Below are 144,179 nucleotides of genomic sequence, written 5' to 3'. Positions count from 1 at the left end.
CACATGGTAGTGTATGTATGTCAGACCTAACCTCCCAACTCATCTCACCCACCCCTTCTCCCCGGCTGTGTCCACATGTCTGTACTCTATGCGTTACATCTGCTCATTCTTCCAGCTGCTGGAGAATGAGTGAGAAGGGCGAGGAGTGAGCTAGAGTAACTGTGTGTCTTGACTGACACTGACAATGTTGCCTGAAAACCTTTTCCATTGTCTCCTCCGATATTTCAGGCATTTCTCTCTTTGGGGTAAGCAAGGCAACATGGCAGGAGTCCCCAGATCAAGGTAAAGTCTTACAGCTCTGGACTGGTTATCTATTGTGGCCTTACAAACAAGTCCAATACTTAACAGCAAAGAACAGCAATTTGTTATTATCTCTTTACAATTCTGTGGGTTGAGTGGGCTCAGCTGGGTGGTTCTTTTGTCTCATGCTGTTTCATTCAGTTGAGGTCTAGGGCTGGAGTCATCTGAGGTTTTCTTCACTAACATGTCTGGCAGCTGGGCCAGGATGGATAGAATAGCTAGGAGCTGGTGGGGCATCTCTCTCTCCAAGTGGCCTTTCCATCCAGCTAATTTGGGCATTCTCACATGATGGTGGTGTCAGTGTAGTTGGACTTCTTACGTGGCAACCAGCTACCCCTGTGCAAGTCAGGTTTTAGATGGAGCGACTGGAGAGCTTTAGCATGCATGTGACCTGAACTGAAATGGCAGAAATTGGAGGGATGCAACAGCTGACTGCTGGGACAGAACCACTCTCCCTCTGTCTTAGGGCTGCAAGAGAGGAGTGGAGAGCTCTTGAGTATGTGGGTCATGGTAAACCTGTGCTTCTCTAACTTTAAAGCACACAGAAATCCCTTGGTGGTTTCTGATAAATGCATAGTGTTGTATATCCACAATTAACATTACAGCGTCATACTGAATAGTTTCACTGCTCTAAAAAATTCCCCTGTGCTTCACCTATTCAAACCCCGGGCAACCACTGATCCGTTTACCATTTTTACAGTTTTGCTTTTACCAGAATGTCATGTCATCAGGATCATAGAGTATGCAGCCTTTCAGACTGGCTTCTTTCATTTAGCGATATGTATTTAAGATTCATCCGTATCTTCGTGTGCCTTGATATTACATACCTTTTTCTTGATGAATGGAAAATATTCCATTTTGGGCTGCTTCCAATTCTTAGTGATCATGATTACAACTGCTATAAATATTAGTGTTTGTGTGGACATAAGCTTTCAAATCGGTTGGGTAAACACTTAGGTAGATGATTGCTGGATCATCTGGTAAGACTAGGTTTAGGCTCAAAATAAACCACCAGTCTTCCAAAGTGGTTGTTCCATTTTGCATTCTCACCAGCAGTGAATATGAGTTCCTCTTGCTCTGCATCCTTGCCAACAATTGGCATTCAGTTTTTTTGGATTTCAGCCATTCTAATAAATTTGTAGTGGTATTTTATTGTTTTCATTTCTATTTCCTGAATGCAAATGATGTTGAGTATCTTTTCATGTTTATTTGCATCTCCATATCTTCTTTGATAAAGTTTCTGTTCAGATCTTTTGCCCAGTTTTAAATTGAGTTGTTTGCTTCCCTACTGTTGAATTTTAAGAGTTCTTTGCATATTTTAGAAACAAGTCCTTTATCAAATATGTGTTAATATTTCTCCCATACTATGGTTTGTCTTTTCACTCTCTTAAGAGTATCTTGCACAAAGAAGGCTTTCATTTTAATAAAGTCCAGCTTATCAGTTTTTTCATCCATGGGTTGTGCTTTTAGTGTCGTACCTAAAAACTCATCACCAACTCTCAGTCAAGAAGACTTTCATGTTTTCTTCTAGAAGTTTTATTTTTAATTTTTTGAAATTACTGCTTTCCACACTAACTGCACCGATTTACATTCCCACCAACAGTGCACAAGGGTTCCCTTTTCTCCACACCCTCACCAACACTGGTTACTTTTTGTCTTTTTGATAACAGCCGTTCTAACACGTGTGAGGTGGTCTCTCATTGTGGTTTTGATTTTCATTTCCCTGATGATCAGTGATGCTGAGCATCTTTTCCTGTACCTGTTGGCCACCTGTATGTCTTGAGACTTCTTCAAACCCATGTGTTGTTTAGAAATATGTTGTTCCATTTCTAAGTATTTGGGAATTTTCCAGCTATCTTTATTGTGTTCTGTTACTTTCCAGCTTTCTGTTACAGATTTCTAGTTTCATTACATTTTGTTCTGAGAACATACTTTGTATGATTTATATGCTTTTAAATTTGTAAAGGGGTGTTCTATGGTCCAGAATGTGGTCTATCTTGGTGATCTGCTGTGGTTGGATGGAGTATTCCATAAATGTCAATTAGATGAAGTTGATTGATAATGCTCAGGTCACTTATATCCTTACTGATTTTATGCCTGCCTGAGCTATCAGTTACTGACAGAAGAGTTTAAAATCTCCAAATAGTGGATTTATCTATTTCTTCTAAGTTCTTTAGATGTTGGGGCTGAAACCAGAAGTCCCAAGACTTTGTTTTTATCATTCATGTCATTGATAAAAATGTGCTCATGTACACTGTCTACAGAAGCAAGAAGCAAGAGATTAAAGCACCCCTCTAAGACCCTTCTGTCAACTGGGATTCCTTAGGCTGTCTCCCTGCACATAAATGAAGATGAATGAGTAGGCAACAAAGAAATAGGCCCTTAGGGCTCTAGACCATTTACATACCAAAAGCACATTACTCAAAAGCTCTAGGGTATCAAATGAGTGTCACATTCAATTTGTTGAAACAGACATACATGTAAATAATTGTTGCTATATGTCACCAGACAATTTAGTCATAACATTTTTATCCTAAAGTCACAAAAACTCAAGTTTAACTCTATTCAAACAAAACTATCAATTAAAAAAATATATTTGCCTAAGTCAAGAGATCGTCTCTGCAACTTCTTCCTATAGCCGGTGATTGGAAAGGGTTCCTGCACCCAATTCCAACTTGTTTGTGTGGAGACTTCCCCACTCCAACAATAGGCGATTCTCAGATGCCAGGAGGGTGTCCTACAATTCAACTCAGTTCTGACACAATCAACCCAGAGACAGAATCAGACTCCACAGGTAAAAGGCTCAGTCCTAAAAGACCGCCCTCCACCTCAGACACCAGGAGCAAACTCAGGTTGTTACCTGTGCTTCCGACCAACTGACTATAAGCCAGAGGTTCCCATGACCCCCTCCTTGGGTTCGATTAATTTTCTGAAACAGCTCACAGAACTCAGGAAAACCCATTTACTCACTCGATTACCAATTTATTATAAAAGGATATTAAAGGATATGAATCAACAGCCCGATGAAGCGATACATAGGGCAAGGTTCCAAACAAAGAAGCTCTGTCCTCGTGGAGCCCGGGGCACGGCAAGGTGGCACTCAGAAGCATTCTGTTTCTCTGATGTGAAAAGGGGCTGAAAAGCTGTCCTTCTGGGTCTTTATGGTGGCTTCATTACACAGTAATGATTGACTAAATCATGAGCCAATGATGATTTATTCAACCCCCAGCCCCTCTCGCCTCCCCAGAAATCAGAGGGTAGGACTGAAAATTCCTACCCTCTAATCACAGGGTTGGTTCTCCAGGCAACCAGCCACCTTCCTTGGGTGCTTCTAAACGTCACCTCGTTCACATAATAAAAGAAACTTTTACGTAGGAAATTCCAAGGGTTTTGGGAGCTGTGCATGAAGACCAAATATATATGAGAAATGTATTTTGGCCATCTGAATGACTAAATATATATTTCCTATAAATCACAATATCTCTGTGATTGATAGATTTAATTCTTTAGAAAGATCATAAAGTTTTCCGTGTTTAAAGCAACATTTCTTTTAATAAAGCTTTGTGTCCTGATGATGGGGAGAAGGTAGAAAAGGGGTCAGGCAAGGAGAAAGCTGACATTCCACATCGACCAAGGTCCTATATGGCTAACCAGCCCTCCACCACTGTTATTTCAGCAATAAGAGAGGCAGCACCCCACCTCTGACACCAGACCGGTCCTGGGACATATACACCATCCTTGAAGGTGTTGCAGGGGACAGAACTGTGGAGCCAGACAGGCTTGGCCAGAGCCATTGCTCAGCCACTTGCTGGCTCTGTGAGCATAGCAACCTCACTGAGAATGGGGAAGGTAACGATTCTTCATCTCATCAGGCCATCATAAGAATTCAATGAAGCGATGCATCTGGGCCTCAAACAGGGCCAGCACATCACAGGTTCTCAGCAGTTGTTAATTCCTCCCCTGCCCACCACTTCTCACCCCATATCTTGAAAATATTATTTAAGAGACACCGCCAAATGCATAAGAGACATGTGCGTTAAACCTGAACTTAGGTATGCCTTCTCACCCGTCACATTAGCAAATATGGAAACCCTATGTGACAGAGGTGGCATTATAGGATGGAACATACAATAATAGTATCGGGACGATCCGTATAGAAAAGAAGCCCTAGCTTTTACCTAATGGGTGAAACTCTTCATGGATTATAAAGGTTTAAATGTGAAAGGCAAAACTTTAAAAATGCCTAGGAGCTAGCACAGGATAACATATGACCTTGAGTAGAGAAGAGTTCCTTAAATGAGATACAGAAAGCACCAATTGTAAAAGAAAAATTAATATTAATATATCGTACATTTATATATAATATTTATATTAATTTATAGTTATTTTAGTATACTTATATATTTTAATAATATAGATTATATACTACATATGTTTATATATAAGTATATTTTATGTTTTATTTTTTATTTTATCTTATACATTATATAAATTATATTCTTATATTAATATTAATGTCAACATTAAAATTAAGAGCTTTTGTTCATCTAAAAATATTATGCAGGTTGTATAAGATGTTAACAGCAAGGAAGGTAGATAAAGGATAAACAGGAACTTTCTGTATTATGTTGCAACCCTTCTATTAGTCTCCAATTATCTCAAAATTAAAAGTTTAAAACCAAGGATACAGAAAGTGAATTGACAAGCCATAAAATATTTGCAACACATATGAGCAGCCAAAGGATTAATGTCCTGACTATGTGAAGAATTGTTACAAGTCAATAAGAAAAGAAAATACAAATAACCCAATAGAAAAAAAGTACATACACACACACAAAATACTAAGAACAAAAATAAAACAAAAACATGGAACATATTTCACACAAGAACGACCCATAAACATAATCATGACTCAACCTCATTAGACATCCAGGAAATGCAACTGAAGACCACAGTGAATACGATGTCTGTGACCTGCCTTAAGCTACTTCAGTAAATACACGCAGCTGGGTGATGGGGAAATGAGGCCAGTTACATTACTATTCTCTCTACTTATAAACACTAGAAAATGCCCTTAATAAAAGGTTTTCCCAAACCCCACAGTTAGATACTATATTTAGTTTGCTCAGGCTCCCGTAACAAAGTACCACAAACTGGAGGGCTTAAACAACAGAAATGTATTTTCTTAAAGTTCTGGGAGCTGGAAGGCTGAGATCAAGGTGTCAGCAGGTTGGGTTTCTCCTGAAGTCTCTCTCCTTGGCTTGCAGATGGCTATCTTCTTCCTGCATCTTCACATCATTTTTTTTCTCTGCTCATTATCTGTGTCCTAATTCCTCTTCAATGAGGACCCTGGGCGTACTGAAGTAGGGCCCACTCTAGTGACCTCATTCTAACTAAGGTCTTCAAAGACCTTACCTCCAGATGTGGTCACATTCTGAGGTTCTGCTGGTTAGGACTTCAACATGTGAATTTGGGAGGAACACAGTTCAGACCATAACAGATACAATTCTCCGCCCAACTGACTGGCCAAAAAAGAAGCCTGATGCATGTTGGTTGATGAGCACACAGACCGGCAGGAACTTGCCCCACTGCTGATCAGAGTGTGAACTGCCAAACCACTCTGGAAAAGACCACAGCAATTTTATAAAGTTGAACACACACGTATTCTATGATCCAGTAATTCCCCAACTAAAGGAAATCCTGCACGTGTGCCCCAAGAGACATACGGAAAATTATTCATTAGAAATATGATTTATAAAAAAGAATGGGGATACATGTAAAACCAAATCACTTTTCTGTACAGCAGAAATTAGCACATTGTAAATCAACTGTATTTCAATTTTAAAAGGAAATGTGATTTATCATTTCCAGAAGAAACAAAAAGGCAATAACCCCAAAGACAGGAGATGGGATATATGAATAACAACACAAGGAGGTACAAATGAAGAGGTAATCACAGGAGAGAAGTTCTCAGTTCTAATGTATATGATACTTATATAGCTTTATATGATAGCAAAAATCATATTCTAATAATAAGGGGTTAGTTAAATAAACAATGGTAGAGACATACAACAAAATGTCATGCAACCACTAAGAATCTTGTTCTCAAAGACTATTTTAGGATACTGAAGAATCTATCATTTAAAAATTTCAGAACAACACAGAGAGACTGAAGACAGTGTATCCAGCTTCCTTTAATGGCAAATGCCTAAAAATGGCACGCACGCATATTCACACGTATACGTGTATTTTTTAATCTATGACAGAGTCCTCAAAAAAAGAAGAAATGTCTTCAATAAACCAGCAATTATGAAGAATCCCTGAAATTCAGAAGGCAGATGGGCCTGAATTGGAGAAGAACTCACCCGGCCAAAACATGCACAAGAGTGGACTTCTGTGGACCGTGGGAGCAGTCAGGGTGCTGGGAAAGGAAGGGGCTGCACATTCCAGGAGGTGTCCAAACAGGTGCTGGCCACACTGCAGCAGTAATCCCCAGGCAGGTCCACTCAGTCTTCTCCCCAGGCCGTGCCAAACAGTGGGCAAGAGCAAAGAGAGTGAGTTCCTGGGAATCCACCAAGTAAGAAAGGGCTGTATGAAAAATAGCATGTCATAATCTTGGAAATGAAGGGATGGGCCAAGCAACAGAATGGACAGTGCTGCGGAGCCAGTGAGAGAGCTCCTTGCGGATTTGGATGCACATAAGACCAGGATGGAAAGCCCGAAGGCTTAGAGCCAGAGAGAGATCCAGGAATTTCAACAGCAATTCAGCTGAAGATCCAGGAGGAAAAGGGAGGAGAAGAAAAAAAAATGAAGGAAGAGTAACCGTGCTGAAGACACCTGAGTCCCCAGATTAAAGTGCCCTCTGAGCATCAGTGGAAAGGAGACCTACCCAAGACACAGTGTGTGAAATTCAGAACAGCAGAGAGAGAGAGAAACTCTTAGAAGTTTCCAAATAAATATTTCCTACAATGGACAAGAATCAGTACACTTCTCAAGGACTATTCTAATTATAGGACAACAGAGCAATTTCTTCAAGGTTTTGAGGGACAATTATTCTGCACCTAGAATACCATTCCCAGCCGGAGTATCTTTCAAAATGAAGAGCCAGATGACAAACACAGACTCTGAGGGGCCATGAAATGTCCCAGATTAGTGAAGAAAGATACTAATACATGTAGAGTTAAACCTCGGTTATCAGATGAATGTTACCTATGACCTTAACAGGAGAGGAAGGAGCAAGGGTCTTACAACATGGAAGTCAAAATCTTGATCGAATTTAATAATCTGTTGGATCACTAATTCCCAAGAAAAGCCAGATCATTATTTTCTTGGGAAGCCCCACCCCACCAAGTGAGAGGTTGTTTGCACCATCTGCAAGGGTGACATATAGAAGATGTAAAGGAGTTTGTTGGAAGAGACAGATGTGTTTTTCACATCCTCGAAAACCTGAAGTGTTATGGAGACATGAGCACCTGGAACAAAACGTTCTTAAAGCTAAACCACTTTGCCATACAGCAGAAACTAACACAACACAGCAAATCAACCATACTTCAATAAAAATTAATTTAAAAAAAAACAAAACTAAACCAAAAGTGTGCAAATCCCTGAGCCTAGTCAGGTGAGTTCTGTTGCACTGGGAGTTACTCACATCTACCATTATTTGTCATGCCCTCTGTTTCCAGGCCAAGCCCATGCTTTAAATCTCTAGCTGAGCTTGGAGCAGAATCCAGCCCTGTGCTACCTGAGCCACCTCCAACGCTGCATATAGAAATACCCATGCAACCTGGAAAAGCCTTCCACAAGGCTTTTTCCTAATACTTAGTGACACAGGGTCATTTTCTTCTTATCAAATCATAATTTTAAAACATATTACAGGAATTCCCTGGTGGCGCAGTGGTTAAGAATCTGCCTGCCAATGCAGGGGACACGGGTTTGATCCCTGGTCTGGGAGGTTCCCACATGCTGCAGAGCAACGAAGCCCATGCGCAACAACTAGTGAAGCCCGTGCGCCTAAAGCCCGTGCTCCACAACAAGAGAAGCCACCGCAACGAGAAGCCCATGCACTGCAATGAAGAGTAGCCCCTGCTCGACACAACTAGAGAAAGCCCGCACACAGCAACAAAGACCAAACGCAGCCAAAAATAAATAAATAAATTTAGTTAAATAAATAAATTAAATAAAAACATATTACAAAAATTTTTAAATGACAATAAAAGCTTAGAATTTGCTAAACATAGCATTACTGGATCTTACATATCATAAAATCTTACCACAAACAACCACAAAGTAGAAAAAGATAGTGTGATGGGTAATTTCATGTGTCAACTTTGAATTCCTATCCTATATAATGATTTATAGCTTCATAATCACTAAACAGGTGAAACAACATTTTTAGGATGAAAAACTGACCTGATAAGATTTTAAAATTAAGTTCTTTTCTTTCGGCCAACAGTTCAACATGGTGCAGTAAATAGAAAAGAACTGGATTGTAAGATTTTTTTTCTTGGCATAAAATTCTCTTAAGCTCTCTGTCTTTATATAAGATGAGCATAAATTGGATCTATAGAGTTTTAGCTGAATAATTAACTTAGAATTCAGCTTCCTATTGTAATAAGATTGAAAAAGATAAGTTAAAGCAGGCCTGTGATCATTTTACCCCCAAATACAGTTTCTTCATTATAAGGAACCAAACAGAAAAGAAGTTAAAGAACTTCCTTAATAAAAGCACTGAACTGCCACAAACCTAATAGACTATTAGAGCCTAGATGAAGATGGAAAATTGCCTAATAAAAATTGCAATTTGCACAGATTTTCCCCATAATTACATAACTTATTAAGTTCCGTTTTCCAGATACCATAATGGGGTTCACCTTTCATTTAATGCGATTTGTGATCACAGACTACTGCAAGCAGCAAACGTTGGTAAAATCAAATCCATAATTACATTTTTGGTTCATACATGAAAGACTGAAATATTCATTAGCTGATATATACACTATTTGTTAAAATTAAGTAGAATGAAAAATTCTGAAGAGGGTTTTACTCAATCCTTTAACTATCTTTATCAGGCCGTTTGGTCCATTGACTGTACCAGGTAAGGTTATGAAGGTTACAAAACAAGGAGAGGAAACATTTTGGCTCTAAATTCATTCAGTCTGGTTCAATACAGTAAGTGTTTATTAAAATCCTCCTATTTGCCTGGCCCTGTCTGAATTAAGCGGGTATCATAGGTGCCAAATGCCTGTTTCATGGTGAACGTTGTAAATAGGAATTACTTTACAGTTTTGTGGTAGAAGAGATAAGACTCCAAATTTGTCATGCCTCCCTGAGGCCACACCCTTTTTCCATGTGACTTTGTAGCTCCTCCCTTCAGGAGGTGTGGTCTGGTTCCCCAGCACTTGGATCTAGGCTTGGCAAGTTTGGCTGATTGACCACAGTAGACGTGCAGTTAGGCAAGAAGAAACCTTGCAGCTTCCTCTTCCGTTTCTTGGAATGTTCCAGCTGCCACGTGAGCAAGTCTGCACTAGACTCCCAAGTGATGCAGGGCCAAGTGGAGGGAGAGGTCCCGCTGACAGCCAGCATCAAGGCCCCAAACCTGTGAGGAGACCATCTTGGACTCTCCAGCTGCCAGATAACTGTAGTCATGTGAGAAACGCCAGGTGAGACCAACAGAAGGATCCCCCAGCTGAGCCCAGCCAACACATGGAATCGAGAGAAATAATAATTATTGTGGGGTTTTTTTGCCTTTATTATTTTTTATTTATTTATTCATTCATTTATTTAGTTTTTGGCTTCATTGGGTCTTCACTGCTGCACACGAGTTTTTTCTAGTTGGGGCAAGCGGGGGCTACTCTTTGTTGCAGTGCACGGGCTTATTGTGGTGGCTTCTCTTGCTGCGGAGCACGGGCTCTAGGTATGTGGACTTCAGTAGTTGTGGCACATGGGCTTCAGTAGTTGTGGCTCGTGGGCTCTACACCGCAGGCTCAGTAGTTGTGGCGCACGGGCTTAGTTGCTCCACAGCATTTGGGATCTTCCCGAACGAGGGCTCAAATCCGTGTCCCCTGCATTGGCAGGTGGAGTCTTAACCACTGCGCCACCAGGGAAGCCCTAGCCTTTATTACTAATAAAAATGTTCAGACATAAAAAAGTAGATAATATAGTGTAATGAATCACCATGTGTTCATCACCCAGCCTCAACAATTACCAACTCATAGCCAATCTTGTTTCATCCATACCCTACCCAGCCCCTATCCAACACACACACAGAATTTCATCTGTAAATATTTCAATATATATCTTCAAAAGAAATGGACTTGGGCTTCCCTGGTGGCGCAGTGGTTGAGAGTCCGCCTGCCTATGCAGGGGACACGGGGTCGTGCCCCGGTCCAGGAAGATCCCACATGCCGCGGAGCAGCTAGGCCGGTGAGCCATGGCCGCTGAGCCTGCGCGTCCGGAGCCTGTGCTCTGCAACAGGAGAGGCCACAACAGTGAGAGGCCCGCGTACCGCAAAAAAAAATTTTTTTAAATAAATGAATAAATAAATAAAAAGAAATGGACTCTTTTTAGAAAAATAACAACACCTATAACAATCATTTATTAGCATCATCAAATGTCCTGTCCATGTTCATATTTCCCCAACTGTCTCATAATTTTTTCCCCACAGTACGTTATTTGAATCATGATCCAAACAAGGTCTATGTCAGAAACTGGCACTTGGTTAACACATCTCTTAAGTTTCTTTTTTTTATCTGTAGGTTTCTCCTCTCTTTTTTTCTTACCATTTGTAAAAAGAAATTGAAAGCCTCCACTCTTAAGCACATAATGTAGCACCTTATGGCCATTTTTACAGCTATGCGTTTGGAGGGAATACCCTCCTCCCAAACATATTTCTTTCTTTCTTTTTTAACTTTCCTTTTTTGAATTTTATTTTATTTATTTTTTTATACAGCAGGTTCTTATTAGTTATCCATTTTAGACATATTAGTGTATATATGTGAATCCCAACTGGGAGATTTGCAAGCGAATTCTTAACCACTGTGCCGCCAAGGAAGTCCCTCAACGATGAAGTCTTGCAGGGTGGTCTTAGAGTACTTCGCATCTGTATACAGTCATCCCTCAGTATCCACGGGGGATTGCTTCCAGGGCCCCCGCAGATACCAAACTCCGTGGATGCTCAAGTCCCTTATGTAAAAAGGCATAGTGGGTCCCTCCTTATCCCCAGGTTTCACATCCATGGATTCAACCAATCATGGATCTGATCAATTGTTGAATCCATGGATGCGGAACCCGCGGACACCGACCTGATCGTGGTCACATAGTGGACTCTCAAATACACAAGTTGATTGAGTTTGATTGGTTAATTTATAATGAACTAAAATCCACTGATATTTGTCCGAATGTTGCTCTTTTACAGAGCTCAGTTGAGAAGTGTGGGAAGGGACGCTTGTATGGGAGTATGTGCGCTCTGGGCTGGTCCTCCAACCAGCTGAGGAAATACCTGCCTGCGTCTGACTGTTCTATTTCCTTCCTTCCTACCAGACCTCTAGGCTCTGAGTACCAAAACTCCTCTCAGACTAAGTTAAGGAGGGATTTATTTTTCAGTATCATCAAAGCTATCCACGACTTGAAAATAGACCAGTGAGATTTGCTGGCTGTGCATTCAGTACAGTGCTGGGCTTGCACCTGTGATTGCTTTTCTATGGATTGGGTTATTTTACAGCTCTGTACCGGCAGACCTGAATTTAGATTTTTTCAGTTAGATAGGCAGATAATCTCTGAACGGTGAAAAAAATAACCCCAGATGCTATAGCTATAGTCCTGTAGGAGATGAACTAGTTTTCTATCTAAACCAGCAATCCTACCCTAACACTCCTTTATTAAAGTTGCCTAAAATACCCAGTTCCTCTAATGCACTTTGAACCAGTTTCAACACTTTCCTGGTTCCCACATCAATTGAGTTAAAGAAAATCTTGGACACTTGTTCATATTATTGTTGAGTCTTGTGATTTAATCTTTTATAAATTACACTTTGCATAAGGCAAAAAAAAAAAAGGTATCAGAGAACCCAAGGTCCTGAAGCAGCCACTGCCTTGGGGTGGCTCTGGGCCACAGGGTCGTGGCGTCTCTCTCTCTCTCTCTCTCTCTCTCTCTCTTTCTCTCTCCATTGGTCCCCACTCTCCTCTTCGCAGAGTTGTTACTGACTTAAGTCCTCGGACCTTTTAATTACTAGAAATTCATCAGAGGCCAGAGGAGGAATTCAGGCAAGGCTTCATGGGACTCAGGCTGCAGCACCCCTCGTGTGAAAAGCAAGTAACAGGTGCCCTTGCTCTCTCTCCTCTCCGAGGAGGGCAGGCTGGTCCCCTAAACGGGACGAGGGTAGGGGCAGGACCAGTGTGTCGGGCCGGAAGGGTGGCTTAAGTGGCCTGCCCACCGCTTGGTGGCGCTGTGGGCAGGGATCATGCACAGTACTCAGTCTTTGCTCCCAGCACCTTAGAAGTGGCAGTTTAGTCAGAAAGAGAAAAACAAATACCGTACGCTAACACGTATATATGGAATCTAAAAAAAAAGGTTCTGAAGAACCTAGGGGCAGGACAGGAATAAAGACGCAGACGTAGAGAATGGACTTGAGGACATGGGGAGGGGGAAGGGTAATCTGGGACGAAGTGAGAGAGTGGCATGGACATATATACACGACCAAATGTAAAATAGATAGCTAGTGGGAAGCAGCCGCATAGCACAGGGAGATCAGTTTGGTGCTGTGACCACCTAGAGGGGTGGGATACGGAGGGTGGGAGGGAGACGCAAGAGGGAGGAGATATGGGGATATATGTTATATGTATAGCTGATTCACTTTGTTATACAGCAGAAACTAACACACCATTGTAAAGCAATTATACTCCAATAAAGACGTTAAAAAAAGAAAAAAGGAGTGGCGGTGGGTTTTGGCCTTTTTTATCTATTTGTTCATAATTTGCCCCAACTGGGCATGCATGTGGTTACTTTTACTCCCTTATAGTTTCTTTGTACTCTGTTGCTGGAGGAGATGTTTGTCCAGGTGCAAGCCCTGCAGCAAAGGGTCCCAGGTCACCACCCATCTCAGAATGGCTCTTTCCACACCCTTAGGGAAAATGGCTCTCAAGTTTGCATGTTCTTGATTTAGAGGAATGCCCCATTGACCAGAGTCCAAGGATATTAAATACATTTCCAGGACAGGGACCGACCAGTATGACTCCAGCATCTGCCCCTTGACCACTGAAAGATAAGGACAGGCTGTGATATTTCGGCATTTGCAATACCATATACTACTTCAGGGACTAGTGGTGGCTGCCCTGAGGGCCCTCACTACCTCCTGATGCCTGGGCCTGTGGAGAGAAGCGGATGGGGGTGGGGCGGGAATGTGTTATAATGCCATCCATCTCCCCCTCCCAGCTCTGTGCTTACACACCCTTTACCATTTACTGTTGTTGTTGTTTTTTTTTTTCTTCATTAGCATTGCTAAAATCTAAGTCATTTTTAACTTTTTCCAGAGAACCATTCCTCATATTAAAAATCCTATTTTAGTTCTTTTCTCTAATTTGTTGTTCTCTAATTTTGTCTCCAGTCGTTCCATTTTTATTTTTCTTGGCTTTGTTTTATTGGTTTTCCAGCTTTTTATTGAATCCCTAGTTCATTTATTTTCATCCTCTCTTACCTAATAATGAAAACACTTCTTCTCTTGCTCTGAGCAAAGTTTGCCTGCATCTCTCATGAGCTTTGGTGCCTGGTGCTCTCCACAGTCCTAACTTTTAAGGAGTCCATAATTGTGTCAATGAAAAAATGTTGTCTGCCGTATCAGTAAACAAAGGATGCTGTAGCCGTCAAGCCATCACATTACAGCTGCCCCAACGGTGAGCCCTGAGGAAACTCAGGTTAGAAACAGGATGCCCGCCCTCAAGCAGTCAGCCACTGCAGCCACTCCCTACGATGCACCTGGAGGAGACTCAGGATGAGAAAGCACAGAATGCTGACCCCAGATAGCTGAGGTGCACATCAAAGGAATGATTTCAGTGAGCCTAGACTCTTGCATTTCCCATACATAGAAAAGCACTAAATTCCTTAATTCCTTGAGATGTCTGATTTTCTTGAATTAGCAGTAATCTTTTGATGTTCCACTACCTGGTCTTTGTTGCCAGAAACTCCTATATATCCTGGAGGACACTCACCTCTTCAGAGCAGTCCCTCAGAGCTATGTGAGAGGCTGCATCCTGGGCTTAAGTCCTCAGTTTTGGTGGTCAAATAAAACATAATTCTCAACTTTTACGTTGTGTGCGTTTTTCAGTCAACAATTGCTTTTTGAAAGAAGTTAACCTTGACAGAGGGTTACTGAAAAGACTTATTTGCTTAACTTCCAGGCCTTGAATTTTTAAAATAAACTTTTTGTAATTGGTTTTTAGTTTTATGACATTGTTGTCAGAAAAGGTACTCCTGGGACTTCCCTGGTGACGCAGTGGTTAAGAATCCACCTGCCAATGCAGGGGACACAGGTTCGATCCCTGGTCTGGGAAGATCCCACATGCCACAGAGCAACTAAGCCTGTGCGCCACAACTACTGAGCCTGAGCTCTAGAGCCCGGGAGCCACAACTACTGAGCCCGCGTGCCACAACTACTGAAGCCCGTGCGCCTAGAGCCCGTGCTCTGCAAAAAGAGAAGCCATGACAATGAGAAGCCCGCGCACCTCAACAAAGAGTAGCCCCTGCTCACAGCAACTAGAAAAAGCCTGCGGGCAGCAACGAAGACCGAACGCAGCCAAAAATAAATAAATTTAAATAAATAAATTTTTTAAAAGGAAGAAAGAAAATGTACTCCTGCCGTGTGGGACTGGAGAGTTTCGCATACCCTGAGACAAGGAGGTGATTATGCACAGGACACAAAATTCCATGGATCTGTAAGTCAACATTATACAAAGCCTCTAATCCTTCTGTTTTTCCTGTTTGACCTGTCAAAGGTTGAGAACCGTGTGTTCAAGTGTCTCACTCTGATTTTCCTTAATGACAGTTTATTCTTTCTTTTTTTTGGCTTTGTATATTTCAACTTCAGTAATTTACTACATCTGTGTGGGCGATATGAACATCTTCATTGTGAATCATGCCCTCTGTATCATTAATACATTGACCCAAATCCATATCACATATTCATGATATAACCCCAGTTTTTTTTCTTGCAGCCGCCTGACATTTATTCATTCATTCAAATATTTGCTCATTTGCCATGTGCGGGGGCTCCATCCCTGGTGCTGGGATCAAAGGGGTGAATAGAACCAACAAGAACCCTGCCCTCAGGGAGCTTCTAGTGAAGGAGAGAGACTGAGCAAATTTACCAAGGATGTTAGACTCACATTCGCACATACCCACCCACTCCCACATTCACATGCTGTCGTACACAGACACACTCTCACACACATCCTTGCACACTCTCATCTTGAATCTGTATCAGTATTCCTATAGAACAGATTTTTATGAAGGGAATTTGGCGGTTGAAAGTCATGGGCATTCTAAATGGACAAAAACTGTCACATTTACCCATTTCAAAGAGGGTGTAAATTTGCAAGCAGCTTTTGGAAGGAAAGAGCTCTTTGCAGAAAAAAAAGCTCTCTGCAGGAGGCCCCCTTGTCTTGTCCCTAACCTGGCACAAGGCACCCCCATGCTACTCATCTCCAGCCCTAGCACACCTTTCAAATCTTTTGACCACACAATACCTTGCCTAACCTGTTGGTTCTTTACATAGATCAAAGAAGTAGAAATGAAGAATAAGTGATTAATAGACGACCAGATCTCTTCCTTAGCTTCCCTTTCAGTAATCTCTCGAACAAACTGTGTGAACAAGAGAGCATCTAAAGAAAAACCACAAGAAGTCAGCAAGCCTGCACACAAGCCTGCACGCAGTGCGGGTTGACGATGACGCTGACCCCCCATTTTGATGATTAACTGAGATTACTTCCCTTTTTCCCTTCAAAAACTTTCACGGCCAAGCAGAACCTTCGGAGGTGGTTTTTGGAGGGCGCTGAGTCCATCTCCCCAGATTGCCAGCATTCTGATTAAAAGCAACTTTCCTTTCTACCAGCATCTTTCTCTCTCTCTTGCGTATTGATTTTTGAGCAGTGAGCAGCCGGACCTGGTTCGGTAACAATTTCACACTCCCATCAACAGAGCAGGAATACTTCTCCCCGACACCCCTACAAACACGAAATTTTTTTCTAAATTTTTACATTTAGGTTGGTCCAACAGTGTTGGTGTTTTTTTTTTTTTTTTGCTAGTTTATTTATATCTCTTTCATTCATAAACTTGAGTACTTTTACCATATGTCATCTATTTTTAGAAGCCCTTTACATGTTATGGATATTAATGCTTTGCCATATGTCACAAATATGTTTCCAATTTTGTTATTTATTGTTTAACTTTATTTATGATGTGGCTGTGTATATAAGTTTTAAATTTGAGGGGTCCCCTCTTTTTTTCTTCTATTGCTTCTAGGTTTCTTTTCTTTCCATCTCTCAGATTATGAAAATAGGCTCCTATATTTTTTTCTGCTACTCTAGAAATTCTTTTATTTTTAATCCATCAAGGTTTCTGTGAATAACATGAAAGCAGAGAAGTAACTTCTCCCAAATGGATAACCAGTTGTCCAAGGCTATATTTACTAACTAATCAATGGACCAATCCACCGAGAGAAGTGAAATACTTTATCAGAGAAAGGTGGAGAGGAGAGAGATGCCAGCATCTGTTCCAGTACAAAAAAATTTCTTTCCAAATCTAAGAGCCTGTATTCAAAGAGGAAATAGTAACTACATGATAAGGAGCCATATCCAGCCAACAGCCTTTCTTTATTTAAGGAAGATGAGTCTTTTTTCACAGAAGAGGTCAGGCTTCTGGTCTGAGTCCAAGATGCAAGGAGGTGGCCACCCAGTCATGGGCTGAGCTCCTAAATCTCAGGAAAAACATATACCAGGAGTGAAGGCGGCTAATACAGCATGCATGGCGTGATGAACACTGCCATGGGGACCAATTTAATACAAAGCCAAGTCCTTTGTTTTATTAAAACTCAAATGCTTACCTTGAAGAAGTAGGTTGTCATGGTAACTCTTTCAGAAACAATGTCTTCCCTGTGGACCAGTTGTCTAAACTCTGGAGAATAGCCGTTCCACTCTGTGATGACAATAAAAACCCACTGGGGAGGGGGAACCTGGCAGCCCCAGGGTGTGCCACAGGGAGACCCTCACTGGTATTCAAAACACTTCAAAAATGGTAAAACAAGAACTTAAAGTTATATGACACTTGTAAAAAGAGAAGTTGCTTAGATCAACTATTTTACTACACAGATATGAAGTAGTAATAAATAAAAATGACAAAATGAACAGAGTGATAACTATAATAATATTAGAATGGGTTTGCTTTTTTAAAATATGGGGATTTTTCAATACTAAATTAAAATACACTAACCTAAACTTTCTCCATTTTCATCTTCTACAGCTTCTAAACTATTGTCTTCTTAAGTCTTAAACCTATTTCTGGGTAACAAGCACCCAGAGCTTGACAGAACCAGGTTGAATCTGAGCCCTGGTACTTCCCAGACATGTGACTGCATTGGTCATGGTCTCTGCTGGGTGCTCAGAAGGTTTAAGAAAAGCTGTTTAATGAACATGTAACTGAGCAGGACCCTCTGAGACCTTCCCAGAATAGACCCCCACCCATGTCCTCCACCTGCCTTTTGTCTGTAAAAATCTGTAGTCAAAGAATAAATTTAATTAGAGAAGTGAAAAAATGCAGAAAGAAAGGAAAACAGTCAAGAAAGACAAAATAATACTTTAGCCATTAAACAAAGTCAAGAACCTTTAGTTCTTCCTCAAGGGCTATAAATGATATTCTGAGCCATGTCCTTTGAGCTGTTTTGCAGATACTGAAACCCCTACCATGTGGAACTGCATGCTGCCCACAAGCATGCAGACCCCAGACCTGTTGGAACCAGAAGGTTGGTGATGCTGGCTCCCGATTACCTCACCACCAACCAATCAGAAGTATGTCCACTAGCTGACCACGCCCAGCTCCCTGAACACTATAAGACTCCTCACAACCCCCTCCAGGGTGGGACACACAGTTCTGAGGGCATTAGCCCTCTGTGGCCCCCTTTGCCTGGCAAAGCAATAAAACTATTCTACTTTACCCAAAACTCTGTCTCCACGTTTCTATTTGGCACCGGTGAACAGAAGCCAAGTTTTGGCAACAAACAGACTCTTCAAAGGGGTGGGCTGAGGTATGGGGACCAGCAACCCGGGGAAGCTGTTACTCCCGGGCCTGAAGAGGTCAGAGGAGGAACCCTGTGAAGACTGGGGCTGTGCGGAGGGGGTCCGCGACAGGAGGTGTGGCCTTAGATAGAAGAAGGCTGCCAGGTTCAGAATGCAGGCTCTGGGGTTTAAATCCTGCCTGGACAAGCTACCTCATCTGTACATGTGGCTAATAATACTGCAAATAGGGCTAAGGTTTCAATTTGATACGGATTAAAACACTTGGAACAGTGGTTGGCACTGTTCAAACCGTAAGTGCTCAAATGTGAGCACATAGTAATAATAGCTAAGGAAATTAACCTTGCAAGTTACATTTCTTTAATGGAAAAAGGACTTCAAAGTTTTTAGGGAAAACGATCTTGACCCTAGAACTCCTAACCCAGGCCAAGTATCAATCAAGTGTTTTCAAATATGCAAAGATTTAGAAAATAGACCTGCCAAGCACTCATTCTGAGAAAGTTACATGTGGATGCACTTAACTACAAATGAGGTCTTCCAGTGAACAGTATTTGCAGAGTAGGAGCACCAAGTCCCCATCTTTCACAGTGGGAGCCAGTGTGTAATATCCACGGCACAGAGATCCACATATGGTAATTACAGTCTCGGATGTAAACACTAGAGAAACTAAATAGAAAATGGAGGAGTGCCTCAGAGGCGAAGGTGATGAGATGGGGAACTTTTTTCATTGTAAGCAATTCTCTATGTATGTTTTCCACCATGTGAAAATTGATAAAAACAATTTTAATTTTTCACTGATGATCATTTCGTGACATCAAAACACATCTTTGATAATATTCAACAGGTGGTTTTACCATTTTAAAAAAGCCTTGATCAACACAAAGGAAAGGGGGTGATACAGGTTGAGACTTAACAGGCATCTCAGCCAATCACAAACCTTCTCTGAAAACCCATTAGAACAAACGAAAAAAGCAGTTGAATCATTTGAGCATTTGCTGATTAGGTATTCGATTTTAAGGAATTGCAGAAGGGTTATTGCGGATTTTTTTATGTTTTCTTTTTTTAGAAATACATGTTGAAATATTTACAGATGAAATTAATATGGCATCTGGGATTGCTTCAAAATCATCCAGGGGGAAGAGGGTACTGATGAAAGCAAACTGACTATAAGTTGATAATTACTGAAATGTGGGGGTTATATGATTTTCCCAGCTTGTATGTATGTTTGAAATTGTCCATATTAAAGCCAGACACAGAATAGGGATGTATACACTAAGTGGTAACAGCACACATTTTGACATCTTATATTTTTTATTTAAAATGTAATGTTCAGGGCTTCCCTGGTGGCTCAGTGGTTGAGAGTCCGCCTGCCAATGCAGGGGACACGGGTTCGTGCCCCGGTCTGGGAGGATCCCACGTGCCGCAGAGCAGCTGGGCCCATGAGCCATGGCCGCTGAGCCTGCGCGTCCAGAGCCTGCGCTCCGCAATGGGAGAGGCCACAACAGTGAGAGGCCCACGTACCGAAAAAAAAAAAAAAAAAGTAATGTTCAGTTTTAAGATAAAGCCTTAATTGGGGCAGATTCTCCTCCTTCTAAGGGATTTGAACATAAATTTCTGAAGAGTTGAAGCGTGGACTCCACTGGCAATCTCCGGCTCTTGGGGGGTGTAGAACAGAGACAAGCAATGCACAAAAGGGAACAATTCTCGTGCTCCCCAAAGCTCCAAGGACCCTTCTGAAATAGCCCCGAGTCCCCCGCACCCCTCACCATGTCCAATCCCTGATTCACTTGTTGGGCTGGTTTGCTGTGCCCGGCCAGGATGCCACTTTCGTTGGCAGTAGGAGGGCTGGATGGGGGGGAGAATGAAGCAGGAGGAGAGAGTGTGTGGCAAGATTTGAGAGCGAGAACCAGACTGTCAACTGGAACAGTGCATACAGTAAGCACTTAATAAATGTTTGACTGGATGGATGAGAACCAAAGCACAGATACTGAAGAAAGGCAGTAACTTTTTCCCAGAGGTAAGAGGTCTGTTGATAAAGACTATAATAAAAATGTACATAATTTCCAACAAAAAGCCAAGAGCTCCCTGGCAGGAATAAGTGCCAATATTCCAAATATTCCAGTGTTCCGCTGAGGGTCATTCTCACTAAGGGAGTTTCTGCGATTCTTGTCTAAACTCTTTTCTAACCCCCATTTATTTACCTTTTTAGATTTCCATATTATTTTTCTACTGCATTTATTGGTTGATTTGCATATAGTGTGGCCACAGCAACCTATCCAATGTCATAAATATGCAAAGGCAGCCACAGTCGTATCAAAGGAATTTAAGAAACAAAATAAAAAGTCAAAAATATGACTTCTTAGACATAAGTGAAAAAAACACCCCAGACATGGCAAGATTGCATGTAAATTGCTTCAGCTGAATTTAGACACTCAATTAGGTACTTAATTATCCTGAATTTTTATTGATGCCCTATTAGAAGTGGGCTCCATCCCTTAGAATCAAATAAAAGACACAGGTCAGCTCCCTGGAGCGGCCTGAAGGCAGATCTGATGGGTTGAGGCAGGTAGCTTTCAATCAACTGTTCGCAAGACCCCCTCCACTCCTGTTGTCCTAGTCACAGCTCTCATTGAACAAGCATTTTCCCCCTGAGAGCATCTCAAACCTGAATATTAAATGTGGCTTTCTTCCAGGGCTCCAAGCAATCTCTCTGCATGGTCTGGCTGTAAGGCCGCCAACATTCAGCCGCAGCTGACCCCTCTTGGACCTTCTCCTGAGCTGCTCCGAGTGGGACCCTGATGGAACTGTTAGTGGTCTACAGCCCACCCCGTCATTAGTAACTTAGGTCCACAGGCAGCAGGCTCCAGGTCCCTGCCCCGGTATCACATTATATGATAATTATACTCCGATTAGTTTTTCATGCCCTTTGGACAGAGACATGCTAATTTGGATTCTTAGACATTAAAATCTTATAAAGTTCTCAAATGATTTTAAGTCCAGTTTCTTAACTGGGGTGCCCTAATGGAGAGAAAAAGATGTGGCTATCGGCTTCCTATCAAGAGCTGATTCCTCAAGTGACTTTAATAAGAAACTTCTTGGGGGTGGGGATGTCATGTCTCATATCCAATTCAGCACCTATTTTTACTTTTATTTTTTTATAAATTTATTATTTATTTATTATTATTTTTTTTTGGCTGCATTGGGTCTTTGTTGCTGCACGGGGCTTTCTCTAGTTGTGGCGAGTGGGGGCTACTCTTTGTTGCGGTGCACGGGCTTCTCATTGCGGTGGCTTCTCTTGCTGCAAAGCACAGGCTCTAGGCGCGTGGGCTCCAGTAGTTGTGATGTGCGGGCTTCAGTAGTTGTGGCACACGGGCTTAGTTGCTCCGTGGCATGTGGGATCTTCCTGGACCAGGGCTTGAACCCGTGTCCCCTGTGTTGGCAGGCGGACTCTTAACCACTGGGCCATAAGGGAAGTCCCCGGCACCTTATTTTTGAATGCCCGTAACCTATTTACTGACTGTTTTCACACCTGCTCAACAGTTCTCACCTTCACAGCCCCAAATTGCACAAAGGCAGCAACAAGAACTGGAGATCAGTTGGCCACCTACATTCATCATTTATTCTTTCAAACTCATCACCATCAGAAATAGAACTGTCCAAGGTACCTCCAAATAACCTACCCAAGTGGTGAAACATTAGTCACGGCTCTCTTTGTCCAGAGCAGCTGTTAACAGTTCAGGCTCCAGGGCTGCAACACCAGCTCCTCTGATTACCAGCTGCTTAACCTCTCTGGACTCCACTTTCTCATCTGTAAAGTGGGACTGCTGTAGGACTAAAAGAAATAATGCCCTGAAGCACACAACACAGTGTCTGGCCCACAGAGCCTTCAATAAACGTTATTTGTTTTTTATGAATATAGAAAAAGAAAAAATACATATTGAATCATTCTCAAGTGGTAAAATATATATTACGTAATAATAGTATATATATTATGATAGTATATATAAATATATAATAATGTATAATATGATATATAGTATATGTCTTTTTCTGTTTCCTTTGCTTTTTCTTTTACCACTTTAGAATGATTCCACAGGTAGGGACACTTCAATTATGTTCTCTGCCTAGTGAGCATTCTTGTCAATTCTGGTTGTTTTTCCCTCACTTGATGGAATCTATCTGTGTCTATCTGTGCCTATCTGGGTCTCTGTCTCTCCCTCTCCCTTTCTCTCCAGGAACTCCCATAAACTGAGATTCCTCCCCCCCCACTCCCTGAGAATATCAGCCTCTATCCACCCCCATCCTTCCCTAGATCCTCCCAAACTTCCTGGCCCCGCTCCCTTTCCTATCTGACCCTCACACTGAATCCCAGGGTTAGTCGGTCTCCCTCTGGCATTCCCAATGCCCTGCCTCAGTCTCACAGCCCACCTGCCCCAGTCCTACACCGGCCAGCCTGCCAAATCCTGCTCTAGAAGCCACACAGCCCTACAGGCTGGCAGCCCCTGCCACAGCTGGGCCTTCAGGACACACACCTCTCCCTCTGCCTTTCAAAATGCCAGTGGCAGAAGACTGTGGTTCTTGGTATCTGTGATTAGTTAAAACTATTTCTGGGGACTTCCCTGGTGGTCCAGTGGTTAGGGCTCTGCGCTTCCACTGCCGGGGGCCTGGGTTCCATCCCTGGTTGGGGGAACTAAGATCCTGCAAGCCATGCAGTGCGGCCAAAAAACAAACTATTTCTGAATAAAATTTTCTCCTACAAATTCCTAAACGTTAACCTTGAAAGTCAAGTGATGGGATTAGTAAAGCAGTTTATGCAATGGCAAGGCATTTCAGCCTCATCAATGAGAGAGCGTACTTCAGATGCCCAAGGCAGATTCAAGCTAGAAGCCTGCACGTGATTTGTAATGGATGTGGTCAACTAAATACTCTTGAAAATACATGAAGTTCCAGAAAGCACCAGTCACAAGGTTAAGGAATCTTGGTATCCCAGTTTCCCATGGTCAGAATAAAGAGCTAGGAAGGACACAGCATTCTGTCCTCATGCTCATCGTTTTTCCAGCAAAAATCCATTCTTAGGGAAGTGTCTCTTATAACACAAAAATTTTCTCAATAGATTTTTAAAAAACACTCTAGGAAAACAAAGAAGATCAGAAATGGTGGATGCAAGGGAGCAATGCAGGAAGTAAGTGGAGTCAGCATTGAGGATGTTGTCATGTAAGTCCCAATAGAGATGACCAAGACTAAGAAAGAGGCTGGAAGGAACTGATTTGAGATGGGAGAATCTTTAGGACTTAGTGACGATTGATGAGGGGGAAAAGGGTGACAGAGAGAATGGAACCTATGGTAAGTCCCACCCCCATCATGTCTGGGAGAAGGTAGATGTGATATTGTGATTTACAATCAGAAATGTATATTTGGTCTTCAGCCAGTTCCTGGCAGAGAGTTCTTAAAACCATTGGAATTTCCTAAGTGATCAGAGTGATAGAAAGTGTCTTTTGTTGATGTTAATGAGATGACTTAGAGGAAGCACCTAAAGATGGGGGCTGGTTGCCAAGGGAACCAACCAAGTGATTAAAGGGTTGGAAGTTTCAGTCCCACCCTCCTGACCTCTGGGGAGGAGAGAGGGGCTGGAGGTTGAATCAATCACCAATGGCTTGAATCAGTCAAGCCTATGTAATGAAGCCTCCATAAAGACTCTAAAAAGACGGGGTTTGGAGAGCTTCTGGACTGGTGAACATGTGGAGATAAGGGGAGAATGGTACCCTAAGGGAGCATGGAAACTCCAAGCCCTTTCCTTTCCCAGACCTTGCTCTCCACACCTCTTCCATCTGGCTGTTCCTGAGTTATATCCTTTTATAATAAACTAGTAATCTAGAAAGTAAAATATTTTTCTGCATTCTGTGAACCACTCTAGCAAGTTAGTCAAACCCAAGGAAGGGGGTCATTGGAACCTCTCATCTACAGCCAGTCAGTCAGAATCACCAGTGACAAACTTTCAGTTGGCATCTGAAGGATGTGTGTGGGGGGGTAGTCTTGTAGGACTGAGTCCTTAACTCGTGGGATCTGTTGCTGTCTCCAAGTAGATCGCGTCAGAATTCAGTTGAATTGTAGGACACCCATCTTGTGTTGGGGAATTGCTTGAAATTGTGTGAAAAACACATAGGAATTGGTGTCAGAATTGGAGTAGATAAGGAGTCTGGTTTCAGACTTGAAGGATTTGAGACACCTACGGAAGACCCATGTAGAGAGAAATCCTATAGGCAACTGGATCTTCTCCTGGGAGTTTAGGAGCAAGATGGGGATAGAGACACAGTTTTTGGAGCTATCAGCATCACAGGTGGTACATGAAACCCTGGGGAGAAATGAGAATATCCAAAGATGCTCAGGGAGAGAAGATGGCTAAGGACAGAGCTGGGCGTGGGGGTCTCAACCTGGGCTTCCAGCAGGTGGAGAAGAACCCAGCAAGAGACAGAGAAGAAACAGTGAGGGCAGCAAAGGAGGAAGCCCTAGTGCTGCAGAACAGAAAGTGAAGAGAGTGGTCAGCAGGTCCTCAGAGCTCAGGTGTTAGGTAAAGTGAGAAAAATCCCATTGCATTTGGCAATCAAGAGTTATTGGCTCTGTCTGAGCCATTTGTCAGATCAAACCTAGAAATTTTCCTTCATTCCTCTTTATCCTTTACACTCCACATTGAATCCATCAATGGTTTTACTCGCAAAATGTAACTCAGATTCATCTACTTCTCCTATTACCACCATCATGACCCTGATCCTGGACAGCTATCATTTCCGGCCTGGACTTAGCTCTCTATAAGAACGTCTATCACCAATATTAAATGGGACATTGGTTCGAATTCTGTGAATAGATTTCCATGTTGTTTGTTTCCATATCCGTGAAAATAAGGAGACACTGAAATAAGGAAATTTCCATCTATTTCTTTTGTGTGTGTGTGCGGTACGCGGGCCTCTCACTGTTGTGGCCTTTCCCGTTGCGGAGCACAGGCTCCGGACGCGCAGGCTCAGCGGCCATGGCTCACGGGCCCAGCCGCTCCGCGGCACGTGGGCCATGGCAATTATTTCTCAATAAAACTGGAAGAAAAAAATACATTAGGGGGATAGAGCGAGTGAGTGAAGTCATCTTAGACCATTCAGCCCCATTAGACCACAGGTAACTACAACCACTTGAGTGAGCCCAGATGAGACCGGCAGAAGAACCACCCAGCTGAGGCCAGCCCAAATGACTGATCCACAGAATCATGAACAAACAAAAGGGTGGTTGCTATAAGCCACTATGTTTTGGTGTGGTTTGTTATACAGCAATAGGTAACTATGTTTGTGTCTAACCAAAATTCATATGCTGAAGCCTAATCCCCAATGTAATGGTACTTGGAGGTGGGTCCTTTGGGGGAGTAATTAGGTCATGAGGGTGGAGCCCTCATGAATGGGATTATAAGAAAAGACAGGACAGAGCTTGTGTCCTCACTCACTGTCTCTCTCTCTCTCTCTTTCTCTCTCCCCGCCCCCCTCTCTCTCTATATATAATATAAGGACACAGCAAGAAGGCAGTCATCTGCAAACCAGGAAGAGGGTCCTCACCAGACACTGAATCTGCCAGCACCTTGATCTTGGACTTCCAGCCTCCACAATTGTGAGAAATAAATGTCTGTTGTTTAAGCCACCCTGTCTGTGGTATTCTGTTATAGCAGCCCGAACCGACTACAACAGTAGTTAACTCTGTATCTCAGTTTTTAAGTTACAGGGTATCAAAGATGGATTGTGACTCAGGTAGAAGAGGAATAAACATCACCTAAAGATGGATAAAGTGACAAACAGGATTGTGAACCCGTTTTTGAGGACCAGGGAGTACGTGCTTTGATTCTTTGAGGGATAGTTGCAACCTGTTAGGTGAAATTATGATTCTGCTACTGTTTTTGTTTTGTTTTTTTTGCGGTACGCGGGCCTCCCACTGTTGTGGCCTCTCCTGTTGCGGAGCACAGGCTCCGGACGCGCAGGCTCAGCGGCCATGGCTCACGGGCCCAGCCGCTCCGTGGCACGTGGGATCTTCCCGGACCAGGGCATGAACCCGTGTCCCCTGCATTGGCAGGCGGACTCTCAACCACTGCGCCACCAGGGAAGCCCTCTGTTACTGTTTTTATCTGGAACTTAAGAATGGGTAAACGAAATGAGTATGGATGCCAAGATGACAAAGGTGGAGTGTGTTACATTTTTTTCAACTTGGCGGCCTCTATTTCTCCATCAGCAATAGCCACCAAAATTACAAAAGTATATCCCTTATGACACGGTGATCCCACTTTGGTATTTTTTCCTACAGGTATTCACACCAGTGTACATATGTGAAAATGTATCTCTTGAAGGGTGTTCATTGTAGCATTGTTTGCAGTAGCAATGGACAAGAAACAATCTAAAGTTTGTCAAAAGTTAAATAAGATATGGTAAGTTCATATAGTAGAGTACTATGCAGCTGTAATAAAGAATGAAAATGACAAAACTCTGTGTGTATTTATATGGAAAGATATCTAAGACATTGATAGGTAAAAAGGGCAAGATACAGAACCATAGGTAGAATATGGTCTCTTGTATAGCAAGGAAGAAAAATAAAATATATATTTTATATTTTTATGTATGCATAAATATTCTCTAGAAGGGTATAGAAAAAACCAATGGTAGAGGGGAATTGAGGCAGAAACAGAGCAGGTGGGAGTAAGGATGGAAAGAAATTTTATATACTTTTTAAAAAAATGTGAACATGCTTCTATTTAAAAATTAAACATGCACAAAAATAAATTATGCATTGTTTTAAGAAAAGCAAGTATTATTACAATGATAATGACATTAGTTTAAAAATGTAGTTGCATCTAAATTTATTCTTCTTACTTAAAATTCATTTAACTTATGGAGGAAAAGAGCCACACTGATTTGGCCAGCTCTCATCCCTCAAACTTTAATTTTAGCCATTTTCAAAACTGCAGAAAATTTGAAATAATAGCATGTTAAACAGCCATATGGCCTTCTTCTAGATTCACTACTTGTTAATATTTTGCCATATTTGCTTTATCAGTTTCTCTATACAGATGTACACAAGCAATTCACACTTTTTTTTTTGGCTAAATTACCTGAGAATTTGTTGTAGACATCATGACACTTTAATCCTTATGTATTTCAACATGTAGCTCCTAGAACAAAGACACAAAAACACAAATTATGGCCATCAAGAAATTTACTATTTAATAAATAGCCCATGTTTAAATTTCCCAGATTGTCCCAATTGTGCCGTTTATACTCATTTTTTCTTATCTGAGATCCAGCCAACGATCACACATTGCATTTAGTTGTTTTGTCTCTTTACTCTCTTTTAATCCAGAACAGTTCCCCAAATCTCTCTTGGCCTTTCTTGACACTGACATTTTTGAAGAATCCAGGCCTGTTGTTTTGCAGGAAGTCTTTAAATTTGGATTTGGATTCCTCATGACTAGACTCAAACATCTTTGGCAACGATTATCACAAGTGATGTTATGCCCTTCATCAGAAGACTTATGGTATCAGCTGGTCCCATCATTGGTGATAAAGTTTGATCACTTAGTTAAGGTGGCATCTACCAGATTTCTCTGTTGTAATGACCTTTTTTCCCCTTTGTAATTAATAAGCCTTCAGGGGTGATACTTTGAGACTGTGTGACTATCCTGTTGCAACAACATATTACTCAATGGTTTAGCATCCATTGATAAGTTTTATCTGAATCAATTATAAAGTTTGTTGCAAAAAGTGATTTTCTAGTTTTACCATTTCTTCTACATTTATTAAGTGCCACTCTTTTCTATAGGGTAGGGTATGAGGGTCAGTATTATTTGCCTTAAACTATTTTTTATTAAATGTGTTATAATCCATTACTGTCATCATTTGTTATGCTCAAATTGTCTCAGGTTTGCCCAGTGCTGATACCTCCAAGTTAGCTCCTGTGTCCTTTTGCCACGTTCCCATCAATTTTGGAGCATGTCCTTGCACTTGGGAACAAGATATTCCAGCCTCAGTTTGCACATTTTCTGCTCCAGACCTGAAATTCACTATTTTCCAAGAAGCTTTGTTTCCTTTTAGTAGGGAATGGTATTTAGAGACCACAGTCCAGGTGCCAGGGGTTTTCACTGCTTCTGGTCTCTTTTGACCTACTCACTCTGGTAAAGAGCTGGTCTTCGCTGTTTAATCAGCTCTCATTCATTTCTCTACCCCACCCTCATTTTCTTTTCCCCCTTCTTTGGCATCAAATCCTTGGCAAAATGTTGGAAGCTCTGAAGATTAGAAAATGTGGACCTAGACGGTACAGCATTTGAAGGGAGACGACATCTTCATTCCTTTCCCAGCATGTCCCCTCAAGCTGAAACAGGTTATAACTGAACTATGTTAAGGATTATCTATGAAGAAAGGAGCAGGCAGCAGTTCTCCATTCACATCTTTTTCTGCTTGAGGGTAAAGAACTGGAAGAATTTCATCTAATACAAATATGATTTGAATTTTAAAAGTCTGTGTCTAATTACTACTTATGACTATGGTAAAAATTGATTTTATATACTGTAATTGTGTGATTTGAATATGTAATCAAAAATGCAAAGCTTGATGCCTTTGATTTTCATTTCCATAACCAATGCTTCTCAGTTCACATATTTCAGTGGTTTCTGGGTTGAAACACCTTTTTCTAATTAGCAATCAAGATGTGCACAGTAGTTCAAGACCTCCTCAGGGTTTGAACCACCCTGCATAATGCATTTTATTCCATATCATGATTATGCTTGGCTCTTTGCTGAACTGGTCATTACCTTGGCCACAGAAAGACATCCCACAGGGAGTCTGTTCTTGAATTCTTAAGTGGCCTAAAATTTGCATCACCCTGGCAGGTAAAAGGGTCAAATTTAACCATCAACTAGCAAACATTTTCAGAAGACAAAAAAGTAAGTTACAGTTTGCAATGACTGGAGCTGTACCCTAATGTTTTAATAAAAATATTTTTATACATGAAGAACATGTGTTCTCTGAGGACACCACAGAAATCACCACATGATTCTACAAGACCAAGGACAAGCCATGAGGTCCCTGGCCTGTGAAAACCAACTGGCCACCCCAACACCTCTCTTCAAGGTCAAACTTTGTTGTGCTGTATATCAACATTCATAAGATATATGGGCAGCCACCAAAAACTCAAAGCAATACTCCACCAAAAATGGGAAACCGCTGGTTCACTGGGAAGCCTAATGGTGACTATGACTTAAACTGCTTATGTGCCTTAAGCATTTCAGGAGCAACCCTTCCCTCGGGTCAAAGGAAACTGTGCCCAGGCTTCAAGTCAGCTCTGTAAGCCCAGACCCCCACCCCAGTCCAGAGGCTCCCCCTACCCCAACCCGTCCCCACAGCTCTCTTCATGTCTGGCACTCTCTTTGGTTCACAACTGTTTGCCACTTCCTGTGTTTTGCCTTATATTTTTGCTATATTACTTTTGTCTCCCCAAGTCAATTATGTAGTCCGTCACCAACGAAGAAGCACATAATACTCTCTTCAATATCTCTACGGCATTCTCTGAAAATAAGCACTCTTGTTTCTGTGGCTGTGATCATTGTTAAGGGTGTGAAATACAGAAAGCTCGTGTTTGGGTTTTGCATGGACCTAGGGAAAAAAAAACTCTAGGGTTTTTCCCCCCTGAAGTCAACTATGGTTACAATGAAAACTATCCTTTCTTTATTTCAGTTCCTCCTCACCCACCCAACAGAATGCCCCCCAACTCTGCCTGCTATAAGAATCCTGTAGGAAAGTGCCATGATACACTAGACAAATAGAGACAACAATAGAGTGGATATAGGACATTTGAAAAATATAAACCAATAAATCTATCAATTTCTGTATTTTTTAAACAGAAAAAACACTATCATTTCAAATGTCCATGGTACATATAAAATAGTAATTATATACCAAGCTACAAATAAAACCTAAATCAATCCCCCCAAATAACAGGGCACATGCTCTTACCACCACCAAAAAAAAAAAAAGATGGCTTAAACCAAAAAATGAATAAATAAAATCTAATGACTTGTAAACTGAAATTCATTCTCCTGGTCAAATTGAAAATAAACAAAAGTCACCATCTTATAAATAAAGGACAGTAAGAGCAACATATGTCAAAATTTGTCAGGTGGGGACATAGTTATACTCAGAAAAAAATGCTGTCTATCCTGAAGAACAAAGCCACGATATTTTATACCTCCTTCCATTATGAGGTGGAGTTTGTTTACACAGCCCTTGGACCTGGGTCATCCTCTGACTTACTTTGGGTAGTAGAATGTGTGAGAGTGATTTTGTGTGAATTCCTAAGCACGGCAATTTCAATTTTTTCTCTCTTGGAATGCTGCCTCCATACTGCCACTTAAGGAAACTTCTAGCCCACTGAGGATGAGAGCCCATGTGCAGGAGAACCCAGGGGCCAGCACTAACTGCTGGACACCTAAGTGGCGCCTCCTGGACCTTCCAGCCCAGCTGACCCGCCCCCATAACTGATCCCAAGTGAGATGAGCAGAGTAACCCCAGACAACCTAAAAAAATCATAAGATACAATAAAGTGTTGACATTTTGAGCCATAAATTTTAGGGTGATTTGTTATGCAGCCATAGATAGCAAATGATAACTTACTGTTTATCATAAACCATGGAATTTTGAACTCATCATAAAGAAATGAAGCAATTCTAGTGGACGGTGCTGTTTTGGCCAGTAATCCAAGATGGTCCAATCAGTGAATCCCAGCACTTTTCTGGACACTTCCCTGGCACTTGGCTCCAGCTGGGGGCAAGTAGGCTGCAGCAGGTCCAGCCTTCCAAAGTTCATCACAGAGAACCAGCCTCTCCTTCGGCATACGTCTCACCTTTCCTCCTTGGCTCCAGGGGGGTCCCTGTGGCCAGGAGATTAAGACCTGCTGATTTGCTCAACCCTGAACCCTCGGTGCCCCTGGGGTTGAGAGTGGAGTTCTTAGCACATGAAATGTGCTCAGTACTCATCAAGTATTATTATTTATATTGTTATTATTACCTGGAAAATACATTGCTGGTTTTCTAGGAAACAAAGAGGCACTCTTCAACTTGTCCCTGACTTTCACCCCCTCTGGGGACTGGGACACAGGACTTATGCCAAAAGGTGTGGAGTGGGGGGTTGGGGGGGGGTCATCATTCCTGCTAAAATAATGATTTTATTTATTTTAGCAGATTTTTTTTTTTTGGTTTAACCCATCTTCCCCCACCCCCCTGTGGTGGTAAGAGTATGTGCCCTGAGTTTAGAGCAAGCAGCAAAGAAACATTTTTCTTTTGAAAGTATGTTTATGTCGCTGTCAAGCAGCCCAATAATACTGTCTCCCTCCAGGCTTTCTCCCTGGCGGGATCTCCCTACAGACAAGCCTGCACCCCAGATGCCTGTGGGCCCTTCAAGGACTCTGCAGCCTCCTAGAGCAGGAAGATGCCAGATGCTCCCTGCTTGGGGCAGGGCGACCAGGGTTCGAGGGGGCCGGCTCTGTTCCGACTCTCCCGCCCAGTCTCTGCTTGCCCGACCACCGCACGAGAAGCCTCGAGAAGACCGGAGGGAGGCCTGCCTCTGAGGGCAACCCAGAAACAAGGGTTTGGCCAGAGGAAAGTTAACTCCAACGTTACAGAGAGACCCTTCGACGTTTCTGTGCGTAGAGGTCCCCAGCCTCTCCTCCCCATCACCGCGGAGAACCGTGGTTGACGCACCCAGGACCGAATCGGGGTGGCGCCCTCAGAGCCCGACCCCCGAGCTTGGTGAGCTGGGGCTCTCGCTGCGGGAAGGGACATTGGTAGAACCCCCTGACTCCCCACGCGGCGTCGGGGAGGACCCATGGTGACAGCACGTCACCAGTAGTGTTTTGATTCCAGCCACAGAGCGGGCGTTAGCTGTGGCTCTTTTCCGCGGCCTCGGTCAGCCACTGAACACTTCTGGTTTAACCACTCCGGGGAGTGGAAGGTGTTGCCGAACACCCAGTGTGGTTTCTACTGCGCCAGCGTCTCTGTTGCAAAATTAATCCCATAAGTGGCTGGTAAAGGGCACGTTTCTCAGGTAAGTGGCGCCGGCGCGTGCGGTGACCGCGCAAGGAGAGGGCGCCCTCTCACTCCCAGTCCCCGCGCTGCAGCCCATCCCCACTGCCTCGGACACCTGGTCAGCGGTCTCAGCCCCTCCCCTCTTCCAGAGCTTGCCAGGGTCCTAGACTGTGGCAAGGAGACTGCCCAAATGCGCTGGGCAGGGTCCAGGCAAGACCAGGCACTGGCTTGCCTGACCAGCGCAGCTGCCATGTGACTGCCGCGGCCGGGGATCCTCGCCACGGACGGAAACGGTGACCCCCAGTGGGTTCTGTAGCCTGGCACGTTCTGGGCTCTTCTGTCCAGTGCCCGATAGGCAGGAGCGCTAAGGATCCGAGACCTCTCCTCTCATCCTGCCCTTGCTTCCCTGCCCGAAGGGGCTGGCAAGAAAAGGGAAGACCAGAGAGGGGTCTCCAGGCAGAGGCAGGCAGTGGGAAAGACGGCGGGTGCAGGGGGCTGTAACCCTCGCACCCACCCCCTCCCAAGCCTTGGCTGCCTAGCCCACCTCCTCCCTGCCTTGGGGCCCTGGAGAGAAGGGCAGGGGGAAGGGGAACCGCACCAGAGGTCACCACTGCAGGGTGACACCCTTCCAAACTGATAGTCCTTGATTTTCAAAAAATATATAGAAATAAGTTTATACACATTTCCAAAGTACACAACTTCTTTGGAGGCTTATTATACCCATGAAAATATAGGTTATAAACACAGTAACTCGGTAATTCCCTGGTGGTCTAGTGACGAGGATTTGGCGCTTTCACTACCATGGCTCAAGTTCAATCCCTGGTCTGGGGACTGACATCCCATAAGCCATTTGGCACAGCCAAAAAAGAAAAAAGAAAAGAAAAAATAGAGTACCATTTGTTTCCAGTGAAGCAGGCCCAGAATCCCAGCTGAGTGTAAGCTGGCCTCGCCTACAGCTGTGCACCTGTAGGTGTCGTGCTGCTTGTACTGAATGTCAAAGACACCCCTTAGATCAGTCGGCAAGAAGAGGGCTTTCCATTTCCACCCCCGGCTACCGTTCACCTCGGCAGGAGCAACACTCTTGGGTAACTCGCCCTGATGGAATGGTAGCCTTGCAGGTCACTTCCAGGCAGCCTATCCCAGAGGTGACGACCAAATTAAGATGCTGGAATCACACCGTGTGTGTTGAAACAACAGAAAAGAAAGCTTGGAGCAAAGGGAATGAGATGGGGCAGCTCAGCACACTTGGAATAGGGTGCAGAGGTGGTTGGAAGGACCTTGCTGCCTGAGTCCTGGATTAGGCAACGCTGACATGACCCGCTTCACACAGTGGCATCAGCCTTCCCCACTGATGAGAACCAGAGTCGAGGATGAGCAAGCCGGTAGACGGTAGGTGCCTGGGGCATGCACACACTCGCTCTATCAAGAGCTACAGGGGCAAGGACGCCTGGCCTAGAACATACATAGCTGGCCGACAAGCCTCTGAGCACCGTGACTTTTACCTGCACATCTTGGGCAGGGGGCTCGCGACGCCGGAATGAATGTCACCAATAAAGAAGGATGATGCTTCCAACACAAAGCACAGAAGATAATTGAACACGTGTTGCCTGACACCAAAGAGGGACTTTGCCCTTGAAAAGACAATTCGTGTGCATGGAAAAGAAACGCAATGCCTGGAACCACATTGTCTGGATCCAGGTCTCACTCTGGGACTGAATGAACCCTGTGTTTTGTGGGTGGATTGTTTAAAACTTTTTTTAAAAATTCATTTATTTTTGGCTGCATTGGGTCTTCATTGCTGTGCACAGGCTTTTCTCTAGTAGCATCAAGCAGGGTCTTCGTTGCAGTGCGTGGGCTTCTCATTGCAGTGGCTTCCCTTTGTTGCAGAGCATGGGCTCTAGGCACATGGGCTTCAGTAGTTGTGGCACATGGGCTCAGTAGTTGTGGCTCAAGGGCTCTAGAGTACACGTTCAGTAGTTGTGGCACATGGGCTTAGTTGCTCCGCGGCATGTGGGATCTTCCCGGAACAGGGATCAAACCTGTGTCCCCTGCACTGGCAGGAGGATTCTTAACCATTGCACCACCAGGGAAGTCCAGGTGGATTATTTAAAGATGCCAGGTTTCTGCTGTGGGCTGTACCTGAACTAGAAGATGCATTTGAGTCAAAGAATTGAATAAGTGGAAGGAGTGGATTGTAAGGGATGTTGCTGTATTGAGAATACTCAGGTTTTTTTTTTCTATTAACTAATTTTATATTATTTTTTTAATCTTTTTTTTTTTTTTTTTTGCCACACTGCACGAATTGTGGGACCTTAGTTCCCCAGCCAGGGATTGAACCCACACCCTCGGCAGTGACAGCGTGGAGTCCTAACCACTGGACTTCCAGGGAATTCCCAAGAATACTCAGTTCTGGTGTATAGAATGAAAGACACAAATGAGTAGAGCAGCAGGAAAACTCCTAAAATGTGTCTGTAGATTAGGAACGTGTGAGATATGGGAGAGAAGAACAGAACCTATGTCTGGTGAGCATAGAAGGAAAGGATGGAACAAATCAATGTTATCAGTTGGTGAACATTTGGGTGGTTTTCAGAACTCACTTTTTAAAAACGTGCAGAGACTTGAACAGACACTTCATTGAAGAAAATATACAAATGGTCCATAAGCACAAGAAAAGGTACTCAATATCGTTAGTCATTAGGGAAATTCAAATTAAAGTCACAATGTGATACCTCTAAGCATCTACTCAAACGGTTAAAAGTTTAAAACACCAAGTGTTAGTGAGGCTATCAACCAAATGAAGCTGTCAACATGCCACTGGGGATCATTAGAGAAATGCAAATCAAAACTACAATGAGGTACCCCCTCACACCAGTCAGAATAGCCATTATTAAAAAGTCTACGAATAATAAATGCTGGAGAGGGTGTGGCGAAAAGGGAACCCTCCTACACTGTTGGTGGGAATGTAAGTTGGTACAGCCACTATGGAAAACAGGATGGAGGTTCCTTAACAAACTAAAAAATAGAGCTACCATATGACCCAACAATCCCACTCCTGGGCATATACCTGGAGAAAACCATAATTCAAAAAGATACATGCACACAAGTGTTCGTTGCAGTATTATTTCTAATAGCCATGGAAGCAACCTAAATGTCCATCAACAGATGAATGGATAAAGATGTGGTATATATACACAATGGAATATTACTCAGCCATAAAAAAGAATGAAATAATGCCTTTTGCAGCAACATGGATGAACCTAAAGATTATCATACTAAGTGAAGTAAGTCAGACAGAGAATGACAAATACCATATGATATCCCTTATATGTGGAATCTAAAAAAAAGATACAAATGAAATTACTTTTTAATATCTTTATTGAAGTATAATTGCTTTACAATGTTGTGTTAGTTTCTGCTGTACAACAAAGTGAAACAGCTATATGTATACACATGTCCCCATATCCCCTCCCTCTTGAGCCTCCTTCCCAACCTCCCTATCCCACCCTGCTTAGGTTGCCACAAAGCACCGAGCTGATCTCCCTGTGCTATGCAGCTGCTTCCCACTAGCTATCCATTTTACATTTGGTAGTGTATATATGTCAGTGCTACACTCTCACTTCGTCCCAGCTTCCCCTCCCCTCCCCCACAAGTGTCCTCAAGTCCGTTCTCTACATCTGCGTCTTTATTCCTGCCCTGCCACTAGGTTCTTCAGTACCATCTTTTTAGATTCCATATATGTGCGTTAGCATACAGTATTTGTTTTTCTCTTTCTGACTTACTTCACTCTGTACGACAGACTCTAGGCTCGTCCATCTCATTACAAATAACTCAATTTTCCCCCTTTTTATGGCTGAGTAATATTCCATTGCATATATGTGCCACATCTTCTTTATCCATTCATCTGCTGATGGACATTTAGGTTGCTTCCATGTACTGCCTATTGTCAAATGAACGTATTTACAAAAGAGAAACAGACTCACAGACATAGAAAACAAATTTATCGTTACCAAAGGGGAAAGTGGGGGAGGGATTAATTAGGAATTTGGGATTAACAGATACACACTACTATATATATTGAATAAAATAGATAAATAACAAGGAACTACTGTATAGCCCAGGGAACTATATTCAATAGCTTGTAATAACTTATAACGGAAAGGAATCTGAAAAAGAATGTATATAAGTAAACCACTTTGCTGTACATCTGAAACACTGCACATCAATTATACTTTAATGAAAAGAAGTGAGTAGTGTGCATAGCTGTCACACTACAACTAGCACAAAAAATGAAGACAATATTCTTCTGGCATTCAAAACTATAATCTAACTCAGCAAAGAAGTTGTTTATGTCTTTAACAAACAAGTGATGTTCCAAAATATGTCTTGTTTCACTTTTGTCTTACTCCTTAAAGTAAATGAAACTAGCAACCGACAGGTCAGAACTACACTAGTTAATTGCAAACTTTGGTTGGCTACAGATACAAGACTCTGGAAAAATCAGTGAAAACATTTTGTGATAATCAGTTGACTGTATGGGATTTACGATTAAAAAAAATACATTTTATTATTACTTATAAATTAGTAATAAACATCCTTTATATCAGCAAAATTCATAATACTTTTAAAATACTTTTAATATGTTAAGTTATTAATATGCTAAATAAATAGATGTTAAATATATAATATTTTTTCCAGAGAGCCTGCTGTTAAATATTTACCAGTATACTACTGGGCGCAAGGGAATACTTTGGATGATGGAAATTATCTATATATTGATTGGAGATATGGTTTCATGGTGTACACATTTGTCAAAACTCATTAAACCATATACTTAAAATGTGTACATTTTATGGTATGCAAATTGTACCTCAATAAATTTGATTTTTAGAAAAACAATATAAAATTGAAGACTTTGACTGATAAGCTAATGAAGACCTCAGTGAATTCCATAGTGGCTGGGCATTGAAGAAACATTTGGGGGTCATAGCACAGTTTGTTCAGTTTTTTTTAACTTTAAGCCCAGAGAACACAAAAGTCAAGAACGTCCTCTGACCACCCCCGCCAGTCCCACGGCCTGCACACAGCTGCAACCCCGGGTCCTCCATCCTGAGCCAGTACACCTTTCTCTGTCATCCTCTGAAAATATCCAAGAACTCACTCGTCTATTAAAATAACGTCTGAGATGAACTGCTTTGCAGTAATTATCAGCCAAGAGTAAAGGAAATGTGTTCTGCGCTTTTCAAAGCCTCTTTTATCTGAGTCTTTGATGAATTCCCCAGGAGCAGCCCTTCAGTCCCAGCCCTTTGCACAGGAGGTGAGCAGGAATGACCCCATTCACATGGAGGCACATGTCGGCCACTGCACAGAGAGGAAAGCCAAGTCCAGAAGTTAGGAGGGAAAAATCATAGATCAGGATGCTCTGTCTTCATGAAGCTAAATGTTCACAGTGTTTGGAAACAGCCCGTCAGCCCACTGAAACTTTCATTTTTCGTCCAGATAGATACTGCAGTCCCATAACCCTCTGTCATACACGTATGTATGTATATGATCATATACATATATACATAAACATATATATGCTATATATCATATATGCAAGCTTTTATACCAAGATAAATTCTTGTTGTAAAAAAAAGACAAATTGATTTCTGCCTATTTGTGAATTAAAATCCTAGCATCAGTCTTCTCTTCAGCAGCCCTCGCCGAATAACTTGCTGTTTAATATCAGTTAATCCGTCAGCAGGTAGTGACTACATGTTTATGACGGCTTCCTGGAAAGATGGGCGTTTATTGCTTTGTGTCTCTTTAATTGACCTGGGTAATCCCAGCTCACTGTTTCCATCATATTCCTCTTCTAGACCCAGCAGAGGAAGTATGTGCCTTGAAATCATCACTTTATTGCTATTAATACATACTAGCCAGGACTATTTTGTTTGATATATTTTAATAACCAGTTGATCTTTGGATTTTCACTCTGAAATGATTCTATCACAAAGAGAATCTTTTTTTTTAAATTAATTTATTTATTTTTGTCTGCGTTGGGTCTTCGTTGCTGCGCGCGTGCTTTCTCTAGTTGCGGCAAGCGGGGGCTACTCTTGGTTGTGGTGCACGGGCTTCTCATTGCGGTGGCTTCTCTTGTTGCGGAGCACAGGCTCTAGGCACGTGGGCTCAGTAGTTGTGGCGCACAGGCTTAGTTGCTCCGTGGCATGTGGGATCTTCCCGGACCGGGGCTCGAACCCGTGTCCCCTGCATTGGCAGACGGATTCTTAACCACTGCACCACCAGGGAAGTCCACAAAGAGAATCTTTACATGTTTAATTAATAATAACTTAATAAATAAAGCTTATATTAATTGTAAACTTTGGTGGTTTTACAATAGTAGTTAATGCACAATTATTTAAGGAATAAGGGATCGATTTCTCATGAATGAAATCATGTTGACACAACCCTAGGAAGAAACAGATGTGAGTGAGACGCAGAGAAGACAGTTCAGCCCCAGAAGTTACCCTGCTCTGTAGCATCCCACAGAAGAGATGTAGGGCCCCTGGCACAGAGTTTTGCTACTCCTTACTATTCAAAACCAGTCCTTGGACTTCCCTGGCAGTCCAGTGGTTAAGACTCCACGCTTCCATTGCAGGCGGCACGGGTTTGATCCCTGGTGGGGGAACGAAGATCCCGCATGCTATGCAGCACAGCCAAAAATATCAGTCCTGGTCACAGTGCCCCACAGCGTCCCTGGACCAGGAAAGTCACTTAGGCCCCAGAGAAAGCCTGGGCATGTCAGGGTAGCCCAGGAGAGAGGTCATGGCTATCTGGATGGAGGTGTGCACCTGGAGAGACCACCTAGAGCCACCCAGGAAAACACACAATCAAGGCATGGAGGCAGGGCTTAGGACTGTCTAGGAACAAGTCTGTGCCACAGGACTTGTAATTGTTTCATGGCCCTGGCACTGTCTGCTTACTCATTCCCACCGGAGGCTTCCAGATGGTTGGGTGTTTATTCACAATCCACACGGTCTCGCAGACGAGGGTCAATGGCTCACTATGCCCGCCCCATTTGCCACATCCATATACCACCTATTCCACCCAGAGGACTGTCACCCTAGCTGTGTGCTGGAGCCGGCTCCTACTGGCTTGCAAGAGTCAATTGTTAAATTTTCAGAAAATCTGCAAGCTAAACATAGTCATTATAAAAAATTAAATTATATGAGCTTACAATTAAATAAACTGTATTCAAATATGAAAGTAATATATACCCCAAACGTCATTCCTAGTTACTTTATTTTGTTGTGGTTTACTGCCTTCTTTGCTCTTGAGGTTATTTACATCTATTGTATCTCGATGGTGGGAATACAATATAATGGTGTGCTAGTGGACACCTCTTCTCAATTCAGCTCTCTGTTCAGGGACCTCACATTGGTAGCCTGAAACTGGCCACGATGGGAACATTGACACCACAGAAAGTGGCAAATGTGACATATCAGGGTTCCTTTAGTTTGGTTTGTTTGAAGAGCCCTTGTTACAACAGTTACGCTGGATACCGGCATATCCACCATGGGACTGGAGTGGGTCGGGCAGTAGATAGGCTGGTGAGTGGGAGAGCTGCTCTTAGCACAGTGGACAGTCTGAACAGACACTGGGAAGTAGCAAGAGGTAGCAAAGAGCATGAGCTGAAAAGCACTCCCAGAGCTCTAGAGACCCAGAGTACTGCCAGGGGTCAAGAAAAATGAGGTGGACTTCTCTGGCGGTCCAGTGACGAAGACTCCAAGCTCCCAATGCAGGGGGCCCGGGTTCGATCCATGGTCGGGGAACTAGAACCTGCATGCGTGCCTCAACTAAGAGTTTGCATGCCTCAACTAAGAGTACGCATGCCACAACTAAAGATCCCGCATGCTGCAACTAAGAGCCGGCATGGCCAAATAAATAAATAAATATTTTTTAAAAAAAGAAGATGAAGGAAAGCAAAATGAGGACTGAATGTCCCCCCAGAGCCTGGGTAGACACAGCAGAGTGAAAGCCCCTCCCCCAAAGAACAACACACAGGAAATTCTAGAGAGAAAAATCACTGTGACTGAGGAAAGGGAGCCCCTAGCCCTGCTCCCCCACATCCTCAGCAAACTCCCCAAACCCCGCTGATGTGTCTGCACCTGACGGAAGCAGACTGAGGAGAAATGAGGCTGAGGGGCTTTGGGGTAAGTGCACAGTAAGGCTGCCCTTTGGCAGAAGCTCCCACCAGGTCAGGGAGGGGCTGGCTGAGTGTCTTTTCTTTCTTCTCTTGAGAAAGGTTCAAGTGAGTCTTCTGGGCCTCCTATGGAACCGGTGCATTAGTTTGCTAGGGCTGCTGCAACAAGAGTACAGAAATTTATTCTCTCACAGTTCTGAAAGCTAGAAGTCTGAATTCAAGGTGTCAACAGGGTTGGTTTCTTCTGCGGCCTCTCTCCTTGGCTTGTAGGTGGTCATCGTCTCCGAGCGTCTCCACGTGGTCTCCCTCTGTGTGTATCTGTGTCCTAATCTCTTCTTACAAGGACATCATTCATATTGGATTGGGGCCCATCCTAATGACCTCACTCAACCTTAATCACCTCTTTAAAGGCCCCATCTCCAAATATAGTCACATTCTGAGGCACTGGGAGTTAGGATTTCAATCTAGGAATTTCTAGAGGACAGAACTCAGCTCATAACAGCCAGGAATATATCTGTGGAAGCTATGGAGGCAAGGGTGGGTCCTGGAAGGCTGACCAAGAGCAGCCCCAGGACAGAGGGACTGAGGAACTCTGTGCTCCTGAGGGCAGGCACTGCATCTTACCTGCCTTTATTTCCCAAATGCCGAGCGCTAGGCTTGGCACTTAGTAGGGTTTCCAAAAAAATGCTTTTTGAATGAGGGGATGGATGAATGAATGAATGAATGAGTGAGCATGTTACTAGAAAAGGTATTCCCGTTCTCTGCACCTTTTTTACAAACAGGTGAGAATCTTTCTGGCTTTATTTAAGGACAGGTAAGGGTCCTCTTAATTTCCTCTGAGGTTGGTTCTCTTTGGACCAGGCAGGTGAGGGCTAGGACCAAACTTCATCTTGGCCCCCAACCATTCAGCATCCATCCTCTGCACCAAGTCCTCTCCACTCCCTGCCCCCCTCCCTCCCCTCAAGGAGCAGGGCTCAGGACTCAGAGAGCTCCAAAGACCCAAAGGTACGTACACAGCCTAGGAGGAAAAAATGTATCAGCACAAAGCTATAGAGAAAACACTGCAATGTCAGGATTAATACACTTGAGGAGACATAATACATCAACTAGTTTCCATGCCCATATTGTCATTTATTATTTATTTATACATTATCATGATGTGGGATAGGGGTACATTTCCATTTTTTGGACATTTTTTGTAGTAGGGGATCCAAAAGAAGCCTCTGGGGCCTGGGAAGCTCTTAGACTGGCCCTGTGCCTGTTAGCTTTCCAGCTAGAAGGAGGTCCTAGTCAGGGTAACACGGTGGTACCCTCACCCTGTGGCATGGAGATCATCCTCAGAAAGAAGCTGCCAACCCAGCAAGTGGCCACAGAAGCTTGAGTGGAACTGCTTCTGAAGTCAAAGACTCCATGACGGGTTTTAGGCGAAAAACTGTTTTCTAAATGTTTCCTGTTGCCCCCCCTTTCCCACCAGGCACAGATGACAGCTGTCATCATAAAGGATACAGGACCTGAGGGGTTTTTTTCCTCCTAAGAGTGGTTTCAGAACTTGGTCAGTTGCTTTGGGAGGGAAATGAGGCAAAAGGCGAACATGTTTCTTTTTCCCAGAAAGAGCACGGTGTGAGGAACAATGATGGTGTGGCTTAGCTCCAAGAGTAACCCTTGTGGGTCGTGACATCTGACATCGTGCCTTTAACAGTGAGCTGGAAAGGATTTCAAAAAAATGCCATTCTGTGCACTGTGGGCAACTGCATGTACGGCAGGTCTGCTCTGAGCAGAGAAGCATCAATATCTATTACTTAGAAACAGATGAGAAGGCGAATCGGCAGCTGCTAGACCATCCGATGAACTGCACTCTTGTGTTTCAAGCCTACCTTTCCTTCTGCCTCTTACGTCCCGTAATTGTCGGTGAGCTCCGTGGTACCCTTCCATGACATAACTGATCAACTGCAGGATCATGGCTAATAAACTGATATAAAAGAGCTTATTGAGACATACCTTTAAGTGTGAGATAATATGTGATTCAACACGCGGCACAAACAGCTCAGAAGCCCAAGCTCGCCGCCAAGCTTACTGTGGCTTTCTCCCAGGGAATCACGGCATAGGGTACCATAATAGAGCAGGAATTTACAGCAATGGAGATGTATGAGGGAGATTAAAACTTCATCTGTAAGGACATACTGCGTGGCAAAAAACACCGTTATTGTATTTCCTGCTTTGTATTCTAATGAGAAACTTAATCCCTTTCGGTAGAGTGTGGGCTCCCTCTGCTGCTGGCAGGACATATCAGGACTCTATGCACGAAGGGATTCCTGGGCACCTGAGCAGAGCAGGTGGCCTGTCCTGGGAGAAGGATGGGGCTGAACATTCAGAGGGATAGACTTGCTCTGTAGGCTCTGCCTCTGTGTGACACTGGGACTATCTGTGCCCCTACTGCAAGTGATGGAAAACACAACAATGACCTGTCCACATCACCTGTGTCCCTCCTGAAACAGGTCACAGGAGTGATGCTGAGAGGCAGCCCTCCCCGCTGAGTGGCGACCCTCCCCTCCCTCCCTCTCCTTTCCCTTCTCCTTCTTCTTTTCTCTCTCTCTCTCTCTCTTTACCTTCCACACAGCCACTGCCAGAAGCTCCTCCAGTTCTGTTTCAGACCCCTCCCAACAGTTTTCCTACTGCTCTGCCTCGTCCTAGCACAGCGAGCACCTGACTCATGTGGTACCGAGGAGACTGCATCACCCCAGAAGGTTTAACACCTTCCGCCCATCAGTAAGCAACTCGTCTCAAGACACCTGGTCACACCCCACTCTCAGCCTCCCACCACCGGTCCAACTTCAAGAGTTGCTTCTTCTCGGCAACAGGATGTTTTAATGTAGTAACCGCCCCAAGAGCAGAAACATTTTAGTGCCATAACTTTGACGTGTCCCTTTTGCCCAAATCTAAATAAATAAATAGACCATTAAACTCCAGCTGTTTCTGCTACCAAGATAGGTATGGGAAGAGGATACGGCTTGGGGGTGGGGGTGGGGGTGGGTCATACACCATACTCTTTGAAACTAGGACCACACTTGCTCCTCTCAGAACCATCAACCATCCTAAGCAAAGCAGCTCATTCTCTGATAATCTGGTTATTCGCGTGGTCAGTATCTCAGATTCTCTGATTTCTCTCTTAAAGTTCTAACGGCCATACTACTGTACTTTCAGTTAGTCAACAGAGATGCACGTCTGTGTGTCTGCAGACTTCCTGGTGATACTAGCGGTCTTTTACCAGGTACACATTAGCTACTGGGTGAGAGGGGTGCGGGCATACTGCTAGATCTCTGGGTTACATATGCTGATATATGATCACCTATTCTCACCTGCAGCCTGCAGAGAAAAACGTTCAATTACATTTCAGATGGCGTCCTGGGGCATACACATTTATATTTCATATCGCTAATTTCAACACTCATAGCATTTATTCATTTGTTCATTTAACTCAGAAGCCTCCGCAGTCATCCAGATGAGAGGAGCTTGCCTGGCCAAGGCAGGTGGTAGGAGAGGAGGCAGGGAGGAGCCGGGCCCTGGAGAGGTTTTGAAGACAGAGAACAGGATACTCGGGTGAGTTGGATGTGGGGTGAGACAGAAAGAGGGGGGTCAAGGTGACTCCAAGATCTCTGGTGCGCAGTTACGAGGGTGCCTGTTTTTCAATCTGGTTGCAAGGTGGTGCTATTTACTGAGATGGCAAACAATGGAGGGAGACAGGTTCTGAAGGAGAAGTCAGGATTTGTTCGGGGCATGATGCATTTCAGATGCCTGGTCGACATCCTTGTGATGATGTGGGGTGGGCGGGTGGATGTTCTGCGTTGGGTTCCAAGGGAGGGTGGGCTGGAGATAGAACCTGAAATTCACCAGTGTATGGATGGCACTGGATGAGATTGCCAGGGGGTGAGTATAAAAAGCCTGGGGCAGAGTCCTGGGGTAACTTGCAGATTTAGTCAGGAGGAGGGGCGAGCCCCATCCTACAAAGGAAAAGCGAGAGGAAAACCAGGAGATCACGGGGCAAGTACCTCAAGGAGGAGCGAGAGAGCAACATTGCTGCTGATGGATTGAAATTATCTCAGTAACCCTGAACAAGGCAGCTTCAGAAAATCCTAATTGGAACGATTCAAGAGAAAGTAAGCCATGAAGAAGTGGAGATAGCAAACAGAAACTACTTTTTTCAGTTTTGCTATAAAGGAGAGGAGAAAAATAGGGCTATGGTAGAAGGTAAATTTTATATTATGTATATTTTATCACAATTTAAAACATGTTTATTTTTAACTGTGATAAAATATACATAATATAAAATTTACCATCTTAACCATTTTTAAACGTCCAGTTCAGCCGTGTTAAGCACATTCACATTGTCACGCAACCAATCTCCAGAATTTATCTTGCCAAACTTGAACCCTGTACCCATTACATAACTCTCCATTCCCTTCTCCTCCCAGACCCTGGAAACCACCATCCTACTTTCTGTCTCTATGAATTTGACTACTCTGGTATATAATCTGCTAAGGTTGCCATAACAAATTACCACAGGCTGGGTGGCTTAAAATACAGAAATTTATTTTTTCACAGTCCTGAAGCCTACAAGTCCAAGATCAAGTACTGACAGGTTTGGTTTCTCCTGAGATCTCTCTCCTTGGCTTGGAGATGGCCATCTTCTCACTGTGTCCTCACATGGCCTTTTCTCTGTGTGCATGCATCCCTGGTCTCTTCTTATAAAGACACTAGCAGTATTGGGCCCCATCCATAATTCCCTCTTTAAAGAACCTGTCTCCAAATGTAGCCACATTGGGAGTTAGGGCGTCAACATATGAATTTAGGGTGGACACAATTCAGTCCACAGCATCTAAGTGCTTCATATAAGTAAAATCATACAGTACATGACTTTTTGTAACTGGCGTATTTCACTTAGCATAACAACTTCAAGGTTCACCCATGTTGTAGTACCTGTTCCAATTTCCTTCCTTTTCAAGGCTGAATATATTCCATTGTATGTCTATACCACATTTTGTTTATCCATTCATTCATCAATGGGTGAATGGGTTGCTTCCACCTTATGGCTATTGTGAATAATGATGCTATGAACATGGGTGTGCAAATATCTCTTCAAGACCCTGATTTCAATTCCTTTGAGTATATACCCAAAAATGTATTACTAGATCATATGGTAATTCTATGTTTAATTTTTTGAGGAACCAACATACTACTTTCCATAGCAACTACACCATTTTACATTCCCAACAACGGTGAACAAAGGTTCCAATTTTTCCACAATCTCCTCAACACTTGCTATTTTCTGTGTTTTTGATAGTAGTCATCCTAATGGTTGTGAGGTGGTATCTCACTGTGGTTTTGTTTTTTTTAATTGAAGTATAGTTGATTTACAATGTTGCATTAGTTTCAGGTGTACATCAAAGTGATATATATATATATATATATAATATATATATATGATATATACACATACTTTTTCAGATTCTTTTCCATTATAGGTTATTATAAGATATTGAATATAGTTCCCTGTCACTGTGGTTTTGATTTGCATTTCCTAGTAATCAGTGATGTTGAGCACCTTTTCGTGTGCTTGTTGGCCATTTGTATATCTTCTTTGCAGAAATGTCTATTCAAGTCCTTTGCCCATTTTGAATTGGGTTGTTTGTTTCATTGTTGAATTGTAGGAGTTCTCTATATTCTAGACATCAACCCCTTATCAGATATATCATTTGCAAATATTTTCTCTCATTCTGTAGGTTGCCTTTTCATCGTGTTGATAGTGTCCTGAAAGTTTTAATTTTAATGAAGTCCAATATATCTATTTTTACTTTTGTTGCCTATGCTTTTGGTGTCATATCCAGGAAATCATCACCAAATTCAATATCACTTTTAAAAAATTAAAAATTAAAAAAAATTGTAAAATTATAAAAAGCACTTTGAGATCCTAAGAGAGTACAGAAGACATGTGGCAATGGAACAAGAATTTAAAAGTCCCATTAGGGGACTTCCCTGGTGGCGCAGTGGTTAAGAATCTGCCTGCCAATGCAGGGGACATGGGTTCGAGCCCTGGTCCAGGAAGATCCCACATGCTGTGGAGCCACTAAGCCTGTGCACCACAACTACTGAGCCCAAGTGCCACAACTACTGAAGCCCACGTGCCGAGCTGGTGCTCTGCAACAAGAGAAGCCACTGCTATGAGAAGCTCACGCACTACAACAAAGAGTAGCCCCCACTCACCACAACTAGAAAAAGCCGTGAGCAGCAATGAAGACCCAACACAGCCAAAAATAAATACATTAATTAATTAATTTTAAAATAAATAAATAAATAAAATAAAAGTCCTATTAATTGAGACAAAGCTTATTTAAACAAAATAGAAAATGCATATCTACTATGAACTCTTACAAGGTAAATATGAGTGCAAAACTGTTATAAAAACAAGGAGAAATCTATAGAAGCGCAATAGTATGGTAAGAACTTTAAATAATTCTTTAGTCTTTGATAGATCTGGTATATAAAAAAATTAACAGGTATATAGAAGATATAAATAGCTTCATGTTGTGTATGTGTCAAACTTGTCTACAACCAACAAAGGGTACACCTTTCCCAATCCCATAAAGCATTTTAAAAAATCAGTCACAAATAACGCAATGAAAAAATCTCAGGAATTTTATACAACCCTACATTCTCTGATTCCAGTGCAATTTTTTTTTAATTCAAGTTGTAAAAGGTTTTAGAATTCAAACACTTGAAATTTTACAATCTTCTGGTGGTTTATTGTACTGTTCAACAGACATTTCCAGCTTTCCATTTTCTAGGCACAGGGTAGGACTGTACTTCTTCACCCCCTTTGATGTTAAGAATAGTCAAATGATTTTCTTTGGCCAATGAAATATGAAGAGAAATGATGGCTATCATTTCTGGGTGGAAACTTAAAGGGACAGTGCATGATTCACTAGGTTATCTCTGCCATGGCAACTGGTAACAGCAAGATGGCAGCTTCTCTGTTAGCCTGGGTCTCAGAGTGGGGAGACCTGGAGCAGAGCCCCCAGCCAACCTCGGTGAGCAAGAAATAAACTTTTGCCTTTTTAAGCCATTAATATTTTGAGAGTTTTGTTATACAGCATAGCCTAGCCCATCCTGACTGATACAAGCTTCCTAAATAACTTCTCAGCTAAAAAGATCAAAACTGCAAGTTGGAGACAAGAAAATAAGTGCTATTTTCAAAATGATGGGCTGGCCACTCAGTTTTTCTCTTCTTCCCCCTAAGACCCTACAAAAATGATAGTAAAGGACTAAAATGGGAATAAATCCACAATGACAAAGAGAACAGGAAGTTGTCCATCAGTGGAAGAAAGTTTAAAAAAAAATTGTGAGACTGTGTCAAGCTGATACAGAAGTAATGACAGATGACACACCACAGAGGAGGTTGCCGATCTTCCCTACAGAATTCCAGAGATGCATAAGACAGAGTATGCAAGTGAGACCGGGCCAAAAACACTGGGATTACTCCAAAGGCTCTGTCTTAAACAGTCCAGTCCTTAGCTCCTCCCCTCGTTCAGAATGCAGGGCCTCCAGAAAGATCAACTCTCCAAGTGAAACACCTGAGAGTTCTTCCATTAAATAACAAAGAAGAAAAGGGAGGGGGAGGAAGAGGAAGAGAAAGAAGGAAGAAGGAAGGAGAGAAGGAAGGGAGGGAGAGAGGGAGGAAGAAGGAGGGAAGGGAGGGAAAGAAAGAGAGACAGAAATTTGTATTCATTTGCTAAGGGCTGCCTTAAAAAAGTACCACAAACAGGAAAAAAACAACCTCAAAGGAAAGAGAACTAATTCAGGAAATAGAAGAGAATTAAAAATTTCTTCTAATTATAATCATAACTATATTCAGGAAGTTATTGCATTCAAAATCAAAAACAAGATGCTAAGTAAACAGCACAATCAGAGAACAAGAAAGGGCTCTTACAGAATGAAAATATGATGCTGAAATGAATTGAAGGCCCAGAAGATAAAACAGAAGAAATCTTCCAGAAAGCAGAGCAAAAAGACCATGAGATGGGAGACATGAAAGAAATGAGACTCAGAAGACCCTTCCAGGAGGTCCAGTTTTACAGGCATTCCAGATAAAGAAAGATAGAAATCAGAGGGGAAACATTATCAAATGAGCAATACAACAAAATCTCCAAAAGGTTAAAGTTACAAGTTTTCAGATTGAAAGTACCTACGGAGCAAACAGCACAAGGTCTTTTAAAAGACCCACATGTCTGCAAAATTTTAGAACACTGGGAAAAAAAGAAAATACTCTAAAAGCTTCCACAAGGAAAAAAATACCACTTATGAAGGAACAAAATTCAGATTTTTTATCACTAACACCAAATGTTAGAAAACAGATGGGATATACCTGCAAAGAGATTGACTACTAAACACAACTGAATCATGGATTGACAAGAAAACAAACAGTTGTGGAGAAGTTTATTTGAACAATTAGATAGAGACAAAAGAGGATTGTATATCAGTTAGATGATATTATTTTATCTACATTAATTTATTGAGTGCAATAACTGTAGTGTAGTTATGCATAAGAATGTCTTTGTTCTTAGGATATATATACTTAGGGGTGAAGTGACATGATATCTGAAAGTTACATTCAAATGGTTCAGAAAAACTGTGTATGTGCATTTGTGTGTGTGTGTGTGCGTGTGTATGCATGCACACCACATGTGTGTAGACAGAAAGATATACCAAATGTGGCAAAATCTTAATGATTAGTGGGTCTATGTGAAGGACATGTAGGTGTTCTTTTCACTATTCCTTCCATTTTTTTATAGATTTGATATTTTTCAAAATGAAAAGTAAGGAATTTAAGAAATACAACTGATACATAACAAAGCTGTAAGGGAAAATAGCAAATAATTTTTAAATTTTTAATTTAAAATAATTCAGAGGGAAAATTCTTTTTTCTAGAAGTTTATAATTAACCAAAGAATTAAAGTATAAGATTAAATATTCAGACATGCAAGAACATAGAAATTTTACCTACTAGCTCTTTTTCTTAGAAAACTACTTGAAGATGTGCTTCAAAAAGATGAGGGGTTAAAAAAAAAAAAAAAAAAGATGAGGGGTTAAACCAGGAAAGAAAACAGGGATACAACCTAAAATAGCAACAAAGGGAAATCCAGAACGACAGGAATGCAACAGGCCTAGAGAGGAACCTGTCCAGATTAAAGAGAGAGGAGGAAGACAGGTATCTGATAAGAAAAGTAGAGTCTGTCAGAATACATGATATGATGGAGAGTTTAGAAAAGTTCAGTTTTCTTTGATAAAGAAAAACAAGGCACCCCAATTTCATTGCAGCATTATACACAAGAGCCAGGTCATGGAAACAACCTGAGTGTCCATCAATGGATGAATGGATAAAGAAAATTAGGCATATGTATACAACAGAATATCATGCAGCCATAAAAAAGAAGGAAATCCTGCCATTTGCGACAACATGGATGGACCTAGAGGGTATTATGCTCCGCGAAATAAGTCAGACAGGGAAAGACAAATACCATATGATTTCACTTATATGTGGAATCCAAAACAAAACAAGTGAACTGAAAAGCAGTTATAGATAAAACCGAAACAGAGTCACAGATACAGAGAACAAACAAGTGGTTGCCAGAGGAGAGCTGGGGTGGAGAGAGGAGTGAAATGGGTTGAGGGAGATCAAGAGGTACAAACTTCCAGTTACAAAATAAATGAGTCACAGGACAAAATGTACTGCATAGGGCATATCGCCCATAAAAATGTAATATCTTTGTATGGTGGCAGACGGTAACTAGACTTATCGTGGTGATCATTTTGTAATGTATAGAAATGTTGAATCACTATGTTGTGAACCAGGCACTAACATAGTGCTGTGGGTCAATTATACTTCAAACAAACAAACTCGTAGAAAAAGAGATCAGATTTGTGGTTACCAGAGGCAGGGGGAAGGGGGTTTGAGGGGAGCAGGAATTGGATGAAGGTGGTCAGAAGTTAGACTGCCAGTTATAAGGTAAAGAAGTCCTAGGGATGTAATGGACAACATGATTCATATAATTATATTATACTTTGCTTTATGCTACGTATGTAAATCGTTAAGAGAGTAAATCCTGAGTTCTCATCACAAGGAAAAAATCTTTTTTCTTTTCTTCCTTTTTCTTTTTTTCTTTTTTTTTTTTTTGTATCTATAGGAGATGATGGATGTTCACTAAACTTACTGTGGTAATCATTTCACGATGTATCTAAGTCAAATCATTATGCTGTTCACCTTAAACTTATACAGGGCTGTAGGTCAATTATATCTCAATGAAAAGGAAGGAAAGAAAGACTGAATTATGATTACAGATTGGAACATGAATAAGATGTAGCACAGATAATAAGAAGCACAGATAATAGAAGCTGAGAATGTAGAAAAAAGGATGCAAACTTACTGGAAGGTTAGAGATGCTGGCATCTTCATCTTTTAAAGCTGGGAGTCAAGAGACACTGTCTATACCTGATGGAATAAGAAAGAGAAGGTGTAAGTGTGTTGCTTAAACAATATACAACTTTGGAACTGAAAATAGTAATATGTGTATTAGGAAACTAAGGACGAAAAGTAGGAGTTGTGGAGTGTGTCAAATCCCTATCCATCAGGGGATTAGAAAATGTCTAAACTGTATAAATGAAGACATCATAGCATAGGTATGTTATTTAAATACTTAGCTTCTTGGGGCTTCCCTGGTGGCACAGCGGTTTAGAATCCACCTGCCAACGCAGGGGACACGAGTTCAAGCCCTGGTCTGGGAAGATCCCACATGGCACGGAGCAAATAAGCCACCCGTGTGCCACAACTACTGAGCCCACATGCCACAACTACTGAAGCCTGCGCGCCTAGAGCCCATGCTCCTCAACAAGAGAAGCCACCACAATGAGAAGCCTGCGCACCGCAACGACGAGTAGCCCCCGCTCGACGCAACTAGAGAAAGCCTGCGCGCAGCAACAAAGACCCAACGCAGCCAAAAATAAATAAACAAAAATTTTAAAAATAAATAAATAGCCTCTTAATTCATTTCCTGATGCTGCATTTGCCTTCTCCCCACACACGCAGTTTACAGTCCAGCCTCAATGGCTCTCTTGTAGTTCCTTAAACATTTCAGGCAGGCTCCTACTTCAGGGTCCTTCCGTTCCTTCTGCCTGGAATTCTCTTCCATATGATGTCTCTGTGACTCTCTGTCTCTCCTCCTTCAGGTCTTTTTTCAAAAGTCACCATCTCAGTGAACACTTCCCTGATCCACCGCTCTCTATCCCCACTACCTGACTTTTTTTCCTCTGTAGAACCTGACTTATCACAACTAATATACATATTCTGTCCTTTATTTCTATATTTATACTATATCTCCACTCCACCAGTACTATGTAGGGGGAAATGCAGTGATGCTTCCCTGTTTTTATTCACTCTCTATACACTGGTACCTAACACAGTTGCTTAGGCACATAGAAGGCAGGCACTCAATAGATAGTTAATAAAAGACTAAATGAAGGAATAACTACAGAGCAAGCTGGAGGTCAAGTTTTACCTTTGGGGAACTAAGGCTGTGTTGGGTAGGAGTGGGCCAGGAATAGCTGCTTTTCCTCATGTACAACTGACTTTTTTTAACCATATTATTTTGACCAGGGTTTAAAGAAATTATTATTACCTTTACAAAATAGGAAAATGTTTTAAGACATTGTGAAAGAGAAAAAAATAAGACAATTGAAAACACTATACACACACACACTTGTACTCACAAGTAAATTCATTCCTTAAATATTTTCATTATTAAACAAGAAAGAATAAAAACAAACAAATATTCATCTGAAGGAATCAGAAAGAAATTAACAGTGGAAATATGAAAAGGAGGTAGAAATAAATAGATAAAGAAGAAAGTAATCAGTACTGATAAATTTCAGTCCTTGGGGAAAAAAGAAAAAGAGCAACATATTAAAATAGCTGGAAAGCATAATCAAGAAACACAAAGAAACAATAGCCCAAATAAACAATCAAGTCAACAATCCCTAAAAGGGATATGACCACAGATACAGATGTGATAGCCAGATGTTTCTAAAATGTGAAACCCTGAATGAAAGGAATGGTTCTCTAGCAATTAAAATTATCTTGAGAAGAAACAGAAAACAGGCTGATGAAGAAACCCAAACGGTCTGACAGAGAGTCCTTTCACATCTGCCCTAAAATAGTCACACAACTACATAAAGAATTTATCTTTGTTTTGTGACTTATTTTTTAAACCTTTAAATATTTAATCTATTGGGAATGTAGTTTTTATTTAAGGAATGAGGTGAGAAGCCCCGTCTCTGCTTATCTGGTTTCCTTCCCTCTTCATGGGTGTGTGCCACTCAGGCATCATCAGCCCAGGTAGGGCTGCATCTTCCCCTGTGAGTGGAAGTCACATGACCCGTCACATGGCCCATTGTACAGCCTGTCCACAAAGGGTCTCAAAACGTGACACCCGGAAATAGAAGTCGACTCCAGACTGCCATTTTTATCATCTCTCCCCGCAAAATCTTGCCTGTTTAAATTCAAAACACATGGATTCTCTATACCCAAGAATTGAAAGAGATATTTATACATCAATATTCATAGCAGCATTATTCAGGAGAGCCAAAAAGAGAAAACAAGCCGGGGCTGCCCTGGTGGCGCAGTGGTTAACAAACTGCCTGCCAATGCAGGGGACATGGGTTCGAGCCCTGGCCTGGGAAGATCCCACATGCTGTGGAGCAACTAAGCCCGTGTGCCACAACTACTGAGCCTGCGCTCTAGATCCCGCGAGCCACAACTACTGAGCCTGTGTGCCTATTGAAGCCCGCGCACCTAGAGCCTGTGCTCTGTGACAAGAGAAGCCACCGCAATGCGAAGCCCGCACACTGCAGTGAAGAGTAGTCCCTGCACCCCACAACTAGAGAAAGCCCGCGCGCAGCAATAAAGACCCAAAGCAGCCAAAAATAAATTAAAAAATAAAAATAAATTAATTTTTTTTAAAGAAGAGGAAACAACCCAAGTGATGAATGGATAAACAAAATGTGGTTATATATATTATATATTATATATATATATATGAGAGAAAAATGTTATTAAATAGGAAAGAAATTCTGACACACGCAACAGTATGTGAGACAGGCTGGGACCTGGGACCCTTTGCTGCAGTGCTTGCACCTGGACAAACCTCTCCTCAAGCAGCAAAATACAAAGAAGCTATAGGGACTAAAAATAACTGTGCACATGTGCATTTGGGGCAAATTCTGGACAAGGTACAAAGAGACCAAAAAGCCCAACTGCCACTTCTGAAGAGCTGGGTGCAAAAACAGGGTGTCGGGAGCATAAGCAGGGTGCTGTGCATGCCTCCTGCAGTCACCACCACCAAAGGGGTGGGCAAAACACCTAAGCCTCCCCTCTGGCCCCACCCCTGGACACACCCCTACCCTCACCCCATATTAGGAACAAGCTCATCAGCCCCAGGGAGTGAACAAGGGAAACTGTTACTTGTTCTCTCTCCCTCCTGCTGCACAGGGGCCCCAATAAAGCCTTGCCTGAATTTCTTGTCTCGCCTCTGATCAATTTCTATTGATTGGGGAAGGCCAAGAACCCTGGTCGGTGTCACACGGATGAATCTTGAAGACATTATGCTAAGTGAAGTAGGCTAGTCACAAAAGGACAAATGTTGTATGATTCCACTTGTATAGGTACCTATAACAGGCAAATTCAGAGACACAAAGTAGAATGGTTCAAGGGCTGGGGGGAAGGGGGAATAGGGCACAGTTTTAGTTTTACAAGATGAAAAGTGTCCTACAGATTGCACAAGGTGAACGCATTTAAAACTACTTAACTGTGAACTTAAAATGGTTAAAGTGGTAAATTTTATATTTTGTCACAACTGAAAAGTCAGCACATGCATGACACAGCGTTAGGGAGCTGACATTCCGGCCAACACACACCAATGTCCCCACTCCAAAGGCGCGCTTTTACCGCCAGGGAATTCACCCCAGGACAGCGCGCGCGCGCGTGTGTGTGTGTGTGTGTGTGTGTGTGCGCGCACGCCCGCGCGCCTCAGGACAGCGTGTGTGTGTGTGTGTGTGTGTGTGTGTGTGTGTGTGTGGAGTGTCCCGGAGTTCACACCACATCCCACAGCCCCCAAGCCAACCTCTGAGGAAAGGCCCATCTGATTCCGACTCTCAGCCTCCAAATTTGTTTTAACTTGGCTTCGTAACGGCAGGATGACCAGAGAGTCTCTATTTGCTCCAGCCCCACCCCCAACCCACTTTAAGGGTACAATGTAATATTTCTGAGCAAATTTTAAAATTGTGCAACTATCACCACCACCCAGTTTTAGAACATTTCCATCACTCCGCTTAGCGTTTCTAAGCGCCCGGATCCTCATCTGTAAATGAAGACAACAGGAGACCAGCACATTACAGGCCACCAACAAATTTTACCTATTATTATACTTGTTGAGGATGGCCTGTTTCCAGGTTACTGTCTTTTCCCACACGCAGCCAGATCTTTGCCCGGCTGGCGGCCGCGCGCGCAGAGCACAGATTTGCAGCGGGGAGGTGGAACCGAAGTCCGGAAGGCTCCGCGCAGCGGTTCTTCCCCGCAAGCCGCGGCCAGCGATCGCGGAATCGGGCCTCTCCCCGCACCCTGGCTGGGGCGCGCGGCGCGGCTCCGGGCTGGATTGGTGATGCCTGGGAGCTGCGGGCGCCTGCGCAGTGGGGAGGGTGGCGCGCGCGCTGAGGGGCTGCTAGCGGTCTCTCGAGTGGGTGAGAGCGTGGCAGCGGCTGCTCGCTCCGGACGGCCGCGCCATGGCGGAGGAGGAGCTCGAGGCGCTGAGGAAGCACAGGTTGGCCGAGCTGCAGGCCAAGCACGGGGTGAGCGCGCCCACCCCACCGCCAGGCCCGTCCCCTGAGGGGCGCCGCCTTCACCCGAGGTGGAAGGCGCGACCCCGGGCGGAGGCTCCAGGCGCCGACGCCCCAGCTCTCCTCGCGGCCGAGGACCCCGCCTCCGCCGCCGGTGGCCTCCTGGTCGCTTCTGAGCAGGCTCGGCCCCTTTCCCCGCTGCGCGGGGTCTCGGGCGGCCAGCGGTCCATGTGCTGCCCTGGGCGGGTCGGGCGCGGGCCTCTCCCGGGCAGGGGCTGGTTCTCGTCCGGGCAGGCATTGGTTCCAAACAGAATTCTCAGCCCCTCGGGTCTCTCGGTGCCTTTAGCTCGTGGATCTAGCTTGCTTCGACTAGTATTCCTGCCGAATGTTTTCTGGAATTTAACTGTTCCGACCCAAGGGTCTGCTGTGTGCCAGGTGCTGAGGGTACAGCGGGGAACATCGCCTGATGGAGTTGACAGTCCCGGGGACGGCCAGGCACTAAACTAATCCCGTAGCTAAAACGCCCAAGTAAGGGCTCTACTGCAAAGAGGAGGGGAGTAATGTGTTAGGGGTGGAGTGGGATGGTCTGGAAGGAAGGGCTGTTTGAATCTTCAGCGTCCCCAGTACCGAAGCACATTTTCTTTTACAGAAATTATTTTACAGAAATTATTCTTACCACGTAAAAGACGGTTTCGTAGAGCAAGGACTCTTCACCCTAATGGTTGTTTGTATTCTAAAACATTCTCTTAGATTGTGATGTTAGAAGCTTATCAAAACGTTGTAGTAAGTGGAAACTATTCAGTTTGACTTTTGCGAGGCCCGGCTTTGAATTATTTCGTAAGCCGTCTCTACCACTGCAGGAGCCTGTTAGGTATCAGAAAGAAAATAGGAGTTCCTGTTTTTTTCCTCTGTGAAATTACTAAAAGATAAAATTGTTTTTTCAGGACCCTGGCGATGTAGCACAACAGGAAGCGAAGCAAAGGTACGGGCTGGAACTCTGAACTGTTTTTTGTTTTTAATGTAGTGGCTCTTTTTTTTTTTAAATTAAGGAGTACTTGACATACAACGTAAGTTTCAGGTGTACAGCATAATTATTCCAGATTTGTACATATTGTGAAATGATCCCCACAGTAGGCCTAGTTAACATGCATTACCACACGTACTTGCAAACTTCTTTTCTCGTGATGAGAACGTTTAAGATCTACTCTGTTGGCAACTTTCAGACATGCAATATAGTATTATTAACTGTAGTCACCATGCTGGACATTCATCCCCATGACTTATGTATAACTGGAAGTTTATACTTTTCTGATAATCTGCACTCATTTGGCCCACCTCCCAACACCGATCTCTTGGTCTGTTCTCTGTGTCTGTGGGAACTCTGAACTTTTTGAAGGATGGTTTCACCCAATTTTTTTTTTTTTTTTTTTTTAGTCACCTTAATAGGTGTGTGACTCTTAAAGATCTTCCTGGCATAGTGATTTTTCCAGAAATCATCATCACTGTTGTTATGTTCGTTAAATAAACATGTATGGAATCCCACATTACTTATTACTTTGTATTGCAATTACTGGTAGATGTTTCTCTGCTAAACTGTGATTACCTTAAAACCAACATAATCATAAGAGTACCTCACGGGTATGTGGTGAGGATCGCAGGGGTACAGCGCTTCACATTTAGTACGTGCTCAGTAGTATTAACTGTCGTTCTATTCTCAATGTTATTTTATCCCAGAATATCACAGAGCACCTCACACCTGGCAGGTTTATTGAATGAATGCCTAGTTACCCCATCATGCTACCTTTTTTTAATAACTGATTAAAAAAACCCCACATAAGATAAAATTTACCATCTTAACTCTTTTTAAGAGTATAATTCAGTCATATGAACTATATTCTCGTTGTTGTGCCACAAATCTCTAGAACTTTTTCATCTTGCAAATCTGAAACTATGCCTGTTAAACTCCCCATGCCCTGCCCCTGCCCCATACCTCCCAGGGCTACCTTTTAACTCATTCGTTCATCCAGCAAATACTGAGCACCTGCTCTCGGTCAGGCACTGTTGTGTCTGCAGAGATAGGCAAGGTGGAGAAGGTTCCTGCCCTTGCGTAGCTTACATTAGAGGGAGAAGACAGCTGGTAAGCACCTGGGATAGTGCTAAGAAGAAAATAAAACTACTGCGTGAATTTCACTGATTATAAGATGTGCATTTTTTTTTTCACATTCTAACATATCTGACATTCGAATGTCTCATAATTGATTGCTCTTGTCCTGGATTCTTCCAAAGAGGATTTACTTTTGCTTCTGCCATCACGTGGGTCATTTCTAACCTGAGACCTCTTAAGATTCACTGCTTGAGGGCTTCCCTGGTGGCGCAGTGGTTGAGAGTCCGCCTGCCGATGCGGGGGACACGGGTTCGTGCCCCGGTCCGGGAAGATCCCACATGCCGTGGAGCGGCTGGGCCCGTGGGCCATGGCCGCTGAGCCTGCGCGTCTGAAGCCTGTGCTCCGCAACGGGAGAGGCCGCAACAGTGAGAGGCCCGCGTACCGCAAAAAAAGAAAAAAAAAAAATTCACTGCTTGAGGTTCCCCCTTTCTCCACACTGGTGCTGTGAATTCAAACAGCAAACCTGCAAGACTACAGCTTGAAGTTCAAATTCTCAGAGACACTTTTTTCTTCCTCCACTCAGGGCCAAGGTCATTGCACGCACACTTCCTTGCTGTTCCTTTCTGCATAGCGGGTTTATTTCTTGTTTACCATGTATTGAGGATGTTGCTCTGGGATGATACCCCAGCTTTGAGTGAGGGTCTCCTATTAGACACCTCATCTAGGGTGTTTTTCATTCTTGGAGATACAGAAAACTATGGTGTGTTTTCTACTCTGGCCTCTTAGATTTAGTGAAATGTACTAATAGTTCGTGGCAGGGTTGCAGTACTCAGGAGTGATAAGGAAATGGCCTATGGAAGTGGGCTTCAGTCTGTGTTCCGTGAACCCCAGAGCTCCTCAGATGGGGGCAATGAGTAGGCACAGCCAGCCCGAGCTCCCCTTCGAATTCAGCCGAAGAATCTCTGCTTTTGTCTGTGTTACGTATTAAGTTCCTTGAAGAGCTTCATTTGAAAAACAATTTCTGCTTAAAAAAAGTTTGAAACCACTACCCTGTGAACTTGAAATAGCTCCTGCATGGATAGGTAGGAAGATGTAAGGATAGAAGCAGAGTTATAATTTAACTCCCCTCCCAACCCAAAATCTAGAACTGAGAGTCTGCAAATATGGGATCTGGTCCTACCTCGGCCACGGTTACCTCTGTCTCCTTAACATTTCCTCCGTGGACCTCAGCTTCTTTATCTCTAAGAAAATTACAGGGATTAATCACTTGGTCCTTGTAATTGCCTGAAATCTCACTATAAATTTCTAGCACCTCTCACGAGGTACTTAATAAATGTTTATAACCGTGGTTGAACTGAAACTCCACTCTGATTAGGAAAATGTGAAGTTTTACCTTTCAACCGCAAAATATAAAGATATACACTCACAAAATACAATGCTGGCCTTTGAGTGTAAGAGTGGATTCGTTACATTTTTCTATGTTCAATAGGAATGCTGACAGCTTAGTTCTAATTTTGCTTGACCTGTTTTTGTTGTAGGGAAGCAGAAATGAGGAACAGTATCTTAGCCCAAGTTCTGGATCAGTCAGCCCGGGCCCGATGTAAGCATCTTCAGTTTTCTTTATTTCCATAAAATTGGCTTGAGTTATTTGAATGGGGAGATACATATGAAAGTGTTGCTATCTCTAGATTAAATATTAGTTTAACCTTAAAGCGTGAGATACAGATTATTTGTAAGAAATGTTAAGTTTATAAACCTAAAGAAATGTACTTAAATCATCATTAGAAGTACCAGCTCCATTCTCTCCTACCAATGAGATGATCTCCAAGTGCATACAGTCGGCCCTCTGTATCCGTGGAGTCAGAATCCACAGATACAGAGGGCTGATAGTACTACACCGTTTCATATAAGGGCTTGAGCATCCTCGGATTTTGGCATCCTCAGGGGGTCCTTGCAGGTACAAAGGGATGACTGTATTAGGTAAAATTTATAGGAAACAACTCTTAAATCGAGTCAGTCACAGAATGTTGCTGGTAGTTGACACGGGTGATTGGGGGCTCTGGTTTATTCTACAGGCAGACCCTGGGGGATATTGCAGCTTTGGTTCCTGAGCACCACAGTATAGCGAGTCACACAAATTTTTTAGTTTCCCAATGCATATAAAAGTTAAGTTTATACTATACTGTAGTCTATTAAGTGTGCAATAGCCTTATGTCTAAAAAAACAGTGTACATACCTTAATTTAAAAATACCTTATTGCAAAAAAAAACACCTTATTGCTAAAACACGTTCATCATCATCTGAGCCTTCGGCAAGTCACGATCATTTTGCAATAACATCAGAAATCACTGGTCACAGATCGCCACAACATATATAAGAATAATAATAGTTCAAAAATGCTGTGAGAATTACCAGAATGTGACACAAAGGCGTGAAGTGAGCAAATGCTATTGGAAAAATGATGCCAATAGACGTGCTCCAAGCTGGGTTGCCACAAACCTTCATTTGTGAAAAACACAGTATCTGTGAAGCTCAATAAAATGAGATATGCCTGTATTCTCCATTTTAGTGTATGTTTTTTCATAATAAAATTTTTCAGAAAAACCATGTAGAAAAACATATTAAATGACCCATCAGAATGAACCAGTATCTTCTGTATTGTAACTTGAAGTCCAGCTTAGAAGAGGCAGGCTTAGATGAATCACTATGATTATATATGTGTAGTAATATATAAATTGCTTTTCAGGGGGCAGTAGTGCATTTTTTTTTTTTTTTAAGCGTGGAGCTTAGAATCTGAGGACCCAAGTTTAATCTTGGCTCTGCCATGACCTCTGTGTGGTCTTGACTGAGATCGACACAGCTGAACTCAAGTTTTCCTCGTTTTTAAGAGGAGTAACAGTAGCATCTGCCTTATCCACCTTGCTAGTCTCAAGACGTGAATAAGTCCGAAGGGCTTTGGAAATGTCAGTGCTTAGTTTCAAGGTATAAGTGCATTTAGTTCTGACTTCTTCGTGTATGTGTGTATGTAGATTTTTTTTTTTTTTTCCTTTTTAGTAAGTAACTTAGCACTTGTAAAGCCTGAGAAAACTAAAGCAGTAGAGAATTACCTTATACAGATGGCACGGTATGGACAACTAAGTGGGAAGGTAAGCTTGGACTGCCTTGAGGCAGTTTTAAACTGTTGTTACCTACTTTATGAAAACATTTTCAGAAGGTCAGTTTTATCTCTTTCTGGTTGCAGAATTCTTGTTGAAGCAATTTTTAAAGGAGAGAATAGTTGTATCTACCATCCTTCCTAAAAGATAACTCATTGTCTTTTCTAAAATCCTCTGCTTCCTTCCTTTTCTGACATTGCTATGGAACCAGTGACTATTAGGGGCAGCTAGCCTAAATTGCTTCTACACTGGAAACAAGGTTTGTCAGTAATACTAATTAAAACAGGTACAGTTACGCTTGTTTTGCAAATGAAGAGGTGCTAAAACTCCTGGTTATTATGTGCGTTGCTGTAATGCCATGATGGGTATATTCTGCATCCCTGACCTTGCTTCAAGACCCAGATGAGCCCCACCTGCACTGGGAAGCCCTCTCTGCTGCCACCACAGCCTACAGGGGTCAGCCCGCCCTGAACCCCTTACACTGAGAATGTGTGTGGAAGAGACAACGACTGCTTCACCTTTTTTGAGTGACTCGTCTCCTGCTTTTAAGCTTCTCAAGGTTTCAGGGGCAGAGATGGTGTATCTCTGTCCCTGACACTTAACACAGTGGTGTAGGTGGTTGTCATTGTCTGCCAGTGGTGATGAAGGTGTTCTTAAGTACCTGTTAATTTTGTATTTTTCGAGGAAGCTAACTGATGGATACTTTTCCTCCCTCAAATGAAGACTAGCAGAGCAGATTTTATGTGGAACTTAAACCAAGAGTTATAGCTAGTGGCTTCAGCCCGCTGTCCCACTCTCCTTCCCTCTTGACCTCTACCCCGCACCCCGGAAGGACTAAAACCATTCAGTCTGCTGAGGTCAATTCTTTGTTTTAAAAAACTACTGTTTTTCTCTATGGTTATCCTAGGTATCAGAACAAGGTTTAATAGAAATCCTCGAAAAAGTAAGCCAACAAACAGAAAAGAAAACAACAGTTAAAGTAAGTTTCCCCAAATGCACACGGCAAAAGAAAGATTGATATTTTAAATAAGCATTGCATCTGCATGTACTGTATCAAACATGTTTCAGCCTATAGACATTTTCATTTTATAACACAGGGAAGTTTGGGGAGAAAGGCTGCATATATTGAGGGCCTAATTTTCAAGGCTCTTCTATTGTTTTGAAACACTAAGTTGTTTTAAAGACAGACAGAAATGTCTCCCTGTAGTAGGTAGAAATTTGTGTTCTCAGAAAGTCTGAGTTATGCTTTGTGCAACATGTTATGATACTCATTTAATTTTCCCCCCAGTTCAGCAGAAGAAAAGTAATGGACTCTGATGAAGATGACGATTATTGAATTTAAGACGTCTAGAGACTGGAACTTAATGGAGCAATTCTAGGACAGATAACACTTGGCTGAAGTTCAGATCTCGATGGGATGTTTACTTTGTTTACTGTCTATATGCCTTTTAAAAATAAACTTGTTATGCAAAATAAAACAATTTGGACAGACTTGTTTTAAAACCATAGCAGAATGAACAGAAGACCTGCATTTTCAATTTTTTCCTTTCCTATCAAAAGCTTTTGAACATGTGTAGCAGCATGAATATATCCTTTGTAATTGTGACATTAGTGTTAGGTGGGAAAGTGGCCTTAGCAGAAATAGAAGCTGCTCGATCATCTTCAGTAAAAAGGAGATAGCAGAGTGTCCAGTAACATCATGGGATTTAAGACGCATGGATTAAGCTGAGTCAACTTTAATATTTCCAAGACATAGGTTCTGAAAGCAGGTAAGCTATTTTTCTTCCTGAAGATAGTACTTACATTTAATGTGGGAAAATTCCTAGCTTCGGTTTCAGTTATAATATGCTTTTCAAAGGCATTGAGACTAAATTATCTAACAAATATGACCCCTATCCAAACAACCTCTGTAACTAGAGGATACATCCATTGGAAAAAAATTACCAAAATAACTGAGACATGCTGGTAGTATACTTCAGCACTAGTAAACATGTTTGTAAGAGAAATGATTTTAAATGATTCCAATCCAGCTGAGACAGTTTAGTGGTTAAACGTTTTGGTAGAAATGTTCTGGGTCTTCACTGATAAGGTTGCAGGTAACTTAAATGTTATCTCTTGGGACTTCCCTGGTGGCGCAGTGGTTAAGACTCCGTGCTCCTAATGCAGGGGGCCCGGGTTCAATCCCTGGTCAGGAAACTAGGTCCCACATGCATGCTGCAACTAAGAGTTTGCCTGCCACAACTAAAGAGCCCGCCTGCTGCAACTAAGACCCAGCGCAACCAAATAAATATATTTTTTAAAAATGTCATCTCTTATATTGTGCTTTACTCCCACCAGGTTATGAAAAACTGTGCTCGTAAATTTAAATCGTAAACTTAACTCTAGGAAGTTCCGTGGCGGTACAGTGCTTAGGACTCGGCACTTTCACTGCGGTGGCCCGGGTTCAATCCCTGGTCATGGAACTAAGATCCCGCAAGCCGCACAGCACAGCCAAAAATAAATAAATACACTGAACTCCCAAGTGAGCTGTTTGGTGTAACCTTGTAGATAGATGTCTTAGTCCTGGGAGGCCTAGCCCTGGAGGAAGTTCATAACATTTAATGAGATGGATAGGATTAGTAGCAGGAAAGTGATGGGAAATGTGGTTTACAATCCCAATCTCTGCTTTAGCTAGCACACTGCTGATATATGTTTAAACTGTATTTGAGATTTTACTATGTTTGAGACTTGAAATTTGTAACCATAGATGCTGAAGCACGTCAGTGTTAGAATAAAGTGTCTAGTATTCCTGAATAAACGAATGAGTAGAACCATTAAGAACATCAAAAATTTTTCACAGTATCAGAGTAAATCATCAAAAGTAAAATCTGATCAAGGATTTTGAAAAAAAAATCCCAGTTACAGGTACATCTTGTTTTATGTCTCATTTACATAGAAATGCTGGAGGGAGGCTAGACAATTCTCAGCAAGTTTGCTACACACTTTCTCTTGCAGAATAACCACTGTCCTGATGGAGCTGCCAATGTGAATGTGTTTAAAGATTGTCAACCTCCCATCCTTCAGACATACGCGAGAATGGAAAATGACTCGGTGTACAAGGATAGAGGTTCTTTTTTTTTTTTTCGCGGTACGCGGGCCTCTCACTGTTGTGGCCTCTTCTGTTGCGGAGCACAGGCTCCGGACGCGCAGGCTCAGCAGCCATGGCTCACGGGCCCAGCAGCTCTGCGGCACGTGGGATCCTCCCGGACAGGGGCACGAACCCGTGTCCCCTGCATCGGCAGGCGGACTCTCAACCACTGCGCCACCAGGGAAGCCCAGGATAGAGGTTCTTGATTGCATCAAGGGGGTGGAGTACGTTTCTGTCCACGGGGTGGGGGGGTGGTTATTCTCAACTTTCTAATTTAACTTTGAATTCAGAACATTCTTACACAAAACAGAAATTTGGGCATTACCAATGTCTGAATTGTCAAATTTATTTTTAAGTGGGAAAGTAATTGGAGAAAAACACAAGTGTTTTTAAAAATAATTGAGGTAATCACTTCAGATTGCTCACCCTGCTGATTACCAAAGTAGCTCAAGAGGAATCTTCTCCCCTAAGATTGACAGTCCCATTCATGGCATTTACATCTCCAGATGAAGGGCACACTGAGCTGGAATCTGCCAATTCAGGTGACACTGCCAGCCAGGGCCTGACCCCAGCTCTGACGGTGCAAACAAATTAGCCCCCTTATTATTTCCATGAACCTGGCTCCTCATTTGACAATTCTACCAGCCAGGACAATTGTTAGAAATTAATTGGGGGTATATGTGAAAGTTTTCAATATTATATTGCACCACCCCCAAAATTAGGTGGTGTCAAATATATGTATTTGCATCTTGGAAATGGCCGTGCTGATAAACTGCATAGGGTCAAGTTTCTTAATTAGGATGGTAGAGAAGTACAGCAACTTAAGTCAATGAGGTGGTTTTGTTTAAAAGTGGGGGAAAGGAGTAAAAATAGAACAAAGAAACTTGCAAAGCAACAGTGCTTGTTTCCTGTTTGGGCTAAGAAGCTGTATTATATTCGGTTTTGCTCTTCTGATGTTAAAGGAAATTCAGACATCCTTGTGGGGGCCCTAGACACCGAGCTTACCGGATTAGGTCAGCCCTACTCAGGGTACATGGGTAATGCTCTCCAGATGATCCAGTTTACATGCTTCAGTCGTACTTATATCTACAACTGAAAAATAAAATGTATCTCCATCCAATGGGGGAAGATTTTTCCATATACAAAGTACATGTTTATAGCAGAAAGGCTGAGAAACACATCTCCCTAGCAAAACAAACTCAAAAAAGTACACCATGACACGCTCAAGAATCATAAAGTTTACTGTTTCTTTTCCATCATTTGGCACATGTCCAAGGCACATTAGAAAATTAAAAATCATAAATTACTTTGTAGAAAAATAATCAGCCCCTCCCTTCTGTACATACGCAAGTGTTTCCAAGAACGTGCACAGAACCATTTTCCTATTACAAAGTTGTTTGAAAATGTACTCTGGACAAACCCATGTTTGCAGCTCTAGACCAATTGATAACAAAAAAAATGAGTATAAGCTATAGAAATTTATAAAAAGGAATAAATGGTAATAAATTCTAATTTAAGGTAACTTTGACCTGGTTTGTGCTGTAAGTTTTGAATCTTTTGAATCAAAAGACTAAGAAAAGGTGTGCCAAGTCTACTGTATAGTTCAGGAACCATCCATCAGGTGTGACATTTAAGGGAGGCTCTTAACGGAAAGGGATTTTTCCAGAGACACTGCTACAGGTGTATAAGTGCAGTGATCAATTATCTGTACTTAATTTTTTAGAAGAAAAATTATACCCAACTTTCCCCACATACATAGTGTAGAACATGTCATGTGTGTCCTTTCAACTAAAATGAGCATCAAAATGGCATTTAGGCATCTTTGGGTTCAAGTGTTGCTTGCAAAGGGACATTTTTCAGGTCCTATTTCCTTCATTCCAATGCAACATTTCCGCCCGGCCTCCACGGTACCATGAAACCTAAATTGCTTTTCTTCAGCTTATCGCAGAGGGAGGAATTCTTTTAGCTGTGGTTTGCAAGTTTATACACATCCCAGAAGTCTAGCACCTTTCAGTAGAAGGAGGTCAGAATCTGGTGATGAAACCTCGCTGTAACCAAGGAACCCTAATACATAAGAAGAAGCGTCTTAAGGATCTGGACACTACTGGAACTTTTGTCCATTCTTTTTCAAGTGTATCCATTAGCTTTGAAGAGGAAAGAGATGGTGATAGCTTTTTGTTGTTGCATTCTTTCCATCTGCCACAGAAAAGCTTTCAGGACCTTTCTGCTTTTCTCTCAAGACAAACAGTAAGTTCGTTTAGTTCTAAGCTGTACTCATGCTTGGCATCTTCTTGTTGAGGACTCGCTTCTTGGCAGTAGATAATTCCTTATTACTATTAAGATTGGGAAATGCTAGCCTCTTGGGGAGTGGTCAGGTTGCCAGCAGTCTCTGGGCCCTTGGGTACAACCGCATCATTGAGTATGTGTCTACGGAGCATTCGCCTTTGTCCAGGAGCAGTTTGTCTCGGTCCAGGCCTCTCCGGCTGACCATCGTTTCCTTTGTCAGCTGTCTGAGAGCTGCTCTGGTCTGGCAGGTTATTCTGCTTCCGAGTGACTCTTTGCCTCCCTGGCTAAAGAAAAGGTATGATTCAAACAGTTCACATTTGTGCTATACTTGAAACAACCCACACAATAACAGCTCCCATAGAGTGCTTCTATGTGCCATCCAATGTGCTCAGTACTTCCCAGGCATAATTTCAACTCTTAACATCCCTGCGGTGAAAGTATGACATTTGCGCACTCCATGTATCAGACACAATGTAAACGCTTTACATGTTTTCACGTTTAATCTTTACAACTCTAACAAGTGTGTACTATTGTTATCCCCATTTTACATACAGCTGAGGAAACAGGAGCAGCAAAAGTTAAGCAATCTGCCTTAAGTCCCCCAGCTATCAAGGGGAACGCTAACACTTGATTGAACCCAGGCAGATTTCAAAGTTTGCAGGTTTCCCGGCCAGCAGCAGGTCTATTAGCAAAGCCATGGAAGATTAACTGTGAAATCAAAATGAGTCATCTTAACAAAAATCACTAATTCTCTAAAAGATTTAGAACTTCAGTGTATTTGTTCCAACAAGCCTATGCCGCACATACTATAAATTCGATTTCTCATAAGTAAGGCATATATTCTATTGGCAAGCAGCAATAAGAAAAGCCGTGTTTCAACACGGTCCTACTGTATAGCACAGGGAACTATATTCAATATCTTGTAATAAACTATAATGGAAAAAACGTGAAAAAGAATACGTAACTGAATCACTTTGCTGTACACTAGAAACTAACACAACAGTGTAAATCAGCTATACTTCAATTAAAAAAACAAGCCAAGCCAAGCCAGGTGTTCAGAGAAGAGCCACCTAAAAACACCACAGAATGTAAAGCAGGAGAATTAAATAGTGCTATAGGAAGATGGCCACATACAGAATTGTCTACACGAGCAACTTTATACCATACTTGAAGTTTTTTACCCATCTATATACAAATGTGTTTTCTTCCTTACATTAGTGATTAACACATTAGTGAATTTGCTTCCACAGTAAAATGTGAGAGTTCATCTAGTATGCACGCTGTAAACTGCAGCATCTTTCCATGCAGTACAACTAGTCCCCACTTCTTCTTCACTTTCCTTTCTCAGCTCAGAAACGCATTATTAAATACAACAATAAGTGACCATGCCGCTAAGGAACTCATTTTAATTGTTAGTAACTCTCATCAGTGAAGGGAATAATGAAATGAGAAATGTGTTTACCATGGATTAGTTTTGAAAAATTCAGGCTTGAAAAAGTAAGATTATAAGCCAGTGTTTAATAACTCACCTCATGCAAAGAATCTTCAGCAAAATTAGGGACACTTCTATCTCTTGCCATAATCTCCCTTGAGGTCCTTCCCCTGAAACCCAAAACAAACTAAAATAAACGTTAGGGATAGTGGTGCGAAATACTCTGGTTGGCCACGAGGCGGCAGCATTTGACGAGTGCAGATTTATTTATAACCCATTAAAGCTGCATATAACCTGCTTGAGTTGTAAGTAAAGCTAAGGTCAAAAGCACAGAAATCAACTCGAATCTTATACTCACTTAAACTGACCAACTGAGTGGACAAAGTAAAACTGTCTTGTAAAAGGTTCATCTGGTAGATCATACATTTTGGAGTTCCCTGTAGATAAAAGGATAAACATCTGAAAACTTCCAAACTAGTTTCAGAATTGTTTAAAAATTATAGCACAGATGCAAACTTTCAACCTTCTTTCTGTTAAAGTCCAACAAAATTTAGGAAATTAAGCACTGCATTTGATTACAGAAACGTATTAGTAGATACCTATTTATTACTGTGTGAACCCCCATGAAACAAAGATAAATCCTTAATACACTGATATTCCCCAGGCACAGCCAACTAGGGTGAGACAGCCTCAGGATTATCCAGATGTGTGAATGGGCTTATTCACATTACTGCATTGCAAACTACAATTGCAATTTTTTAAAAAGTTGAACAAGGACCCCATCTAAACTGTAACAACTTTTTAAAAAAGAGGAAAATACTTCAGCCCCACCCCTGTTTGGCAGCTGCTGTTCTAATGACCATCTACCTCTGTACACCTGCAGATTAAAAAAGAATTCTTTAAAGGTAGCATTTACCCCAGGTGTCCAGGAAGTGCTGAGAAAAAGGCCTGGATTCAGAACATGAGACATGAAAGAAACTACCAGAGGTGGTTCCTCCTCCCTGGTTGGCGAGTGGAGGCCTGACCTTCAGGGTAATGCCCAGAGTGTCCATCTTACCTCTTTAGGGAGCATCACAGTCAAGCAGAAAACCAGTATCCAAATAATGGATGAAAAAGGATGTTACATACATTTCTGGATGAAATGTATGTTACAGGACAGATGAAACAGGATATAACATGCATTTCTTTGGTGCCTATATCCCACCCCCAGTCATGATTATAATTGTTTTACATTTACAATTAAGTGAAAACCAGCAACCAACGACTCATGAACTTCCAAATAAACCCAAGTTGAGAATTACAGAAAGGATATGAGTTCTTACATTTTTTCCTGATCTTCACAGTAACGTACTCGTTGTGGTCTGTTTCTCCAACATCATCTAACGTGGCCACACAGCTTGGAACTACCTGAAGCAATTCCATTATTTTTGAATTCTACAATGTGAAAGGAAAAAGGTAACAGTAACGTTTTGTATGCTTTCTTAGCAGGTTATTGCCTGGTTTTGATCTAAATGTCAGTGTTGGCATGGCTGGGCAGAAAAGCTAAGAAGCAGCTACAGACAAAACTTTGAGGCCATAAAGCCTAGTGGTGAAGAACAGCACTGCATTTGGGGGCTGGCTCTGCCCTCTACTAGGTGGTACTCTGGGCCCGTGTTTCACTGCTCTGTGCAACTGGGTTGACAAGAACAGGATCTATTACTGTAGAGTTATCATGAGGTTATCAAGCGCCCAGCACATAGTAAGTGCTCAATAAAAGATATTCGTCATTTGAGAGAGTGCTAAATTGAAAGTATAAAATTTTTCAATTCTGTTAAGAAACACAACTGAAAATTAGAAATTAATATACTAAGCCTATAAGTAGGTTGGATTTATGGTGACTTTAATATGTCAGTGGTGTCATTTAACAGCCTAGTAGTTGTCTACCTGAGTAGGAAACTAGATAAAGATTTAACATGGAAAGAGGAACAATAAAGAGGTCCCTCCTTTAGTCTCCTCCTCTTTCCTCACCAGTTCTCCATGGCGCACGTCCATGCACTGGGAGGGTAGTAAACCGCACATCATACTTCTCCTTACAGAACTCAAGGTTTGTTCACTAACTGCACACGCTCCCTCCCTCGTGCTGCTAGGACCACAGGCATATTCCCAGTGCAGGGAGGGTGAGACCAGGATGCTGTGCCAACCTGCTCTTCCCCGCGAGTACCTAACTGCTGGACTGTGTGCCAGAGGCGCCGAGGCCTGTGGTGGGTAGGGGGCACCTCTAACCAGGCCTTTGAAAACTGCCCCAGCAGGCCGCCTCTGGTCAGGTGACCAAGGACCAGGGATGCAGCCACACTCACAGACTTCCAGCACACCTACTCAGCCTGGCACGGCAAGTCAGAGGTCTGACTACTGCTCTTTCAGATCTGGTTTAAACACAGGGGATCCCCGTGAGCTGTAAGGGAGCCTGGGATGCTCTCAGCAATGAAGCGCTCCCACCTACCTGTTCAGCACAGTCTATAGCTGTGCACTGCCTCTTGTTCAAGACCTGAACTGATGCTCCATGAAGCAGAAGCAGCTCCACCACGAAGACGTGCTTTTCTATCACAGCCTCGTGCAGTGCTGTGTTGCCCTTATTGTTAGAAGCATTAATGGAGGCCCCATGCTAGAGAGAGAAACGGCACAATCAGAAGGAATGTTGAATCGATGTGGTACCTATATGGGTGTGCCCTATAACATTCTTTCAACTTTTCTGTATGTCGGAAATTTTTCTTAAGATGTTAGGAGTAAAAGTAATACTGAGGAGAAAAGATTTGTGTACAAAGATATTCATGGCAGCATTTATCATTATAACAGGAGAAAAAATAAGTCACCTCAATGTATTGAGCAGAAACAGTTAAAAAAAAAAAGACCATGGTACATCCATAATTATGCAACCACTAAAAACTGAGGTTTTAATAAACAATTTTCGGACTTCCCTGGTGGTCCAGTGGTTAAGAATCCGCCTGCCAATGCAGGGGACGTGGGTTTGAGCCCTGGTCCAGGAAGATTCCACATGCCGCGGAGCAACTAAGCCCGTGTGCCACAACTACTGAGCCTGCGCTCTAGAGCCCGCCAGCCACAACTACTGAGCCTGCCCTCCTAGAGCCTGTGCTCCGCAACAGGAGAGGCCACCGCAATGAGAAGCCTGCGCACCGCAATGAAGAGTAGCTCCCCCGCTCGCGGCAACTAGAGAAAGCCCGCGCACAGCAACGAAGACCCAACACAGCCATAAATAAATAATAAAATAAATTAATTATAAAAATTAAATAAATAAAATAAACAGTTTTCTATGTTAACTTAAAACAAGCAAGAAAGAAAACAATAGTGATCTAAACTATGCACATTTTTAAGAAGTCACCAAAGTTAGTTGCCTTTGAAAAACAGGGTTATGGAAAAGTTGGGTTTCTCTCTACTTTTAAAAATTCTAAAATCAACACATATACCCTTTATCAAGAGAGGCAAAAAGGAGCAGTGACATAAAGGGACATTCAGCTCACACTGCAGGTGACAATTCAACTGACCTGGTTAAATGAGGCAAGATCCAAACCCTTAGCAAAAGCGGCGTCTCAGTCCTTAACTCTGCATCCCTGATGCAGCTCGGACGCTGAGACCCCATTACTGCAAAGCTCCCCACCCCAGGGCTAGCTTAAAGCAAAAGCCAAGCGGCCTCCCTCTCCCGCCCCTCCCCGGTGTGCCGCCAGAGGCTCGCCGCGTGGCGGGATGCCCATCACCAAGCCGTGTCAGCAGCTCCTGGGCTGGGGGCGAGGGGGTCCTTACCTGCAGCAACAGTGCCGCAACTTCGTGGTGGCCTCTGGAACAAGCATAAAGGAGGGGTGTGTTTCCACTTATATCCTTTTTATTGGGTTTTGCATTAGAATCTAGTAGACATTTCACCACCTAGGCCAGAGAAGAAAAGTGTTCAACTTTAATTAAAATTTGCAGGGAGAGATCATCTAACTTGCTATTCTTTTGACTTTTCTGTAAGATTCTCTAGAAGACTCTTAGATCCATGTCTGACCCTCAGGAGAAAGCAGACCAGTGAAGGGGGAGGGATTAACATTTGCTGAGGGTCTTGTGTGTGTGGAGGTGGTGTGCTAGGCGCGCGTGTTTTTCATCTAATCATTCCGTCTCCTCTGTGGAGAGCTGTAATTATTACTCCAGTTTCACATGTTAGAAAACTAATGCTAGGCATTACCCGAAATATGACTCCTAGCTTTAAAAACCTTACAGTGGAACTAATAAGGAAAAATGAAAAAATAAATAGATACTGAACTGTTTGGCACAGATGACCAACACCCAAGAATCAGAGAGACAGCTCCCGGCTAGGGTCAGAATCAGAATGACAGCCTCTGTGCTGCCAGACGTGAATGCCAGTGGGAGGGGGGTTGGCTCCACCCCCAGAAGCCCCAGGGTTCTGTGTTCTGTTGCTGAGTGGTCCTACCGTGTGCATCTCAGAATCTTGGCGCTGGGAGGAAGGAAATGGGCCCATCCTCTGGGCCAGCAAGCAAACTCTTCCCTCGGCAGCACTCCTGCCAAGTGAGGTTCTAACCCTATACACGCTGTGCAAGAGCCAGGACCCATACCTGGAAGTGGCCCTTCTGGCAGGCCAGGTGGAGTGGGACGGCCTGCTTTGCGTCTCTGGCCCCCACACTGGCACCGTGCTTCACGAGGAGGAGAAGGAGGTCCGCCCGACCATGCAGGGCAGCAACGTGCAGTGGGGAGGAACCATCCTGGTTGGTCACATTCACACCAAGCCCACTGGCAGGAATCTTTGCCAGCTTCTAATAAGTGCAGAATGTGGAAACAGAAATGCTGTTAGTACTTAAGGAACCCAGCTGAAGGAACTGAAGCCATCTGTCCCTCACAGCCCCTCTGTAAAATCTGGAATCACAGCGGCATCCTGAATCGGGTTGCCCACAGGTGAATTACTACTTTAGAAAGGTATGATACATCGAAGGATTAACTTCTGTTTTCAAGAAAGCAAGCCCCCTACAATGATACCGTTTTATGCCATGGCAATTGAACGGGGAAGGCAAAGTCTGTTTGACAGATGGTGCTGGAACAACTGGACATCCACATATGGGAAAACTGCCCATCAACCCTCACCTCACACCAAACACAAACACTAAAATGCATCACAGACCTAAATGTAAAAGCTACAACTATTAAACTTCTTGAAGTAAACACAAAAGAAAATCTTTGCAACACTGGGATACGCAAAGATTTCTTAGATAAGACACAAAAAGCAAAAGCCATAAAAAAAGTTTGATAAACTGACTTAATAAAAATGTTTAATGTTTGCTCTTTGCATGAGGCAAGTAAGAAAATGAAAAGGCAAGTCATATAAGGGCAGAAAAATGTTTGCAAATATGTGTATCTGACAAAGGACTTGTACCAACCAGAACTTAAAAGCAAAACGAAACAAACTCTTACAACTCAATAAGACAATCCAGCTTTTTAAAAAAAAAAACAGGCAAAAGGAAAAAAAAAGTAGGCAAAAGATGTGAAAAGACTTCACAAAAGAAGACGGTTGAATGGTCGGTCAATGAGCACATAAGACAACATCCGTAGTTTTCAGAGAAATGCAAATCAAAATCAGGAATCACAAAACCAAAGGGTCAGAAAGCAGGTCGGTGATGGTCAGGGGATGCAACATGCAATACGGCAAACTTCAACGGGGCAGGAAAGAATATTCGGGGTGATAGAGATAGTCTATATTTTTACTGTGCTGGTGGTTACACATTCGTCTGTCAAACCTCAGAAAACTGTTTGCTACTTATCTCTGAAGTTCACCTTCATTTTTATCATGGAACTTCCCTTTTATTCACAATGGTTTTAAAACCAATCATGCGGACATAAGAACAATCCATCAGTAATTAAGAGGGCAAACAAAACAAACCAATAGAACTAAAAACAAACATTAAATTGTGATGTTGAATCATATATTTGATAGTGCAATTAATATGTCAATGTTTCCTGTGACTAATCAAGGATTAAAACTTGGGTTATCTAGTTCACTTTTCGATGATTAAAAATGTTATCTCTTTAAAAAGCTATGCTAAATTTAAAGGGTGAATTTTACTGTATATAAACTATACTTCAAAAATCAAAAACAAGCAGATGAAGAAGTAGAAGGGAAGAACATGAGGAAATACCACTGCACACTTACCAGAATGGCTAAAGTTAAAAAGTCAAAATACCAAGTGTTCACCGGGATTTGGGGCAACTAGAATTCTCACACCCTGCTGGCGGGAATGAAAAATGCTACAATCACTGAGGAAAACTGGTCATTTCAAGTTAACATATACCTCCTGCATAACCCAGCAATTATACTCCTAGGTAATTACCCAAGTAAAAATATATTTACACAAAGAACTGTACACAAATGTTTACAGTTGCTTTATTCACAAAGCCAAAAACAGGAGACTACCAAATGTCCTGATTCCAGGTGTTGCATGTAATCAACGGTTTATTCTTTATCGCTGAACAGCGCCCCGTGGCATGCCCCTGCCATACTTTGTTTAGCAGTTCACCCACTGAAGGACACGTGGGTTGTTTCCAGTTCGGGGATACTGCAAATAAAGTTGCTGTGTACATTTGTTTACAGGTTTTTGTGAGAACATAAGTTACCATTCCTCTAAGATAAATGCCCAGGAATGCAATTGCTGAATCATATGGTAATTACATGGCAATTCTATGGCTAGTTTTATAAGGAACTGACAACAAACACTGTTTTCCAGAGTGGCTATTCCCACCAGCAATGGATGAGTGAAACAAGTTCCCCACATCCTCACCAGCATTTGGTGGCGTCACTTTTCACTAATTTTGATTTAGCCATTCTGATAGGCGCATAGTGTTATCTCACTGTGGCTATAATTTGCATTTCCCTGATGGGTGATGACCTTGAACATCCTTTCATGTGCTTATCTGCCATATCTAAATGCTCCTCAATGAAATGTCTGTTCATTCCCTTTGCCCATTTTCTTATTGGTTTGTTTTCTTTCTTTACTATCGAGTTTTGAAAGTTCTTTATATATTCTAGATTCTGGCCTTTTGTCAGATATGTGGCTTGCAGGTATTTTCTTTTTTTTTTTTTTTTGCGGTACGCGGGCCTCCCACCGCCATGGCCTCTCCCGCTGCGGAGCACAGGCTCCCGACGCGCAGGCCCAGCGGCCATGGCTCACGGGCCCAGCTGCTCCGCAGCACGTGGGATCTTCCCAGACCGGGGCACGAACCCGTGCCCCCTGCATCGGCAGGCGGACTCTCAACCACTGTGCCACCAGGGAAGCCCAGGTATTTTCTTTTAGTCTGTAATCTGCCTGTATAGCTTCTTTGCATGGGTTTCCACAGGACAAGTTCACAATTTAGAAGTCCAACTTATCCATTTGCTCTTTATGGATCATGCTTTGGGTGTCAAGTCTAAGAACTCTTTGCTTAGCCCTGGGTTCCAAAGATTTCCTCCTGTTTTTTTCTAAAAGTTTTATCATTTTACGGTTAAGTCTGTGATCCATTTTGAGTTAATTTTTGTACAGGGTGTGAGTTTATGTTGAGGTTCATTTTTTTGCCTGAAGATGTCCACTTGCTCCAGCACTGTTTGTTGAAAAGGCTGTCCTTCCCCCACCGGCTTGCTGTCAGACCTCAGTTGACTATATATGTGTGGGTCTATTTCTGGGTTCTCTGTTCTGTCCCAGTGATCTGTGTGTCTGTCCCTCCACCAGGGCCACACTGTCTTGATTACTGTAGCTACATAGTTAGCCTTAATATTGGGTAGAGTGATCCTAATTTATTCTTCATTGCCAGGATTGTTTTAGATATTTTAGGGCCGGCACCTTTCCATATACATTTTAAAATAAGCTTGTCTATGTCTACAAAAACTTTGTTAGGATTTTGATAGGAACTGCATTAAAACTGTAGATCAGGGCTTCCCTGGTGGCGCAGTGGTTGAGAGTCCGCCTGCCGATGAGGGGGACACGGGTTCGTGCCCTGGTCCGGGAAGATCCCACATGCCTCGGAGCAGCTGGACCCGTGAGCCATGGCCTCTGAGCCTGCGCGCCCGGAGCCTGTGCTCCGCGACAGGAGAGGCCACAGCAGTGAGAGGCCCGCGTACCGCAAAAACAAAAACAAAAACAAAAAAACTACTGTAGATCAATCTGGGGAGAAATACCATCTTTACTAGGTTGAGTCTTCATGATCTGATATACCTAAGTATTTACACATTCTTTGACTTTTTTCATCATTTTGTGATTTCCAGCATACAGATCCTGTCCATGTCTTGTTAAGTGTATCCCTAAGTAGCTCATATTTTTTTTGAGCAGTTGTAAATGGCGTTGTATACATAGCATGTGCTCATTCATGTGCTAGCTGTCTAACTCAATGTGTATGTCCCATGCTAAGAAAATTAATTTGACTTGTACTGCAAGATAATACTACCTTATTTAAAAAGCTTCACCATGGATGTCTCTAACCTAAGAATATTGAAATGACTTATAGTTTTTCATTCACTTGTAGCTTTTTCAGCTACAGGGTATTGTGTACATTGGGATGCATAACTTTTCTGCTGTCCGCATGCTGCTGGATATGTACAGTCCAAAACTGACTCCCCCAAGGTGGGCTAATGTGAAAAACAAAGGGATTAAAAAGGCAGATGCTGTTTCAAAGGATGTGGTGTGAATGAAGTAGCACAGCCCTCAGGCCCATCAGTGACTGTATGGCTGGAAGCAGTTACTGTGTCTTTGCTGTCCTTCTGGGCATTTACCCACTCTGCTCTCCCCCACCTCACAGTTCATTAATTGTAGCAAGAAACTGAATTACACACTACAGCATCTGTTGAATTTATTGGATAAATTTATGTTCCTTGCTCTTTTAAAGCCTACTTTTTCTCTTTTTGTAGTTTCTCAAAGAGACACAAAAGTAAATCGCTTCATGCTGTGATTAAATCAGAACTGTTCTTCTAGCCCAGCGGTGTGTCTGGAGTTTGCCCGGCGATGCAGGATAAACCACTGATTACACACAACAACCTGGAAATCCGGCTGAGTGAACAAAGCCAATCCCCAAAGGTTCCATGCTGTATGATGGCTTTTATATAACATTTTTGAAATGACAAAATATTAGAACTGGAGAACAGATTAGTGGTTGCCAGGGGTCAGGGATGGTGGGCTGGGGTGACAGGGAGAGAGGTGGGTGTGATTATAAAAGGCAACATGAGTTAGTCTCCTTGTGATGAGAGAACTGTTCTGTACCTTGAATGTGGTGGTGGACACACAAACCTACACATGTGATAAAACTAAACAGAATGCAGGACGGTAATGGAAATACAAACAAAAATAGACAAATGGGACCTATAATGAAACTTAAAAGGTTTTGCACAGCAAAGGAAACCATAAACAAGATGAAGACAACCCTCAGAATGGGAGAAAATATTTGCAAACGAATCAACGGAGGATTAATCTCCAAAATATACAAACAGCTCATGCAGCTCAACATCAAAAAAACAAACAACCCAATCAAAAACTGGGCGTAAGGACTTCCCTGGTGGTGCAGTGGCTAAGAATCCGCCTGCCAGTGCAGGGGACATGGGTTCCAACCCTGGTCCAGGAAGATCCCACATGCTGCGGAGCAACTAAGCCCATGCGCCACGCTACTGTGCCTGCCTGCCACAACTACTGAAGCCCACAAGCCACAACTACTGAAGCCCGCACGCCTAGAGCCCGTGCTCCACCACAAGAGAAGCCACTGCAATGAGAAGCCCGCGCACCGCAACGCAAGAGTAGCTCCCGCTCGCTGCAAAGAATTTTTGAAATGACAAAAGAGAAAGTCCGCACACAGCAACGAAGACCCAACGCAGCCAAAAAAAAGGGTGGAAGACCTAAATAGACATTTCTCCAAAGAAGACATACAGATGGCCAAGAGGCTCATGAAAAGCTGGTCAACATCACTAATCATTAGAGAAATGCAAATCAAAACTACAATGAGCCATCACCTCACACCAGTTAGAATGGGCTTCATCAGAAAATCTACAAACAATATATGCTGGAGAGGGTGTGGAGAAAATGGAACCCTCTTGACTGTTGGTGGGAATGTAAATTGATACAGCCACTATGGAGAACAGTATGGAGGTTCCTTAAAAAACTAAATATAGAATTACCATATGACCCAGCAATCCCACTACTGGACATATACCCTGAGAAAACCATAATTCAAAAAGACACATGCAGGGCTTCCCTGGCGGCACAGTGGTTAAGAATCCACCTGCCAATGCAGGGGACATGGGTTCGAGCCCCGGTCCAGGAAGATCCCACACGCTGCAGAGCAACTAAGCCCGTGTGCCACAACTACTGAAGCCCGCGTGCCTAGAGCCCGTGCTCCACGACAAGAGAAGCTACCGCAATGAGAAACCTGTGCACCGCAACGAAGAGTAGCCCTTGCTCGCCACAACTAGAGAAAGCCCACGCACAGCAACAAAGACCCAACGCAGCCAAAAATAAATAAATTAATAAATTATTTAAGAAAAGGACACATGCACCCCAATGTTCATTGCAGCACTATTTACAACAGCCAGGACATGGAAACAACCTAAATGTCCATCAACAGAGGAATGGATAAAGAAGATGTGGTACATATATACAATGGAATACTACTCAGCCAGGAAAAGGAACGAAATTGGGTCATTTGTAGAGACATGGATGGACCTAGAGACTGTCATACACAGTGAAGTAAGTCAGAAAGAGAAAAACAGATATCATATATTAACGCATATTTGTGGAATCTAGAAAAATGGTAGAGATGAACCGGTTTGCAAGGCAGAAATAGAGACACAGATGTAGAGAACAAATGTATGGACACCAAGGGGGGAAAGGGGGAGTAGGATGAATTGGGAGATTGGGATTAACATATATACACTAATATGTATAAAACAGATAACTAATGAGAACCTGCTGTATAGCACAGGGAACTCTACTTCACCTTGCTGTACAGTAGAAACTAACACAACATTGTAAAATAACTATACCGCAATTAAAGAAAAAAACAAAACTAGACAGAACACGTAAATAAACACACATGCAGGCATGCGCGCACACACACAGACAAGCACAAATGAAAGCGGGGAACTCTGAGTGAGACGGATGGACTGTATCCATGGTAATATCCTGGTCGGGATATTGTACTGTGCTTTTGCAGGCTATTACCATGGGGGAAACAGGGTAAAAGGCACAGGGGTCTCTCTGTGCTTGGAGGGAGGGTCCTCCCGCAGAGGGTGCACCAACGTGAGCAAAGGCAGGGGTCAGGGGCTCTTGCCTGCATCCTCCCAAGGGACCACGGCCACATGGACGGAGACCCCCGGGCATGTCTGTTCATAAGCTCCTGCCTTGTGACTCAGGGGCCCTGAAAACCACTGAAACACTAAGCCCGCGTTCATGGCCCTGTTCCCTGACCTGCCCATTCAGAAAGCAGGCAGCCGGAGCCAGATCCTGCATGAGTGTCCACTTTCCTCTACCTTGAGCTGTATCTCAGGGGACACCTACAACCAGCCACTCGGCCGTTAGCTGGCTGAGAAGCAGACAACTTTCCTAAGGGGAAAAAGAAGAATTTGCCCATCCCCCAACAGAAGAAAAGCCAAACCTTTTGAGCTGGAGCACATTTGGGGCACTGGCACAAGGGGTGACAAAATTCAAGATCCACCGCCCTGACAGCATCCTCCACTTCATCCGGGTCCTCCTCTGTCCACTCCAACAGGTAACGCACCTGGCGCCGGGCAGTAAGGAGAAATAGGGACTTAAAACCCATCCTCAGCTTCTTTACAAGTTATGGTATCTTAGACACACACACACACACACACACACAGACACACACACACACACACACACACACACACTTCTCTAATCAGGACGTACTGATACATTTCCTCAACCACCAAAGTAACTTATAAATGATGGCTGCTCCTTCTTGAGCATTCCAGGGTTCACCTGTGCTCAAGCCTTTCTCAATCCTTTCAGTAGTGACAGAGAGAGACTGAGCTCCCGTTTCTGCAGCTTGCGGCAGATTCTCTTCTTCCATCTTAAAAAGGGGCAGAGCGGTGTTGCTTCAGTGTGATGGCTTTAGAGCCCTGTCCTGGAGCATTTCGTGAGCACCTCCTCTTACGTCATCTAACTGTCTGCTTTCAACAACCGGTCCGTCTCATCCTACGGGGGAGGAGACTCACTCCGGGGGCCACTTGTTCAAGGCCACAGGATGAGGAGGTGGTGGCCAGAACCTAATCACAGGCTCTCTGATGCCACGCCAGTGTCCTTTCCACTTTAATGCCCTAGCCCACAGGTGAAAGCACCGAAAAGACCCCTAAAAGGTCAAATTTATGTTCCAGTAAACACAAGTTTCTAGGATATTAAACGTGAGAAAAGAAAACAATATAAATACATTTCTAGGCCTGGTTCTGAGCACTGAGGAAGTCAGCAAAAGTCTGCAAGGAGTGACAAAGGGCCCCAGGAAGACCCCGTTCAATCCCAAACATCCCCCGCTCCAGGTCCCTTCCACGTTTCTGACAACAGATGCTCCTCAGGGTAGAAACGCCAAAGCCCTCACCTGAACAGGGGCCTCACCTAACAGACTGGCTGGGACGGACCGGACCGAGGGCAGTTCCTCTCGGTGATTAGAAGGAACAAGACGGGGGGAAGGGAGCCAAGGGGCGGCAGCTTCGGGCACAGAGCAGACGCATCATGACGCAGGGATGGTCACAATCTCTTCTCCACACTGGCTCTTGCCGCGGCTCATAGGGAGCCTGAGGAACTCTTTCTTTGCTTCCCCCCAAGAATACTGGGTGCCCTGGGGCTGGTCTCTCTAGGGGAGCAACAGCCAGATCCAGACGCCTGTGTCCTCCCCCCGCCCCGAGTAACCACGCGTCAGGCTGATGGATTCACAGTGGCCTCTGGGCAGAGGCTAAGACACTGCTAACTACCTTCCGATTCTTAACACCCCGCAGGCTGTGATGATCAGATGCCAGGAACTGCTGTCCACCACCTCAAGCTCCATCATTGGCAAAAAGCACTCTTAAAATACACATCCCTGTGAAGCACTCTTGTAAATCTGATCCACTCAGGCCTCCTAATCTGGTAAGCGCTAATTTACCCCTCCTTTTAAAGTGGAAGACAGAAAAAAATTCCTTTCAGGAAGCCAAAGGCAAGCCAGGGGAACTGCCCATGGGTGTCTTCAGTGATCTCATCATAGATGTTCCCTGACACCTTAGCACCATCTCGTTCGGACACTTGCGAGTCCTTGGAGCCCCAAGTCTGAGACTCAGCCTCCCAGCCAGGGATTCACACCGCCCACAACTCCTGCAGGGCCACACCAACGCCCTCTGGGCTCTGGCCTCCCCTTTACCACCTCCACCCTTCCCCACCCGGTCTGTTCACCCTGCTCCCGGCTAGTGGACTCTGGCCCCGAGCCCGCACTCTGTGCCCCTGGACACAGGCTGGTCCTCTTGCCAACATCGCTGCCCTCCTGGAATATGAATGTCTGAAGGGCAGGGATAGGCTCACACTGCAGCTTTATTCCACCTGCCTCGTTACTTGCAGGGGGCATGTCACATCCCATCAGCAAGTACTCATGAAATGCACCCCTTCTGTGTGAACGTGAACAAAGAACCCTGACAGCTCCTGACTCACCTGGAGACAAGACACATAAGCATAGCTGCTTAAGCCGAGAGCAAGCTGCTTGAAATTCACTTCTAAAAACTCACCATTTCTAGGTCTCCATCAGCAGTGGCTCTTAAAAGTTTTTCTACCTTAATAAAAGAAAAAAGAATGTAAGGAAAACTATAATAATACAATAAGAATAGAAATAATAAAAACCTTCTGCAAACCTAGTAGCTTTCATGTGTCTCTTGATCTCATTCAGTATCTTTCAAACACATCCCCCGCACCTTCCGCATAAGGTCTATAAGATGACCTGCCATTCATGTGGCACGGTGGGACGACAGCCACCTGGGAGCACGAGCGCTTCCTACAAGGGCAGCCACCCTTCAGAACTGCATCTATTCAGCTCTCATTATCTGCCAGCTACAGGTACCATGAGGGAGGGCACCCCCCCAGGAACGACTCCAGGCCTCTGTCAGACTCTGGAGCGCGCCTCTTGGCTTTCTTTCCTGCGGTTCTGCATCGAGCTAGGCTTACTGGGCCCTCCGAGAGCAGGTCACAGCCTGGGGGTGACAGCGAAGGAGGAGCCCGGGGCGGAGTCAGTGAGGGCTCCCCACCTGCAGGGGATGGGCACATCCACGCCATGGTCTGCTCTGTGGGCTGACAATGGACAAGGTCTAAGGTAGGTTAGACGGAAAAAAACACACAGACAAACAAGACAGGCTATGAGTCAGCTTTTACAAAGCACAATGTGTGAGAACATGTACACGTCTACATAAACTCTGCAGGAAGTCAGGAATGCGACACATCAGGTTAACAAGGGTGCTGACAGAGAGGGGGATAAGGGCAGAGAATTTACTTCGTAAAATGATCTTAAAGCAGTGGACCTACAGGTGACTTTACCTGTACTTTTCTTAGAATACCCCCCTTCCCATCTCTCTCTCTCTCTCTCTCTCTCACACACACACACACACACACACACACACACACACGTCCGTCCATGAAGGACAAGCAGGGTGAGGCTGGCCGGGCTTCCCTCGAGGGCGCTGACCTTCGCCACAGCAGACACGCTGCCCCAGGGGCTCTCTAACTGGCCCCCAGAACACAGGCCGCCCCCCACCCCTCTCTGCCCTCCAGTCCGGGGGCCTCACCTCCCTGTAGAACTTTCTGGGCTCCTCTTGCCTGGAGCTCAGCGACGCGGATGAGAAGCTGGAAGCGCAGGAGCCCTGGCTGATGGAATCCACGGAGCACTGAGGGGGCCGCGCGGGCACCTGCAGCCAGGGAGCCCGGTGAGGGGTGGGTGAGGGCCAGACAAGAGGCTGGTCTCAAGTAGGGCCGGCAAGCGCAGCCCCGTTCTCTTACCTCTGAAGACTTCTGCTCCCTCTCGAAGGACGGATGGTGGGCTTCCATCATGGACAGAATCTAGGAGGCCAAAGGGGACGCGAAAAGTACTGAGATGGGTCGCCAAGGTCTCATCACCCCTACGGCCCCACTGCACCCACCTCCTTGGAAAGCCGCATGGCCCAGGCAGGCCCTTGGAGAGACGGGGGGACACCAAGGCCCAGAGCAGGCGGGAACCTACTCAGGACCATGCTAAGTTCAACAGCAGGAGCCAGTGCTCCCCACGAATGGGCTCAGCGGACAAGGGAAGCCCAGGCACAGAGGGGCCCCAAAGGCTGCCTCATCCAGCCTGGGCTGGTGGTCCACAGGCCTGAAGTGTGACCTTTCCACTGGCAGCCACGGGTCTTAAGTGGGACCAGCTCGGAGCTGAGCCCAGAAAGCCATCTGCTCCTTGTGTCTGCAGAGCTCCCTCTGGAAAGGCCTTTGGAGAAGCTCCAGTGCAGAGGTGCCCTCAGCCCCTCATGGGCATCTCAGGCCAAGGGTGGTATCACCCAGTCCCGTGGCTCTGGCTGCTACAAAGCTGAGACCCCGTTGAGGGCATGGGCAGCTGAGGCCCCCGGGTCAGGAGCAGGGATTTAAACCTTCAAAAACCACACTCCTGGGCTTCCCTGGTGGAACAGTGGTTGAGAGTCCGCCTGCTGATGCAGGGGACACGGGTTCGTGCCCCGGTCCGGGAAGATCCCACATGTCGTGGAGCGGCTGGGCCCATGAGCCATGGCCGCTGAGCCTGTGCGTCCGGAGCCTGTGCTCCGCAATGGGAGAGGCCATAACAGTGAGAGGCCCGCGTACGGCAAAAAAAAAAAAAAAAAAAAAAACCACACTCCTACAGGTCTTATGTTGTGTTCTTATCGCACACACAAAATAATAATCGATAAATAAAGAGGGCGGGAGGAAACTTCTGGAGGTGATGGATGTATTTATGGCACAGATTGTGGTGTTGGTCTCATGGGTGTGGACTTGTCTCCAAGCTCAACAAGTTGTATACACTAAATACGTACAGCTTTTTGTATGTCAATCATCCCTCAATAAAGTGGTTTAAAAACAAAAACTGTGCTACTCCTAGAAGAAGACATGAACAAACTAAAAGAACTCCCTAGAAGAGGACTGGAAATTATAAAACATCAAGAGGCAGAAAGTAGGGCCTGTGCAAAGGGAGACACTTGGAGACCTGTATTAAAATGACATCACCTATGTGAGCCACTAGCCGGGATGCTCTGGGCATCAGGACCTCGGATGGCCGTCGCACGTGGCCCTGGCTTCCTCTGGCTAGTTGGCCAAACACGTTTCTCTGAGGACACCCCTTCAACAGAGCTGCTGCTGGGGGGCGAGACCTCTGGAAGCTGTTCCCAGCAACAGAGCTGCTGCTGGGAAGGCCTGGCCTCTGGAAGCTCCCATCACTCCCCACCTGCTCATGAGCAAGCAGTGCATGACATGTGGCCCCAAACTATGTGCTTCCAGAAACTACCAGCAGGATGGGCTAGTAGTTTATTAATGAATCATTTATGAAGGAAATTACACCCAACGACGTTCGAAGCTGGCCAAATCAGAATAAAGTTTTAGGCGCTGAGGGTGAAGGAACAGTAAAACAGAGCCGATGCTTGCTGCTTCCAACACCCTGTCCCCGCTCTTCCCGGCCGGAGCCACCGTCCCATTTACTCTCACTCCACTTGCCCAGAAACCAACAGCACTCAGAGGCCGGGGCAAACTCTGCTGGGAGCAGCTCTTGGCATGACACTGCGAAAATCGCCTACTAAGATGGAAAATAAGATGAATAGGTAAAACCCATGAACGACCAGGTCCCGAGTGCAGCAGAGAAGATGCGGCCAAGTTCTAGCCTTGGGGACTAATGCACGGTTTGAACAGCTCGGCCAAGACCTAAGCTGCGATGCTGATATCGTTTAAAGTCATACTGCTGCTCCGAGATGAAAAAGGCTACCTTTGAGTTTAACGCACACTTGAGGGGCGTTTCCTTCAGCCTGTTCTGGATCTCTGTGGACGCTCCGTTCTGTAGCAACGTCTCTATGATGCTTTGGTAACCCCAGCGGGCAGCAATGTGCAGGGGAGTGTCTCCTTTCTCGTTACCAATATCTAGTCTGCAGGACTGCACGTCATAGTAGACCAGAGCCTTCACACACTGCAAACAGAATGGGAAAGGCCACTGTGAACTCACAGGCCCGGCCTTGGGCAGATCTGTGCAGCCCGCAGCCTCGGCCCACGTCCCAATTCGATCAAGGCACCATCTGCCAAGCAAACATACAGTAACAGAACATTAGACCTCCAGGGTTCCAGATCACCTGATCAGGACACATCGTTTTTGTTTTTGTTTTTAAAGAACCCAACTGCCAATCAATAAGAAATGGCTGAATAAATCGTCGCACATCATGTGCAGAAAGGAGTCACCAGAGCAGGCCTGAGACCGCCATCCCCGGAAAGGCCTGCTTGCAAGGCTGGCCCCCTTCACTTGCAATATTCCTTGGGAGCTTGGATTTGGGGAGTGTTCTCACAGTCCCCTGACTGATGAGAGGGGCTCACTGGGCCTAGTTTGTCCAACAGTGGTTTATGCTGAACACCTGCTGTCCTTCTGGGAGTCTGGAATGTTGAAATGTTCTAGGCAAAAGGGTGTTCACACGACCAGCCTCCAACCAAAATCTTGGGCACTGAGTCCCTAATGAGCTGCCCAGAAGGAAAACACTTTGCACGTGTTGTTAAGGACTCGTTACTGGAGGAATAAGCTGTCCTGAGTGACTCCACGGGGAGATGCACTTGGAAGCCTGCACCTAGTTTCCTCCGGACTTCATCCTTGGACCCTCCCTTTGGCTGATTTTGCTCTGTGTCCCTTTACTGCAATAAATCACAGCTGTGCATACAACCATATGATCATCCTGTGAGCCCTCCTAGCGAACCACTGAACTGGGGAGTGGTCTTAAGGACCCTGACACAACACACGTCATAGACTATGTGTAGCGATTACAGAACGGGTTAGATCTACATTTATTGACCTATGGGATGTCCATGATTAAGTTAGGAAAATAAGCTGCAAAAAATTGTGTAGGGTATGATCTCGTTTTCGCTCATCAACCACCTAACCCAGGCTCAACCCACATCTGTATAAATCTACCTGGATATTAGCATGGAGAGAAGTGAGAGAGGGTGGTTAGGAAAAAAATAACACACACACACACAGAGTTAAATATTAAGCAAACACGGAAATGATGAAATTCCTTGATATTTCTTTAAAAATATAAAACGTAAAAATTGAGTATGAAGAAAGGTAAGAAGCAGATGGTAGCGGAGATGAATGCACATGATTTCATTTCAGGAAAAGACAATTATGTTTTAGATTTCTGTTATTTCAATACAGCATCTGTAATGTGTTTTTAAATTTTTTAATTAAAAAAATTATATGCCAAATGTTCCAATAACTGTCAACATAAAATACGACATTCAACCGACTGGAAATTCACTTTTCTCTGTGAGAAAGGGTAAACACGGCCGCCCTCGGCGCAGCAAGGACCACTTACGTCTTCGTGGCCGTAGGTGCAGGCCAGGTGCAGAGGGGTGTTGCCGTTGTTGTCTTGCACGTCGGCGCTGGCTTTGTAGTGCAGCAGCAGCAGCTTCCAAAGGAGAGGGGAGAGCAGTGAGCACCAGCAAGCCCGGCAGTGCAGGCGCGCGCTTCCTCAGGAGCACGGCCTAGAGCCTCACAGCGGGAAGTCGCTGGTCTCCATTTTCAACCTTATCTACTTACACTACAATTAAAATTATATCAACCCTATAATGGAAAATAATCTGAAAAGGAATATATATTATATATAGAGAGAGAAATACATTATATATATATACACACACACCTATATATCTGAATCACTTTGCTATACTCCTGAAACTAACACACTGTAAATCAACTATACTTTTAAACAAAAATTTTTTATTTATTTATTTATTTTTTGCGGTATGCGGGCCTCTCACTGCTGTGGCCTCTCCCGTCGCAGCGCACAGGCTCCGGACACGCAGGCTCAGGGCCATGGCTCACAGGCCTAGCCACTCCGCAGCATGTGGGCTCCTCCCGGACCGGGGCACGAACCCGTGTCCCCTGCATCGGCAGGCGGACTCTCAACCACTGCGCCACCAGGGAAGCCCCCAAAATTTTTTTTAATTTTAAAAAACCAAAGCAAAAAATATTATCAGCACTTTTATCCTTCCTGATAAAAAGTTTAGAGATTACTAAAAAAAAAAAAAAAAAAAAAGAGTGGATATATGTTTATGTATAACTGATTCACTTTGCTGAACACGTGAAACTAACACAACATTGTAAATCAACTCTACTCCAATAAAAGTTAAAAATAGAAAAAAAGAAAGAAAGAAAATCAACCCCCATCAATCACTAGCAGTGAGGCACTTTATGTACCAAACAACTTAAGCTGAAATTGAAACATCACTGACTGGCAAAATAATTTTGCCTTTTAGTTTCTGGCCCGTCTTCTCATCAGTAGATGTTAAGTCTATGGGAAAGTCCATCTTGGGGCCCTATTTAAAATATTTCTAGTATCTTGGGGGTGGGTGAAGGAAAATCCTATCTCATTATTAAAAAGTATGATACAAAAAAAAAAAGTTTAGAGATAAAAAAAAATCTACAGCCCCACCCTTCCTCCCCCATATTACCGTGACATTTCAAATCTACACCTAATAGCTTTTGCCCAGCAGACCCTCCGTGAGGTGCCTGAGACCCCAGCCCTCCCTGCGGCCCGACCGAGCCAGTGTGGAACACAAGAGGGGCCAGCCCTGCAAAGCCACGTGCAGAGCCAGCCCGTCCGAGCCCAGATGCTCACCGTCACGCTCTGACAGCCCTTCTGACATGCAAGATGCAGCGGGGTGGAGCCATGGTAGTCTGTAGCGTTCACCACCGCGCCCTTGGAAACCAGAAAGTCAATGAGGGATGCCTGCCCTACAGAACAGAAGGGAAGAGAGAGGGCTTTCCAAACCCTGCAAGTGAAGCCATGGCATTATTTCACCCTCTCATCCCCTGGCACGAGACACGCCGGGAGGCATTTTTCTGCTTGGGGGGAACCAGTGCTAACGTGAGGTCAGCCTCTGCAGATTCCAAACACTCTGGGGTAGCCCCTGGAGGGGACTCGGCTGCAGTCCAGCCCCCAGCCACAGAAGGTAGGAGAAAAGAGCCTTAGGCGTCCACAGAAGAGTCCATGGTGCATCAATCTACAGGATGGAATATTGTGCAACCAGTAAAAAAATACTGACATGGAGAAATGTTCTTACGTGTTGCCGAGTGAAAAAAGCACCGTACAGAAAAGTATGATCCCCACAGCATCATCTATTTTATACACACACACTCACAAGCATGCTGACATTTCAGACAGTCATGAATCAAAATGATCTCTGGGAGGCAGAAGGATGGCGGGTGATACTACAGATGTTTGTGTTTTCTACCTTGAAAGTGCACATTTTTTTTTGCATGTGTACTTTAAAAGACAGTATAGCACAGAGAGCTATATTCAGTATCCTATGATGAACCATACTGGAAAAGAATGTTTAAAAAAAAAGAATAAAAAAATAAATTAAAGACAGTAAAGTTATATTTTTTAAAGGAGGAATATAAGAACCCCAATTCTGAGACCATTCTCATAGTTCAGATTCAAGCCTTCCCTGGCTGGACCACCAGCCCAGGGGCAGTGCCAAGCAACCACACAGTAAGACCCAGCAGCCACCCACTCTCTGCAGGGCCACCCTCGGCCCCATCCCTTTGCCCACGTACCGCAGAGGGCAGCCACATGGAGCGGTGTATGACCCCTGTCGTCTCTGGAGAATGGAGTGACAATGGAGGGGTCATTCAGCCTCCTAAAAGAGAAAGAGGATACAGAGAAATACACCAGGGTCCTGGGACAAGAAGACAGATCTCCAGGTATGATCCAAGCTGGGTCTCCTCTACCGTGTCCCAGAAAGCAGAAGCCCCGACTTCCGCAGGGCCTCTCTCCCCACCCACCCCTCCAGGCCTTGACAACCAGCAAAAGAGCCCAATAAGGATAAGGGGAAACCAGAAAGGTTACAGGCAGGAGCCAACAGTCCTCCCATCCTAAAATCCACTTTCCGAGCCTGGGGCACGCCCTCTGCCCACCTCCCCTGGTAAAGCAGCCGAGCAGGGTGCCAGGTATGTTTACAATCTTTATTCCACCTGATTCTCCAAAGGGACAGACGTTACTCTCTCCACTTCACAGCAGAGGAAGCAGAGTGCAGTGAGGATAAGTTCCTTTTTCCAAATCTCACAGCAAACAAGTGGGAAAGTTCCGCCCAGGCCCCGAGTCTCCCCCTTCCTGGCGCTGAGCCCACATAGGATCCTCGTACCCTGAGACGAGTTTCTCACAGTCATCACAGAAGCACAGAGGGTGACACATCTTTTGGACGGCATCTTTATCTCGGTCTTCCTGGCTCAGAAGTCTTTCCATTTCTTTCTGGTTACCTGATGCGATGTGCTAAAAGGTGACATCAAAAGCACTATTGATATGAAGGAACTATTCGCTCTCTAAGGTGTGAATTTTCTGAGCATCCTTACTGAAACACACATCTACGTATGGATGGACGAAACAATTTGCTCTCTGGGACTTGTTTCAAAATAATTTGGGTGGATGGGGAAAAGTGGGGCAGGGGATAGAAATGAAACAGGATTGTGAGATGGCTACACGGGAGTTCCTTAATTGCACTACTCTCTTTTATTTTTATAAATGTTAGGGTTTTTCCAAAGCTAAAGAAACAACGACATGACAAAATTCCCAGAGCCACAGGAGTAGGGGGGCAATACGTCCTGAGCCTTGGAGTAGACTTCGACCCCCATTAAAGGGTCAAATCGTCTAGGAATCTAATAGAGCCTTGGTTTGCAGGACAGCTGTAATTATCACAAGACCCCATCAACAAGCAAACCTGCAGGGCTCACCCCTGTGAGGCCTGGATGTATTCCCCACAGGGAGTGAGATGTTCTGAGGGGTGCATAGCTCTGGGTCCTCCATGGAACCCACCCTGGCCCCGGGTGGCCCTCTGACGGCTGCCTCGTAGGGAACCTCGCCAGCCTCCCAGCGGTAGATCAGATCTGAGGAAGGAGCCGCCTGCCTGTGCTTGAGGATCACACCACCACCAGGTGCCTTGCTCCCAGCCCAGCACACTCACACAAACATCTGTAGCTGGGGCTCCCGGAGCCAAGAAGAGGCATCAGTTCTGGCAGAGCTGCCAGTGAGGTGCCACTGAGCTGACTGCGAAGGACCAGCCATGTTTCGCCAAATGGGGAGAGGAGGACAGCCGGGCAGAGGGTTCCACACGCAGGGCCCGGTGCCCTCGCTATGCTGCCCAGTGGGGCTACAGCGCAGCTCACGTCGGGGGAGACGGGCAGCCGAGCTGATCCAGCATCCGTATCACTCCCTCGAGCACAAAATGAACCCCTGCACTGAGCTACACAGACCACCCTGATGGATTCTACAGAGGTGTGGGAGGATGGAGAGCCCCTCACATATCTGTGCCCGCAGGACCTCTGCGTGTGTTACCTGAAACAAGCAGTCAATGGGAGTTGAGGTCAGCTGAGACAGCAAGCTCATTCTCTGCTTAAGGAACAGTCTGTCGCCAAATCCCTCGGACTCCTGCAAGAAAAGCCGACAATCCGTTTTATCACACGTCGTGAGCTGTCAGTGCAGATCCTTGAAAACAGAGGACCCAGGAACGATCCCTGCTGTTTCCCACAAAACAGGACCAGCAGTGCCTCTCCCCGCCCCCAGGGAGCTGCACAACAGACCCTCATCAGGCTGGGAGAGGGGCTCCCTGTCTGCCTCTCCAGGAAGTGGGGCTCTGATGACAGCTTCCCGGCAGGAATCTGGGAGGGGGCAGCATGATGGCTCCGTGTGTGTGTGTGTGTGTGTGTGTGTGTGTGTGTGTGTGTGTGTGGAATGTGGCATCTCTAAGTGTGAAATGTGGCATGCACACAGCACCATCCCCCACGTGGAAACCTGGATTGTCCCGGCCTCCCCCTCCTCTCAAAACATCTGTCCTAATGCCTGCAGAGCCCTGTCCGCTGCATGTTACCTGGGTCCACAGACAGGGGAACCATGTGACAGGCTGGTCTACCCTTCCCAGTGTGAACCAGCAAGAGAGGGAAGGGTCCTGCTTTTTGAACATACTTACTAAAACATCAGACAACACGGCCACTGGCCCAAAGTCCAATAAAATATGGGGTCCACCCCAAGAATAAACTCAGGTCTTCACAGTGCAGGTAATTTTTACCTGGATATAGAAATCTAAAAATGTATCCTTTCTCTATGAAATCATTTCTAGTGAGACACTTCAATGCTCACTTGAGCACCTGTGACTAAATTGGTAACAAATTAACTTCCTCGAAAAGAATCTTGGTGGGAGACAGATGGAATTGTTTCCAGCCAGCTGCTGCCAGAAGAACTCACCAAACCCTGAGAAAATTATGGGAACATTTCTCTCTGTGGCCCCCTAGGTTCTGACGAAGAGGTCCAGTTAAAGACAGAGGTGGCAGCATTTCTGGGGCCCACTGCCAAGCAGGGCCCCTCATGCCAGCCGCCCTCATGGAGTTGTCTTGGCAGACAAACACCAACCCTCAGACGTAGAGCTACCTTTGCTCCCCGTCGGTATATGCTGTGTAAGGCTCGATCAACCTGTTTTATTCAGGGATTTACAGCTGAGCTGTAAATCAGAGAAACATCAAAGACCTTATTGTTCAGGTAAATTTGGGGCTCTTTCCTCCATTTAGGTGACTGTTTGAAGGGCACTGATGAAAAGAGGCAGGTCTTCCAGGACTGACTGGTCAGGGAAGAATGAGCAACCAGAAGAGAGAGCATATCAGCTAAGACCAATTCAGGAAAAGGTAAATACTATTTATTGGAAGCCCAGTAATGTGAAAAAGACCTGCAAAGCTGAAGCAGAGAAGGGTAGAGATCCTTTCAAGGTTCTCCTCCATTTTTTTCTGTCCACAGAGGTAAATCTAGAGTCATCCCAGTAATGGTTATTTTCAAAAAAGCTCAAGTCTTCATTAATGAACATGCTCAAAGAATGTTTACGGTCATCTCAAGTATGATTATGTCTTGGGGAGAAAATTTCTGTGAAACTACATTATAGTATATAAAGAGTCAACAGTAAAACATTATTTGATTTCCTAACACTTAGTCCTTAATGCTTTTCAGAAACCTCACCTGCTGTGTGGAGATACACTTGGGCTCTTTCCCCGGGAAATTCTATCAATACCGACAAGCAGCCGTGGCCTCGCACTTTCCTAGATGGAACTGCACTAAGGCACAGGCAATGCCACAGACGGAATCCCAACGCTGGCATCACGAAAGACAAGGAAGCCACAACACCTGCTCTGTCCATAAAGGTAAAAGGACATCTCTCAGGCCTGACGCACTCAAGACCCAAGGCTCGGGCTCCATGGCCAGCCGAGAGGATGATGCAACCTTGTCGCAAGTCCAGGGGGACCAACCACCCTCCAATGGGAGGGCAGGACCAGGGTCTGACAGCCCAGACAAGACGGGCGCACTGGGCTGTGTCCCCCCCTTGCCCACCCAAGCTAACGGCCATCCTTGGGGCTATCCACGCAGGATGCACCAGACAGCCAGGAAACAGAGACATCCAGATGCCGGTGTTGCCAGATCAAGGAAGGGCATCAGTATCACGTCACACTTCGAAAAGGCACTTTCAAATATGCCATTTGATCCTCGCAACCACCTGGCAAGGGTGAAATACGTAACACGATCCCCAGTGTAGACAGGAGGGACAGAGGCTCAGAGAGACAAACTGACTTGCCCAAGGGCTGGACTCAAACCAACACCAGCACAAGAGGGGCCACCCCTCAAACACTGCCACAATCCCACTTGGAATATTTTCTGAAGGAAAAGTATGTGTGAGAAGCTGACTGTTAGTGTTTGGTCAACCACCTCTTTACTCTCTGGCCAAAGGCCTTCAAGCGTTGGACTTCCTGCCTACATGCCACAGAAAGTAAGAAAGCAGGATGGTTGTGGTACAGGATGGGTGCAGCAAGGGGACGGGAGCACCTTCAAGAGGTGGGCACCTCCCTCCAGGTGACAAGGGGCACCCCTGGCCCCAGCAAGGAGCATCAGGCAAGTCCTCTGCAGGGTAGTGGGTCCAGGAGGGGAGACCCATCAGAGGGAAAGAACCAGAAGGGCAGGGCCATGATGGAAAACCTCCGCAGGCACCATGGGAACAACACGTGTTCCTAGAACCTCACAGAAGACAATTCAAACTAAGAAATCTTGCTGCCCAACTCTGGAAGTGAGCGGCATCTCTTTTTTTATATATATATAAATTTATCTATTTATTATTTTATTTTTGGCTGCACTGGGTCTTTGTTGCTAGGCACGGGCTTTCTCTAGTTGCGGGGGCCACTCTTCGTTGCGGTGCACAGGCTTCTCATTGCTGTGGCTTCTCTTGTTGCGGAGCATGGGCTCTAGGCGTGCCGGCTTCAGTAGTTGCAGTATGCACGCAAGGCTCAGTAGTTGCGGCTCGTGGGCTCTAGAGTGCAGGCTCAGTAGTTGTGGCGCACGGGCTTAGTTGCTCCACGGCATGTGGGATCTTCCCAGACCAGGGCTCGAACACGTGTCCCCTGCCTTGGCAGGTGGATTCTTAACCACTGCGCCACCAGGGAAGCCCCGAGTGACATTTCTGACTCTGCAGACCTGTGTGTATGCAGAGGCGCCCGTGAACACACACGTGTGCATTCTAGAATGTTAATGATTTCCCCCTAAATTAGAAACAACTTTTCACGGGAGTCACAGCCAGCCACATCTGAGATGAGATGCACAGCCTCTAATTTCACCTGCGTATGTGTGTAGGCAATCAAATCAGAACAGAACTTAATTCTTCAGCAAGCACCATGATACTGTCAGGCTATGTGCCAGCAAGTGCAGCATAAGCTCAAATTCTGGTTAAAAATATAATTGTATAAGTGCAGAAAAAAGACATATACCAAAATGTTAATAAGTCATCCTCAACTAGTGTGTTTATGGGAGGCTTTTGTTGTCTTCACTGCTACTTTTTATATTTCACATATTATTTATAAGCAAATAGTTTTCTAATCAGAAAAAAATAGAACTATTCATTTTGGGGAAAAAGTATACAAGGCTATCTACATTACAATTTCAATTATGTAAAGTATACATGGCAAGGAAAAAGACTAGAAAATACATAAACATGTTAACAATAAATGAATTCAGGGAACTGCTTGTACCCGAGTGGTCCTGTCTGAACAGGCCTATGTTCTTTTCCACGTGTTTCAACTTATTACTTTGGGAGCGTCTAACATCAGGGGAAAATTAAGATCTAAGTTCAATCCTCAGGATTCTTGGTGCTTTTTTGGTTTTTTTTTTTTGGCTGCCTTGGGTCTTTGTTGCTGCATGCGGGCTTTCTCTAATTGTGGCGAGCGGGGGCTACTCTTTGTTGCGGGGCAGTGGCTTCTCTTGTTGCCGAGCACGGGCTCTAGGCACGCAGGCTTCAGTAGTTGCAGCATGTGGGCTCAGGAGTTGTGGCTCGCGGGCTCTAGAGCACAGGCTCAGTAGTTGTGGCGCACGGGCTTAGCTGCTCCGCAGCATGTGGGATCTTCCTGGACCAGGGCTCGAACCCGTGTCCCCTGCACTGGCAGGCAGATTCTTAACCACTGCGCCACCAGGGAAGTCCCAGGACTCTTGGTTTTTAATACAGAAATCTCTTCATTCGATTGATTTCAACTTTGCAATTTCTGTGAGTACTGTCATGTTTTGCTGGTTGGTATGGCAGTGAAATAAGCCAGCAGTGCAATCTTGGTTCAAGAGTCTCACAGTTCTCATGGGAACATCATCGCCTCCACTAGCCAAAGCTCACCAACCAACCAAGAAAATAATAATAGGGCCACTGAGTCCTGAAAACTGCAGACGTTAGTAATCTCATCTCCTGCCCATCATGATCAGGATACCCCAATTCACCGCTTCTAGCTTCCCCTTCTGCCCGTGTGCTTTTGAGGATGACAAGGATTAATGAAGCAGATCAACAATGTGAAGGACAAGATAACGCGCAAACTTTCACAACCTACGGGGTGCTAGTGTTCACTCACTGGGCTGAGGCCCCATTCTCTGAGGAGAGCATCTCTGACTGCCCCTCCCCCACACCACCCTGAGAACCCCATCACACACGCCGTGACACCCACAAAAAAGGGGCAGAGAAGGAGGGAGGTCTTACCGGTGGCTTAACGGAGAGGCTTCCCTGCCGAATATATTCAATTGCAGCCTCAACTGAGGTCAGGCAGTATCCCAGTTCATCTTTTGCTGAGCTGCTAAATCGGAAGTTTTTGATATAACTCAAATTTGCCATCCTAATAAAAGGAAGAAAAAAGTTTTATTGCTGTATACCCAATTAACACTTTGGCAGAAACAATGCTATTGGCTTCATCATCAAGTCGGTTAGCACCTGGGAGCTAGGGCTGCTTGTCCCTGGATCTTTATTTAGAGGGAGCACAATTAGGAAAATAAGTAAAGCTACTTGCGAGTTTCCTGGAATGGGCTAGTTTTTAGAAAGCTGGTAATTATACAGGGAACTTGCATTTCTGTGGGAAAAGGACGGGCTTTGGAGCCAGACAGAATTGGAGTCTGCTTCCCGCTCAGCCACTGACTAGCCACATGCTCCAGAATGAGAAACGTAAGCTCGCTGGCTCAGTTTCCCCATCTGTACATGGAATGACAGCCACCCCTTGCAGGACGAAAGCAGGGCAGTACCTGGCTCATAAGGGGCACTCAGTTTCCTAGAGTGACACTAAAACCACCCCAGTACAGTGCTGCCATTTTGAAAAAGCATTCTAACAAAAAATATTACCAATTAGGGATCTCCGTTTTCACAAGCAAATACAACAGGACTGATAGCAGATCATCAGCACACATGGTCTCCAAGTTAACTGCAAGTGGGAAACACATGTTCAAAGCCATCCTGGGACTCAAATGGACCGACAAGTGTTATCAACTCCCCCCCCCCACCATCCAACCCACAAAACCACAATCCAGGAAGATGACACATCAGGGAGAAATTCAATCGCACAATTTCCTTTCTAGTGTCCTGAATAGATGTCAGACTCCAGGGGAAAATGAATGCTTAGCATCCTCAGAACACGTGCAGAAGAAGCAAACTGCAAGCAGACCACCCCTCGTTACCTCCCGGGACAGATAAAAAGCCCGAGGAAGTCAGCAATGGTGGATACAACTTGAAGGCGTGCCAGAGCCGCTGCCAAAAGCCTCTTTCCTCCTGGGATCATTTCTCTTTTATACACCTCAGAGTCTAATGCCGATCTGCAGCTTGACTCTGTTGTTTTCATTAAAATTTTGTTTAAGTAATCCATTCACACATTTAAAATTTCAAAAAGTACAAAAGAGCAAACCGTGCACATCTCTCCCATCCCTGCCACCCAGACTTCTTTCCCAGAGGCCACTGCTGTTGCTTCCCACGTACCTGTCCACATTCTATGATCTCCCCATTGTATATATGGATACAGAGTCGCCCCCTTTCCGCAATACTGCTGGAAGGGTACCATACACACTCCTGTTCATTTCATTCACTGATAATACGCTTCGAAGATCACCCCCTATCTGCCCACACAGATCTGCCTTCTCATTACTTTTTTCTTAGCTTATTTTGTTTTTACTTTTTATAATGCAAAATTTTAAACGTATACAAAATTAGAGAGAACAACTTAACAGTTGAACCCCCATGTTTCCATCACCAGTTTGGCTCGTTTTTGAGGCCGCTGCTTCTCCACCAGCATTTTCTCACCCTAAAGATGCCTCACCTACCCTGCCCCCCGACTCCCATTACTAGGCACCCACTCCTCAGATCAGACGCCAGGGCACTCACGCAGAAATGCTCTGTTGCCCATCCACCCATCTCTATGACCCTTTAAGATGGCACTGCTTCTCAACAGATGTTTGCAGCTGGATGTATGAAGCCACCCCACTGCAGGTCCCTTCACCGAGCACACACCTCTCTGGCTGGGAGACTGGGTGATCAGCTGCACCACCTTCCACAAACAAGCCAGCTTCTGCTGCGGGGACGTGCACCTGTTCAGCTGAGCCAGCTCCCTCTTGGCACGAGGTATGTTGAAGCTGCAAAATAATTTGGAAAGTGACCACATAAGACCACGGTGTGAGGGCCCTCCTTCTCGGATCTAATCCCATACCTCAGATTCACATTTCTTACAGCAAACCGTAAGTACAGCCAAACAAAACTAGAAACTCAGAAGTAATCTGACTCGGGTCACTGGCAAAACCCAGCAGCTTTCAAGGTGCCAATCAAGCTGCTAGGTGATGTAGCTGCACCAGAAAATTAGGGAAAAAAATCAGCAAGCCTTAGCCCCAGAATGAAATAGGCCAATGGGCGGGGGGTGGGGGGGAGTTTAGACATAAACAATTTAGATTTTTTTTTTTTTTTTTTTACTTTTTGGCTGAGCTGCACGGCATGCGGGATCTTAGTTCCCCAACCAGGGATTGAACCTGTGCCCCCTGCAGGGAAGCACGAAGTCTTAACCGCTGGACCACCAAGGAAGTCCCTAGACATTTTTGTAATAAAATGAAACTTAATCCAAAAGGAGATGCCCCTAAAGCAGGGGTCCCTCAGACTGGCAGGTGAGGAGAGACATCTGTGTGCAGGGCCCACGTGGGTGAGCTGCATGCCTGCCCAGAGACCAGCTGTGTACGACTCCACCCCTTCTGGCTCCCACTCACCGGATGCTGGCAGATGGGTGCAGGAGCATGCCAGCTCTGAAACAGTCATCTGCCAACCTCAGCCCCTTTATCTTTGGTCACAAATAACTGCCCTGCTCCACGGTCTGAACCATGTCAAATCAGTGCCGCCACTGCTGCTTCGGGGGTTGCGGGGGGGGATGGCGAACGGTGCCCCGGCCCCTGAGGACACGGCCGCAGCAGTGCAAACCTTTACCTGAACTCAGGTTTCACACCAATATCCTTCTGCTGAAGATCTTGAAGGCTCCTTGTGATCTTGTTAAAGGCAGCATCCTAACAAGAGATTTTAATGAAGCTTCAAATGTCTTAAAAGGCTTAGAACAGGGCTTCCATCCTGGATGATGACGATGGAGAACCTACCTCACTTGCCTCCATGGTCCCCACATATTTAAAGATCAGGTCGTAAATATCGTGCTGGACATACATCTGTGAAATCAACAGGACCCAGTTCAAGGCATGTGAGTGGGGGGTGGGCAACAAAGGAGCCCCCGGCACTGCCGTCTTCTCTCCCCTCGCTGCCCTGGCCCCTTACCTCTACAGCCTGTTTCATCAGGTTCATCTGGGCCTCCTGCTTGGCGAGCACTTTCTGGAGGACAAGACGAGTACAGTTACAGAGCATGGCCTAGCATGTGGGCAAACTGTAAGTCTCTCTCTCTTTTTTTTTTTGGTTTATTTAGTTGATTCACAATGTTGTGTTAATTTCTGCTGTACAGCAAAGTGACTCAGTTATACATACATATTCTTTTTTTTATATTCTTTTCCATCATGGTTTATCACAGGACGTTGAATATAGTTCCCTGTGCTATACAGTAGGACCCTGTGGTTTGTCCATCCTATATATAATAGTTTACATCTGCTAACCCCAAACTTCCACTCCATCCCTCCTCCAACCCTCTCCTCCTCGGCAACCACCAGTCTGTCCTCTATGTCCGTGAGACTGTTTCTGTTCCGTAGATAGGCTCACTTGTGGCATATTTTAGATTCCACGCGTAAGTGGTACATGCTATTTGTCCCTCTCTCTCTGGCAGGTATCTCTTTTGAACGTCGTGCTGCTTACCAGGCGGGAGTCCCTCAGCAGTTGCTGGAGGCATCTGGTGTAGAGAGCATTCACGGAGTCCTGTGCAACACAGAGCAGAGAGCGGTCACCCTCATGACCCGGGGCCACGACACAAAACCCGGGACGTGTAACGTGTCCTGGGGCAAAGAGAACATTTCACAAAATGGATTTCCTGGGTGACAAGCTCTAAATCCTAAAGCAAGCTTATCAAATCAAGTGTGTGATTTGTTTTTCAACTTTTTTTAGGTACATGCATTAAAAGTAGGAAGAAAAATTCCCCTTAGGGTTAACATAGATGATAACAATATTCATTTTTATACTTCTCTGTGATTTTCAAGTTTTCTACAGTGGTCTGTAGTACTTTTATAGGTAAAAAGAAACATTTAAACAAAACTTCCAACGATGGAGGCAGCAAAGTTACAGAGTGAACTGAGAGGGATCCTGGTGCTCTGAACTGGCCTGAGACAAGGCACGCCTAGCAAAGCAAGACACGGCTACTGACTATGTGATGACGGAGGCTCTTTCTTTCACACTCTCTGAACGTTCGCTGGAAAGAAGCGATGTTCCTGTCAAATCTCTCTGCATGTCTTCCCAAAAACTCTCTCACGTCTTCGATGGTTTTCAGGGAAAAGGGATCTGAGGGTGTTGAAGGCTCTTCTGAAACAGAGACAGAGGGTCAGGCTGGCTGAAGGCTTCACTGTTTCCTAACAGGGCAAGTCCCACAACCCTTTGTCCTGCTCCTCCAGGATCTGACGCTCCATCTTCCACAGGAGGAGAGGGATGACCTTATTTCAAGATATCGCCCAAGAGCAGCCCAGTTGGGGGTCCAGAGAGCCTGGTCCTCTTGAAGCCCTTTCCTGGGACCAAACCTGAATTATCTGGGACCCTAGGCATGACCTGTGAGGCTGTGGTGAGGAAGCCCTGATTCCTGACAATAAGAGCCTCAGATAGGAGTGTTTGGCACATTAATTGTTATCTCAACTTCGTGGATCACCAAAGAATTAGTATCTGTTAAAAATAATGAGATCTAGGGCTTCCGTGGTGGCACAGTGGTTGAGAGTCCCCCTGCCGGTGCGGGGGACGCGGGTTTGTGCCCCGGTCCGGGAAGATTCCACATGCCATGGAGCGGCTGGGCCCGTGAGCCATGGCCGCTGGGCCTGCACGTCCGGAGCCTGTGCTCCGCAATGGGAGAGGCCACAACGGTGAGAGGCCCACGTACTGCAAAAAATATATATAAATTAAAAAAATAATGAGATCTCAAAGAAGCACAGCAGCGGGGCTGGGTGGGTAATAATGCTGTAAGAGGTAGCCCTAAAGCTGAGGCCCAGAGACAAAGCCAGGGCTGCCGCTTTGCACAACTCCAGGGGGCGCCATTCCCACTAAGGTCTATGTGTGTAACACCCAACATGTGCAGCCCACACACAGCAGCCTAATCCACGTCACCTTGGCTCAGGATGGCTTTCTGATTAAGTTTTAGGGGGAATCATTGTAAACAGTTATGCAGATTTCTAGCGGGCTCTTGAATATTTTATGGGATGTTTACAACAGCTGCGTCAGGAGGAAGTTCAACAAGCACATTTCTCCCAACCAGGAGAAAGGGGTTTTCTCCCAGAATACCTGAACTCTCTCTCTTTTCCAAAGGATGGGCTATGCACAGTATGCTGAAACTTTCTTCTTTTTCATTGTAGAAAGTTTCTTCAAAGAGAATGGGCACTGAGGGAAGACAGGCGAAACCAGCTCCTAGTTTAATCCTGTTTCCTTGGATAAAGACATCCTGGAACAAGAGAGCCGTCACTGCACCAGCAGCCCGTGTGACTGCCAACCCCTCAGCCTGGTCCCCATCCGGCACTTCACCCCACCCGCCTGCCTCTGCTCCAGTGTGGGTTTGGGGGGGCACCAATACTCTTCCAGCTTGCTTTCTGATACTAACATGGTTTCTTCCCTCTTTGTTCACCCTGTCACTCCAGCTACATAGTACCCTGATCCTTTTCACATGTTGCAACCCAAAAGCACTGTACCCTCCGCAAAAGGAAAAAGTAAGAAGGTTCTCCTCTCTGAATAAGAGGTCAGAATGACCCGACGCTGCAACCCAGAAGCACCAAAGGATGCGCGCTGCATCCCCTCCATGGCTCATCACTCTGGCCTTGGCCAAGGTGCCCAGGAAGACCAGCCACGATGAGCCCAGTGCCTCTGTTCTCTTGGTAGATTTGGGTACCAGGAAGAGAACAAGTAAACTGACGGGCAGCTGTGGTGAGCAGATCCCTGGCAGGAAAATGGCAGCATGCTTGGGAGCCACAGGGCTGCAGACCACCCCTCACCCCAGACTGGCGTACTGGTACCCACCCCCCTGGACCCATCCCTCCTCAACCCCACCCCCAGTGCCCACGGCCCCGGCTACACCAGTGTGGGCCCCCACTCCTGACTGCAGGTAGGCTGGGGACCACGGCCAGTCCTGACCAGGGATGGAACCACCCCCTCTCGGAACCTATATGCTTCTGCTTAAAAAAAATAAGAGAATGCCTACCCCAAAGTTAACATCAACAATGAGACAGACTGACGTCACGTGCCTCCTGACATGATGCACTGAGAGAGATAAAACACCCTTCCGAGGCGTTCCTACTGAAAAGGCATAACTGCGATCTAATCATGGGAAACATCAGAGAAACCCACACTGAGGGAGAGTCTACAAAGCAAGACAAAAATGTCAATGTCATGAAAGACACAGACTGAGGAACCGTTCCAAATGGAAGGAAACTAAAAAGACTAACCACCGAATACACTGCATGATCCCAGATGTGATCCTGGATCTAAAAAACTAGATCCTTTTTGCTATAATAGGGTATTACAACTAGCAGAATTTGTTGAACGACAGTATGCTGGGATTTCCCTGGTGGTCTAGTGGTTAAGCCTCTGCACTTCCAATGCAGGGGGCGCGGGTTCGATCCCTGGTCAGGGACTAAGATCCCACATGCTGGGGTGTGGCCAGAAAAACCAAAAAAGATAAAAAAAGGACGGTATGTTGGAGAAGCGTATTCTACCAATGCTAAATTTTCTGTGTGATCACTATGCTGTATTATAGGAAATACACGTTGTTTTGAAGCAAAGGGACATGGTGTCTGCAACTCTTAGTCTTTCTGAAAAAGGTTCAGAAAAAGTAATAATGTGTGTGTGTAGACAGATAGACAGAAAGATGGATAGATGGGGATAGGGGTGAGGAAATAAAACAGATGTGGCCAAAATGCTAACAGCTGACCAATCTGGGCAGAAAGGTATGTGAGAGTTCTCTGTACCTTACTGAAACTTTCTATAGGTTTGAGATGATTTCAAAACAAAAAATTCTTAAATTAGAAATTCATCCCTGATCCCAAGGGCACTGGGGATAAACAGCTTGTTCTGACAGGGCCTCTCTGGGGAGGTGTCCCAGCCACTCCCCGACTCCCCGGCAGAAGACCCACGGGCTGAGGGAGAGGTGCCCAGCCCCGCCTCACCTCCTGGCTGCAGCCAGCTCCTCTGCCCTCAAAGGTAGCAGGGCTGCTGTGGTGTCAAAGCCATCATGTAACACAGACGTGAAAGGGTGAGAAGCAGGATTCTCTCCCCTCCCCCACTCCCAAACACTGAGTGAGTGGCCCTGGTTGACCCACAAGAAACAAAAGAATACCTTTCCATTTAAGGTCTGAAAGTGTTCTTCCACTGGGATCAAAATATAGGACTCAAATTGACAAGTAGACTGAACACTGCCTGACAGGCTTCCTTTGCAGGGTACTAACACCTGGAAAAAAAAAAATTAGGGTGAATACTCAATAGACGTGTCATTTACAACTTCAGCAGAACACGAGGCGTCCAAAGATGCTCCAGCAGAACTGCCACGGGGACCTGCTGGCAGAGAGAACCTCTGGGGTCACTGGCCAAAGGGGCAGCAGCTGATCTGTTGTCACTGTGATGGAAGCTGAGGCCCCCACCCAGCCGAGGGAGGAAGCCCGCGCCTCTCCCATCCCGGGGCCTCAGACTGGAGGGCTCACTCCCCCCCTGCTGGGCCCTCCCTGCAGCTACCCCAGGGGCCCCCTCTGTCCTCAGCAGGCTCAGGAATGATTCCAGATGAAGAAACAATAGTTTGGAAAGTACAGAAAAGTGAAACTAAAAAATCACACGGAATCCCACCACCTGAATGATAAACGCAGCACAATGAAGACAGTTTCCTTCCCATCTTCTTTCTATGCTTTTTAAAGCTGAACTGTGATCACAGTTTGTTTTACCAGCCACAGAAATAGTTTCCTGTTGCAGGCTGCCACCTCCACCAGAGATGTCTCAGGTGCCAGACTGTGTCTCTGGGGCAGGCTCAACCTGAAACATGAATTTTGGTCCCACCGTGGCCACCATGCTGACTGGGCACCAGCTTCTTTGCTCAACGCAGCAAAGGCAAGGAGCTGCCCTGGCAACCACAGGTGGATCTGTGCTTGGCCCAGGGACTCACGTTTAAGAGGAATCTCTCAGATTCAAGTGCACCTGGAAGACGACGACCAAAGTGGTGAAGTCCCTCAGAGCCCCAGCTCCTAAAGCAGCCTGGCGCAAGAAAAGCAGCTTATGCACTATCCCCACTGTACAGACAAGGAAACTGAGGCTCAAGGAAGTTCAGCAACTTGTCCAGGGGCACGCAGCCAGTGAGTGACAGAGCCAGGACTCAACCTCCTGTGCCCCACCTCACCACAGCCCAGTCCTGTGGCCTCCTGGAGGCCAGTGCTGGGAGCAGGGAGCACAGCCCAGCATCTGCTGGAGTTTCCTCTGTGAAGACACCACGAAATTCTGGGGCCTTCAAGAGCAGCTGTCATTAGGAGCTTCCTCAGGCAGGTCAGAAAGAGCTTCTCTCCCCACGAGGGATACGCCAATTGCTCACGGCAGAAAAGGGAGGCCCTCGTTGATGGACGATCACAACTGTCTATGAAGTGGGCTTGCCTCTCTGCAAAAAATCAAGACTGAATCAGACCCAGAGCTAGACTTAACTACCAAGTTCAGGAAATACAGAGACCAGAGGACCATGGTAAATACCACCACAGGACTGCAACCGGCAAAAGCCAGAAGGCAGGAAACTCTACAGGATGAATGACCTTGATACTTGAATTGTGAGGAAAGAAGGAAAACGAGGAAAGTGGGGCTTATAGTTAAAAAAACAGACTGTGGTGATGATTTCACAAGTCTACACACATGTCAAAATGGATCCAGTTTTACACACTGAGTAGGTACAGTTTAGTTGTTCTTTTCAAAGTTTAGCTCAAGAAAGTTAGGAGGAAAAGAAATTTAAAAGGCATACCAAGCAACAAGAATTTACTGTATAGCACAGGGAACTATATTCAATATCTTGTAATAACCTATAATGGAAAAGAATCTGAAAAATATATATATATATATAACTCAATCACTTTGCTATACACCTAAAAGTAACATAATACTGTAAATCAACTATACTTCAATTTTTTTTAAAAAGGTCTACCAATCCAGAATAATGTGTGGATCACCTTTGGATTCTGATTTAAACAAACCAACTGGAAAACAAACAAAAAATTATGAGACGATCTGGGAAATTTGAACAGTGACTAGGCATTTCACAACAGTAAGGAGATACTGAAGAATTTTTTAGCTGTGATCATGGTATGTGATTACTTTTTTAAGTCCTTATCATTTAAAACTACATTCCTACATATTTACAGATGAAATCACATGACTACCTTATATAATTTTCTGGAATTTGCTTCAAAATGGTCCCCTGGCTAAGGGGAGAGGGCAGCAGGGTTAGAAGTGAGATGTGCTGGCATCTGAGCTGGGCACTGCGGAAGCTGAGTGATGGGGGCGTGGGGTGCATTGCATGATTTGTTCCACTTGTACATGTTTGAAATTAAACATAATAAGTTTTGAAAAAAAATTTCAGATAGCCAACTTTATTCAACTAATTATTAAAATTTGAGTTTGTTTTTTCTGTTTTTTCCTCATTCAATATTCATGACACTGGGCACTGTTGGAGATAACGGTGTTTTGTCCCCATGGACATTACATTCTAAGTGGAGGATAGAGATTTCTGAATAATAAAACACATATTCCATATATCAGTAAGTTCTATGCAGAAAATGAAGCAGAATATCAGGACAGAGAATGACTGGAGTGGGGCAAGGGTTCGCTAACTCAGGTAGAGTGGTTAGGGAGGTCTCTGAGGAAGTAGCTTTTGAGCAAGGAATGGATGAAGAGAAGGAACCACCAACTAAAGATCTAAGGGAAGAACATTTTTGTCAGAAGAAAGCATGTGCAAAGGTCCTGAATGGGCTTGGTGGTAGCAGATGTGGAATGAGAAATGGGGGAGAAAAACATAAAAATTTTAAATGTTAATGAAAGTGCAACTTAGAAAGAAACGGGAGGCCCTCAGGTATGAGCCAGAACTGAGAAACGGCCTCAAGGTTCCTAGGTGGCCTCAAGGCAGCCGTGAACACAGAAAGATCTTGGAAACCCAAGGGTTGGCCCCAGGCCAGGGGACAGCATGAACCGGGTCTAGGGGATGTTTACGCAGGCCAAGTGATTGCCCCACTCCAGCTCAACGGATCAAAGAGTCACATAGTCCCATCTAAGGAAGGGCCTCCGAGGGACCAGCAACTTCTGAGGTGCTTCAGAGACACCCCACCCCTGTCCCCACACCTGTGACTGCATTCTGTGAGCCTGTTTACACACATCTTCTCCGCCTCCTTAGCTTGAATAAGGCATGACCGGCTCCTACTTCACTGAATCCCCATCACCAAGCACACTGCTCACCATACGGTAGGTGCCAATCAGTATCTGTTGAGTGCACTGGGGGTCTCCAATTTCAGGGACTCCCCCAAAGTTTTCAGGCAGACAATGCTGCCCGGGGCACTTCTTTGCAAGCACAAGCCAGAGCTGGCTCTCTGTGGCCCCATCCATCTCCACCAGGATCCTGCTGAGACCGGGGTGAGGAAGCCAGACACGGAGGAGTAGGGTGGAGCAGCTATGAAGCCACCCTCCGGAGACAGGGCCAGGTGCCTAGGGGCTCTCGTAAGATGGAGGTTCAGACTACCTCTGGAACAGAGGTCATGGAGTTGGTTTTTGTTTGTTTATTTGTCTGCATTGGGTCTTGGTTGTTGCGCGCAGGCTTTCTCTAGTTGCGGCGAGTGGGGGCTACTCTTCGTTGCAGTGTGTGGGCTTCTCATTGCGGTGGCTTCTCTTGTTGCGGAGCACGGGCTCTAGGCACGTGAGCTTCAGTAGTTGTGGCTCATGGGCTCAGTAGTTGTGGCTCGCGGGCTCTAGAGCACAGGCTCAGTAGTTGTGGTGCACAGGCTTAGTTGCTCTGCGGCACGTGGGATCTTCCCAGACCAGGGCTCGAACCCATGTCCCCTGCATTGCAGGCAGATTCTTAACCACTGTGCCACCAGGGAAGTCCCGAGGTCATGGAGTTTTAACAGCCGGTGTGGAGGACACAAACTTTACAGTGACCAAGCAGACCATAAGTTAGGGACCTACTCAGTTCAGAGCTTAACAATAAAACTTTTTTATTATAGCCCCTTTATAAAATTTTTTAAATAAGTAATCGTCATTAAAGAAAAGAAAGAACAAAAGCAAGAAGCAGCATTACTCTTATCACCCCAGGGTGCCCTCCTGACTCCTCCCCAGGCTGGGTCAGCCAGTCCACAGGAGCCCATGACCACTTCTGTCCTAATACTCATCCCTCTGTGCTGCAAATGGCCTGCTTCTGGGATTCCCTGAAGGCATGCTGCGTTCCCCTTTCATCCGTGTAACCCTGCAGACCCAGCACAGTGCCTAGATGTTCAATGTCTGTCACCTCAACCTATACTAAACAAATCCTGAGAACTGGAATATGGACCTCAGCACCCTTAGCTCAGCTAAGTATGGGTATTTACTGGAAAGTCAGTTCTCCGGAACGTGGAAGCCATTGCTGCTGGGCTCTTAGGCTAGCCCTCAGAAGCCCGAGTACCCCATAATTAGAGGGCCACAATAAAAGGACCAAATTTAATCCCCTTTTGTCATTTTTGTTTTTCCTACAGGCAAATGGACCCACCTGCAGTCCACCAGGGAAACCTAGAGAACATTTGCCATAGCTCCATGGACAAGAGACCCAGGGGTACAGCAGGCCTGCCCAGCTGGCTCTGAAAAAGCCACGGTGCATAATAGCTGGAGGGTTACAAGAACAGGTGACCATGAGAAGCCGTGTATGGGTGTCACAGGCCTCTGGGCTTGGAATGGGGGGACGTTGGGAGAGGAGCCTCCATGGATCAGTCAGAGAGCGGACGGTGGAGGACGTGGAGGCAGTCCCATCAAAGGCGGCCAAACCCGGGGAGGGGCTGGGGCAGGTGAGAGGCCCGCCAACCTCCACCCTCAGCCGGCCTGTGAGGGCAGGGCCCAAACTCGGCTCGCAGGGGTAAGGGGGAAGGCAGTTAACCCTGGGGATACACACATTCAAAAGTCGTGACTTCACATTTTTAGAGCCCACTAAAGGACTCTAATCCCCAGGGAAGATTCAGGGGCCGCCAAAGTTGGCCCAAAGGCCAAGCCCCATGGAAGGAAATTCAGCATTCACCTGCTGAGGCCACGTGGGTCCTTCAGCGGTGGCAGAAAGGATGAGCGCTCTTCTAGAGGCCACTGGGATACTCTACTGTTTCATTCAACGAACAGACACGGAAGGAGCACTACAACAGATTAGACAGGGATGAGCTGGAGCTCCATCACACGGCCAACAGTTGGCAGGGGCTAGTCACCAACACCTGGCCAGGCTGAGCGGGATGGCGAGAGCTAGCTCCTTCCCACAGTTGACCTGTGCTGAGGAGTTGGCCTTGCTGATTCTCGAGTCCACCGAACGAGGCCAAGGAAGGCCCGAAATCTAGTGCTGCCCAGTGTGGGCCCCAAGCAGCCCCTAATGGATCTCAGTGGGGGCTGCAGTAAGGGGCCTAGGGCACCACTGGAATGCAGGATGACACAGCTTAAGAAGCATCTTTCTGCAAATCTCCTGAGCTGTTTTGCAGGTGTGAACCGCCACCACCACCCACCCCCACCCCCACCCCCACCCCGCAAATGGAAGAACTACTAGAGGACCATGAGCACATAGCCCAGGCCTCTTGAAGCCTAAGGACTGATAACCCCTGTGACACCACCCTGCTGCCTGGCCATCAGCCAATCGGAGAACTGTGTACAAGCTGATCACATACCATTCGACACCCCCCCACCCCACCCCGCCCCCCACCCCACCCCACCCCCCGCCCAGTGTTGGGCTGGCAACGATGAGCAAGACAGACAGGTCCCCCAGGGCTTCCTGAGAAAGAACTGCGGGGTTCGCAGTGTAGCATTTTAAAAAGAGAAAGTTACATATGATGACACACTCTTATCTAGACAATATTTTTTTTAAATATCATAGAACAAAGATGGGAAGGAAGTATTTCCCAAGTTGGGTCAGGCCCTCCCATTTAACATGATGGCTTGGCTTCCCCTACTTTTTCTCTGTGACACTTACCATAATTACTCAATATGTATCCACAGTGTGACCACCTCTCCCACTAGAATTTCAGCTCCGTGAGGGTAAAGATCATGATGCCTATTCATGGTTTTGGCTGAATCCCCACATCAAACATAGTGCCTTGCATACAGCAGCATTTAATAGCTACTGTGAAATGAATGGATGACAGTGAATGCCTTTGGTGAGCTTTATGAGATTTTTATTTTCTTCTCTGGAAACAGCTCTACTCTCTAATTTTTTTTATAACGAAGTTTATGACTTCTAAAATCCAAAGTAAAAAAATTCTGGGTAAAAGATATTAATCACAAAACCAATCATAAAAACAAGAAGGGACTTGAAAAAAATCAGGCTTCTGAAGGCAGAGAGTTGGACTGGGTAGGGGAAAAGCCAGTTCCAAGCTTGCAGAGAAACCCGAGTTAACGGATTTCTCCATTGGTTCAAATCCTCAGCCGCCTGACACACCTAAGATCGTATCATATGGCAAGAGAAGCAGGAACACAAGTAGGAGAAGAAAAGAGGACAACACAGGAAAAGAGGGCCCAAGGCAGATGGGTGGCACAAAGGCACCCAGCTCGCTGTGTCCCACGGTGTGTAGGTAAGATGCCTGCCAAGTTCACCAATCTGGGAGCCAGAAAGACCTGCAGCACGGGGCCTGCCCTCCCTCCAGGCAGCAGACTATGGTTTCTCTCTTCTCTTGCTCCTGTTCCCTGGCTGCTCCTGTAGGCTTCTGAGGTTGTGGCCTCTATTACAAAAGTTCTCTCGGTTCTTTCTCTTTAGGAAATGCCTTTGAAGGCGACATACATGTGTGTGTATACACGTTCCCTTATCCTGTGGGAGTGAGCACCCATCTCACAGACAAGGAGGAATATGATTTCTGCACTGGAGAAGCCCTCCTGGTCCCCATGGAAACAAGAGAAACAGAGGTGAATTCCGTGAGACCAGTGACAACAGGGGCTGAGAGTTCAGAGAAAGGATTACACCCTGGGCTGGTGCAGTCCCAGGAGGCTGCCTGGAGGAAGCAGCTTGGGGCGGTCCCTCTCTGCTCATTCACATGCGGAGCATGGTCTGGGGCTTGGTGCACTTAGCAGGCCTGTACCCGACTCCCTCTAAACTTAACTGAAGTCTACCATATTTGTGGCCTTGTCAGCATTGCTCGGTCCAAGCCTAGTGGAGAAGGACCACCCTCGGAATCGATGCACTTACAATGCCACGGGTTTGGGCCACCTTGTTGCACAAGTCAGGACGCCACTTTTGAAGAGCCAGATAGAAGGGATTTTTCAGGAGGTCCTCATCATACAGAGCCATATGGACTTCAGATGGGGCAAAAAGAGTCTCCTGGGACGAGAGAGGAAAAAGCAGTAAATGACCACTTTCAGAATGACCTAACACATAAAAGTCCTGATCTAACAATTTCTAAAAAGCATCCCTGACACATATTACTCTACACTACAGACCTAACACGCCATCAGGAAAGATCAAAGATAACCCACCAATTCCAAGATGACTTTTTTTACAGGTTAAATGTATAAATTATGCTCAGAAAATCTTCTTGACTCCAAGTCACTGCAAAAGTAAAAAATGGCTGTTTTTAGAACATCATACATGACCCAAATAATAACATCTTAAAGATATGCATGTTTTTAATGAAATATTTTTACCATAGAGTAATAATGCTAATCTACCACCCAGAATTACCGAATCTTACCACTTTGCCATATTTGCCTCAGATTTTCTTTTCAGAAATAAAGTATATCAGAGTAGACTGGATCCCCCATGTGCCCCTCCCCATCCCATTCTCTCCTCCCCTTTCAGAGGCAACCACTATCCTGAAGTGGTTTCTGTACCCTTCTTGCTCATGTTTGTACTCCTTTTTAAACTCATGTATTCATAAGTAATATAAAATCTTGTTTTCTAAAATATTTATTTTTTGGCTGTGTTGGGTCTTTGTTGCTGTGCACAGGCTTTCTCTAGTTGTGGCGGGCTGGGCCTACTCTTTGTTGTGGTGCATGGGCTTCGCATTGTGGTGGCTTCTCTAGTTGCGGAGCATGGGCTCTAAGTGTGTGGGCTTCAGTAGTTGTGGCACGCAGGCTCAGTAGTTGTGGCTTGCGGCTCTAGAGCACAGGCTAATTAGTTGTGGCACACGGGCTTAGTTGCTCCACGGCATGTGGGATCTTCCCGGACCAGGGCTCGAACCCATGTCCCCTGCATTGGCAGGCGGATTCTTAACCACTGCGCCACCAGAGAAGTCCTAAAGTCTTGTTTTATGGGCTCCAAAATCTACATAAATGGTATCACACTACTAGTTTGGAACATACGCTTTTCAATCACCATTATGCTTTCAAGTTCTAGCCGTGCTGATCCATACAGCTCCCATTCATTCACTAATTTCTGCTGTACAGTAATAAGTGAACATGACACAATTTATTTATCTAACATCCTATACTTAAGTTGCTTCCACATTTTCAGAATTAAAAACAATGCTAAAATGAACGTTCTTATACCCTTATGTGTTCCTGGAGCACACATCCAGGAATGTCGCTAGGAGAGACACTGCGGCATGCATCCACCTGCACCTTCCCCAGATGCTGACAATGCTGGACCACTTCCAACCTCCATGCAAAGTCAATGAGCATTTCCCTTCTTCATGTCACATCCTAGCCAACGCTTCTTAGTAACGTCAGGCTAGCTCATTTCCGCCAGTCTGAGTATACAATAGTATTTCACTGTTTCTAATTTTCATTTCTCTAATGAAGTGGAACATCATTTCCTTACATTCTATAAATTACCTTATCATGTCTTTTGACCACTCTTCTAATGGGTTCTTGGCCTTTTTCTTATGATTGGTAGTTCTTTACATATCTGGACACCAAAAGATGTTGCAAATATCTTCTCCCAATCTGTGACTTGTTTCTTCATTTTTCCTACTGGGTGTTTTCAGAAATAAAAGTGCTTGATTTTTTTTTTTAACATCTTTATTGGAGTATAATTGCTCTACATTGTTGTTAGTTTCTGCTGTATAACAAAGTGAATCAGCTATACATATACATACATCCCCATATCCCCTCCCTCTTGCGTCTCCCTCCCACCCTCCCTATCCCACCCCTCTAGGTGGTCACAAAGCACCCAGCTGATCTCCCTGTGCTATGCGGCTGCTTCCCACTAGCTATCTATTTTACTTTTGGTAGTGTATATATGTCCATGCCACTCTCTCAAAAAGTGCTTGATTTTAACGTGATTGAACCTGTCCGTCTTTGCCTTTACTGGTCGGTGCTTTGGGGATCTAAGGAAAGCCTATCTATCATCTCGGCATGCCCCTTTCTAAACTGACTTCACTATTCCCCCTCTGAGAAGGTGAGGTCTATTTCCCCACCCCTTGAATTTAAGCCATCCCTGTGATTTGCTTTAACTAACCGACAGACAGAATTGATGCTCTGTGATTTCTGAGTATCAACCTCAAGAGGCCTTGCAAATTTCACTCTCATTCGTTCGGCACCCTGAGACCACCATGCAATGGAGAAGCCCATGGGATGAAAACCCATGTGGGGAGAGAGAGGCCCAGGTAGTCCAGTGAGGACAGCCAACCCACCAGCTGAATGCAACCACATGAGTGAGCCCAGGTGAGACTAGCAGAAGAACCACCTTGCCAGCCCACAGATTAATAGGACATAATAAATTGTAGCAGTTTTAAGTCACTAATTTGGGGGCTGGTTGGTTATGCAGCAAAGGCTACCTGAAACCACATCCTTTTCAACTCCAAGGCCACAAAAATAGTCCCTGTAATTTCTAAGAATCTTAAAGGTTTTCATTTTTAGGTCTTCAAGTCATCTTTATTTTTATATATGCTATAAATTGGGCATCTAATTTAATTTTTTTCTGAAGGTGAGCTATCTTAGTCTGCTTAGGCTCTGATAACTAAATACAATAGACTGGGGGGTTCAAACAACAAACATTTATTCCTCACAGTTCTGGAAACTGGGAAGTCCAAAATCAAGGTGCTAGTAGATTTGGTTCTTGGTAAGGGCCCACTTCCTGTACCGTAGATGGCCACCTTCTCACTGTATCCTCATGGCAGAGAAAGAGTTCTCCTGTCTCTTCCTCTTTTTGTAAGGTGACTAATTCCATCATTAGGGCCCCATCTTCATGACCTAATCTAGCCCCAGTTAGGACCCAAAGCCCCATCTCCAAATACCATCACATTAAGGATTAGGGCTTCAACATATGAATTTGGGTTGGGGCTGGGGGGACACATTCAGTCCATAGCATAAGCCAACTCTCCCATTATCATCTTTTATATATTTTATCCCTTTCACACTAGCTGATAATGCTGCCTTTGTCATACTCCAAGTTCCCATATATGTTTGGCCTATTTCTGGGCTCTATTCTGTTTCAATGGTCTTGACCAGCGCCATCCAACAAATTTATGTGAGAAAGGTAATTACATACACATTATGCATAATTACATGTTATTTAAAATTTTCTAGTAGCCATATTTTAAAAAGGTGAAATTAAATTATATATTTTATTTACCCTAATACAGCCAAAATACATTTCCAACATGTGATCAATACTTTAAAATTATTGACATATTTTACATTCTTTTTACTTCTACTAACTCTTCAAAATTTGATGTGTATTTTACTCCTCAATTCATACTAGCCTCATTTCAAGTGCTTAATAGCCTCATGTGGCTAGTAGCTATTACATTGGATGGGGAAGGGCTAGACCACATTCATTTACATGACTACAGCTTCATAATAAGCCTTGACATCTCATAGAGGAAGGCCTCTCCCCTTGTTCTCCAAAATTACTTGGTTATTCCTAATTCTTTATGATATCACATGAACTAGAGTCAGCTTATCAATTCCATGAAAATTCCTATTGGGATTTTTATTGGAACTGTACTAAATTTATGGACTGGAGAGCCAACGTCTTTATAATAATGAATCTTATCATCCATGAACATGGTATATCTTTCCACCTTCATCCTCTTTTATGTCCTCCAATTAAATTTTCTTCATTAAAGATCATAGATCATATAAAACTTTTATTAGACATTATTTATATATTCTGTATAGATTTGCTCCTGTTGTGAATGGGGCCTCCAATGCCCCTGGTCTGCTCCCCTTACCATACATCAGTGTGGTTTTACTGAACTGTGAGAGAGGAATATGAAAAATGGGCACAGAAAAGAAGTCAGAGTTTTAGCCATGTCATTTCACCTCTCCGAGCCTCCATCTTAGTCTGTACAATGGAGAATATGAATACCTGTCTTGCAGGATTCCCATTTACATGCTACCTTCACTATTTTTGCTACACTGCACACCAATGTACTGCCACTTTCTGCTAGCCCACATGGTGCCTTTGTGAGAATTACAAAAAGGCACCCCATCTTCCCAGTAGGTACAGTCCTGTGCCACGGCACATGGCTTAGTAAGCAATTCATAGGCTATATATATCAGCCTAGTTTGCCAACACCTCTCCTCCCCCGGGCAGGACACCTGTGCAATAAATAACCTGTACACTTGTGCACAATGGCCCTATTGTTAAAGTTTGACATTTTCCTTCAAACACCTACTCCCATTTAAAATTTATTTGTAAAAGAACTCTTATTACTACTTTAAATGGAAAAATAGTATCACTTCCCATTAAGATCATCTTAAAATTTAAAATTGTATATCCAATTGACATTATTTAAAATCTGGCTACATACCACTGCCTGCCAAAGGTTCTGAACTTGAGCCTGAGGCCTCTTCTCTTCATTAAAAGAAGAAAATTAGCAACTATTAAAGAGCATCAAGTAAACTTACCCTTGATACAATCAGATGAATGAAATATGAGTGAAAAACTGAATTACTTTCTCATTATGTAACAGTATTCCCAAACACCTCTTTGGGAAAACACCAGAACAGTACGCATAAGTGCATTATGAATTCTATTCCTTATAGCTAATGTTAAAAACAGCCACCATTTGAGAGCATCCTTGGTCAGGCACCGTGATGACATCTATACATCCTCATCCCATTTTAATGTTCACAATAACCATAGATAATTAACTATAACTAATGCTCACAATAACCATAGGTATCATTAGCTCCATGTCACAGATGAAGAAACTGAGGGTCAGCTGGCCAACTCCAGGTTAGACAGATGTCAGAATTTATTCTAACACCCATCCCTTTAACCACTACACTCATCATGTAAAATAATTATGCCTGGATTAGGGGTTATTTCATGAGCCACAGATGCACAGACTCCACACTTCATTTCTCCTAAAGGAAAAGTCCCCATGACAGCCACACAGGCTCAGCATCAAATTCCCTCGGTCTGGTCCAGCCTGAGCTGTCTTAGCTGCAAGCCATCCTGGGGACTGCCTAAAGAAGGCCCCTGAGCTCCCTGCAGATCCTCTTAGGGAGAAGAGCCTAGCATGAAAATGGCTACGTATAATCCCTTCACAGGCCCCAGCTCTGCAACCATTCAGGTATTTGAATTGTTGAATTCAATTATTACTGGAACCCAGATAATCATTTTATGAGTCTCTACCAGAACAACTGGATAATATAATTTTGCTAGGACAGGGTCACAAGAAAACAAAATTCTTCCTAGTTCCCGACACAGCTGGTTCTACAATGGCGGAGCACAAAAGTAAAGATGCCTTACATAAAAACCACATGAGAAACAGGATGCGACAAGGTCAGACTAAAGCTGGGAAGGGACACTCCTCCTTGCTCCTCAGACAAGATGCTGGCAGAGCAGCAACACCCCTGCCCCCAAGATGGGCTTTGATGGAGGAACTAACCACCTAACTGGGAAGCAAGAAGAGTTAAAAAATAATAATAATAAAACAAAACAAAAACAGAACAGTGCCAGGAGAGGTAAGGACGAGATAGAGAAGGGAGCAACAGGGAAGGGTTTGGGGTGCGGAGGGTGGGAGGCATCCTTGGCAGGGACCAGAGCAGGGCCAAAGGGTCAGGAGGCGGGAACAGGTTCCTGGTGAGCAAAGAAAACTCAAGAATAAACTTTTTTTGACTAGATGTGAAAATGAGCTCTGAGAAATATTAAGAATCCAAACAGAGCAGGTCAGAGAGGGGCAGCATGGGAAGGGAAGGGCCCTGAATGCCACATTAAAACATTCAGTTCAAACGCATGAATGGTGTAAACACACAAGACTCTCAGCAAGCATTGCTCGTGAATGAGATGGAGCTGGCTGGTTTTCAATCCAAGTCATCTGCTCTCTCTTGGGCATCAGTCTCCTGGATGCCAATGACTGGATCCTCTGTCCAGGAGTAGGGATTCAGAGACCTCTGTCCAGCACTGTTCTCGACCTTTCTGTCCCAGTGTTAAAAATATGTAATAATGCTTAATGCCAGAGTTGAATTCTTATATAGGTGTACGTGCTTTAAAATAATCTGACAAGTTTACTTGCAAGAATTGGTTTTATATTTTAAAATATTGAATAACATGTAAAGTAAACTGACTTTTCCTTGTAAAACTGGAAAGACATGTGAATCCTCATATGTAAAACTCCTTAAAGAAAAAAATTCCACCCCTTCCTAAGTGCAAATGATGGAATGATTTATAGAAAATCCAGTGAAGTCAGTCAGAGATACCAAATAACCCTGCACGTGAGTTATCTGAGGTTACTCTGAACAAGACCGCCAAGTGAGGCCTCAGACCGGTTCTGGGCATTTTAGGAGGCGGTGTGCACTCGTGGTTTTGTGGTCTTCAACCGTCCTGCCAGCCCGGATGAGTCTGGGTTGTCAGGGACCATCTGGTGACAGCGTGCAGCCTGGCTCAGCAGAATCCAGCCCAGGAAAGTCTGCACCTCCCAGAGATGCACTCCCTGCTGAAATCTCACTGCTGTGGCTTCTCCTGCCCTGCCAGGGCTCTGACCAAAGACCCCGACCAGGCATATTCTCCAACTGGCTTAATTTGTGACTCAGAAGGAAAAGGCCTAAAGGGAAAACTTTTTATCCATCTATGTTTAATACCAAATGGAAGCAATTTTATGATGTAACGTGTGGTACTACCGTCACTTGTGTCCTTCTGGCCTGTAATGTCTATGGCTCCTGCCCATATGTCTCTCAAAGCTCTTCTTCAAAGCACTATGCAGCCTCGCTGCCTGGCTCACTGCAGGCATGCAGTAACTGCTGACCCCACTTGAACAAAATGATAGTGACGTGTTAGAAAAAGATCAAGCTCCCAGGAAGGGATCATCTGTCACAGAAGCTGGAAATCCACCGCCCAGACGCAGGGGAGGGTGAGGGGCTGGCCCCAGGCGGTCCTGCAGGCACTGGCCAAAAGCCAGAAAAACGAACATGCTCAGAGCTGGCTAAACACAATGACTGCTGGAATGTGTAAGATCACGGTAGGAGAGAAGGCCTCAGGGCTGGAAGAGGTCTGTGACCACTCACAGAGCGGGGGAAGTTTGGAGGAGCATAACTGCCCCTTGGAATGCCACTCCATCACCCTGCTCCTAGAATTGCAGGGGAGCCACCAGCACCCACATCCCTGCCAGTATTTTGGGCAGGAGGGCAGGAACTCCAAGGACCACTGCTCAGTGTCTCTCGGATGTGGAAGCAACCTCAGGACAAATCATGTCCAATTGTTCGGGTCTGAATCCTTTCTAGATCTGGTACCTATCATCGCATGGTCACATTCCCCTGCTCCCCTAGGAAAGGAGGAAGTTACTGGACACCCACCTAATCCTGGCACTTCATAAACAGAGGGACAGCCCTGACAGAAACACTAACAGAGGCAGACATGTGAAGAGCAAAGCCCCAGCAGCCACCCTCATGAGGGCAACACAGTCCAAGAGCCACAAGGAGGCACAATCGAGACCTTGACCCAAGGCTCTATGCAGACACTTACTGCTGCTCTCCCGGCAGTGCTACCAGGTGGGATTATTTCAGGTGACAAGCCAAGGTGAGGAGAACTCACCCAAGGTATCCACCCAGCTTCAGCGGCCCAACTGTTTTCCTGCCACTAGGGCTCCTGAGAAGTACCTGTGTCTCCTCCCATCCTGCACTTCTCCCTCTGAGGCCGACAGGCCCTGCCTCTTGATTCACCACAGACCTGTCCACCTGAAAGACACAAAGTGATCTTTCCAACACTGAAGTCTGTGCAGGATTCTTCAATGACTTCCCCTCCACTCCCTACCAGATGAACTCTCAACTTCTCTGCATGGCATGGAGGGCCTCTCACTCCTGGCCTCCTGCCCACCTCTGCAGCTTCATCTCCCTCTGCTGTCCCCAGAGCTCCCCAAAGAGATGCGCTCTCCCTTCTTTTACCGATTTTGTCCTAAAAACTACTCTTCCTCTGTCAAGGCCCCATTTGGCCCATAGGTGGCTGGGACCCTCCAACTCAGAGAATGGCCAAGGGCCAGAGTACCACCCAACCCTGGCCACAAACCACCAGTGAAACAACCAATTAAAGGACAGACTGCTGAGTGAGAACGAGCCCTGAACCTAGCGCTCTGGACGCCGGGGGGCTGCCTCAACATCAGGCCCGGCAAGGCGGCCTGGAAATGTAAATATCCCGCTAATGAGATGCCGCTCTTCTCTAGGGCTGGTGGGAGGGTACATTACTTAATCAAAATAGGGGCCTCTCTCCCTAAAACCCACAGACTTGGAAAATTCCAGCTCGCATGGCAAACTAATAGTCCCTACAGTCTCCCCTGCCCCTCATTCCCTCAATGTCCTAAATCCTCAATGAAGACGCGCCACTTGCTCCCGTGGCCCTGCACGGGCCGCGAGTGCCCACGTCCCCAGCACCTCCAGAGTCGGCCAGAGCGGCACGGCCTTCCTCTCGAGCCTACGGGCAGTCCATTTTCAACGAAAAGAAGTGAACAGACCCAGAGTCCGGAACACCTCTTGGTGCTTCATAGTTTTCCTGGAGAAATCTTTACCCAGGAGGAAGACGAGACCCCGCCCCATGAGAGGCAGGCTAGCAGGGATTCCCTCCTCTCTCCCGCGCGCTTTTATTACCGCGGGGACCACGACAGCTCGACCCGATGCTCCGGACCCCCACCCCCACCCTCCCCTCCACCCGCCCCGCCAGGCCTCCCTTAAACCGCGGAGGCCACCCAGCCCGTGAACGACAGTGGTGCCCCAAGTCTGAGCTCCCGGGATCCCGGACCTGCTGACCTGTCCTGGAGCCGCGGGAGTCAGAGGGCACATTCTTCGCCAACCCCACCCCTAGCCCCGCAAACACACCAGAGGGGCAGAGCGAGCCCGGCTGAGGACAGGAGCCGGAGAGCCCGGGCGGGGCAGTCCACCCGGCGATGGGCCGGGGCCCTGGAGGCCGCCCGGGAGGCCGCCAGCCCAGCTTGGGGCGCCGGCTGAGGAAAGGAAAGAGCCCCTCCCCCTTCCAGCTCCGGGGCCCCGCCCGGCCTCTGGGCCCCGAGGCGCAGCAGTCCCGAGGGAAGGAGGGCGCGGGAGGAGACAGGAGGGAGGACACTTACTTAAAAGGCTACATAGTTTCACTCCCCGCTCTTCCCAGAGCGGCGCCGACCCCCTCCCGGCCCCTCGGTTCAGACCTCAGGCCCACCACCCCAACGCCGCAGATCTGCTCCACCGCCCACCCCCGTCGGGCGGAGCCGCGCCTCAAGATCTCTGGTCAGCCCAATGAGAGGTCGCCTTTATTCAGAGTGACGCGTGCGCAGAGCAATCATTGAGTCCGCCCAGCCGGGGGTGGGGCTCAGGAGGCACACAGCACTTCCTACTCAGGCTGGACCAGCCCAGAGCCACCGACTGCGCGTGCCCGGAACGGGAGGGGGCGGGGCCGAGAGCAGATCTGATCCAAGGGGTGGGGTCCAAGCTCTGTTGCTGGAAAGCGGGCTGGACTAGGAAGGGGAGATTTTGGGAGCCGTCCCGCCCCGCAGATCGCCCTTTACTGCTCGTTTTGGGAGACGGAGGTGCCCAATCCTACGAGGCATACCACTCCCGTCGCTGGCAGGGTCTAAGAGTCAGGGTATCTGGGTTCTAGCCTCTTCACTTGCATGGACGTGGCGTGATCTTAGCCCCCTTTTTTTTTTTTTTTATCGAGCCTCAGTTTCCCCTTCCGTAAAACAGAGGATTGGATCTTACGAGCGCTAATATTCCAGACCGTAATGGGGTGCGGAGGGGGAGATGGGGGACCTACACGTGACCTCCCGCGTGGGGCCCCGCCTATCCCTGGTCCAGGGGATGAAAGCGCCCAGCGAGGACGGGAGGGGGTGGGCGGATCCTAAGAAACCCTACCCGGCCGCCCTTGGCAGCAGCTAAGGCGGAGGGCGCGGCTCCGCGGCCCGCTAGCCCTGGCGACTGCACCGGAGGAGGATGGCGACCGCAACCCGGGCTTCGCGGGTGGCTACCGTGGAGGCGAGGACTGCGCAGAGATTCGGCGTGTGACTAGGAGGGCACCTGGGGAGGATGGACGAGGGGACGGGAAACAGCTAACGGGGCTCTCTCTCCGCGCCGAGTCCGCGGAAGCGCACGTCGTGGATCCTGAGCGGCTCTGTAGACAGCAGCGGCAGTGGCTAGCTCCTCTCAGGCCATGAGGAGTGCTCGGGCCGCCTGTCCAGGGGACGCCGTCGGGGCTGGCTGTGTCCTGCTGTACTGAGGGCGTGAGGCTGAGAGGGGCGCAGGCGGCCGGGCTGCGCCGGAGAGCAGCGCCATGGCGAAGGAGGAGTGCAAGGCACTACTGGACGCGCTCAATAAGGCGACTGCATGCTACCACCACCTGGTACTGACCGTCGGCGGCTCCGCGGACTCGCAGAACCTGCGAGAGGAGCTTCAGAAGACGCGCCAGAAGGCGCAAGAGCTGGCGGTGGCCATCCGCGCCCGACTGACAGCTCCGCTGCGCGACCGGGGCCTGGGCGCTGAGGAACGTGCCGAGTTCGAGCGCCTCTGGGTGGCCTTCTCTGGCTGCCTGGACCTGCTGGAAGCGGACATGCGGCGTGCGCTGACCTTGGGCACCGAGTTCCCGCTGAATAAGCCGCTGCGGCCGCTCGTGCGTACCGGGGTGGAAGGCGGCGCAGCGAACGTAGCGGCGCGCGCCCTGAGCGCCCGCAGCCTGCGGCACGAGGCGGAGCGCGGCTTCGACGTGGAAGACCTTCACCAGCTGGAGCGGGAGATCCTTCAGGTGGGCGAGATGATCCACGATATGGAGATGAAGGTCAACGTGCCCCGCTGGACGGTGCAGGCCCGGCAGGCGGCAGGCGCCGAGCTCCTGGCCAGGCCCAGCGCCGACGTCTCCTCGATGCGCGGTGTGTCCGTAGAGCAGCGCACGGGGCCCTGCGACCTGAGCAAGGCCCTGGCCGCCACCATCTTCAGCGCCGTGCTGCTGGCGGCTGTGGCCTTGGCCGTGTGTGTGGCGAAGCTGAGTTGACCCATACGCGAACGACCTCCGCCGCCACTACTCGCTACCCGGAGACACCCCTCAGAGAACATCTGCAACCGCCAGGACTAGGGATGAGAGTGGGATCTGGCATGTTTAAGGGGAGCGGTTCTAAAACCCTGCGTGTGTACGTGTATGTTTATACGCGCGTTTCAAGCACACATCTGCCTGGGCAGAACATGGCTTCCTCTTGATGGCCCGGGAGGAGTTAATTTTGCGCGGGCCACCGGGTCATTACCGCTAATGTATGCAGGAGCTTTATCCCCTATTAATAGAAAACCGTTCGTAGTGAGCGGAGATTCCTCCGAGTTAATAGGTTACCGCCTGTGCTGCAGGGGCGTGTTTACACTGAGTCTGAGCTTGGTGTCCCCACCCCTGCCAGTGATTCCCATTCTCCGAGTGGGGCAGTTTGGAAAGAGGGTGAGGTGAAATGAAGTGTGTTTTGGCCTGTGTGTGTGTGTTGGGTTTGTTTTCTAGACGAGAAAACAAATTGCAATAAGAGGTAAGCAGTTTTTATTACCTTAATCCTTTGGAGCCTAAGCTTAGGAGAGTGTGCAAATAGAAGTTCATGCAACATGCTTTCTTTTAGCACACGATTGCACACTTCTGCACACCCTTGCCTATTGAAAAGGGCTCTGCCCAGTCAGTCTGGAAGGGGTGCAAGCTTTGGGAAGGGCCACCGGCTATCTAAACAGGCACTTTCTCCTTAGCTGGGGCTTATTTTTGTTCCAGAACTAGACTAGAGTTTTTATCCTCCTTTGGGGGAGGGCTGGGGAATCCTCTTTGGAGCCCTTAATCCTATCTATCCCTTGGAATTTGCTTGCTGGCCAGTAGGAGAGCTGGCTTTGGAGGGAGCTGCATAGCTCCCTGACCTGGACACTGCCCCCTGAGAGGGTCAAGTGGGGCATCACTGGGCACAGAGGTCTTGAGCCAGTTAGCCCTGAGACTGGGTTAGAATGTAACAGCTTTAACTTCAAATTTAAGGAGATTAAAACAAAAATCATTTGTTAGAAAAATCCTGTAGCCACATTGTGTACTGTCAAAGCTGTTTTTTTTTTATAAAGGACATTTGGCCACGAATTCATACGGGTGCCAATGAGTCATACACAGTGTCTTTACTTATATACTTAGATTGCTAAACATACATCTCCACCTATTTTTAAAATCTATCTTCTTAAGGCAGGAGATCATAGCATAAACTACTGGAACCACAGATGTAGATGACAGAAGTTAGGTGGCCCTAGCCTCTTTGTGGCAGTAAATAAGGAAATGTGGTAAACACCTTAGGTCCCAGGCTGGAATTTGCCTGAGCACTGCCTGAATTTGCCTGAGCACAGAGCTCCCACCTGTGGATCAGAGAGAGCCTTGTTGGGGAAGTAAGGCTGAGAAAACAGATGCGTTTAACTCTGAAGGTAGTTTGGAATAAAACCCAGAGATTGGTTTGGCTGAAAAGTGACACGGATTTTTCTTTTCTCTCTTTTTCACCCCAGAAGTGAGAAAGGGGACTAGGAGGAGGGAATTGGCAAGTTTTCACAAGGGCAGTTTGGAGGGTCAAGGGTCAGAAGCAAATAGCAGCAGTAGTGCTGTCTGGGCACCCAGACCGACGGGCCACCCTCCCAGCCTTGATCACCCACTCCCACTCCCACTCCTCCTGAGCACACAGATTCCAGTACTGTAGATAGTGAAAGCAGAGGATCTGTTTGCGTGTTTCTGTGATAATGGTTTTAAAAGACCCAGAAGTCTTAAGCCGATTAAGAGTTCTATAACAATAACTAATAAAAGGAACTCCTGCTTCATCCGATCTGGGTGACTGAATTGGGCCATGTCAAATTCTTTTTACACCTGCCTTCCCAGGGTACCTTCAGAAATGACATAGAAAGTCTTCTAACTCCCCTCTTCCTCATCCCACATGCAACACAACACAGGATCTCTGTCACCTTCCCCAAAGTCTCATTTCTTTCAGGTAAGGGGAGGCTGGGGGGACTTCCCTGGTGGCTCAGTGGATAAGAACCCACCTGCCATTGCAGGGGACACGGGTTCGATCCCTAGTGCAGGAAGATCCCATGTGCTGTGGAGTAACTAAGCCCATGCGCCACAACTAGTGAGCCTGTGCTCTAGAGCCTGTGGACCACAACTACTGAGCCCGAGTGCTGCAACTACTGAAGCCCTCGCGCCTAGAGCCCGTGCTCCGCAACAAGAGTAGCCACCACAATGAGAAGCCCGCGCACCACAACGAAGACCTAATGCAACCAAAAATAAATAAAATTAAATCTTTAAAAAAAAAAAAAAGAGGCTGGGGCATATTGTGACCCAGTGTTGGAAAATATCCCTAAATATATTCTGTTGTCTCTAAAACTGTGATTCTTTGTCCTTATCAACGAGTTTTGGGTCATGATTCATCAGAATCTATTAAAGAAACAACCCATCAGAAGTTGTGTAATCCATTGCTTCTCTGCCTTTTGGCTAAGATCAAGCGTGGAAGTTGTGTAATCCATAGAGATCAATCGGGACAAGCAAAATTTTTTTGTTTTCGCCCTTTCCACCCACTTGGCAGATCCTTGAGTATTTACTTACATGGGCAATCAGATGTGTACCTGGTTCTGAGAATCCTCTGCTCACTGAACTTAGTGATAAAGCATTGCACACACACCAAAAAAGCTGAATGACAATAAACGTATTTATCCTGTGGACATGTTAACCTATACAACTCTTTGGAAATGTTAAGCATTTGTAATAGTTGGCATTACTTGGAGTCATAATATTGCCTGACAGGACTTTTGCTATATGATGTAAGCAAAGTCACTTTCTGCTTGAGCAATAGGTTGCTCAATAACAGCAATATCTCCCTGCTCTCATTTCTATGTATAATTCAAGAGGTTGCTTTCTGGTAGAAGCCTGATTCAATGTAGGTGTTGGATATCAAAGTCATTAATTTTCTAAAAATAGTTGTTATGATCTTATACCATGATACAAGTGATGAAAGTCATCTTATACCATGTTATGATCTTATACCATGATACAAGTGATGAAAAAATTACAAATATTTAATATAGGGTATATATGATAATGGTCAGTGTTAGAGTCTACTTTCCTAAATTAAAGGTACAAGTTAAAGGATAGATCTTTACCTCAAAAGTTAAGTGCTATTATAAATCTCTTGTAAAGTTAATACCTGTAAGAGAAAACATGCCTGGCTTCTCTTTTAGGAAAATAGCACAGCTTTATCTGATACTGAGAAGACAAGAACTTGGAATGCCAAGGCACTTATCACAGGAACTTTCAACTATTCCTATTAGAAAAAAAAACAGAGAACATGATAATGTTTGTAGAAGAAAAATATGCCTGGCAAATTCTTTTCTCCTGTTCTCTAAGAATGTATGCTTTTAAATGCCACAAGGGAAAATATTTTTGGTAAGTCAAATTAGAGCATAAACTTCACAATTTACCTAAGGTTTACAATAAGCTACATAAGAGATGTGTCCTGTCCAATGACTAAAAAGCAGTTTGGGTTGAAGAGAGTTCTAGTTTGCATGAGGACCCTGATCATGCTGCATTTTCCTTTTCAATGTGCACATTGATACATTTTTAGCTACACAGTTACTTCTCAGAATGCAGTTCTCTGTTCTGTAATGAATGTTTGTGAAGGGTACAAGCCCCAAAGTGTGATCCTGCAAGGCAGGCTAAGAAACAAAAGTGCTGTAGGAGTGGCCTCTGCCTTCCTTTGAGGAATGCCTCCTCCTGCAACGTGGGACCAGCTGTGATGGGCAGGGCTCTGCCTTTCTCTCTGAGTACCTCAGACAAGTCACTGACCTCCCTGTGCCTCACTTCCCTCATCTTTGAAATGGGGGGGGGGGGCGGGCAACTGATTAACTCAAAGTTCCCTTCCAGGGCTTAAAACATTTAATAGAATGCAGTTAAACGAAAAAGGGTTGTTTTGTTTGGGGTTTTGGTGGGGAGGGGGTTGTCATTGTTGGTTTTGGTGTGTATGGAAATGGAATCTTAGTTTGTCCAAAATTAGTCTGTTGGTAAAATTCCATATGAATTTTAAAAATCAGAAGCTTACTGCGATTTTAGTCCACATCAGAATTAGTGTCTGGACTTAAAAGCAAATTTGTATAAATGCTACTTATTTATAGTGTTTAAATTAGATTTATAGCTACTTATTTATAGTGTTTAAATTAGATTAGGAATTTAAATTCAGACTCTAAGTCTGAGTCCAAGAAAGCCTAGTGTTTATTAAACAGTTTGTTTTACCCAGCAATCTAAACTGATTCTGGTAAATTACAGATGTGAAATCCCATCATTTGTCATGGAGTCAGAGAGAATCCTGTTCTGTAACTGACCTGGTGCCCTCAGAAGTATAATTGCATTGGCTGCCTGATTTTGGGAAATTAGCACAGCATGGGCTGTTTTGTATATGGCAACAGATCCTAGTTGGAATTAAATGCTCCGTGTCTACTGTTTGAATGACACGTCTAACTAAATGGCTATTAATAATTAAAAATTAAAGATAACGTGCAGCATTTATAACTTAGTTGAAAAAGGCACCCTCAAATGATTCAGCTATCAACTCCTTTTTTTTTTTTTTTTTTTTGCGGTATGCGGGCTTCCCACTGTTGCGGCCTCTCCCGTTGCGGAGCACAGGCTCCGGACGCGCAGGCTCAGCGGCCATGGCTCACGGGCCCAGCCGCTACCGCGGCATGTGGGATCCTCCCAGACCGAGGCACGAACCCGCGTTCCCTGCATCGGCAGGCGGACGCTCAACCACTGTGCCTCCAGGGAAGCCCAACTCTTATGAGTTTTTAAGATATTCTTAATCTTCTTCATGCACATTTAAATTGAAGTGAATATCCTGATCAACATATTTACCCTTCACAGATTTCATTACATAAAGAGATATTCAGAAAGACTCCAGGATTGTATATCTCCAGGTGCTTTTCTACAATACAGTTATACTCATCTTTTAATGCAGGATGGAATCCAGGAAGAATAGTAGGTCTCCACATAAACGATCTTTGGCTGTGGTCAATGTAGATCAAAGTCATGTTCAAATACTGTTTCTTTGGCTCTTAGGAACTGACCAAAGGTGCAGGAACTGACCACATGCTGCAGCTCTCTGTCCATGAGCACAAGATGGATTTCTGGGAAAGCATTCCTCTCTTTAATTTACTTATTTTCATCTCATTACACAGAGGATTGTGGGTGTTTTCATTGCAGTACTGTGAGATCTTGGGCATCCTGCTTCTTTGGTGTTTCAGTTTAGAATGTTATAACCTTAAGGCTTATATGACAAACGTAAACAAGCCAAATGAGAACTCCTGTTGGCAAAATGATTTTCAAGAGTCCTTCTAACATGCTGTTGTCAGAAAGCAAATTTGAATGTCCTTTGTCTGTAGGTATGTGTTAGGCACATAGAGAAGATCTAAGAGGAAATATACAGAAATGAAAACGTAAAGGTGGTGGAATTACGAATGGTATTTTTTCAATATATATTTAATATTGTTATATTGTTTTTACAATAAAAGTTTGAATGTTCTTATCATACAGAAAATATTAGTTATTAAAATATAAATTTTAACAGGGTCTCATTTATAATGAGAAACAATTTCAGAACACACATCCCCTCCCCCACCCCGCCAGGCGCCACAAACAGGCAAAGCAAAACTTTTGGAATCTTACCTGCAGGGAATCAGAAGCACGTTTTGAAATGCAGCATCAAGACAGAATAGCATCGAGGTTAGGAGCACTGACTATGGAATAGGGTACCCCTGAGTTCAGATCCATTCTTTTTTGTGTGTGTGTGTGTGTTACGCGGGCCTCTCACTGTTGTGGCCTCTCCCATTGCGGAGCACAGGCTCCGGACGCGCAGGTTCAGCGGCCATGGCTCACGGGCCCAGCCGCTCCGTGGCATGTGGGATCTTCCCGGACCGGGGCACGAACCCGTGTCCCCTGCATCGGCAGGCGGACTCTCAACCACTGCGCCACCAGGGAAGCCCCAGATCCATTCTTATTGAAGATTTTCATTAATTTCCCTGACCTCAATTTCCTTATCCTTACAATGGGAGTAATAATAGGATATACTTCATAGGGATATTGAGGTAAGACTTTTTGCAGGCACAGGGCTCAATAAATGTTGGCTGCCTAAAATGGGACGGTTGGACAAAAGAAGCAATATATATGAAAACATTAACTTTCTATAACTTAGGTAAAATCGGTGGAAATCATTTTGAAGATTAAAACTAGCTAAACTTGTCAATGAAAGAAGGTATGTAATAAAAAGGTCAAGGTTACAGAGGGAAATTCAGGTTGATCTAGAAGTTGGAATCTGTACATTTTAAAAGTCAAACTTATTGAGGTATAATTTAAATACAGTAACATTCACCCTTCTTAGGTGTGCAGTTTTGAGTTTTGACAAATGTGTACAACCATGTATCCACCGCTGCAATCAAGATATAGAATGTTTTCATCACCACCCAAGAGTTCCCCCATGTCCTTTGTAGGCAATCCTTTCCTCTCACCCCAGGATCTGATTTCTGTCCCTACAGTGTTGCCTTTTCCAGAATGTCACCTAAGTGGAATCTATGCATTTTTGAGAAAACATATTGTGAACCTTTTTTAAACCCTTTTCAAAAAACATTTTGAGAAATCATTTTTATGTGATGATTCTTGGTGCACTGGATGTTGCTGGTCATTCATAGGTGAATTCCATTTAACTGCAGTGACATGCCTTCGTTTCTAGGCAGGCTGAACAAACTCTCCTGCTACTGTGGATTCTCCAAGCTGAAGTCATCCCTCCATGGCTAGCCCCCGCATTCTCTTCCTTTCTTTTTCCACTGAAAAACGTGATAAATAATGGATAACAGAAATGAATTTGGGCTCAATGAAGTAGAGATTGAAATAAAAGTCCACTTGGAGCTATAGGTAAGAAACAATATGACGTTTGGAAAGTTGTTTTTTTTTCTTTCAGGATCATGCATGTTCTAATCAAATGAGAACATTTGTTATTGTAAAGATAGCTGGGGAAGACCAGACCAGTGGAACATAAGAACCAAGAGTCAAGTGTCCTTCTCTGAAGTAAGCAACTGTTGTCATAAACAAAATGACTCTTGTGATCAAGTGGCACATGGTAACTGCTAGCCCTAGTAGGGGATGGTTGTGTGCACTTACTGTCAGGCCTGGAGTAGCTGGCACTGTGCCCCTGGCAGAACAGGGCGGAGCAGGACACTTGGAGGACACGCCAATAGGTCTGGAGACAGATTCCAAACAACACTTGCTGCACGTGTGACCTTACATAAATCACAACCAACTGTCTTTCCATATCTCTTGCCCATTTTCTACACAATTGGAGGTTTTTTCTTCTCAGTCCTTTGTGATAGGCATTAGAGATATTTTCTCAGTTTATTATATCTTGGACTTTCTTATGGTGTCTTCTGTCATAATAAAGTTATAAATATGCACAGTGTGTCAAATTGATCAATCTTTTCCCTTATGCTTCTAGATTTTGAGTCAAAGACTATAGAGGAATTTACCTGTTTTCTCCTAATGCTTCGATGGTTTTTTTATCCACTGTTGTAGCCAGCCTCCAAGATGACCACCAATGATCCCTACCACCTGGTGTTTTCATGTAGTCCCCTCTCACACGGAATAGAGCTGACCAGTGTAACAATAGGATACTGTGGAAGTGATGGAATGTGACTCCTGAGGCTAAGTCAGGACATGCATCATGACTTCTTCCTTCCACTCTCTTGGATCATTAACTACCATGTCTCAAAGACATCCAAGCAGCACTATGGAGAGGCCAATATGGTGAGGAACTGAGGCCTCTGGCCAACGGCCATATGAGTGAGACATTGTAGAAATGGATCCCTCAGCCCCTAACCAAGCCCCAGCTGACATGCTCACCAGTCTCATGTGAAATACTGAGACAGAACAACCCATCTAAGATGCTCTTGAAATCTTGAACCACAGAAACTGTGAGATAATAAATGTTCATTGTTTGAAGCCACCGAGTTTTCAACCTCCCAAGCTAAAACTTTAATTCCTTCTTTTCCCTTGCTCTGCATATTCAACCAATTACCACATTACCTCAAGTCTACCTCCTAAATACTCTCTGGTGAATCATTCCCTTCTTCCCACCTCACCCCCTCTTCACAGCCACTCTCATAGTTTAGACCTTCACCATTTCTTCCCCAGCACGTTCCACGGGCCTCCAGAACAGCCCCATCCAATTGAGTCATCAGGCTGTTGTCAGGGTGACCTTTGAAGGTATGAACTTAATCATGTCACCACCTTTTAACGGCTTCCCATGGCTTAAAGCACTGAAATCACCTGGAGAAGTTGGGGGATTGTTAAAAACACAGGCTCCAGGGTGCCATCCTAGACTCCACAATAGATTGTGAAATGATTGTCTCAGAGCAGAGAGCCATGCAGTGGGAAAGCAGGTAAGGGAGGGGTCCCTAACTGTGGATTATGCAGAGACTCAAGATGGATGAAATTTGGCAGACTCCACCCCCCTCCCCCAACCTGCCAGTACATGTGTTCTCCCTTGGCCTCTGTGTTTTTCTAAACATGTGGTCTTGTTTCCTGTTTCTGGGATGCGGTCAGTACACAGGGATCTGCATCTTTAGAAAATGATGCCAACAAAAATCAACCTAAATACTACTGTTGCCCTCTCTGGATTCTCCCCCAGGGAATATCCCACATTAAAATGATAGTTTGAAAATGAGGCTCAACAATAGTCTATATGCACATCCGGACACATAACAAATGGGTGATCAACTATAATAGCAATTGTGGAGAAACCGTTAGTAACGAATAAGGAGCTATAAAAGAGAAGACTGCTTTAACAGGCTCTTTCTAAAGGTGGAGCAGAGCAAAATTTCCATCTCTAGGCTTGGATTAAAATTCTCCCATGAAAGTGGAAATTATCCAGTGACCTAATATGCTTAAGGTGGTCCCAGGTGCCCTGACAATAAAAGGTGTCCAGATCACAAGGTGGGAGCTTGTCTGGGGATTCAAGGAGGACCTTTCACACTCAGACTGTGCAGTGGGAAATTTGTAATTTGGTATCTGGTTCATGCATCAGTTTTTCATTGCTGGGGTTCACGTGAGCCTGCAAAGCTCGGACACCTAGCCCTTGGACGCCCCCCCATCCACCCCTACTCCACCCCCCGCCAAAGGAAACAAACCCTCTTTGTTTAATCGAGAAAGTCCTAGTTCTCGGGTTTTGGTGTCACCAGACCTAGGTTTGCATCGCACTTTTACCTCGACAGGTCATTGTGCAATCATAAGCATTCCTGCTCTTGGTCCATGTGTCCTGAGTGAGGGTGTTGAGGCCCTCCTAGCAAGCGGCTGTGACAGCCCTTGCCCCGCGAGAGTGACCTGGCTGGGAACAACGGCACTCGAGGCGGAGCTTCACCGCACTGGCACACGCCTGCTTCTCCCCCTTACAGGCAGGCGCGGGTGAGGCCAAACAGCCCGGGTTCACCGATCGCCCAGCGCGCACCTTGCCGGGAGTTCACCCAGCGAGACGCCGGCTTCCGTCCTCAGGCCCGGGGAAAACTCCAGCCTCACCAGAAGCTGAGCCCGGAAGCCGCGCGCCGCCACACGCCATGAGCGGCCCCCTGCGGCCGGGCCCAAGCAGTTGGCGGCGGGCGGCCACCGTGGTGCTGGCTGCGGGCTGGCTGCTCCCGGTGGCCGCCGCCCCGCCGCGGCCCCCGCCGCCCGCCGAGGGCTTCCGGCTGCTGCTGCTGCTGCGCTCCGCGCGCCAAGGCTTCTTGCCCGGGGCGCATGTCTTCCCGGGTGGGGTGCTGGACGCGGCAGACCGCTCCGCCGACTGGCTGAGCCTCTTCGCGCCGCACCACCGGCCGCCCCGCTTTGGCCTGGGCCCGGCGCCGCCCAGACGCGCCACCTTCCCGGTGCTGCCAGATGCCAGGCCCGGAGCCAACGACGGGGACGAGGCGGCGCTGCCGGATGACGTTGCCTTCCGCATCTGCGCCATCCGCGAGGCCTTCGAGGAGGCTGGCGTGCTGCTGCTGCGGCCCAGGGGCCCCGGGCCCGTCGCGTCCGAGCCGGGCCGCGCCCTCGCGCCGCCGCCGGCCCTGGCCGACTGGCGCGCCCGCGTCCGCCGAGACCCGCAGCACTTCCTGCGCCTGTGCGCTCACCTAGACTGCACTCCCGACATCTGGGCGCTGCACGACTGGAGCGCCTGGCTCACGCCTTTCACGCAGCGCCGTGGCCGCCGCTTCGAGACCACCTTCTTTCTGTGCTGCCTGTGCGAGCCGCCGCCGGTCTTCCCCGACTTGGTGGAGGTGGTGGACTGCCAGGTAGGCGTCCTCCCGGCGCGGAGTAGGGACCCACTGGAGCTTGGGAATGAGGACCCCACCCCCGGCCGGCGGCCCAGGCCCACCCGGAACCTCCAGATAGGCCGGGTCCAGGGAAGCTAATTCGCTTGCTCAGGGACATACAGCCAGTACGCGACTGAGCGGGCATGGGACCCAGGTGGTCCGGCCCCCGGCCAGCAGGCCAAAGCCATGACCTTGGTGAACGGCTTTCTACTTTCCCCGGCTTCACAGCCCCAGGGCCTCGACGATGTCTCCCCACGCGGTTTCTCCAGCAGGAGGCCGGCGGAGACGCTAGGAGCTCTGCTAGCGCTGATCAGGTGCCAGGCTCCTTCCTAAGCACTTGCCGTGCATTAACTCATTTCAACCCCCAGCAGTTTGTTTCCTCGTAGTTCAGTCTTTTAAAATTTATTTGAGACTGTTTCATTTGAGACTTGTTTTATGGCCACGAATATGGTCTACCTTGGTGAATGATCCCTCTGCACCTAAAAAGAATGTGTGTTCTTCTGTATTTGATGAAGTGTTTGTAGAACTGTCAGTTAGGTTAAGTTCGTTGATAGTGTCCTCAGGTCTTTCATATCATTTACCTGTTCCATCAAGTACTGAGAGAGGAATGCTGAAATCTTCAAAGAATAATTGCGGATTTGTCTTTTTCTATTTTCAGTTTTTCAGTTCCATCAGGTTTTGCTTCGTGTATTCTGAAGCTCCCTTGTGAGGTGCTGCATAGGACTATTCAAGCTTGATGGATTGAGCCTTTGATTATGACGAAATATCCTTCTTTATCCCTGGCAATGTTCCTTATTCTGAAATCTGAAGTTTACCGTCTGATACTAATACAGCCGCTCAGACTTTCATTTGATTAGCAATAGCATAGTATATTTTTTTCCATTCTTTACTTTTAATCTGTCTTTATATTTAAAGTGTGTTTCCTGTAGGCAGCATATAGTCTTACTTTTTTATCCAATATGACAGTTTCTGCCTTTCAACTGAAGTGTGTAGATCATTTGTATTCAGTGTTATTCTCAATAAGGTTAACTTCAAATCTGCCATCTTGCTGTTAGTCTTTTAGTCTGTCCCCTCTATTATTTGAACTGTTTTTCTTCTTTTCCTGACTTCTTTTGGATTAACTGAGTATTTTTAGGACTGTGTTTTATCTCCACTATTGACTTATTAACTGTACTTCTTTGTGATTGCTTTAGGGTTTGCAATATACATCTCTCATTTCATGTGTAGTATTAGAACCTTAAAATAATATACTTCCATTTCTCCCCTCCTGTCATTTATGCTTTTGTTGTCATACATTTGACTTCTATTTCTATTATAAACTCTATAATACACTGATTATTTTTGCTTTAAATAGTCAATCTGTTAAAGACTGTGAAAATGAGGGGGAAATGTCTTTTATGTTTACCTGCATATGTACTATTCTTAGCACTCTTCATTACTTTGTGTGGATTTAATCTACATCTGGTATCTTTCTGCCTAAAGAACTAACTCTAATATGTCATGTATTTCAGATCTTCTAAATTTGTTTAGAATGAATGAATCTAAATTCATTCTAAACAGTGAATCTTCTAAATTTTGTCTGAAAATACGTTATTTTGCTTTTGGTTTTTGAAAGATATTTTGGCTGGGTGTAGAATTCTATGTAGGTTAACAGTTTGGGTTTGTTTTTTTTTCCTCTCTCTCAGTACTTAAAAATGTTGCTTCATTATTTTCTGGTTTGCATAATCTTCTGTTGAGAAGTCTTTTTTTTCTTCCAGTTTTATTGAGATATAATTGACATACAGCACTGTGTAAGTTTAAGGTGACAGCATAATGATTTGACTTACATATCCCATGACATAATTACCACAGTAAATTTAGTGAACATCCATCATCTCATAGAAAAGTTTGCTTTTAACTCTCTGTTCTTCTGTATGTAATGTGTGTTTGTGTTTTTGGTGTATGTGGCTACTTTAAATATTTCCTCTTAATTATTGGTGTTCAGTAATTTGATTATGATGTGTGTGGTTTTCTTTTTGTTTTATTATTTAATTATTTGTTTCTTCAAATATTTTTCACCTCCCTCTGTTTTCTGGGACTCCATGTATGTTGGACTACTTGATGATGTTCCACAGGTCCCTGATGCCTTGTTCATTTTTTTCAATCTTTTTTCTTCTCTGCTTTATTTTGAATAGATTTATTGCTATATTTTCAAATTTTCTCCCTTTTCTTTCTTTTTTTTTAAAATAAATTTATTTATTTATTTTTGGCTGTGTTGGGTCTTTGTTGCTGCATGCAGGCTTTCTCTAGTTGTGGCGAGCGGGGTCTACTCTTCGATGCGGTGCGCGGGCTTCTCATTGCAGTGGTTCTCAACATGGGATGATTTACCCATCCCACCCTCAGGTGCATTTAGCAATGTCAGGAGACATTCTTGGTTGTCACAACCCAGGGACTTCTACCGGCTTCTACTGGGTAGAGCCCAGGGATGCTGCTGAATATCCTTCCACAAAGAATTATCTGGCTTAAAGTGTCAGTACTGCCGAAGTTCAGAAACTGAGGGGCAACAGTGGAATTTAGAGCCAGCGTCACCCCACCCCACCACCGCCCTGTGAGTTTGAAGCCCAGGTTTTTTAGTTAGAGGATCTTCCTACGTTTTCTCATCTGTAAAATGAGAGTATGCAGGGTTATCCTAAGGATTGGAAATACTTTATGTAAAGTATTTTTGCTCAAAATACTTTTACTGGTAACTAGTAAAACTAGTGTTTTACTAGTGACAAGTAACCAATAAACAATAAGTTATTTAAGTTATTTTAGCCTATGATCTAGACCAACCTGAACAGGTTGAATTAAGTGAGTTAATGGCTGTTGTTTAACCCTTTATCTTCATTGTTACCACTGAACTCACAGGATACCTTAGAGATTGGGTGGTCCTTTGAGGCCAGAGCTTTGTTTTTCAAAATGTAACCTTGACCAACTTCAGAAGAATCTGGGGTGCTTATTAAACATAGATTGCTGGGCCCCATAGATTGAAGATTTAACAAGTTTCTCAGGTTTCTCATACAAGCTTGTAAACTTTGGGCCTATAGATATTCAAGGCAGTCAATCTCAACTCCCTGGTTTTGGGTGTGAGAATCAGTTTCCCCAGTGTAAGGAGATATTTAGTAAACCAGTTGAAGAAAGACCTTTTGGGGTTATTTCATATTATTGAATCAGCTCTTTTTATCTAAATGTGTATGGAAGGAAGGCTTGGGAAAGTGGGCAGGTCACAGCAGTGAGGCCACTTAAGTGAAATGGGTAAGTGCTATCTGGTTGATACCGTGCAGTTATTACACTCCTGGGCCGACAGACTGAGTCACATCTCTTGACCTTCCTCAAAGCTTCTCTTGCTCCGGCCTCTTTACCTTCATTGTAACACATGGCACACATCACGCTACATTTTGTTTGCTGAAGGCCCTATTAGGGCCTGAGAGATCTTTGTCTCATCCACCACCACATCCTCAGTGCCTAGCCAAGGCGCCCATTTATGGGAGGAATGAATGGGCACTAAATTCTCAATCTGCTGTCATGAGTTTATACTTCAGAGTCTTCCTTTAGGAGTGACCAGAACCACCTTGCCTTCTTAGCATCTCCTGCCTTTTATGCTGAACAACACTCCCAGGTCAACCCTTTGTGATCTATCCTGGTTTATTTACTAGTTCTCAGGATCAATGTCCCAATAATCAACCGCTGAAGGGAGTCAACCCAGCTTTCTTCACCAAATCTTTTCATGTTGTCTCAGAGGAATCTAGCAAGACACATTAATGAATTACTTTTACATTTTCAGTTAGCTCTTAGGTACTGATCTAAGGATCTCGAGTCTTGCGTTGTCTATAGGATAAACTTCAGAAAGCCTTACCTTTGTCTTCTGCAGTGGTCATCTCCGTCAGAGGCAACTGAAAGCTTCATATCAAAGGAAATTTGGCTTGCACCTCCACAGTTCTACGAAATAAGAAGACTAGAACAGTTTGCCTCTCTCTCTGACTTGCACCAATTTTGTTTGGATCGTGAATTAGAAGGGGTGGAAAGATGGCTGCCAATCACATTATTAACTGCTGATGGAACAATCCAGCTTTTACCAGGTAAATCAGTGAGTTATCAATGTTTTTGTTAGTATTCACATTTAAGGCTCTGGGCCGTATGGCAGTATTATCTCACACAGAGACATGAACTACAGTCTCTGTTTTACACACTACAGAGGTACTAATTAAATAAGATCAAGGTCTGTAAGATATTCATAGTATTTATTATAACCAGAAATTCTGGATACATTACTTTATATACACTTATGTAAATATATTTCCTAGACACTAACAAAGTTCTTTCTTGTATATTAGCTCACTTTTTTACATTTTAATTTTAAATTATGCGAACTTGTAAATTGTACTTATTTGATTGAAAGAGAGTTTGTTGGTGGTCAATTGTTGTTGGGTGAGTACAGGATAGAGGTTTTGTAGCCGCTTACGGTGGAGTTTTGTGACCTGTCTCACTTACGGCTGCTTATCTCACTTCTCAGAATTGTGAAAATATTTGTTATTCATCCTACAGTGGGACAGCTCAGCAGTTTTGATGTGTAAATAATAATTTCTGTAATTTAACCTTAAAACGATTAGAGCAGCCCACATTGAAACACCAAAAATATATGGATATCAAGGCCAACATTAACACTGAATGGGATAAAGAGAGTCATGAATGAGTGTAAAAAATTATAGTTCAGGATGAAAAAATACTAGTCATAAATGTACCCAAAGAAAATTCTTGGCTGGAAATTGGAGAACTGGGGAGGGTAGGGGGGTATTAAAAACACAAAAAATAAATTGAGGTAAGCACAAAAAATTAGGATTTTTTAACAACTATCTCAGTTCCAAACACCTGAAATAGATAAAAATAAACACTGATTTATATATCACAAATATATTGGAATGTTTTATAAAATAACACTAAAATTAAAATATTATTTTTCAGGAGATGAGATGTACTTAGAAGATTCAAACTATTTAGAAAATCTTATGTCCACTGAAAAAAAGAATGAAGAAATCATGAAAGAAGGCACGAAATTTCACCGAATAGTGATGTACAATCGCCATGATTATAACATCCACGTGACAGTTCAGTCCAAGTATAAACATGTTTACCCTAAGAACTATGTAGTGAGTAAGAGCCGTCTGTAGAGAATGGCTTCTTTGTAAGCTGGCCTCCTTGAAGTTGTCCTGATGAAAAATGAGGGTTGACTAGACGTGCCTGGAACTTAAGCAACTTTGTGCCTGTAAGTTCTAGTACAGTCTTTCATATTTCAAGTGTATTACGGAGCTCTCTTATTTTATTCTTTAAACCTTACAGTATCACACAAGTATAAAGTATTAATGATCTTGTTACCAAAACGAGAAAAAAATTTTCATGAGGGTTTCCGCTTCTGTATTGTTTTGTTATCAGAAGTTTAAATAAGATGTTCTACTGTATTGTCTTTTAACTGTATTAGCACTCTGCCTGATGTGCTGGGAGATTGATCCATGAATTCCTTAGACTTTCTGCTGGAATTAATTTAAGGATGTATGATTAGATACATGGTGAACAGTAGACTGAGGTGACCTTCAAGTGACTGTGTCATTATTTTCTTATGACTTTAGCGTGATGATTAAGAGAGAATTCTGTTTAAAACTAAATGGCGTGAGTTATTAGGTTTACCAGATTGGAAATTAGTTTAGTGACTGTTGTAAAGAAATATGAAGCCATAACAAAAGCCATAATTATGTTTACCTTGGAGGGCTAGTTAACAGAATCCAGAGAGCTTAGAGGGATTTAGAACTATTCATCATTTAATGGTACTTACTAATGGTGTTTGTTTTCAGTGGTTTTAATATGGGTAATTTGTTCACCTCCTCTTAAGAGAATAATGTTTATTGATTAAAGATGGGAAATGGTTTAGACGCCAGTTCATTTCAGATCTTTGACTATATTATGCATTGTACATTGAATTTCATTTTTCATGAAACGTTCTGGTTTTCCTACCTATAAAATAGAGCTATTGATAATTAAAGTTTATGTGTATTATTTAATCCTACTTAGAGGAATACATCTAGATCAGTGGTTCTCAATCCGGGCACTTTTGCCCTTCCGGGGCATTTGGCAGTGTCTGGATAAATTTGGGTCGTCACAACTGAGAGTGCGCCGCTTCTACCATCTAGTGGCGAGAAGCCAGGGGTACAGTTTAATATCCTGCAATGCACAGGACAGCCACCCACAGTGAAGAATTATCTGGCCAAGTTTGAGAACTCTGATCTAGAGGAAAATCTATTGTCTTTGGTAAATGGTTCCAACATGTAAATTTTGAGAGCCACATAGAATTAGCATTCAATCTGGCTTCTGAATCTATAGAAGTTCTCCTTACTTTTGGCCTTGGGCATACTATTCTTTCATTCTCACAGAAAACAGAATGTTATAATTGGAAGAACACCATGATTTTGCTGATGAGAAAACTGAGAAACAGATTCACACAGCTAGTGCCACGGCCAAGAGTAGAACCTGATTCTTCTTCTAGCAAGTGGCATCTGTTGCCTGTCACTAAAAGCAGAGGTCTGAATATGTCTGCCCATCGCATCTTGGTATTACAGTCGCCAAGGAAACCACAACTCAGCCAAGCATTGGATGAAACAATGCTTTCCTCACATAAAGAGGCAGAGCAAGATCAGCTTTTGAATGACCTCCGTAAGAATCCAAAACTGGGCTGGCATCAGGCTAATATGTTCGTGTCCTCACAGTTCTTTGTTAATATAAAACAAGAGTGCCCTATAACATGGAAAATATAATAAGGACTTGAATGTAAGGGGACTTCTTCTCTCCTGGGGGATGATTTGTTGGGGGAGCCCTCATATATGGGCATATGTAGGTCACATTCTTTAAAACGGAAATTGCTTGCCTTCCACTTTCTCTTTTCTCTTCTCACTGGCTGGAAATGGTGGCAACTGGAGCAGCTACCTTGGACCCAGAGACAGAAGACAGATGTTAAAGCATAACTGCCTGCCACTTGGATTGCTCACCTCTTGCTTGTTATGTGAAAATGAAAATACACTTCTATTTTATATAAACCACTATATTTTAGGATCTCTTTGTTAAAACAGTTTAGCTTGTTCCCTAATCTATACTCTTCCCTCCTAAGCAGGTTCCCTCAGTGTAGCCTTCCCTGTATCAGAAGGGAAGTTAAGTTACCAGTTACTGAAGCTAAAAACCTGAGTCATTCATGATTCCTCCCTTTCCCTCATTCCAATATCCAGGTGGCTAGCAAGTCCTATTGATCTATTAAACACAATTATCTTGAAACTCCCATCTGCCCACCTCTGCACTGCTATCGCCTTAGTCTAAACCATAGTTGTTTCTTAGCCAACTGTAACAGCTTCAGAGCCAGTCTCTTCATTTTCATTCTTCCCCCTCAAAATGCATTCCTCCTGAAAAAGTGAACTTGACATTGAAACTTAAGTCATGTCCTGTCAGTGCCCTCATTAAAGCCCTTCCATGGCTTTTCCTGACACTTAAACACTAAATTTGTGGTCTACAAGGCCCCACCTTTCTCTCTGATGTCATCATACCCCGCTGTCCCTCTATAATCCCATCAGAAGGGTCTTCTTTCTCTTTCTTGACTGCTCAAAGTTCTTTCCCACCTCAGAACCTTTGCACATACTGTTGCCTTGAGACAAACCTGGATCTCTGAACTGTTTTTGTTCTTGGGTCTCCTTGTTACTGTAGCTTCAGAAAAACAGACATTAAGAACAGAGGTTGGGCATCTAATATGTGGATTATTGGCATGTCTAAATGAAAATTCCAGAACAAATAATAGAAGAAAAGCATTCTTTAGAGAACAAAGTTTTCTTGAGCTGAAGGAAAATATTGATCTTCAGATAAAAAGGTCCTGCTATGGTCAAAGCAAAAATAAGAAAAATTGTTCAATACCTGGATGACATTTGGAATTTCAAAGACAGAGAATGCATAGATTTTCAGGGAGAAAAAGAAAAGATTACTCACAAAGGCACAAAATCTTCTTAGTGTGTATCACACAGTAACATGATAAACTGGACAGCGTATATAATATTCTGAGGGGAAAAGGACGTGTGTGGTTAGTAATTTTATATCAACCATGTGTGAAAGCCACAGAAATAGTCCTTGTTTATATATGGGCTCTGAAGATTCCGGAGCTCTGAAAAATTTGATTTGATAGAAATACTATAGATAATTAAATTTTTGATTATTGGAAATAAAAACTTTTGAAGTAGAAATGCATGGTAGAAGTCCTAATGGTGGGTGTGGAAATAAAATACAGGAAGTAAGTATGAATAGTTAAATACGGCTAAAAAGCACTGCAAGTATTAAAAATAATTCAAATTTTAACGTATTTTGTAAAAAAAAAAAAAGTAACTTTCTTACAAAAATAATTTGGTTCAATAATCCCAGATTATGTTATCATTAACAGGAAGTGACTATGGGAGGAATAAAAAAAAAAATGAGGAAATCAATGACTTTTACCAATGATGGTAAAAGGTTTGTGATAATACCTGTTTAAGTGTTTTGAAATGCAAAAGTGGCTATTAGAATTTAAAACAGAATGGTCACTTTTCAAATCAGTCAAAAGCAAAGCACAACCCCTAATGTAGAAGATAGAAAATATGAAAATGGCAACAAAACAAAAGCTTAGAATAAGACAGTTTAGGTAGGAATAAATATCAACCATGCTGATGCATGAAAATGGGTTCAATTTATTAAATGGTAAAGAATCTTAGATAAAATGTTTTTAAACCTAGTTATCTAGAGGAACTTGAAAAAGAAGAATAAACCAAGCCCAAAGTTAGCAGAAGGAAGGAAATAAAAATAGAAACTTGAGCAAAAATAAATGATATAGAGATAGGAAAACAATGGAAAAGGCTAACAAATCTAAGAGTTGATTCTATGAAAAGATAAAATTGACAAACCATTAGCTAGACTAACCAAGAAAGAAAGAGGATGCAAATCAATAAAACTATAAATGAAACAGGAGACATTACAACTGATACCACAGAAATAGAAAGGATCATAAGAAAGTACAATGAACACAGTATGCCAACAAACTGTGCAACCTAGAAGATATGGGTAAATTCCTGGAAACATAGAACCTACCAAAACTGCATCAGTAAGAAATAGAAGATCTGAACAGGCCAATAATGAGTAAGGAGATTGAATCAGTAATTTAAAAACAAAACAAAAAAAACAAACCTCCTCAAAAAGAAAAACCCAGGACCAGATGGCTTCACTGGTGAATTTTACCAAACATTTAAAGAAGAATTAATGCCAATCCTCAAACTCTTGCAAAATTTGAAGAGGAGGGAACACTCCCAAACTCACAAGGCCAGAATTAGCCTGGTACCAAAGGACACTACAAGAAAAAAAACTACACGCCAATATCCCTGATGAATACAGATGCAAAAATTCTAAAGAAAATGCTAGCAAACTGAATTCAGCAGCACATTAAAAGGATCATACACTATGATCAAGTGGGATTCATCCCTGGAATGCAAGGATGGTTCAACACGCAAATCAATAAGTGTTCTACATCACATTAATAAAATGAAAGATAAAAATCATATGAGCAGCTCAATAGATGTGGAAAAAGTATTTGACAAAATTCAATATCCATTCATGATAAAACTCAACGAATTAGTTATAGAAGGAACTCAACATAATAAAAGCCATAGATGACAAGCCCACAGCCAACATTGTGCTCGGTGGTGAAGGACTGGAAGCTCTTCCTCTAGTATCGGGAATAAGACAAGGGTGTCCACTCTCACCCTTCCTATTCAACATAGTACTAGAAGAAATCAGGCAAGAAAAAGAAGTAAAAGGCATTAGAATTGGAAAGGAAGGAGTAAAATTGTCTCTATTTGCAGAACACATGATTTTATATATTGAAAATCCTAAAAACTCCACTGAAAAACTGTTAGATCTAATCAACTAATTCAGTAAAGTTGCAGAGTACAAAATCAACATACAAAGATCATTAGCATTTCTATACACTAACAACAAATTATCTGAAAAAGAAACAAAGAAAATAATCCCATTTACAGTAGCATCAAAAACAATGAAATACTTAGGACTAAATTTAACTAAGGAGGTGAAATATCTCTATCCTGAAAACTGTAAACCATTGATGAAGAAAAGTGAAGACACAAACAATTGGAAATAATATCCCACATTCATGGACTGGAAGAATTAATATTGTTAAAATGTCCCTACTACCCAAAGTCATCTATAGCTTCAATCAATCGCTATCAAGATTCAAATGGCCTTTTTTTTTTAAACAGAAATAGAAAAAAAATTCTAAAATTTATATAGAACTACAAAAGACCCTGAATAGTCAAAGCAATCCTAAGAAAGAAGAACAAAGCTGGAGGCATCACACTTCCTGACTTCCTGACTTCAAACGATATTACCAAGCTATCAGAACAGCGTAGTACTGGCATGAGAACAGACACATAGACCAACAGAATAGAATTGAGAGCCCAGAGAATGAAACTAGACCCCTATCCTATACCACTCACAAAAATCACTCAAAATGGATTAGACTTAAATGTAAGAACTGAAACCACAAAAATAGAGGAAAAAGTTAGTTGACATGGGCCTTGTCAATAATTTTTTGAATATGACACCTAAAGCACAAGCAACAAAATTAAAAATAAACAAGTGGGACTACGTCAAACTAAAAAGCTGCAGAGCAAAATAAATGATCAACAAAGTGAAAGGGCAGCCAAATGAATGGGAGAAACTATTTGCAAACCATACATCTGATAAGGAGGTTAATATCCAAAATATATAAGGAACTCATACTAGTTAATATCAAAAATGCAATCCAATTAAAAAATGGACAAAGGGCCTGAATAGGTACTTTTCCAAAGAAGGTATTCAGATGGCCAATAGGTACATGATAAGGTGCTCAACATCACTAGTTATTAGGCAAATGCAAATCAAAACCACAATGAGATACCAGTAGCTCACACCTGTTGGAACGGTTATCATCAAAAAGACAAGAGATAAGTGTTGGCGAAGATGTGGAGAAAAGGGAACACCTGTGCATTGTTGGTGGGAATGTAAATTGGTACAGCCACTATGGAAAACAGTAAGGAGGTTCCTCAAAAAGTTAAAAATAGAACTATCATATGATACCATTTCTGGGTATAGATCTGAGAGAAATTCTGAAGAGATATCAGCACCCCAATGTTCTGTGAAGCACCATTTACAATAGCCAGGACATGAAAACAACCTCAGTGTCCATCAACAGATGAACGGATAAAGATATACGTATCTATCTATCTACCTATTTATCTATATATATGTATGTGATGGAATACTATTCAGTCATAGAAAGAAGGAAATCCTGGCATTTGAGACAACATGGATGGACCTTGAGGACCTTATACTAAGTAAAATAAGGCAGACAGTGAAAGACAAATACTGTATTATCTTACTTATATGTGGAGTCCAAAAAACAACCTCCTAGAAACAGAAATCAGATTTGTGGTTGCCAGAGGTAGGGGTAGGGGTGGGGGAATTGTGGAGGTGGTCAGAAGTACAATCTTCCAGTTATTAGATAAATAAGGTCTAGGAATGTAATGTACATGATGAGAATGGTTAACAATACTGTATTATGTATTTGAAAGTTGCTAAAAGAGTAGATGGTAACGGTTCTCATCACAGGGGAAAAAATTTTGTAACGGATGGATGGTGGTGATGGATGTTAACTAAACATACTGTGGTAATCATTTCACAATATATACATATATCAAACCATTATGTTGTACACTTTAAACTTATACAATATTATATGTCAATTATATCTCAAAACTGGAAAAAATTAAATCTAATTATAAGTTGTTTAAAAACAATACTGCATGAGGGCTAAAAATAAAAAGAGGGGAACACAAGCAAGAAGAGCTTAGAGACTACTAATCAGATGAGATGGAATTCATCATAGGAACCAATAAATAAAAGTTCATTTTAGTTTGATATATACAGTTAAAAATGAAGATACGAGAATCTTGCAGTGAGTAACACAATATTAAGCTATGGAAAAAATACATTAGAAACAAGGATAATCTGACAGATGTATAATATTAGTGGGAACCACGACACATGCCTTCTCTGATGCACAGAACAAGTCCATAAAAGATAACTGAGGCGTCTTGGAAAGACCCTGGGCAGGCATCAGGCTTCTGCTTTTGGGTTGAATGACGTAACTGCAAAAGTTCATTCCATCTCAACTGATGCAAAATAAATACAACTTTAAAAGTTCTTTTAGGGCTTCCCTCGTGGTGCGGTGGTTAAGAATCCGCCTGCCAATGCAGGGTACCCAGGTTTGAGCCCTAGTCCGGGAAGATCCCACATGCCGCGGAGCAACTAAGCCTGTGCACCACACCTGCTGAGCCTGTGCTCTAGAGCCCGTGAGCCGCAACTACTCAGCCCGCGTGCCACAACTAGTGAAGCCTGTGCACCTAGAGCCGGTACTTCGCAACAAGAGAAGCCACCGCAATGAGAAGCATGCCCACCACAACGAAGAGTACCCCCGCTCGCCGCAACTAGAGGAAGCCCGTGCGCAGCAACGAAGACCCAACGCAGCCAAAAATAAATGAAATTAAAAAAAAATCAGCTGACAAAATGATGAAGCCAGCTTTGGGGCCAAACTTGTTTTTTATTCCTTTTTTTGTAAAAAGGAGAATATTTTAAAACAGGACAAGTATAGGCTGCCTTTGAGAATTGATGACTTCAGGGTAAGATCGTTTGAACTACATTGTAGGGGAGAGATCTGGGAGGGAGGGGAGCGAAGAGTGTCCTCCTGGTGCCCATCTTTCAGAACTATGTCAGTACTGGAAAACTTAGATCAGTTCCTACCGATACCTCTCACCCTACCATGAGCATACTGACAGGAGAGACTGGTCTGAGCATGACGGCAGGTCCTGCTATCTCAGACTCCCCCTCTTGCCATTCCTAATGCTTTGTCTTCTCTCCTTTTCTCCCTTCTCTTGGGGGTGGGGAGCAAAAAAATATAAGAACAGATCACTCTCCACTAAGCCCTTCGCAGAACGAGAATATCATTCCTGTGATGGGAGAGACCTATCATCACCCCCATGGTGCCTGCAAGAG

At 44.4% G+C, this 144,179-nt stretch overlaps 4 protein-coding genes across 20 annotated transcripts; 3 read left to right on the top strand and 1 right to left on the bottom strand.

The window, feature by feature from the left end:
• The first annotated feature begins 55,620 nt into the window (after positions 1–55,620).
• PDCD5 (programmed cell death 5) lies at positions 55,621–62,523 on the top strand. The gene is made up of 6 exons (XM_022585863.2): positions 55,621–55,795; positions 56,728–56,765; positions 59,426–59,487; positions 60,942–61,033; positions 61,950–62,021; positions 62,331–62,523. Exons 1-6 carry the CDS (start codon positions 55,730–55,732, stop codon positions 62,376–62,378), a joined length of 378 nt encoding a protein of 125 aa, XP_022441571.1. The 5' UTR covers positions 55,621–55,729; the 3' UTR covers positions 62,379–62,523.
• Positions 62,524–65,387: 2,864 nt separating this feature from the next.
• Positions 65,388–118,852, bottom strand: ANKRD27 (ankyrin repeat domain 27). Of its 17 annotated transcripts, none has more exons than XM_089902955.1 (34): positions 118,748–118,852; positions 111,075–111,212; positions 109,779–109,851; positions 109,492–109,623; positions 103,663–103,725; positions 102,430–102,540; positions 102,260–102,305; positions 100,389–100,545; positions 99,274–99,428; positions 98,772–98,831; positions 98,247–98,300; positions 98,075–98,140; positions 97,911–97,987; positions 96,957–97,078; positions 95,802–95,880; positions 95,172–95,304; positions 90,473–90,565; positions 89,286–89,413; positions 88,699–88,781; positions 87,758–87,873; positions 86,453–86,545; positions 84,868–85,065; positions 82,893–82,952; positions 82,682–82,801; positions 82,068–82,190; positions 81,635–81,679; positions 79,525–79,647; positions 72,489–72,686; positions 71,683–71,802; positions 70,367–70,528; positions 69,210–69,321; positions 68,246–68,324; positions 67,985–68,057; positions 65,388–66,739 (listed from the first exon to the last, which is right to left on the bottom strand). In XM_089902955.1, exons 6-34 carry the CDS (start codon positions 102,435–102,437, stop codon positions 66,506–66,508), a joined length of 3,117 nt encoding a protein of 1,038 aa, XP_089759081.1. In that variant the 5' UTR covers positions 102,438–102,540; positions 103,663–103,725; positions 109,492–109,623; positions 109,779–109,851; positions 111,075–111,212; positions 118,748–118,852; the 3' UTR covers positions 65,388–66,505. The 17 variants fall into 17 exon arrangements, with proteins under 17 accessions (XP_089759081.1, XP_089759075.1, XP_089759079.1 ...); XM_089902949.1 differs by lacking the exon at positions 102,260–102,305 and adding an exon at positions 117,226–117,368 and having other exon boundaries at positions 103,469–103,725; positions 118,748–118,842; XM_089902953.1 differs by lacking the exon at positions 102,260–102,305 and having other exon boundaries at positions 82,148–82,207; positions 103,469–103,725.
• A 123-nt stretch (positions 118,853–118,975) lies between these two features.
• Positions 118,976–124,492, top strand: RGS9BP (regulator of G protein signaling 9 binding protein). Its single transcript, XM_022585845.3, has one exon. The coding sequence runs from the start codon at positions 119,941–119,943 to the stop codon at positions 120,652–120,654; it is 714 nt and encodes a 237-aa protein (XP_022441553.1). The 5' UTR covers positions 118,976–119,940; the 3' UTR covers positions 120,655–124,492.
• Positions 124,493–130,155: 5,663 nt separating this feature from the next.
• Positions 130,156–137,061, top strand: NUDT19 (nudix hydrolase 19). Its single transcript, XM_022585844.3, has 3 exons — positions 130,156–130,988; positions 134,899–135,106; positions 135,990–137,061. The coding sequence occupies exons 1-3, from the start codon at positions 130,275–130,277 to the stop codon at positions 136,193–136,195; spliced, it is 1,128 nt and encodes a 375-aa protein (XP_022441552.1). The 5' UTR covers positions 130,156–130,274; the 3' UTR covers positions 136,196–137,061.
• Positions 137,062–144,179: the final 7,118 nt, after the last annotated feature.

Source organism: Delphinapterus leucas, chromosome 20, assembly GCF_059928025.1.
Source record: "Delphinapterus leucas isolate spDelLeu-1000000601 "Yukka" chromosome 20, BTC_Dleu_Yukka2, whole genome shotgun sequence".
Taxonomy (NCBI): domain Eukaryota; kingdom Metazoa; phylum Chordata; class Mammalia; order Artiodactyla; family Monodontidae; genus Delphinapterus; species Delphinapterus leucas.
This window is presented reverse-complemented; position numbering and strand designations above follow the sequence as displayed.

Bases quoted from the DNA above. Each gene is read 5' to 3' on its own strand.
- NUDT19 (XM_022585844.3), top strand. From the start codon at position 130,275: ATGAGCGGCCCCCTGCGGCCGGGCCCAAGCAGTTGGCGGCGGGCGGCC. The intron at 130,989-134,898 runs GTAGGCGTCCTC...TGTCTTCTGCAG, and splicing joins TGGAGGTGGTGGACTGCCAG to TGGTCATCTCCGTCAGAGGC. The intron at 135,107-135,989 runs GTAAATCAGTGA...ATTATTTTTCAG, and splicing joins AACAATCCAGCTTTTACCAG to GAGATGAGATGTACTTAGAA.
- RGS9BP (XM_022585845.3), top strand. From the start codon at position 119,941: ATGGCGAAGGAGGAGTGCAAGGCACTACTGGACGCGCTCAATAAGGCG.
- PDCD5 (XM_022585863.2), top strand. From the start codon at position 55,730: ATGGCGGAGGAGGAGCTCGAGGCGCTGAGGAAGCACAGGTTGGCCGAG. The intron at 55,796-56,727 runs GTGAGCGCGCCC...TTGTTTTTTCAG, and splicing joins AGCTGCAGGCCAAGCACGGG to GACCCTGGCGATGTAGCACA. The intron at 59,488-60,941 runs GTAAGCATCTTC...TTTCCTTTTTAG, and splicing joins TCAGTCAGCCCGGGCCCGAT to TAAGTAACTTAGCACTTGTA.
- ANKRD27 (XM_089902948.1), bottom strand. From the start codon at position 103,597: ATGACAGCTGCTCTTGAAGGCCCCAGAATTTCGTGGTGTCTTCACAGA. The intron at 85,066-86,452 runs GTAAGTGGTCCT...TTCTGTTTGCAG, and splicing joins GCACCTACGGCCACGAAGAC to TGTGTGAAGGCTCTGGTCTA. The intron at 69,322-70,366 runs GTAGGTGGGAGC...TTCACATTGTAG, and splicing joins CTATAGACTGTGCTGAACAG to AATTCAAAAATAATGGAATT.